Source organism: Eucyclogobius newberryi, unplaced genomic scaffold (genome assembly GCF_026437365.1).
Source record: "Eucyclogobius newberryi isolate DKJ021-1_F unplaced genomic scaffold, fEucNew1.0.hap1 SCAF_4, whole genome shotgun sequence".
In the NCBI taxonomy this organism is placed as follows: Eukaryota; Metazoa; Chordata; class Actinopteri; order Gobiiformes; family Gobiidae; genus Eucyclogobius; species Eucyclogobius newberryi.
In genome coordinates this window covers 38,699,757-38,843,935 of record NW_027316056.1, presented here as the reverse complement: position 1 = coordinate 38,843,935, position 144,179 = coordinate 38,699,757, and the positions used below count along the sequence as shown (strand labels likewise).

Genomic DNA, 144,179 nt, shown 5'->3' with positions numbered 1-144,179 from the left:
AGGGGCCCGCTAACGTGAAAAGGTCGAACACGACAAACGCTTGAAGCTGAATGGTCGAAGCGTCGGCGGCCGAACAAGAGAAAATCAAACTGTTGTCGAAGCGGTCGGCGAAAAGCACAGACGCTCCTCGAGCACACAAAGGGCTTCACGGGACTCGCGGCGAGGGGAACGTGTCCCAACGACTCTGCGAACGAGGCGCCATAGAGTCTGCTAAAGAGAGCGATGCAGTGACTGAGGGGTTGAGAGAGGGGGGGACATTCAGCCTCAATCGCCAGGACTACAGAGGGTCCTGGTTTGTGCCACTATTGTTCTGCACTGTTTTTGCTTGTATCCTGTGACGCTCCGTGTGCTGCTTCTATAAATAAACGTTGATTGATTTAAAGTGTAGCCTGGAAAAGAAAAAGAAGAGAAAAGAGGAGGCAATTCAGTGACTGTTGTTGTTTAACTGTGAGAATGCAGATGTTTTGGCCTGGTTTGTGGCCAACATCTCTCCGCTGGATCCACATGAAACAAACTCATTAAAAACACGTCTTCTCTGTGAACGCGATGAGGGTTTTCACTAAAACGATGAGTTTCTTGACCCGGTTCCGTCGGATAATCGTCGGATAATTGCACAATGGAGGTGTTCAAACTGCACTCGGGCGTTTGAGAGGACAGAACAGGAGAAAAGGGAAATAAACATCATAGAATCGTAAATCTATAATTAAACGTGACACTATGGAAGATGCACATGTAGCGTTCGGCTCCGCGTTACCCTGCGCTCACCCCCGGCGCGCTGCCTTTCAACTCCACTTGGGAGCGCTGGTTTGTTCACGCTGTTGTGCCTCCGAGCCTTTCTGCCTCATGAATATTCATGCGCGAGGCATTTGTTGTGGGTTTATCAATAATTATAAGGAGAAACTTCGATTTCTCGCTGAAAATTGTGAAACGTGCTCAGAATTCATCAGAAGAACTGACTCCGACCTGCCCCGCAACCTATCCCGCAACCTGTCCCGCAACCTGCCCCGCAACCTATCCCGCAACCTGCTCCGCAACCTATCCTGCAACCTGCTCCGCAACCTGCCCCGCAACCTGCTCCACAACCTGCCCCGCAACCTGCCCCGCAACCTATCCCGCAACCTGCTCCGCAACCTATCCTGCAACCTGCCCCTCAACCTGCCCCGCAACCTATCCCGCAACCTGCCCCGCAACCTGCCTCGCAACCTGCCCCGCAACCTGCCCCGCAACCTGCCCCGCAACCTGCCCCGCAACCTGACCCGCAACCTGCTCCGCAACCTGCTCCGCAACCGGCCCCGCAACCGGCCCCGCAACCTGCTCCGCAACCTGCCCCGCAACCTATCCCGTAACCTATCCCGCAACCTGCCCCGCAACCTGCCCCGCAACCTATCCCGCAACCTGCCCCGCAACCTGCCCCGCAACCTGCCCCGCAACCTATCCCGCAACCTGCCCCGCAACCTGCCCCGCAACCTATCCCGCAACCTGCCCCACAACCTGTTCTTAACCTGCCCCATTAACCTTTTTCCACGGTCTTTTTTCTCGCTTGGATGAGGATAAACATTGCGTTCGTCTCTAACCCTGAGGAGACGTTAAGCAGCGGGCGAGGCCAAGGGGAAAGTGGTGAGATAGTTAGATAGATAGAGAGTTGGACAGATGTTGGGGGCCCTGGGGGCCCTCCTCCGGCCCTCCTCCGGCTCTCATACTGGACACACACCTCCCGGTAGAAGACACTGAAAAATGCATGTGATTCCCAAGTGCTGGAGAGAGTTCAGCTTTTATAGAAGACTCGACTTCTTCCTGACGGACGTGACTTTCATTTCACACTTTACAGAGGAAAAACAGGTTAAGGCCGGGGGCGGAGTCTGCAGGGGCGGAGTCTGCAAGGGCAGAGTCTGCAGGGGTGGAGTCTACAGGGGCTCCATCTGCAAGGGCGGAGTCTGCAGGGGCTCCATCTGCAGGGGCTCCATCTGCAGGGGCTCCATCTGCAGGGGCTCCATCTGCAGGGGCTCCATCTGCAGGGGCGGAGTCTGCAGGGGCGGAGTCTGCAGGGGCGGAGTCTGCAGGGGCGGAGTCTGCAGAGGTGGAGTCTGCAGGGGCTTCATCTGCAGGGGCGGAGTCTGCAGGGGCGGTGTTAGCTGAGGTTTATGAAATATGTGTTGTTTTAGTAATGACTATAAACAGGATTTTCTCCACAATATTTTACATTTTGGTTTGACAGACATTGTGGTGGTGGATAAACAGAGAAAAACGGCTGTGGTTGACGTGGCAACACCAAGTGATGGCAATATCAGGAAACTAGACGCTGTGCAATGGCGAGAGGCCATTGTGAGTGACTGCGTAATCCTGGCCATATTCTGTACAGTTACCGTGGCGATGATGTTACGCCATTACGCTGATGTCAGCAATCGCCAGCATTCTGACACTCTAAAGCTACGTACACACCGCGGCGTCAAATTCACGCCCGACGCAGAAGTTAAACGCCTGGACATTTGAAGACAGACGCCCCGGACTCACGTCTGTAAAATACACTCAGAGCAGACATGCGTCCGAGGCGTCTGCACACGCTCGATGGAGTCGAGGCGTCTGCACGCGCTCGGTGGAGTCGAGGCGTCTGCACGCGCTCGGTGGAGTCGAGGCGTCTGCACGCGCTCGGTGGAGTCGAGGCGTCTGCACGCGCTCGGTGGAGTCGAGGCGTCTGCACGCGCTCGGTGGAGTCGAGGCGTCTGCACGCGCTCGGTGGAGTCGAGGCGTCTGCACGCGCTCGGTGGAGTCGAGGCGTCTGCACGCGCTCGGTGGAGTCGAGGCGTCTGCACACGCTCGGTGGAGTCGAGGCGTCTGCACACGCTCGGTGGAGTCGAGGCGTCTGCACATGCGCAGTGGAGGAGTTGTGCTGTGTGTAAATCGTGGTGTAAATGGAGTTTAATGGGCTTTGGTTGGACCTGCAGATACTTCAGAGCTGAGCTGAGTTTAGTCAATATCATTATTTGCTCCAAGATCTGAGTCTAAAGGATTTTGTTTTGTTTTGCGGGGTTTGTTTTGGGTCTTTTTCCGGGTCGTGTAGCACATCACTGGAGCGTCAGCTCTGATTGGCTGCTGCGCCGCATCCAAGTCAGAAAGTTGGACAAAGCTGAACATCTCGGCGTTGAACACTTTTGACGCAGGAATTGCGCCGCTAAAACGTAGAAATCGACGCGCATTTACATACATATAACTTTGAATGTGAACTGGACGCTTTAGACGGCGCGGTTAGTAACGAGCTTCAGAGACGGGGAAAACCACAAAGTTGATGACGGAACTCGAAAAATGATAAGTTACAGCAAGAATCAGACGATGTAAAACGAAGTATGAATGACAAAAATCAGACAAGAGATGTGACCTGTGATACAGAGTACAGAACGAATAGTGACTGTTTAATGTGTTACACACAAAAGAACACGAGGAACTGGAGAAAGGGCTGAAGAGCTGGAGAAGTGGAAGGTGAAGGCCAAAGTGGTGCCCGTGGTCATCCGAGCGAGGACGAGTGACCCCCAAACTGGAGGAGTGACCCCCAAACTGAGGAGTGACCCCCAAACTGAGGAGTGACCCCCAAACTGGAGGAGTGACCCACAAACTGGAGGAGTGACCCACAAACTGGAGGAGTGACCCACTGGTCAAGAGACAGTTTAACTCTAAGAGAGTCTCAGCACAGACGTGGCAGAGGCAGATAGCGCGCTGACGTCTGGGGACGCTCACACATGGGACAGAATCAATCTAAAAGCGATGTGCCCATCCCGGAGACGCCTGTCACCATGGCAACATCAAATAAATATGGGAAAGAGTGTCTGGAGTGTCTGCCAGTGTGGGCCAGTGTGGGCCAGTGTGGGCTAATAGATCTGGTTTTACATCTGGATCACTAAGCACGGACAAAATGTATGATTCACGTCAGCAAAACTGTTAAATTTAATGAATAGAAATTCATGTCTTTGTGATTTTAATGCATTTTTTTCCTGTTGTGAAGCACTTTGAATTTTGCTCTACAAATAAACTTGATTTGCCTAAATAACTAACTAAGGCTACAAATGAACATTATTGACTAGCATGATTGTTCCTCACGCTGCTCTCTCTCTGTGCAGGAGCTGCAGGGGCAGATGTCGCAGCTGCGCCCCCTGCTGGCCGTGGTGGACCAGTACCGCGTGGACGTGCAGAGCCTGGGCGCGTTAAGGTCCGAGCTGCAGAACCTGTCCCTGCTCCTCACCTCCATCCAGGACGAGGTGGGAGCGTACGACTACGAGGAGCTGCAGCAGAGGGTTCTGCAGCTGGAGCGACGGCTCCACGGCTGCATGAACAAACTGGGTACGAACGTCTGTTAGCGCCACGTTCACATGCGCCACGCCGCCGCTCTGAGGTCAGGCGTGGCTAAACATTCCCTTTACGTCTATAAACTATCCCTCCGTCTCAATAGGCGGATCTGAAGAACACATATTATGCAAATTAGATGTTTTTGATCATTTAACCGAGTTTTGCCAAAAACAAATAAAAAAATCATCCCAGAATAGCTAATGTTTTAGATGTAAAATTTCACTTCCTGTTTGTAATTAATAACATCACTCTAGGAAATTACCCAGCAAACACTGGGCCAAAACTCATCTAATGTCACTATTTTTTTGTTTTTTTTTTAAATTCCCGACACGTTTGACAACCCGAAAAGGACTTTAAAGAAACATTGGTTTTCTGGTTCAAAACTCAAAAACCTAACAGCCAATCAGAGCGGCCAATCAGAGCAGCCAATCAGAGCCGCCAATCAGAGCCGCCCGAAACGAGACTCTTCAACTTTAGAAACTACAGACAAAAGCAACACAGAGTTTGTGCCACAGCGACTGTAGCGACCTACGTGTATTTCACCACTGCATTTCGCTCTCACTGCGCGTGAGAAAGCCGAGCACAAAAATAGCCATCGTGACTTATATCATGAATAATATTCATATCTCCATCGCATTTTTGTCTTGAGTTTATAAACCTTGACTTTGCTCTGATTTCCCAAACACGGAATGACCTACTTAAGAAAGGCGGGGGGGGTAATGCATCATGAGGCTACGGTGGCCCAAGTGGGACAGAGGTACAAGGCTTCGGACTAAATATTGAGTGAAAATGGAATTTGTTTTATCAAAGTGAAATGAGGAGGACGAGAGGCCGTGATGGTGATTTATGTGCTCGCTGTTTCAGTTAATTGCTTTTTGATCATATTGGAGATTACATTTATTAAGATGCAGCGCGCGATACTGGAAGAGAGCGGGGGAGGGGGAAGGGAGGGGCGAGAGAGAAAGTTATTGAAAAGGGGGAGAGAGAGGGAGGGACATGTGTCACTTTTCTGAAAATTTACTTTTTTGGGCTTGTCATGTGTCATGTGACTCCCTGTCATGTGACCCCCTGTCATGTGACTCCCTGTCATGTGACCCCCTGTCATGTGACTCCGTCATGTGACTCCCTGTCATGTGACCCCCTGTCATGTGATCCTGTCATGTGACCCCCTGTCATGTGACTCCGTCATGTGACTCCCTGTCATGTGACCCCCTGTCATGTGATCCCTGTCATGTGACCCCCTGTCATGTGATCCCTGTCATGTGACCCCCTGTCATGTGACCCCCTGTCATGTGATCCCTGTCATGTGACTCCCTGTCATGTGACTCCCTGTCATGTGTCATGTGACTCCCTGTCATGTGACCCCCTGTCATGTGACTCCCTGTCATGTGACTCCCTGTCATGTGACTCCCTGTCATGTGTCATGTGACTCCCTGTCACGTGACTCCCTGTCATGTGACTCCCTGTCATGTGACCCCCTGTCATGTGACTCCCTGTCATGTGTCATGTGACCCCCTGTCATGTGACCCCCTGTCATGTGACTCCCTGTCATGTGACTCCCTGTCATGTGTCATGTGACTCCCTGTCATGTGACCCCCTGTCATGTGACTCCCTGTCATGTGTCATGTGACTCCCTGTCATGTGACCCCCTGTCATGTGACCCCCTGTCATGTGACTCCCTGTCATGTGTCATGTGACTCCCTGTCATGTGTCATGTGATTCCCTGTCATGTGACTCCCTGTCATGTGACCGCTTTTCTCTCTCGTGTTGCAGGATGTGGGCGCCTGACCACGGTGAGCAGCCCAATCACCGTGAGGGCCTCGGGGTCCCGCTTCGGCTCCTGGATGACGGACTCCATGATCCCCAGCTCCGACAGCCGGGTACGACACACGAACACAACGGGACAAACAAATAAATCGGACAAAATGTTTCACTAAACGCCTGTGAATATTGCATAAATTTAACTAAATGATAAGAAAGCCAATACTAAGACCTTTCATTTTTTATTCATTTTCTACCACACACACACACACACACACACTGTACATACACACACACACACACACACACACTGTACATACACACACACACACACACACACACACTCACACACACACACACACTGTACATAAACACACACACACACACACTGTACATACACACACACACACACTGTACATACACACACACACACACACACACTGTACATACACACACACAGACACACACACTGTACACACACACACACACACACACACACTGTACATACGCACACACTCACTCACACACACACACACTGTACACACACACACTGCGCACACACACACACACACACTGTACATACACACACTGTACATACACACACACACACACACACACTGTACACACACACACACTGTACATACGCACACTGTACATACACACACACACACACACTGTACATACACACACACACTGTACACACACACACACTGTACATACACACACTGTACATACAAACACACACACACACACACTGTACACACACACACACTGTACATACGCACACTGTACATACACACACACACACTGTACATACACACACACACACACACTGTACACACACACACACACACACTGTACATACACACTGTACACACACACTGTACACACACACACACACACACACACTGTACATACACACACACACAGACACACACACTGTACACACACACACACACACACACACACTGTACATACGCACACACTCACTCACACACACACACACTGTACACACACACACTGCGCACACACACACACACTGTACATACACACACACACTGTACACACACACACACTGTACATACACACACTGTACATACAAACACACACACACACACACTGTACACACACACACACTGTACATACGCACACTGTACATACACACACACACACACACTGTACATACACACACACACTGTACACACACTGTACATACACACACACACACACACTGTACACACACACACACACACACACACTGTACATACACACACATTGCACTCACACACACACACTGTACACACACACTGTACACACACACTGTACACACACACACACACACACTGTACACACACACTGTACACACACACACACACACACACTGTACACACACACTGTACACACACACTGTACACACACACACACTCACACATTTCATTACATGAAGCGGTGCAAGTGAGCGATTGTAGCATCTGTGTGCTGCAGCTCTGGTCGTCAGGGCGACCGTCTCCGTTGACAGGGGTGATTTCTATCGCCATGGTGACCCGGGGCTGTTCCTGCCTGTGGTGATGGAGCGAGTATTTCATTTGCAGCCTTTTGGTGGATGTAAAACAATGTCAGAATCAGAAATGGTTTTATCGTCTGTGAAACATGTGATACATGTGATACATGTATCACATGTATCACATGTATCACATGTATCACATGTGATACATGTGATACATGTGATACATGTATCACATGTATCACATGTATCACATGTATCACATGTGATACATGTGATACATGTGATATATGTGAACATGTGATACATGTGATACATGTGATACATGTATCACATGTATCACATGTATCACATGTGATACATGTGATACATGTGAACATGTGATACATGTTGTAAGGTTCTGATCACCCCCACCCACTACAGCACAAGCTGGGGGTGATCAGAACCTTACAACACAGAGCTCAAGGTGTGCCCACCAGCTCAGAGGGCAAGAAGAAAGAGGAAAAACATGTCCGAAATGCCCTCTCAGCCTGTGGTTACCCCGCTTGGGCTCTCAACAGAGTGAAGAGAACCAAGAAGCAGGACAAAAGGGAAACTGAACAGAGAAGGAAGGGTGTCTCTATCCCTTATGTGTCTGGCCTCTCGGAAAAACTGCAGAGAATTTTTAGACAACACAAAGTCCCTGTTTATTTTAAACCAGGAAACACTTTAAGACAAAAACTGGTTCACCCTAAGGACAAGTTGCCGACTCAAAAACAGAGCAATGTAGTTTATTCGATCCAATGCAGTGAAGAAAGTTGTAAAGAACGTTACATAGGTGAGACGAAACAGCCTCTACACAAGAGGCTCTATCAGCACAGAAGAAATACAAGTTCAGGACCTCAGAGTGCCGTGCATCTCCATCTTGAAGCCTCTAATCACTCGTTTGAAGACGGTGAGGTGAAGGTTTTAAGCAGGAGAAAAGATGGTTTGAAAGAGGAGTTAAGGAAGCTATTTTTGTTAAAAAAGAAAGACCTTCTTTAAACAGAAATGGAGGGCTAAGGTTTAATCTTCCTGTTATTTATAATGGGTTACTGAACCCCTGGAAAGGTAGAGGACATTTAGATGTTAATCAGGTACTCAGGGTGGTTGAGCCAGGGTCTCACAAAGACAAAGAGGTTTCTAATAGCCCATTAAGATTCTGAATAGGCTCGGTAGATACAAGGGGGGAGTTTCTGTTGAAACAAACAACTCTTTCTACTTCAGGAAGGCTCCTCCCAATGGGCGGGTCTTACCACAGAACAGTATTAATATCGGAGTTCTCGACCTAAATTCTGTTATTGACAATGACTCTTGGATGAGAGTCGAAACGTCTATTTTTGTAAACTGAGTCCAGATGACTACAACTGAAGCTTTTTCTACAAAAGATAATAATGGAAACTTTTTTTTCGGATTTGTTTTCCCCCAATAAGGACTCAAGCTAGAGTCACGTGACTTTGTGCCCCATCACAAATGAACCCCTTGATTTTTTCAGTTGTCTACAATAAATAGTCTTGAAAATTTATTTTTCTATTAATTTTGAAAATTAGAGCTGGAGAGCCATTTTCCTACAGATCTGCTGCATTTATAATATATATTATATATATAATATATATTTATAAATAAAAAATGTTAAAGAATTTTTTTTTTTGAAACTTTCCAAACCTTGCTATTTAGTTTGAAATTCACTTCAAATCCAACTTCTTTTATTGCTCATGGGTTTTGTGTCTCATGGCCAAATTTGAAGTGTTTTCAGTGAAAACTGTAGAAGAAGATGCCAAAAGTACAACGAGGTGCTCTTTTGTCAGCAGTTTGATCCCCGACTTCCTGTAAGATTTAGGGCGGGGTCATAATATAATTTTTTACATATCCTCACTTTAAGTATTTTTTCAAGTGAGTGTCATATTTGGGGGGGGGGCTTCGGGCTCCCATTGGCCCCATGTTAATCGATTTTTGAGGTGGCACTACTGAGCCATCTTTCAATATTCTTTCTCTTCACCCGTTAGAGCGCGGGCATATCCGTCCTTCTTTACTACTTGAACTTTGTTTTTTCCAGCCTATGGATACAATTTTAATAAGTCCCTCGATGTCATAGCCAATTCTTCTTTGGCGTTTTATGGCGGTTAGTATCCAAGTGTTACACTAAGATGGTGTTACCGCCACCCACTGCACTTAGACTTCTTTTTCTACTTACGTGTTTTACGGTGCCACTTCATCATCAAGACATCCTGATGATGAAGTGACATCATCATGTCACATAACAACTTCAAAGTTCTATTAGTGACAACAACAACAACAACAACAACAACAACAGTAGGTGGCGGTAAATGCACCTTTTTCATTTGGCTGCAAACCACCATTTAAAGCTACACAACAACAGCAACAATAACAAAAAAGTCTGAATAAAGTAGATGGAGGTAAATACACCTTTGCAGTTGGCTGCCAACCGCCATTAAAGCCAACTCAACAGCAAATCGAGCCCATTTTGAAATGTGAGTGTGAACTGCAGATTCTGAAGTTGGAAACATTCTTGTGAGTTTTTCTACTAAGACATCTGAAGAGCCAACTCAAAGCCAAAAAGACATGCATGCCGCAGTGGCGTGTCAAGGTACGTTCCCAGTACCTTTTGTTCTGCCTGGCACACAGAAGAAATCCATGTCAAAGGGTTTACGATGGAATTACTTTAAAGGCGACAGTAAGTCTTTTTTAGACAAGCAGAAACAGCAGGCGAACACCACCACAGAGTCTGTTTCCTGTTCAGATCAGAACAATGAGACCTTTGACCGTCCCTTCTTCAGACTCATGTTCAACACTTCTTCAGTGCACCAAGAAAACAAGGAGACTCTTGCTTTTTCTTCTGAACAGGATAGAAATGACAAAAATACTCAGAGATCCAAGACGAAGAGTTCACGGAGGAATTTCTTTAAAGGCTGTGGTAAGTCTTCTTCAGACAAACAGAGACAGCAGGCGAACACCACCACAGAGTCTGTTTCCTGTTCAGATCAGAACGAGGAGGCCCCTGGTAAATGTTCTGAGCAGGATGAACTTGATAAAAGAACTAATCTCTCTCAACCGTCAGAGTCAAAGAATGAGCCTAGCACTATCAGCAGTTCCCTTTATAAGTCCAAAAGTAATGGGAACGGGACAGATAAAGCTGCATCAGACATAACATCCTCCCGTTTATCATGTGAGGATGATTCTTCATCCTCTTCATCCTTAAAAGGTTCTGAGTCTGGCATACAGAAGAAATCCATGCCAAAGAGTTCACGGAGGAATTTCTTTAAAGGCCGTGGTAAGTCTTTTTCAGACAAGCAGAAACAGCAGGCGAACACCACCACAGAGTCTGTTTCCTGTTCAGATCAGAAGAATGAGACCTCTGACCGTCCCTTCTTCAGACTCATGTTCAACACTTCTTCAGTGCACCAAGAAAACAAGGAGACTCTTGCTTTTTCTTCTGAACAGGATAGAAATGACAAAAATACTCAGAGATCCAAGACGAAGAGTTCACGGTGGAAGTTATTTAAAGGCTGTGGTAAGTCTTCTTCAGACAAACAGAGACAGCAGGCGAACACCACCACAGAGTCTGTTTCCTGTTCAGATCAGAACGAGGAGGCCCCTGGTAAATGTTCTGAACAGGATGAACTTTATAAAAGAACTAATCTCTCTCAACCGTCAGAGTCAAAGAATGAGCCTAGCACTATCAGCAGTTCCCTTTATAAGTCCAAAACTAAAGGCAACATGACGGGTAAAGCTGCATTAGACTTTAGACCCTCCCCTTTATCATGTCAGGTAGATGCTTTGCCCTCTTCATCCTTAAACAATCCTGAGTCTGGCCCACAGAAGAAATCTATGCCAAAAAGTCCAGGCTGGGGTGAGTCTTCAGTCAAGCAGAACCACCAGGCCAACACTCCCACTAGAGGGAGGTCCTCTCTGACAGGGCTGAGAAATGAAATCAGGAGGACATTTCGAAGAGTTACAGCCTGGTATTTCAGATGGATGGATTACATATGCCTTTTCATGTGTTACACGGTACAATAACACTAAAAAGAGAAGACAAACCTGCACACTTACTCCAACAGAAGAGCCATTTCGATCCAAATGGATTTTCTGAAACTGTTGTCTGACAAGAGAAAAGTGTATTTAGATAAATTCAGCTAAAGTAGAATGTCTAGTGAAACAGGAAAGGCAGTTGTGCTGTTCAGGTTTCACACGGACAGCTGAAAGAGCCTGTGTGTTATTGGCATGCTAAACAATACATGACATATGCATGGGATATGTAAATATTATTCAACTCAGTGTCGGTGTAATCCCTCATTCGTCCAGGCGTGTTCCATAGTAGAAAAAGCTTCAGTTGTAGTCATCTGGACTCAGTTTGAAAAAATAGACGTTTGGACTCTCATCCAAGAGTCATTGTCAATAAAAGAATTTAGATCGAGAACTCCGATATTAATACTGTTCTGTGGTAAGACCCGCCCATTGGGCGGAGCCTTCCTGAAGTAGAAAGAGTTGTTTGTTTCAACAGAAACTCCCCCCTTGTATCTACCGAGCCTATTCAGAATCTTAATGGGCTATTAGAATCCTCTTTGTCTTTGTGAGACCCTGGCTCAACCACCCTGAGTACCTGATTAGCATCTGAATGTCCTCTACCTTTCCAGGGGTTCAGTATACCATTATAGATACCAGGAAGATTAAATCTGAGCCCTCCATTTCTGTTTAAAGAAGGTCTTTCTTTTTTAACAAAAATAGCTTCCTTGACTCCTCTTTCAAACCATCTTTTCTCCTGCTTAAAACCTTCACCTCACCGTCTTCAAACGAGTGATTAGAGGCTTCAAGATGGAGATGCACGGCACTCTGAGGTCCTGGACTTGTATTTCTTCTGTGCTGATAGAGCCTCTTGTGCAGAGGCTGTTTAGTCTCACCTATGTAACGTTCTTTACAGCTTTCTTCACTGCATTGGATCGAATAAACTACATTGCTCTGTTTTTGAGTCAGCAACTGGTTCATCCTAAGGACAAGTTGCCGCGCTGCGGTTAGCTTACATTTATTTAACCTTGTATAACTCTAAACATAAGCTCCTCCTCCTTTGGCCAGAAGCTGTAATGATCCGCACGTGCTCATGACACAGTTTATTGATTATAACGTTGGTCAAACACATGCTTTTAGCTCATTTCGTACAAGCACAGTTCAGTTTCCAGTGCCTCCTGCTGGTGTACAAAGGTGTTGCGTCGTTGCTGCTGCTGCGATGAGGAAGAAGCTTATACAGTGTGAAAGGACATGTGAGGAGACAAGGAGGGACCAGTTGTCCCCTTGACTCAACGATCATCTTTAAAGGGCCTTAAAAGCGTGGGCTCTGACAACTTTATTATACCGTTATGCTCAAGTAGGCAAAATGTACCCAACCTTTATCATCTTAATCGTCTGAAGCTTATTTTTCCAAGACATGTGGCAGTTTAAAGAGTTTAACCGCTGTAAATAATTCATGGAGCGAGTGTCGCGACGGCACTTAAGCACCGGCCGCGCTGTCTCGTCATCACAAATTCATCACTTTTCTCATACATTTATGCCATCGCTAAAAAAACATGCTCCTCCGCTCGGACCGCGGGGCAGAGGAATCGGGTCATTTCCTTCATGTAATAAAGTAAAATCCCAGGACAGATATGTCGTAAAAGCAGCTCTTAGGGTCAAAATGAGACCGCTCTGTGATGGCAAAACTCGCACTGGGCTGAATAATTACTCAGACGGCATTAAGTAAGTGAGCAATAACCTTGGACCACTTTAAAATGAACTTTTCTTTTGTGAAGCTTCATTTTATCTACTACTTTTTAACTCTTAAACGACCAGTCACCCATTTCTTTTTTCCATTTCGCTGCAGACAAAGTTACACTCCACAGGTATCCACTCATCATCTCCATCGCAGGAGTCCTACATCCCAGGTACCGTATTTTCTGGACTATAAGTTCAGAGTATACTCCGGAGTATAAGTCGCACCTGCCAAAAAATGAATAATAGAGAAGAAAAAAACATATATCGCACTGGAGTATAAGTTGCATGTACGTATGCTAACGCTAACACCTTCAGCTACATGATGTATGCTAACGCTAACACCTTCAGCTACATGACGTATGCTAACGCTAACACCTTCAGCTACATGACGTATGCTAACGCTAACACCTTCAGCTACATGACGTATGCTAACGCTAACACCTTCAGCTACATGACGTATGCTAACGCTAACACCTTCAGCTACATGAGGCACAGACAGAACTGTGGTAAGTGTCTGGTATGTTAACGTAACATATGAACAGTTATTCAGATAACTATAGCATAAAGAACATGCTAACAAGTTTACCAAAGCATCAGTTTTACCCCAAATCACTAAATCCACTGAATTCTTCTTCCTCTGTGTCACTTCTAAACAACTCCACAAACTCCAGAGGAAGAGGAAGTGCAGATTCTTCTTCTGCGTCGCTTAGAGCCTAAAGCGCCCTCTTGTGGTTGTCAGTGAGAAAATAACAAGCTAATAATATCACACATAAATCGCTCCGGAGTTATAAGACCAAAACCATGAAAAAAGGTGCGACTTATAGTCCGGAAAATACGGTACATAGATTATAAGAGTTATTTCTAAGTTTTTACAATTATATTTCTGTTCCTAATCTGTGTCAACACTGAAATTTCCCCAATGTGGGACAAATAAAGTTGATCTTATCTTTCGTTGTTCTGAAAGCCTCGTCGATCCCAGTCCAGTATTTATGATCAATGGGTCCAGAAACACACGATAGCGATGAGACTTTCGACAAACAGTTTCTCCAGCAGCCAGTATTTCCCTGTGAATAACGCACACTTTCTAAAATGAAATATAATCAACATTTTTCCAACAGAAATCTTTCCAAACGTGTGATTTTGTTTTGAGACGTGATCCTCAAAAACTCAAAAAGGAACGATTGCAGCTCATTTCTGTTGCTTTTGTGTGTGATTCATTATGTGTAAAGACCGTCTTATGTTCCTTGGTTCATAAATCCTGTTTGTGGGAGAGTTTGTTCCATTCTTTTAGCCATAACTGAGACATAAAGGACACAACAGAGCGTGAATGCAGTGATGTCATGTAAAGATATGCAAATGAAGGCTCCTTTTATCTCTGGCATCCTCTTGAGGACTACGAAACGTCTGAGGAATAAAGTCTGGCGGTAATGCAACACTCGGATGCCAACCGCCATAAAACAACAACAACAACGTTCTTATTTATTTTGTAATTCATAAACGAAGATCAGTTTGCTGTTGATTTGTGACCACGTCTACAGAGAGTGTGTAATGTGACGTGATGAGGTTCTTTCATGGTTTGACCGTGAAAAGCGGCGTTTGAGTCGGTGAAGAAAACACATTTCACACTGAAGCTGCTCCGGAACCTCCTGGAACACAAACGATCGGCTGGAGCCTTTGTGAAGCTCAGATGCTGCAGTTTTGGACTCTGATGTCGGATTTACTCTGATTTCAAGTAGATTCAAGCTCTGCTCAGAGGAATTCAGATTGTTTTTGTTGGATATGTGAATGAGTGAAGCTGGTTTCTATCGGGATCGGCCGATTGACACTAAAATGTGAATCTGTTTGGTTTTGACTGAAGATAGATTCACCAAAGGAGTTTTAGGGACTTGTAATAAAGCAAAAATGTCCAGGCAGAATCCATATAAAAGTCCTATAATTGTAAAGATGATTTGACAGGAATAAACTGGCCCAGAATGATGGATTTGACTGGAAATAAGTGTGTTACAGTTGTGTTTTCAAGTACAACATATCAAGTAGCTCCGTTTTATCAGATGGTGGACAAAATGGACTAAATGTAGTTTCACGTCCAAAGCGTAATGGGTTTTATGAAAAGAGAGTTAGTATTTATCTGGTTTTCTACTGTTTGTATGATTCAGTTTCTTTGGATGTTTGATCTTTGTTCTTCGACCGTAGCAGCGTTTTTTTCACAAGTCAGTTGTGTTTGGAGCTTTGAGAACAGACGGTTTCGCCCTTGAAAAACATGCCCGTGCTTCTTGAAACGTAGACCTGACCCGGTTCGAGCCTGACGTGTGTGTGTGTGTTTGTGTTTGTGTTTGTGTTTGTGTTTGTGTTTGTGTTTGTGTTTGTGTTTGTGTTTGTGTTTGTGTGTACCAGTGTTGGCGGTGTGTGTGGCTCTGAGTGTCGTGCTTGGCTGCTTCACGCCTTCGCAGACGCTTCGCCGTTCAGCACCAACATTCTGGACAGTGACAACAACACGACCACACGCTTCTCCTCTCCAACTGACACTCAATCTACATCCAAAAAGAAAAAAATCAATCAACTGGTGTCAGAAATCACTAAATACCAGAAAAGAAATGCTTTTAAATGACACATATTCTGCATTATTTGTCATGTTACTGGTCTTTAAACATACTTTTGAGGGCCTTCGCTTTGGTACTTCACCTTGCTTTCTCAGTTGCATTCCATCTACTGGCAGCAGAGGGTATTACCACGGGGAAACGGATAAAAACTAGCTTGCCTCCGACTTAAAAACAGCACAAGGGTCCGACGGATCTCTACTGTGAGTGTTTTTGTGATGCGCAGAGAGCGATCAGAGAAGTCGACGTCGTAAATAGCATTATTTACCAGGGGTGTCAAACTCATTTGGGCCGCGGGCCGAATTTGGACGCTCAGGCTGGGTCGCGGGCCGAACATAACGTGAAACATAAAACAATGAAGAATATAAGAAACAAATAGCTTTATAAAGCCTACGCTGTTTTTCAAACAATTACTGGATCAATTAAAAGAAATTACAAAACGTTTGTTCTCATAAACTGAAATGTATTAAGAAAAACAAGTGTAATTTCACCAACACTGAGCTTCAGTTTATGTGTGTTACAACTTCAGAGTTGATCTACAGAGATAAACATTTAGTCTATTGTTGAATATTGTTAAATAGGTATTTGGAACTGAAAAATATTGTATTTGACTTTATAACAAAATAAACTTCTCAAGATCTAAAAAACCTTTTAAATGTACTAACTAACATTTCCACGTCTGTGTAGTTCTCTGTAGTTCTCTGTAGTTCTCTGTAGTTCTCTGTAGTTCTCTGTAATCCTCTGTAGTCCTCTGTAGTTCTCTGTAGTTCTCTCTGTAGTTCTCTGTAGTCCTCTGTAGTTCTCTGTGGTTCTCTGTAGTCCTCTGTAGTCCTCTGTAGTTCTCTGTAGTTCTCTCTGTAGTTCTCTGTAGTCCTCTGTAGTTCTCTGTGGTTCTCTGTAGTCCTCTGTAGTTCTCTGTAGTCCTCTGTAGTCCTCTGTGGTTCTCTGTAGTCCTCTGTAGTTCTCTGTAGTTCTCTCTGTAGTCCTCTGTAGTTCTCTGTGGTTCTCTGTGGTTCTCTGTGGTTCTCTGTGGTTCTCTGTAGTCCTCTGTAGTTCTCTGTAGTTCTCTGTAGTCCTCTGTGGTTCTCTGTGGTTCTCTGTAGTCCTCTGTAGTTCTCTGTAGTTCTCTGTAGTCCTCTGTGGTTCTCTGTGGTTCTCTGTAGTCCTCTGTAGTTCTCTGTAGTTCTCTGTAGTCCTCTGTGGTTCTCTGTGGTTCTCTGTGGTTCTCTGTGGTTCTCTGTGGTTCTCTGAAGTCCTCTGTAGTTCTCTGTAGTTCTCTGTAGTCCTCTGTGGTTCTCTGTAGTCCTCTGTAGTTCTCTGTGGTTCTCTGTAGTCCTCTGTAGTTCTCTGTAGTTCTCTGTAGTCCTCTGTGGTTCTCTGTGGTTCTCTGTAGTCCTTTGTAGTTATCTGTAGTTCTCTGTAGTCATCTGTGGTTCTCTGTGGTTCTCTGTAGTCCTCTGTAGTTATCTGTAGTTCTCTGTACACCTGAACTGACACACCACTGAATACATGTGAGAGCGTTTAAGGAGGTTAAGTTACGCCTCTGGCCTTGAAAATATAGAATGAGTGCATGAGCCACAGTTTCCATCAAATCAAACTCTTTTGTCAAAATGTGGGCCAAACATTATGTACAAAATTAAAACAATAAAAAATATAAGAAATAAATAACTTTTTTACAGCTTAGTAATAGTTGTGGAGACTGTTGCACAAATGTGCAGCAGGTGAAAGACTGAGTCCATATTCAGCAGCAGCAGGAGCAGGAACATGGACTTTTGATGTGATTTATGATATGAAATGTTCATATCACAGACATGTTTATGCTCAAACTCAATATGAGCTCACTATTTTCATAGTTTAAGCTGATCTCAGTGACAAAATGATTCATGTAGTGACTCAAATGAGGTCATTGTGTTTGTGTCACAGTCACATTAGTGTGACACAGTCATGTTCAGACTTTATTACATTCTGACCTGTGTTTTTACCTGTGGCTCCTGATCTGTCCAGGTTTGTAGAGGATGTTTTCCTCACAGAGCATCATCACAGAAGTTTGTTTTCTTGTTAGCTCCACATTAGCTCCACTTTTAGCACAACTCTAACATCCACAAAACTGTCTCCTTTCTTTCTTCCACGTGTTTCCCAAACCAGACCTCTCTTTCCTTGCTCAGACCTAAAAAAATATGAATTCGAAAAGTTCGGCGGGCCGGATTAAAACGTTTGGCGGGCCGGATCCGGCCCACGGGCCGGATGTTTGACACCCCTGATTTAGACGGACGTAAATGAAGAAAAACACAAGTTGCGTATGTGTCATTTGTAGCCCATAAACGATTCAAATGTAGGTGAAAGAGAAACATGATCTTCCTGTAGGAGCCTTAAAACAGATCTTTGTGGGTTCAAACCCAGCTGGAGTTGACCCACTTCATCCACATTGTCATTCTCCTTTTGTTACACCGATTCCATGATCCCCGAGGACACGATTCTGCACATCATTGTGAAAAAAAGTTGTGTTTTTCAATCTTGTGAAGGTCAAAGCCTGGTTAACTATGGATTAAAGTAAAAGTAAAATCAATATTCCATTTTCAGCGTGTGTATGTTTGCCACCTGAGAGAGGCAGAGAAAGAGAGAAGAAGTGTCAGTCAGACGAGCCTCATCGCCCAGAAACAGACGCTGTTCGGAAAAGAGGGAAGGAGGGAACAGAGCTGGAGGCGTTAGTGCGCACGTATGCCTCCTCTGGACCTCTACAAACCATCTCAGTGTGTGCAGACAGTACGTATGCCTCCTCTGGACCTCTCTGAACCATCTCAGTGTGTGCAGACAGTACGTATGCCTCCTCTGGACCTCTACAAACCATCTCAGTGTGTGCAGACAGTACGTATGCCTCCTCTGGACCTCTACAAACCATCTCAGTGTGTGCAGACAGTACGTATGCCTCCTCTGGACCTCTACAAACCATCTCAGTGTGTGCAGACAGTACGTATGCCTCCTCTGGACCTCTCTGAACCATCTCAGTGTGTGCAGACAGTACGTATGCCTCCTCTGGACTTCTACAAAGCATCTCAGTGTGTGCAGACAGCTGGTGTTGGCTTCATCAGATGTGGCCTCAATGGTGTGTGGGAGGTATGAAGAAACACGCTATATATGCTAAGTTAGAGTGATATGGAGATTTTACATTGATCAGAGTGGCAGGGCCTACAGGGCGGCAGGGCCTACAGGGCCTAGGCCTAGGCCCTGTAGGCCCTGCCGCGCCTACAGGGCCGACAGGGCCTACAGGGCGGCCACAGTACTGTTAAGTAGGTCAGATCAACTCACCAGCACTGAAGGACCTTTTGCACAGGTAGATTTCCATTGATGCCTTCAATCTTTCAAATTAATTTTAATTTTGTTTTTTATTTTTTTATTTTCAAAATGAAAGTAAAGAGAGAAGAATAAGATAAAAAACAAAAAGAAATCACAAGACAAAAACAAAAACATTCAGGGGCAGAACCATAGAACACCAATTGGGTAATTTTTTTATATAAAAAAACGAAACGTGGATTTCCCAAAAATTTTGATTTTGTTTAAATTTACAATAAGATTTCATTGTTTATGGGTTTTGAGTTTTGTGGCCAAATTTGAAGCGTTTTCGTTGAAAACTGTAGGAGAAAATGCTAAAAGTACGATGAGGTGCACTTTAGTCAGTGCCGTGTTTGATCCAATATGGCCGACTTCCTGTAGGATTTAGGGCGGAGTCATGAATTATTTTGTCCTCACATGAAACATTTTTTGGAGTGAGCGTCATATTTTTACTGCAGCTTTTTCTGGCTCCCATTGGCCCCATGTTAATGATGTTTGAAGTGGTGAGACTGAGCCGACTTTTACTTCTCGAATTTCACATTTTTCCGCTGGATGCATCTCGTCCTTCGGCTCGAGCCTGATAATAATAACAATAATAACAATAATAATAATAAATATAGCCGCAAGCGGCAATGATCGGCCCTCGCCACGCCGCCGCCACGCCGCAAGAGGAGGGGGCGCTAACGCGCCCCAATTGTCCTTTTATTACGCCTACTGCTGAATCTGTGACGCTGTCACATCTTCTCCCCTTTGTTTTACCATCAAAAAGCAATTTTATTTTGAATTCTTGGCAAAATGTGCCGCACAGACACCGTGACTCTTTGAATAAAAATGTGAATAACTTTTGATGGTTCACCCCTGAAGATGAGTCTCACCAAATTTCAGGTTAATAGGGCTGACGCCCTAAGAGGAGTTTGTGAAAGTCTAAAGTGTAAACATGTTCTGGCGATTTCCCCATTGGAATAACATGGAAGGTTTCGGTCATCGTTACGGCAAAGCCATAACAATTATGACATGGGTCTCATTGACTTTTTTGATGGGGATGCCAAAATTGACTTGTGTGTCAAATTTCATATAATTTCGCAAAACTAAATATTTAACCTCCATATAAAATCTGTAGGGGGCGCTGTGGCTCCAAATTAATTTATTTCACTTCAAGTAGGTTTAGGGCAAAGAGTTTAACAACTGATTCTAATTTGACGCAATTCGGACTTTATCTGCGCAAACGGCAGAAATGTTAAATTTGGGAGATTTCTGAAATTCTTGCTACAGTTTGCGGCTTCGCCGCACAGAGACTGTGACAGGGTCAATGTAATTTGAATAACTTTTGATATCCCACTCCTCAGTACCATTTTCACCAAATTTCAGCTTTTTAGGGCCAACGCCCTGGGAGGAGTTCGTAAAAGTACGACGTTTGGAAAAACTCCCAAGTCATAATTAGCCATTTTTGAAGCAATATGGCCGACATTTGGTTGGGAGGATTAATATTTTTTACTTCTCTTGTCACCATCTACCTCTGCGCCAAATTTCATGATTCTACGATCAGATTTTTTTTGGGTCATTTCCCATCTCTCAATGCATTTTTGGTACATTTGGGGGCGCTGACGCGCCAATTTTTTTTATTTTAGAAAAGGGAAATAGCCAGAATGTAGAGAGGCACGATTTTTAGAGGTGTGCAAATTTTTGGGACTTTTCGTCAATGTTCACTGGGTGAAAAATAGGGGGGTTGGTCCCGAGAAGAAAGAAGAATTAAAGCCGCAAGCGGCATCCAACGGCCCTCGCGGGCCGCCGGCCTTCCGACTCTGCTCTCTGCATTTTACAGAGATGGCGCTAACGCAATTGTCTAAGAACTAAGACAGCGACACATTGTACATGTACAATGCTGTGCTTAACCAGTGCAAATGAACACAAATGTCGGTCAAATGTGCAGCTCCAGCGCACAGAGACCGTGACACTTGGAATAAAAATATGGATAACTTTTGATGCTCCGCTTGTGTAGATTATTTTCCCCAAATATGAGTTTGATCGAGCTATTGCCCACAGAGGAGTTCATTAAAGTGTGAAGCATAAATGTGAACATTTCAAGGATTTGGCGTTTTTCCCATTTGTGACATATATTTGCGGCTCTACCGCACAGAGACCCTAGTACTTAAAATCAAAATATGGATAACTTTTGATGCCCCGCTTGTGTAGATGATTATCCCCAAATATGAACTTGATCGGGTATTCGCCCTAGGAGGGGTTTGTTAAAGTGTGAAGTGTAAAAATGTGGTCATTTTAGAGATTTTGCGGTTTCCCCATAGGGATAACATGGGATGTTTCTGTCATCGCTACGGCTACGCTGTACAAAATATGACTTTGGCTCCCATACTTTTAATTTGGGGATGGCAAATGAGAATTGTGTGCAAAATGTCATGTCATTTGGAAAAACTCTTGTTTATAGGCCACTCTGAAGGCCAAATAGTCCAAATTCTGCGAAAAGTTTGCGGCTCAGCTGCACAGAGACCGTAAATGTTATCCATAAAATTTGAATAACTTTAGATGCCCCACTTGTCTAGAGGAGGTACACCGATTTTGAGATCGGTGGGCCAAACGCACTAGGAGGAGTTTGTTAAAGTGTGAAGCGTAAATGTGAACATTTCAAGGATTTGGCGTTTTTCCCATTTGTGACAGTATATTTGCAGCTCCACGGCACAGAGACCGTACCACTTAAAATCAAAATATGGATAACTTTTGATGCCCCGTTTGTGTAGATGATTTTCCCCAAATATGAGTTTGATCTGACAATCGCCCTAGGAGGAGTTTGTTAAAGTGTGAAGCGTAAAAATGTGGTGATTTGAGCGATTTTCCCATAAGGATAACATGGGATGTTTCTGTCATCGCTACGGTTACGCCGTACAAAATATGACTTTGGCTCTCATACTTGTATGATCAGGATGGCAAATTAGAATTTTGTGCAAAATATCATGTCATTTGGAAAAACTCTATTGTTTATAGGCCACTCTGAAGGCCAAATAGTCAGAATTCTGGGAAACGTTTGCAGCTCCGTCGCACAGAGACCGTAAAAGTTATCCTTAAAATTTGGATAACTTTAGATGCCCCACTTCTCTAGAGGACGTACACCGATTTTGAGGTTGGTGGGCAAAACGCACTAGGAGGACTTTGTTAAAGTGTAAAACATAAAAATGTGGTAATTTGAGAGATTTTGTGGTTTTCCCATAGGGATAACATGGGATGTTTCTGTCATCGCTACGACTACGCCGTAAAAATTTAGGCATTTTTGTGATTGGCTTTTGTGATCGGGACGGCAAAATAGAATTTTGGGTAAAGTTTAGACAATTTTGGTAAAACTAATTTTTGACCTTCAATGTTAATTTAAAGGTCACTCTGTAGGGGGCGCTATCGCTGCCATTTCAATTTTATTTTGTCATCATAAACTGGTCCAAACTAGAAAGTTTAACAACTGATTCAAATTTAGTCCTAATCGGACTGGTTTTGATCAAATGGGAGCAATTTTTAGACCTGCAATATTCCAAAATAAGTTGTCCAACTTTGCGGCTGCGCCGCACACAGACCGTAAAAGGTATCTCAAAAAATTGGATAACTTTAGATGCCCCACTTGTCCAGAGAACGTACGCCGATTTTGAAGTCGGTGGGCAAAACGCCCTAGGAGGAGTTCGTCAAAGTTTGACGTGAACAAAATGGCTAACACAGCGTGTTTTCATTTTCAAAGGAAGATGGTGGCCATAGGGTAAGTCTGGGGGCGTGGCCACAACAATATTTTTTTTTGTCCTCACGAGAGGAATGCGTGTCCCGAATTTCGTAGCTTTACGCCAAAGTTGACCTCGGGGCGTCTCCCATAGGCGCAATGTATTTTGACTTTTGTCGGTGGCGCTGTCGCGCCATTTTTTAACGGAAAAAAAAATGGCCCAGAAAAAATGACATTTTTCGCCGATTCTGAATTTTGGGCAAAGTTTGGTGAGTTTTTGAGCATGTTCAGGGGGTCAAATTAGAGCTCAAAAAGCAGAAGAACAAGAAAAATAATAAAAATAAAAATAAATATAGCCGCAAGCGGCAATGATCGGCCCTCGCTACGCCGCCGCCACGCCGCAAGAGGAGGGGGCGCTAACGCGCCCCAATTGTCCTTTTATTACGCCTACTGCTGAATCTGTGACGCTGTCACATCTTCTCCCCTTTGTTTTACCATCAAAAAGCAATTTTATTTTGAATTCTTGGCAAAATGTGCCGCACAGACACCGTGACTCTTTGAATAAAAATGTGGATAACTTTTGATGGTTCACCCCTGAAGATGAGTCTCACCAAATTTCAGGTTAATATGTCTAACGCCCTAAGAGGAGTTTGTGAAAGTCTAAAGTGTAAACATGTTCTGGCGATTTCCCCATTGGAATAACATGGAAGGTTTCGGTCATCGTTACGGCAAAACCATAACAATTATGACATGGGTCTCATTGACTTTTCTGATGGGGATGCCAAAATTGAGTTGTGTGTCAAATTTCATATAATTTCGCAAAACTAAATATTTAACCTCCATATAAAATCTGTAGGGGGCGCTGTGGCTCCAAATTAATTTATTTCACTTCAAGTAGGTTTAGGGCAAATAGTTTAACAACTGATTCTAATTTGACGCAATTCGGACTTTATCTGCGCAAACGGCAGAAATGTTAAATTTGGGAGATTTCTGAAATTCTTGCTACAGTTTGCGGCTTCGCCGCACAGAGACCGTGACAGGTATCAATGTAATTTGGATAACTTTTGATGTCCCACTCCTCAGTAGCATTTTCACCAACGCCCTGGGAGGAGTTCGTAAAAGTACGACGTTTGGAAAAACTCCGAAGTCATGTTTAGCCATTTTTGAAGCAATATGGCCGACATTTGGTTGGGCGGACGGCGTTGCCGTAATAATATTTTTTACTTCTCTTGTCACCATCTACCTCTGCGCCAAATTTCATGATTCTAAGATCAGATTTTTTTTGGGTCATTTCCCATCTCTCAATGCATTTTTGGTACATTTGGGGGCGCTGACGCGCCAATTTTTTTTATTTTAGAAAAGGGAAATAGCCAGAATGTAGAGAGGCACGATTTTTAGAGGTGTGCAAATTTTTGTGACTTTTCGTCAATGTTCACTGGGTGAAAAATAGGGGGGTTGGTCCCGAGAAGAAGAAGAAGAAGAAGAAGAAAGAATAATATTCCGATGCGAAAACAATGTTTCCCATTTTCCAAATATCATAAACTATACATTTTCGGAAAGCGCTCGCGCTTTCCTACCTCATGGTGTGGGTCCCTCGTCACTGACAGGTACTTTCGTTAATTTTGAGTGGGCTCCGCCCACTTTGTGTTTTTGGCCCTCTATACAGTAATAATGTTCATTTTTTGCATTACATGCTTATATGCACGGAACATGCAAGAGATGGGGAACGTATTCGTGAGGTACTTAGCGCAAATGAGTGCTTTATATGGGGATGACGACCGCTTCGCGGTCGTCATCTCAATCTAAAGTGCTCGTTTAGTGCGCACTTTTGCACGGGCTTCGCCCGTTTACAACGGTAATGTTCCATTTTCCTACTACTAATTAGTATGCACGGGGCGTGCATGAGTGAAGGAGTGCGTTAGTGAGTGTTTGGAAGTGGGCGAGCGCTTCGCGCTCGATTTCGTGCGCACTACGTGCGCACTTTCGCAGCCGTGCTTCGCACGGCCTTACGAGATTAATAGGCCTCTCGCCAGCTTGTGGCGCTCGGGCCTAAATATAGCCGCAAGCGGCAATGATCGGCCCTCGCCACGCCGCCGCCGCTACGCCGCCGCCATGCCGCACGAGGAGGGGGCGACATCTACTGCTGAATCTGTGACGCTGTCACATCTTCTCCCCTTTGTTTTACCATCAAAAAGCAATTTTATTTTGAATTCTTGGTAAAATGTGCGGCTTTGCCGCACAGAGACCGTGACTTTTTGAATAAAAATGTGGATACCTTTTGATGGTTCACCCCTGAAGATGAGTCTCACCAAATTTCAGGTTAATAGGGCTGACGCCCTGGGAGGAGTTTGTGAAAGTCTAAAGTGTAAACATGTTCTGGTGATTTCCCCATTGGAAGAACATGGAAGGTTTCGGTCATCGTTACGGCAAAACCATAACAATTATGACATGAGTCTCATTGACTTTTTTTGATGGGGATGCTGAAATTGAGTTGTGTGTCAAATTTCATATAATTTCGCAAAACTAAACATTTAACCTCCATGTAAAATCTGTAGGGGGCGCTGTGGCGCCAAATTCATTAATTTCACTTCAAGTAGGTTTAGGGCAAAGAGTTTAACAACTGATTCTAATTTGTCGCAATTCGGACTTTATCTGCGCAAACGGCAGAAATGTTAAATTTGGGAGATTTCTGAAATTTTAGCTAAAGTTTGCGGCTTCGCCGCTCGGAGACCGTGAGAGGTATCAATGTAATTTGAATAACTTTTGATGTCCCACTCCTCAGTACTATTTTCACCAAATTTCAGCTTTTTAGAGCCAACGCCCTGGGAGGAGTTCGTAAAAGTACGACGTTTGGAAAAACTCCTGAGTCATGTTTAGCCATTTTTGAGCCATTTACTTCTCTTGTCACCATCTACCTCTGCGCCAAATTTCATGATTCTACAATCAGATTTTTTTGGGTCATTTCCATCTGGTCCATAGGCGCCGGTCCATACGTGCTCGTCCATACGTGCTGGTCCATACGTGCTGGTCCATACGTGCTGGTCCATACGTGCTGGTCCATATGTGCTCGTCCATACGTGCTGGTCCATACGTGCTGGTCCATACGTGCTGGTCCATACGTGCTGGTCCATACGTGCTGGTCCATACGTGCTGGTCCATACGTGCTGGTCCATATGTGCTCGTCCATACGTGCTGGTCCATACGTGCTGGTCCATATGTGCTCGTCCATACGTGCTGGTCCATACGTGCTGGTCCATATGTGCTCGTCCATACGCGCTGGTCCATATGTGGTCGTCCATACGGCGCTGGTCCATACGTGCTGGTCCATACGTGCTGGTCCATATGTGCTCGTCCATACGTGGTCGTCCATACGGCGCTGGTCCATACGTGCTCGTCCAGGCCCGATGCCCTGGTGTTTGGATGGGAGAACGTCGGAACACCAGGTGCCACAGGGGAGTGCTAGAGGGTATGTTGTGCCCTCAGGCAGGACACTTCGCTCACACCGCCTGGTAAAGCGCTTTGAAGGTGGAAAAGCGCTCTATAAATGCCCTGTAATAATAAAATATGAATATACATATGTGACATATCATGGCTGAGACCTGGAGTGTTGCATAATCCAGGACATTTGAGTCATAAAATGTGAAATACTGACACAAAAGTACATTCATAAAGCAGGATGGATATAATATCCCCTTTAATATGACCACAATTACAGCCTTGTTCAGACATTATAACTGGCTATTGCATCATTTCTTTTTCCCTCTTTTTCTTTCTCTCTCAAAGAAAAGAAAAATCACATGACAATATTTACTGCGTGAAATGTGTACTTTTGTCTTTTTATTAGTTGTCATTTCAGAATTTGTAGACGTAAAAGAATATACAAAAAATAAATTAAAACATTCATAACATGCCCAATTTGTCAAAAATAAGGATTTATTATATATTTTATCAGCCTTTATTTAAGGAGGTAAAAAACTGCCACAACCTGTCAATCTAAATATGATGAACAGTATTTAGAGATTTAAACCGCTGAACTAGGACTTGTTACAATGATAGTTTTATTTTACATTTTTGAACCAAATTATTGTTATAAATGGAGAATAAAATTGGGCCTAAAATGGAGCCCTGAGGTACTCCTCTGGGGGGAAAAGGCTATTAATATGGCCATTCATTTACCTGAAGGTTTCACCTTTGTGTCTTGAGACGTTGATCACAAACAAAAGCCTCTTGAATAGTACCCAACCCCCATAGTACCCAACCCCCATAGTACCCAACCCCCATAGTACCCAACCCCCATAGTACCCAACCCCCATAGTACCCAGTTAGCAGTTCTGCAGGTTTGAACGAGAAGTTTTAGATTGATATTGTGTTTTACATTAAACAAAATGTAAAATGATCTACTTCGATGATTCAATACTAAGTTTAGGGCTTTATTCATAAATATTCTCTATCTAGAAGCCGTCAGTCACAAATGTGTTTTAAAAAATGCACAATAGAAATAATGTCTGACTAGTCGATTGCTATAATTGTCACATGCTAAGCATGTGACAAAAGCCTAATATGTCTCATTTCACTGGAGAGGGGGGTGTGCGGCCCCTCCAGGGTTCAGCCGCCTTTAATAATGTCGTTTAATTTATTCCTTCCATATGCTCACCTCTGCTCGCGCCTGATTGGCTGATTAATCACTGCGTACGCACTTACCTCTCTGGCTCATTAGCATCACGTTATCAGCGCCAGGTCCCATTTAGGTCACGCTCCGTGTGCCGGCTATTTTTAACTCCACCAAATAAATGTGTCTCAGGTGGAGCAGGGGCTTCTGGGGGTTTGAAGAGCGTTGTCAGAAAAAACTCCTCCCGTTTATGATTATGATTACGAATATTAAAGGTCACATGATATGCTCTTGTACCGTTACTTTGGCCTTTCCTGTTTTAGAACCAAACTGAATGTTGTTTAAAGATGACTTACCTGAGGTAACATGAACGTACTGAAGAGCTCTCTGGCATTTCCCATGTCAAGAAGTCACTTGTGGCTCCATCTACTGGCTGGTTTTTCAAACACGTGCACATTGAGGATGGTTTTGTTACGTCCCAGCTGCTTTTCAGATGAAGTCACGTGTAGATCTTCAGAGTGCTGCACATCTCAGGCTGGTGTTGGCGCTCTGTAACTGTGAGGTGCACTTTATGACTGTGTGCAGGTCTGGTCCATGGATGGTTACTATAAAGGCCGGCGGGTGCTGGAGTTCCGGACCATGGCCGATTTCACCAAGGGCCAGAACTTCGTGCAGCACCTGCTGCCTCAGCCGTGGGCGGGGACCGGGCACGTGGTCTACAACGGCTCGCTGTACTACAACAAGCACCAGAGCAACATCCTGGTATGACACTCACACTCAAACTCACGGGGCAAAAAGACAGTTGGCGCCATCTTTGTCGTGTTTCCATGGGAATAATGTGCACATTGACACGATGTTCGTCTCCAAAGCGTATTTCTTGTCCTTCAAACTTTTTATTGCCTTGAACCGTTTCCGTTGGTTCCATTTTGTGAAGTGACTGCTCTTTTGATCCTGTCGGCAGGTGCAGTACCACTTCCGCTCCCGTAGCGTCCTGCTCCAGCGCAGCCTGAGCGGGGCGGGCTACAACAACACCTTCCCGTACAGCTGGGGCGGCTCCTCGGACATGGACCTGATGGCTGACGAGATGGGGCTGTGGGCCGTGTACACCTCCATCCCCAACGCCGGCAACATCCTGGTACAAACGCACACTCGCCAAATCATTACGACCAGTCCAGTCCCACTATGGCAGCGTTATGGGGTTTTAAAGCTCGAACGTGCGCCGGAGTTTGTGCAGAACACGCACTTCCACAGGTACACACTGAGATTTACTTTAAATAGAGCTAATTTCACGCGTGTCCTAAAGGTATAAAAAGATCAAAGTGTCTCATTTCGCTTAGAAAACGCTCTCTCTGCAGTAAAACTTTGTTCATTCTGCTCAGATTGTGAACGTCTGCTCTTGCACACTCTGTTTGGCTGCACACTTCGCCGGCGGAGAGTATTTAAATAAACCCACACACTTTATTGATGCGAAGAAGCACGATACAGAAACTGGGTCGATCCTATGAAAGCTCAACGTGTTTCTTTTTTCCTAATAATAAGATCGTTTGCGGTGGTCTCAGCCTCAGATCAGTCACACGTTTGACCCCGAGCGTCTTCGTCCTCTAACGTCCTCGTCCTCTTCTCCCTCAGGTGAGTCGTCTGGACCCCCGCACGCTGGAGGTGCTGCAGAGCTGGGACACCGGGTTCCCCAAGCGCAGCGCGGGCGAGGCCTTCATCATCTGCGGCACCCTGTACGTCACCAACTCCCACCTGGCCGGCGCCAAGGTGCACTTCGCCTACCACACCAACACATCCACCTACGAGTACACGGACATCCCCTTCCACAACCAGTACTCGCACATCAGCATGATGGACTACAACCCCCGCGAGAGGGCGCTGTTCACCTGGAACAACGGACACCAGGTGCTCTACAACGTCACGCTCTTCCACGTCATCCACAGTGACGGTTAGACGTGCGCGCAGTGGGGCGGGGCCAGGACGGCGTCTGGACTGCCTGGTTGTATGGGCTACTTCAGTTCGGTTTTGGTTTCAGAAGGTCAAAGGAAGCGTGAATGTTCATGACGCTCTTGCAGGATTATATTTCTACTTTCACACGTCCTCAGATCAGACACTGAGGAAGACGTGAGGTTGATGTGGCGCCGCTGAACTCACCTGGTCCTCGAGTGTCGGGATTTTTGATGTTACCAACAAATGAGATGTTTCCACCGGTAATGGCAGCACGACAGCGCCCTCTGCAGTCCCACTTCTTCAGGACGACAGTAACCTCTGCCGTCCCACTTCTTCAGCACGACAGCGCCCTCTGCAGTCCCACTTCTTCAGGACGACAGTAACCTCTGCTGTCCCACTTCTTCAGGACGACAGCGCCCTCTGCAGTCCCACTTCTTCAGGACGACAGTAACCTCTGCAGTCCCACTTCTTCAGGACGACAGCGCCCTCTGCAGTCCCACTTCTTCAGGACGACAGTAACCTCTGCCGTCCCACTTCTTCAGCACGACAGCGCCCTCTGCAGTCCCACTTCTTCAGGACGACAGTAACCTCTGCCGTCCCACTTCTTCAGGACGACAGTAACCTCTGCAGTCCCACTTCTTCAGGACGACAGCACGACAGCGCCCTCTGCAGTCCCACTTCTTCAACACGACAGCGCCCTCTGCAGTCCCACTTCTTCAGGACGACAGTAACCTCTGCAGTCCCACTTCTTCAGGACGACAGCACGACAGCGCCCTCTGCAGTCCCACTTCTTCAACACGACAGCGCCCTCTGCAGTCCCACTTCTTCAGGACGACAGCGCCCTCTGCAGTCCCACTTCTTCAGGACGACAGCGCCCTCTGCAGTCCCACTTCTTCAGGACGACAGCGCTCTCTGCAGTCCCACTTCTTCAACACGACAGCGCCCTCTGCAGTCCCACTTCTTCAGGACGACAGCGCCCTCTGCAGTCCCACTTCTTCAGGACGACAGCGCCCTCTGCAGTCCCACTTCTTCAGGACGACAGCGCCCTCTGCAGTCCCACTTCTTCAGGACGACAGCGCCCTCTGCAGTCCCACTTCTTCAGGACGACAGCGCCCTCTGCAGTCCCACTTCCCCACTTCTTCAGGACGACAGCACGACAGCGCCCTCTGCAGTCCCACTTCTTCAGCACGACAGCGCCCTCTGCAGTCCCACTTCTTCAGGACGACAGCGCCCTCTGCAGTCCCACTTCTTCAGGACGACAGCGCCCTCTGCAGTCCCACTTCTTCAGGACGACAGCGCCCTCTGCAGTCCCACTTCTTCAGGACGACAGCGCCCTCTGCAGTCCCACTTCTTCAGGACGACAGCGCCCTCTGCAGTCCCACTTCCCCACTTCTTCAGGACGACAGCACGACAGCGCCCTCTGCAGTCCCACTTCTTCAGCACGACAGCGCCCTCTGCAGTCCCACTTCTTCAGCACGACAGCGCCCTCTGCAGTCCCACTTCTTCAGGACGACAGCGCCCTCTGCAGTCCCACTTCTCCAGGTGTGGGGGAGTGAAAAAGCCCCTTCGTCTACGTTCATAAACAAACAAACTCTGCTCTTAAATAAATAACTAAATTGAATTTGAAAAAGTAAAGGAATTCTTCTCTCGATTGTGGAATATTATACAGTCAAAATCAAACATTTGCGTTCAAAGAAGGCGAGTTTATGTGTGAAGTACAATTCTGTAGTTTAGTGCTTTACAAAACATAATATAAAGAGTTCTTTAAAAGAGAAACGGAACTGTGGAGATTTGAACCTGTAAAACCAGATTCTAACGGCATAAAACTGAAGGTCAAAATGGCTATATCCACGGTTTGATTGAGCCGCTGGTCACCGCGGAAACGCACTGGGTGTTTTTACCACAAAGCTGCATTTTCACCTAGTTTTCATTAAACGGCTTTTAGAGAGATGCTAAAAAAACAAAAAACAACAGCAACAAAGTAACAAAAAGTCCTTAAATCTAAATGCTATTAAAACTGTCGACTACCAAATAAACATAAATAAATCCACAATAAATCCATCTGGCTCCTGACATTTCATACGTGCAGAAAACTCTTCAGTGCTGCTCGTGCCGCTCGTGCTGCTCGTGCCGCTCGTGCCGCTCGTGCCGCTCGTGCCGCTCGTGCCGCTCGTGCCGCTCGTGCCGCTCGTGCCGCTCGTGCCGCTCGTCTGATGATCGTTTAGTCAGATCGTATCGAGTATTTGGTGGTCATCACGATCACTGCAGTGACTTTGAGCTCAAGAAAGACTGTTGTGAGCGTGCGAGCGGGCCACGTGCGAGCGGGCCGGGTGCGAACGGGCCACGTGCGAGCGGGCCGGGTGCGAGCGGGCCGGGTGCGAGCGGGCCGGGTGCGAGCGGGCCACGTGCGAGCGGGCCACGTGCGAGCGGGGCCGGGTGCGAGCGGGCCACCTGCGAGCGGGCCACGTGCGAGCGGGCCACGTGCGAGTGGGCCACGTGCGAGCAGGCCCGGAGCCGGGTGCGAGCGGGCCACGTGCGAGCGGGCCACGTGCGAACGGGCCACGTGCGAGCGGGCCACGTGCGAGCGGGCCACGTGCGAGCGGGCCGAGTGCGAGCGGGCCACGTGCGAGCGGGCCACGTGCGAGCGGGCCACGTGCAAACGGGCCACGTGCGAGCGGGCCGGGTGCGAGCGGGCCACGTGCGAGCGGGCCACGTGCGAGCGGGCCGTGTGCGAGCGAGCCGGGTGCAAACGGGCCACGTGCGAGCGGGCCGGGTGCGAGCGGGCCGGGTGCGAGCGGGCCACGTGCGAACGGGCCACGTGCGAGCGGGCCGGGTGCGAGCGGGCCGGGTGCGAGCGGGCCACGTGCGAACGGGCCACGTGCGAACGGGCCACGTGCGAGCGGGCCGGGTGCGAGCGGGCCGGGTGCGAACGGGCCACGTGCGAGCGGGCCGGGTGCGAGCGGGCCGCGTGCGAGCCGGGTGCAAACGGGCCACGTGCGAGCGGGCCGGGTGCGAGCGGGCCGGGTGCGAGCGGGCCACGTGCGAACGGGCTACGTGCGAGCGGGCCACGTGCGAACGGGCCGGGTGCGAGCGGGCCACGTGCGAACGGGCCACGTGCGAGCGTGGCCGGGTGCGAGCGGGCCACGTGCGAGCGGGCCACATGCGAGTGGGCCACGTGCGAGCAGGCCCGGAGCCGGGTGCGAGCGGGCCACGTGCGAGCGGGCCGGGTGCGAGCGGGCCACGTGCGAGCCGGCCACGTGCGAGCGGGCCACGTGCAAACGGGCCACGTGCGAGCGGGCCACGTGCGAGCAGGCCACGTGCAAACGGGCCACGTGCGAGCGGGCCGGGTGCGAGCGGGCCACGTGCGAGCCGGCCACGTGCGAGCGGGCCACGTGCAAACGGGCCACGTGCGAGCGGGCCGGGTGCGAGCGGGCCACGTGCGAGCGGGCCACGTGCGAGCGGGCCGTGTGCGAGCGAGCCGGGTGCAAACGGGCCACGTGCGAGCGGGCCGGGTGCGAGCGGGCCGGGTGCGAGCGGGCCACGTGCGAACGGGCCACGTGCGAGCGGGCCGGGTGCGAACGGGCCACATGCGAGCGGGCCACGTGCGAGCGGGCCGGGTGCGAGCGGGCCGGGTGCGAGCGGGCCACGTGCGAGCGGGCCACGTGCAAGCGGGCCACGTGCGAGCGGGGCCGGGTGCGAGCGGGCCGGGTGCGAGCGGGCCACGTGCGAGCGGGCCACATGCGAGTGGGCCACGTGCGAGCGGGCCACATGCGAGTGGGCCACGTGCGAGCAGGCCCGGAGCCGGGTGCGAGCGGGCCACGTGCGAGCGGGCCACGTGCGAGCGGGCCACGTGCGAACGGGCCACGTGCGAGCGGGCCGGGTGCGAGCGGGCCGGGTGCGAGCGGGCCGGGTGCGAGCGGGCCAGGTGCGAGCGGGCCACGTGCGAGCGGGGCCGGGTGCGAGCGGGCCACGTGCGAGCGGGCCACGTGCGAGCGGGCCACGTGCGAGTGGGCCACGTGCGAGCAGGCCCGGAGCCGGGTGCGAGCGGGCCACGTGCGAGCGGGCCACGTTCGAGCGGGCCACGTGCGAGCGGGGCCGAGTGCGAGCGGGCCACGTGCGAGCAGGCCCGGAGCCGGGTGCGAGCGGGCCACGTGCGAGCGGGCCACGTGCGAGCGGGCCGGGTGCGAGCGGGCCGGGTGCGAGCGGGCCGCGTGCGAGCCGGGTGCGAGCGGGCCGGGTGCGAGCGGGCCACGTGCGAACGGGCCACGTGCGAGCGGGCCGGGTGCGAACGGGCCACGTGCGAGTGGGCCACGTGCGAGCGGGCCGGGTGCGAGCGGGCCACGTGCGAGCGGGCCACGTGCGAGCGGGGCCGGGTGCGAGCGGGCCGGGTGCGAGCGGGCCACGTGCGAGTGGGCCACGTGCGAGTGGGCCACGTGCGAGCAGGCCCGGAGCCGGGTGCGAGCGGGCCACGTGCGAGCGGGCCACGTGCGAGCGGGCCACGAGCGAGCGGGGCCGGGTGCGAGCGGGCCACGTGCTAGCGGGCCACGTGCGAGCGGGCCCGGGTGCAGCGGGCCACGTACACGTGACGTTTCAACATTCTAAAATCCTATACTTTTTAAAACTTGAAATAAATAATAGGCTCTAAGGTCAAACTGGCTGTTAAACTGGACCATTGCAGATTTGTTGACCCGTTTATGGTCCATATCTCTGTAATTATTCTTTAGAAACAGGTTCCGTGATCGTTATATCGAAATAATGATGAGGTTCAATATGACACGTTCAGATGTTTCGCCTCAAAGTCTAGAACATAAAGGCAGAATATTCACGGGTTTCAGCTTTCTGTTTTATGCATCATTTTGATTACTTTTTCCTGTCCAAAAGGTATAAGATTTAGTTTTAAAACTGTTAATCCCCATGGCAACGGTCCTGATTATGGTTTGTTCACAGATTGCTTGATGCATGTGGGTGAAACTCTGTGCATCCCACTGTTTGTATCGACTCAGAGTCACTGCCTTCGAGCATGAATATCTGTCTGTTTAATGAGAAACATGTACTTTTAGCCAATTATAATATATATTATATATATATATATATATATATATATATATATATATATACATATATATATATATATATATATATATATATATTATATGAGCTGCCCCAGGTTTGTACCTGCGATTTATATTTATCATTCATGTCTGTGAAGAAGAGTTATAGAAAGCAAACCCTTTATCTACAGAATAGCCACGTTTCCACTGGTTCACTCTGGAGCAGATTGGCACCGTCCTTTAGTGAACCGTGCAGGTCTGTTTAAGTGATCCAAAGTGGTCCGGCTCACTTTCCGCTCCCGGAAACGCTTTAGCGCGAGATGATTGGCTAAGAGAGACGGACAGACGCAGGAGACAACTCCAAACGCTGACTTGATCTGGTGATAAACCGTTGTATTTCCAGCTAACTTATATGTTGAGCCCACTGACTTAGCAAAACAAAGCTAGCACATGTTAGCAACATGACGCACAACACTCAAGACAGAAAATATGATATTTACAGAGCAAAAAGCACCTAAAATGATCCAAACCATGACATAAATAGAGGTTAAAACACGGCATGGAGGCTTTTAGAGTTTATCTCTAAAGTAAACCCGTCCCAGAGCACTCTAAAGTGGGCCAGTCTGGGGGCCCAGTCTGGGGGGCCCAGTCTGGGGGCCCAGTCTGGGGGCTCAGTCAGGGGGGGCAGTCTGGGGGCCCAGTCTGGGGGCCCAGTCTGGGGGCTCAGTCAGGGAGGGCAGTCTGGGGGCCCAGTCTGGGGGCCCAGTCTGGGGGCTCAGTCAGGGGGGGCAGTCTGGGGGCCCAGTCTGGGGGCCCAGTCTGGGGGCTCAGTCAGGGGGGCCAGTCTGGGGGCCTAGTCTGGGGGCTCAGTCAGGGGGGCCAGTCTGGGGGCCTAGTCTGGGGGCTCAGTCAGGGGGGCCAGTCTGGGGGCCTAGTCTGGGGGGCCAGTGGAAACGTGTCTTATGTCATGAATACACATAAATCTCAAATGCAGGGACACTTTATGCACAATGAACACGTTTCAGTTTAAATGAATTTAAGAAAACAAAGGTGATGTCATATATGTTTATTTGTCAAATAATAATTACTGTGTAAATTTGACGAGTGTTTTACCCTCCTGTATTGTTGCTAGGTAACAGTTATGTAATTACCTCCATGTACGCTCACATCTGCTGCTCACGTCCAACCAGGAAGTACAATTATCACCAAAGCTCCCGAACCACTGACTTCCCTGTTTCACTCACTCCACACGGACGCCATACAGGGGCCCATACAGGGGCCCATACAAGAGCCCATACAAGAGCCCATACAAGAGCCCATACAGGGGCCCATACAGGGGCCCATACAAGAGCCCATACAAGAGCCCATACAGGGGCCCATACAGGGGCCCATACAGGGGCCCATACAAGAGCCCATACAAGAGCCCATACAGGGGCCCATAGAGGGGCCCATACAGGGGCCCATACAAGAGCCCATACAAGAGCCCATACAGGGGCCCATACAGGGGCCCATACAGGGGCCCATACAAGAGCCCATACAGGGACCCATACAGGGGCCCATACAGGGGCCCATACAAGAGCCCATACAAGAGCCCATACAGGGGCCCATACAGGGGCCCATACAGGGGCCCATACAAGGGCCCATACAAGGGCCCATACAAGGGCCCACACGGCCGCGTGCGACCGCCGCGCGCGACTGCCGCGTGCGCACAGGGACCAGCCGAGACGCCGGGCGAGCTAAGGGACCTGGATATTGTGCTCTAAGTGTATCAGCATGGATGTTCATTCATTAAACGTATTGTTCAACGACAGCTGTCATGGTCTTATTTATGATGAGATAAGATATTCCTTTATTGTCCACACATGGGGAAAGTTCATTGTTGCAACGCAGTAGATACAGAGGAAAAGGACAGATAACTTAAAGGAAGTTTGAAAAACACTCTTAATAGAAGAACTCTTATAAACAAAAACAAAACTCCTCTCATAACTTAATAGGGAATGGAGGGAAGAAAAATAAAAAGATAAAGATAAAACTAAATAATTATAATTATTATAAAAATAGCTGGCATAAGACAAATAATACTAATAATAATGGTAAAGTAAACACTCTTATTTACATCAGTTATGTACATGAATATGACATTAATTGCGTGTGAGTACGACAGTAATTGCAAATGAATATGATGGTATTGCACATGGTTAAGTCAGTATTGCACATGGTTAAGTCAGTATTGCACATGGTTAAGTCAGTATTGCACATGGTTAAGTCAGTATTGCACATGGTTAAGTCAGTATTGCACAGGGTTAAGTCAGTATTGCACAACATGGTTAAGTCAGTATTGCACATGGTTAAGTCAGTATTGCACAGGGTTAAGTCAGTATTGCACATGGTTAAGTCAGTATTGCACATGGTTAAGTCAGTATTGCACATGGTTAAGTCAGTACTGAACATGGTTAAGTCAGTATTGCACATGGTTAAGTCAGTATTGCACATGGTTAAGTCAGTACTGAACATGGTTAAGTCAGTATTGCACATGGTTAAGTCAGTATTGCACATGAATATGACGGTATTGCACATGGTTAAGTCAGTATTGCACATGGTTAAGTCAGTATTGCACATGGTAAAGTCAGTGTTGCTCATGATTAAGTCAGTACTGCACATGGTTAAGTCAGTATTGCACATGGTAAAGTCAGTATTGCACATGGTTAAGTCAGTATTGCACATGGTAAAGTCAGTATTGCACATGGTAAAGTCAGTATTGCACATGGTTAAGTCAGTATTGCACATGGTTAAGTCAGTATTGCACATGATTAAGTCAGTATTGCACATGGTAAAGTCAGTATTGCACATGGGTATGACAGTATTGCACATGGTTAGGTCAGTATTGCACATGGTTAAGTCAGTATTGCACATGGTTAAGTCAGTATTGCACATGGGTAGGACAGTATTGCACATGGTTAAGTCAGTATTGCACGTGGTTAAGTCAGTATTGTACATGGTTAAGTCAGTATTGCACATTGTTAAGTCAGTATTGCACGTGGTTAAGTCAGTATTGTACATGGATAAGTCAGTATTGCACATGGATAAGTCAGTATTGCACATGGTTAAGTCAGTATTGCACATGGTTAAGTCAGTATTGCACGTGGTTAAGTCAGTATTGTACATGGATAAGTCAGTATTGCACATGGATAAGTCAGTATTGCACATGGTTAAGTTAGTATTGCACATGGTTAAGTTAGTATTGCACATGGTTAAGTCAGTATTGTACATGGATAAGTCAGTATTGCACATGGATAAGTCAGTATTGCACATGGTTAAGTCAGTATTGCACATGGTTAAGTCAGTATTGCACATTGTTAAGTCAGTATTGCACGTGGTTAAGTCAGTATTGCACATGGTTAAGTCAGTATTGTACATGGATAAGTCAGTATTGCACATGGTTAAGTTAGTATTGCACATGGTTAAGTCAGTATTGTACATGGATAAGTCAGTATTGCACATGGATAAGTCAGTATTGCACATGGTTAAGTCAGTATTGCACATTGTTAAGTCAGTATTGCACGTGGTTAAGTCAGTATTGTACATGGATAAGTCAGTATTGCACATGGTTAAGTCAGTATTGCACATGGTTAAGTCAGTATTGCACATTGTTAAGTCAGTATTGCACGTGGTTAAGTCAGTATTGCACATGGATAAGTCAGTATTGCACATGGTTGAGTTAGTATTGCACATGGTTAAGTCAGTATTGCACGTGTTCAGGGCTTTTGAGGCGTTAAAAGGCACACATTCTGCATTATATTGGTCGTTAAACATGCTTTCAGGACCTTTACTGTGGCGCCTCGTCCTTCAGAACTTAAGGTAATGATGGTTGTATCAGTCGGACGTTTGGTGTCAGAACCCGAGGCGCTCTGGTTCTGTTGAACCTTGTGACCATCGGAGCTTTGCTCTAATCCATTTCCCGGTCCACGTCGGCAGAAGACCGCTCCGCCGCACAGGTGCATTGTGGGAGACGTAGGCACTCGTGTTTGTGGGAGAACCGTGTAATTACAGCGGCGGGGGAGCGAGGAGGAGGTGGTGAAGAGGTGGTGACTCATATACCCCCCCCGCCGCCCCCCTCCCCCCAACAAAGCATCCGCGCTCACGTCGCCATGGCAACTACACGGCTCGGACAGTTTCCGTCCATATCTGAGCTCTTACGTTCACGTTCAGCCATAAAGGACGGATTCACCGTTTGTTGAACGAGATCGGCTAAACGTGGATCCAACACGGTCTAAAACAGAACTAAAGCAGGACTAAAGAAGAACTAAAGCAGGACTAAAGCAGGACTAAAGCAGGACTAAAGAAGAACTAAAGCAGGACTAAAGCAGAACTAAAGCAGGACTAAAGCAGGACTAAAGCAGGACTAAAGCAGGTCTAAAGCAGAACTAAAGCAGGACTAAAGCAGGACTAAAGCAGGTCTAAAGCAGGACTAAAGCAGAACTAAAGCAGGACTAAAGCAGGATTAAAGCAGAACTAAAGCAGGACTAAAGCAGGACTAAAGCAGAACTAAAGCAGGACTAAAGCAGGACTAAAGCAGGACTAAAGCAGGTCTAAAGCAGGACTAAAGCAGGTCTAAAGCAGGACTAAAGCAGGACTAAAGCAGGACTAAAGCAGGACTTAAAGCAGGACCAAAGCAAGACTAAAGCAGAACTAAAGCAGGACTAAAGAAGAACTAAAGCAGGACTAAAGCAGGACTGAAGCAGAACTAAAGCAGGATTAAAGCAGAACTAAAGCAGGTCTAAAGCAGAACTAAAACAGGACTAAAGTCTAAGGAATAAAGTCTGGCGGTAATGCAACACTCAGATGTCAACCGCCATAAAACAACAACAACAAGAACAACAGGACTAAAGCAGGACTAAAGCAGGACTAAAACAGGACTAAAGCAGGTCTAAAGCAGAACTAAAGCAGGACTAAAGCAGGACTAAAGCAGGACTAAAGCAGAACTAAAGCAGGACTAAAGCAGGACTAAAGCAGGACTAAAGCAGGACTAAAGCAGGTCTAAAGCAGAACTAAAGCAGGACTAAAGCAGGACTAAAGCAGGACTAAAGCAGGACTAAAGCAGGTCTAAAGCAGAACTAAAGCAGGACTAAAGCAGGACTAAAGCAGGTCTAAAGCAGGACTAAAGCAGGACTAAAGCAGAACTAAAGCAGGACTAAAGCAGAACTAAAACAGGACTAAAGCAGGTCTAAAGCAGGACTAAAGCAGGACTAAAGCAGGACTAAAGCAGGTCTAAAGCAGAACTAAAGCAGGACTAAAGCAGGACTAAAGCAGGACTAAAGCAGAACTAAAGCAGGACTAAAGCAGAACTAAAACAGGACTAAAGCAGGTCTAAAGCAGGACTAAAGCAGGACTAAAGCAGGACTAAAGCAGGACTAAAGCAGAACTAAAGCAGGACTAAAGCAGGACTAAAGCAGGACTAAAGCAGGACTAAAGCAGGACTAAAGCAGAACTAAAGCAGGACTAAAGCAGGACTAAAGCAGGACTAAAGCAGGACTAAAGTAGGATTAAAGCAGAACTAAAGCAGGACTAAAGCAGGACTAAAGCAGGACTAAAGCAGGACTAAAGCAGGACTAAAGCAGAACTAAAGCAGGACTAAAGCAGGACTAAAGCAGAACTAAAGCAGGACTAAAGCAGAACTAAAGCAGGACTAAAGCAGAACTAAAGCAGGACTAAAGCAGAACTAAAGCAGGACTAAAGCAGGACTAAAGCAGGTTTCACTTGGACCACGTCGTAAGGCCTAATCACAGACTGACAAAGTGACAAAACTTGGTCCAATCTGAGGGTAAAACAGGTAAAAGATCATTGAGTGTTTGGAATCCATTAGAACTAAGTCCCATAAGCTTCTAGAGTTCAGGATATTAATCACGTTTATCGATCCCGGTCTGAAGCCGACATGTCGAACACTGAAGCTCTGATTCAGTCTTACTACAGACGGTAAAATGTAAATGAAGCGATCTGTCGTTATCCATCGCTGCTTTGAGTCGCCGAAAAGTCATTGTCTGTGTTTAACGTCACTAACGAGTCGAAGTTTATTGATGACATCGTGACATCGCTCTGTTTTAGAACCCAGCACTATTTCCTGTACATTTCTATTTTCTACTATGGTAGAAAAACGCAAAGTTTGCCGGTTTGGCTTTGGTTTTCTCCTGCTGCTTTGTTCAAGGCCACACCAGCTGGTCAGTGTGTCCGGCCCACGTGTCCTCACTGGGCATCAAGCCTCATGAGCCCCTGGACTGGACTTCTGTTTGTCCCGGTGACGTCACAACGTTTTAGAATGAATCGAGCTGGAGACAGGGTCTGTTTAGTTACTTTAATTTGGTTTATTTTACATCAAACAAGACCCTTCTGATCGAGGAGGAAGTGTCCATCAAACACGCCCCTTCTGATCGAGGAGGAAGTGTCCATCAAACACGCCCCTTCTGATCGAGGAGGACGTGTCCATCAAACACGCCCCTTCTGATCGAGGAGGACGTGTCCATCAAACACGACCCTTCTGATCGAGGAGGAAGTGTCCATCAAACACGCCCCTTCTGATCGAGGAGGAAGTGTCCATCAAACACGCCCCTTCTGATCGAGGAGGAAGTGTCCATCAAACAAGACCCTTCTGATCGAGGAGGAAGTGTCCATCAAACACGCCCCTTCTGATCGAGGAGGAAGTGTCCATCAAACACGCCCCTTCTGATCGAGGAGGAAGTGTCCATCAAACACGCCCCTTCTGATCGAGGAGGACGTGTCCATCAAACACGACCCTTCTGATCGAGGAGGACATGTCCATCAAACACGCCCCTTCTGATCGAGGAGGACGTGTCCATCAAACACGCCCCTTCTGATCGAGGAGGAAGTGTCCATCAAACACGCCACTTCTGATCGAGGAGGAAGTGTCCATCAAACACGCCCCTTCTGATCGAGGAGGACGTGTCCATCAAACACGCCCCTTCTGATCGAGGAGGAAGTGTCCATCAAACACGCCCCTTCTGATCGAGGAGGAAGTGTCCATCAAACACGCCCCTTCTGATCGAGGAGGAAGTGTCCATCAAACACGCCCCTTCTGATCGAGGAGGACGTGTCCATCAAACACGCCCCTTCTGATCGAGGAGGAAGTGTCCATCAAACACGCCCCTTCTGATCGAGGAGGACGTGTCCATCAAACACGCCCCTTCTGATCGAGGAGGAAGTGTCCATCAAACAAGACCCTTCTGATCGAGGAGGAAGTGTCCATCAAACACGCCCCTTCTGATCGAGGAGGACGTGTCCATCAAACACGCCCCTTCTGATCGAGGAGGAAGTGTCCATCAAACACGCCCCTTCTGATCGAGGAGGAAGTGTCCATCAAACAAGACCCTTCTGATCGAGGAGGAAGTGTACATCAAACACGCCCCTTCTGATCGAGGAGGAAGTGTCCATCAAACACGCCCCTTCTGATCGAGGAGGAAGTGTCCATCAAACACGACCCTTCTGATCGAGGAGGAAGTGTCCATCAAACAAGACCCTTCTGATCGAGGAGGAAGTGTCCATCAAACACGCCCCTTCTGATCGAGGAGGAAGTGTCCATCAAACACGCCCCTTCTGATCGAGGAGGAAGTGTCCATCAAACACGCCCCTTCTGATCGAGGAGGAAGTGTCCATCAAACACGCCCCTTCTGATCGAGGAGGACGTGTCCATCAAACACGCCCCTTCTGATCGAGGAGGAAGTGTCCATCAAACACGCCCCTTCTGATCGAGGAGGAAGTGTCCATCAAACACGCCCCTTCTGATCGAGGAGGAAGTGTCCATCAAACACGCCCCTTCTGATCGAGGAGGAAGTGTCCATCAAACACGCCCCTTCTGATCGAGGAGGAAGTGTCCATCAAACAAGACCCTTCTGATCGAGGAGGAAGTGTCCATCAAACACGCCCCTTCTGATCGAGGAGGAAGTGTCCATCAAACACGCCCCTTCTGATCGAGGAGGACGTGTCCATCAAACACGCCCCTTCTGATCGAGGAGGAAGTGTCCATCAAACAAGACCCTTCTGATCGAGGAGGAAGTGTCCATCAAACACGCCCCTTCTGATCGAGGAGGAAGTGTCCATCGAACACGCCCCTTCTGAACGAGTGGCCCCAGGACGGAGTCTTGAGGTACTCTCACGCCGCTTGCTCTCAGTTGTGACACGTGCACACTGTGACCGCCCAACTCGTATCCATGGAGCCAGTGTGTGATTCACTGTCGAGAGCCTTGTGCAGAGCTAACAATGCAGCGCTAGCTTCATTCCACAAGAACGCTCAGGTCAGAATGGTGGACTTGGCAGTTTGACTTTCAGATTGTAGATTTGTTTGATTAGTTGATGTCAACTGAAGCCACTCAACAGAAAACTCAAAATAGCGTCAGAATGTGATGTTATTATAAAAAACAGTAAAAGGCCCCGCCCTCCACTTGAGCTCATGGCAGAGCGTGAACCTCATGTTCCTGACGCAGCGTTTAGACGATGTTTCTTCTCATTCCAAAGACGTGATATTTTGTTTCGAATGATGAACCGCTGAGGAAACGGTCCTAATTCCTCATCATTCTGAAACGATGATGAGCTCACACCCTTTAAAGACGTCCCTCCCTCACACCCTTTAAAGACGTCCCTCCCTCACACCCTTTAAAGACGTCCCTCCCTCACACCCTTTAAAGACGTCCCTCCCTCACACCCTTTAAAGACGTCCCTCCCTCACACCCTTTAAAGACGTCCCTCCCTCACACTCTTTAAAGACGTCCCTCCCTCACACCCTTTAAAGACGTCCCTCCCTCACACCCTTTAAAGACGTCCCTCCCTCACACCCTTTAAAGACGTCCCTCCCTCACACCCCCTTTAAAGACGTCCCTCCCTCACACCCCCTTTAAAGACGTCCCTCCCTCACACCCTTTAAAGACGTCCCTCCCTCACACCCTTTAAAGACGTCCCTCCCTCACACCCCCTTTAAAGACGTCCCTCCCTCACACCCTTTAAAGACGTCCCTCCCTCACACCCTTTAAAGACGTCCCTCCCTCACACCCTTTAAAGACGTCCCTCCCTCACACCCTTTAAAGACGTCCCTCCCTCACATCTTTAAAGACGTCCCTCCCTCACACCCTTTAAAGACGTCCCTCCCTCACACCCTTTAAAGACGTCCCTCCCTCACACCCTTTAAAGACGTCCCTCCCTCACACCCTTTAAAGACGTCCCTCCCTCACACCCTTTAAAGACGTCCCTCCCTCACACCCCCTTTAAAGACGTCCCTCCCTCACACCCCCTTTAAAGACGTCCCTCCCTCACACCCTTTAAAGATGTCCCTTCCTCACACCCTTTAAAGACGTCCCTCCCTCACACCCTTTAAAGACGTCCCTCCCTCACACCCTATAAAGACGTCCCTCCCTCACACCCTTTAAAGACGTCCCTCCCTCACACTCTTTAAAGACGTCCCTCCCTCACACCCTTTAAAGACGTCCCTCCCTCACACTCTTTAAAGACGTCCCTCCCTCACACCCTTTAAAGACGTCCCTCCCTCACACCCTTTAAAGACGTCCCTCCCTCACACCCTATAAAGACGTCCCTCACTCACACTCTTTAACGACGTCCCTCCCTCACACCCTTTAAAGACGTCCCTCCCTCACACCCTTTAAAGACGTCCCTCACACCCTTTAAAGACGTCCCTCCCTCACACCCTATAAAGACGTCCCTCCCTCACACCCTTTAAAGACGTCCCTCCCTCACACTCTTTAAAGACGTCCCTCCCTCACACCCTTTAAAGACGTCCCTCCCTCACACTCTTTAAAGACGTCCCTCCCTCACACCCTTTAAAGACGTCCCTCCCTCACACCCTTTAAAGACGTCCCTCCCTCACACCCTTTAAAGACGTCCCTCCCTCACACCCTTTAAAGACGTCCCTCCCTCACACCCTTTAAAGACGTCCCTCCCTCACACCCCCTTTAAAGACGTCCCTCCCTCACACCCTTTAAAGACGTCCCTCCCTCACACCCTTTAAAGACGTCCCTCCCTCACACCCTTTAAAGACGTCCCTCCCTCACACCCTTTAAAGACGTCCCTCCCTCACACCCTTTAAAGACGTCCCTCCCTCACACCCTATAAAGACGTCCCTCCCTCACACCCTTTAAAGACGTCCCTCCCTCACACCCTTTAAAGACGTCCCTCCCTCACACCCCCTTTAAAGACGTCCCTCCCTCACACCCCCTTTAAAGACGTCCCTCCCTCACACCCTTTAAAGATGTCCCTCCCTCACACCCTTTAAAGACGTCCCTCCCTCACACCCTTTAAAGACGTCCCTCCCTCACACCCTATAAAGACGTCCCTCCCTCACACCCTTTAAAGACGTCCCTCCCTCACACTCTTTAAAGACGTCCCTCCCTCACACCCTTTAAAGACGTCCCTCCCTCACACCCTTTAAAGACGTCCCTCCCTCACACTCTTTAACGACGTCCCTCCCTCACACCCTTTAAAGACGTCCCTCCCTCACACCCTTTAAAGACGTCCCTCCCTCACACCCTTTAAAGACGTCCCTCCCTCACACTCTTTAACGACGTCCCTCCCTCACACCCTTTAAAGACGTCCCTCCCTCACACCCTTTAAAGACGTCCCTCCCTCACACCCTTTAAAGACGTCCCTCCCTCACACCCTTTAGAGACGTCCCTCCCTCACACCCTTTAAAGACGTCCCTCCCTCACACCCTTTAGAGACGTCCCTCCCTCACACCCTTTAAAGACGTCCCTCCCTCACACCCTATAAAGACGTCCCTCCCTCACACCCTTTAAAGACGTCCCTCCCTCACACCCTATAAAGACGTCCCTCCCTCACACTCTTTAACGACGTCCCTCCCTCACACCCTTTAAAGACGTCCCTCCCTCACACCCTTTAAAGACGTCCCTCCCTCACACCCTTTAAAGACGTCCCTCCCTCACACTCTTTAACGACGTCCCTCCCTCACACCCTTTAAAGACGTCCCTCCCTCACACCCTTTAAAGACGTCCCTCCCTCACACCCTTTAAAGACGTCCCTCCCTCACACCCTTTAGAGACGTCCCTCCCTCACACCCTTTAAAGACGTCCCTCCCTCACACCCTTTAGAGACGTCCCTCCCTCACACCCTTTAAAGACGTCCCTCCCTCACACCCTATAAAGACGTCCCTCCCTCACACCCTTTAAAGACGTCCCTCCCTCACACCCTATAAAGACGTCCCTCCCTCACACTCTTTAACGACGTCCCTCCCTCACACCCTTTAAAGACGTCCCTCCCTCACACCCTTTAAAGACGTCCCTCCCTCACACCCTTTAAAGACGTCCCTCCCTCACACCCTATAAAGACGTCCCTCCCTCACACCCTTTAAAGACGTCCCTCCCTCACACCCTTTAAAGACGTCCCTCCCTCACACCCTTTAAAGACGTCCCTCCCTCACACCCTTTAAAGACGTCCCTCCCTCACACCCTATAAAGACGTCCCTCCCTCACACCCTTTAAAGACGTCCCTCCCTCACACTCTTTAAAGACGTCCCTCCCTCACACCCTTTAAAGACGTCCCTCCCTCACACCCTTTAAAGACGTCCCTCCCTCACACCCTATAAAGACGTCCCTCCCTCACACTCTTTAACGACGTCCCTCCCTCACACCCTTTAAAGACGTCCCTCCCTCACACCCTTTAAAGACGTCCCTCCCTCACACCCTTTAAAGACGTCCCTCCCTCACACCCTTTAAAGACGTCCCTCCCTCACACCCTTTAAAGACCTCCCTCCCTCACACCCTATAAAGACGTCCCTCCCTCACACCCTTTAAAGACGTCCCTCCCTCACACTCTTTAAAGACGTCCCTCCCTCACACCCTTTAAAGACGTCCCTCCCTCACACTCTTTAAAGACGTCCCTCCCTCACACCCTTTAAAGACGTCCCTCCCTCACACCCTTTAAAGACGTCCCTCCCTCACACCTTTTAAAGACGTCCCTCCCTCACACCCCCTTTAAAGACGTCCCTCCCTCACACCCTTTAAAGACGTCCCTCCCTCACACCCTTTAAAGACGTCCCTCCCTCACACCCCCTTTAAAGACGTCCCTCCCTCACACCCTTTAAAGACGTCCCTCCCTCACACCCTTTAAAGACGTCCCTCCCTCACACCCTTTAAAGACGTCCCTCCCTCACACCCTTTAAAGACGTCCCTCCCTCACACCCTATAAAGACGTCCCTCCCTCACACCCTTTAAAGACGTCCCTCCCTCACACTCTTTAAAGACGTCCCTCCCTCACACCCTTTAAAGACGTCCCTCCCTCACACCCTTTAAAGACGTCCCTCCCTGACACCCTTTAAAGACGTCCCTCCCTCACACCCTTTAAAGACGTCCCTCCCTCACACCCTTTAAAGACGTCCCTCCCTCACACCCTATAAAGACGTCCCTCCCTCACACCCTTTAAAGACGTCCCTCCCTCACACTCTTTAAAGACGTCCCTCCCTCACACCCTTTAAAGACGTCCCTCCCTCACACCCTTTAAAGACGTCCCTCCCTCACACCCTATAAAGACGTCCCTCCCTCACACTCTTTAACGACGTCCCTCCCTCACACCCTTTAAAGACGTCCCTCCCTCACACCCTTTAAAGACGTCCCTCCCTCACACCCTTTAAAGACGTCCCTCCCTCACACCCTTTAAAGACGTCCCTCCCTCACACCCTTTAAAGACGTCCCTCCCTCACACCCTTTAAAGACGTCCCTCCCTCACACCCTTTAAAGACGTCCCTCCCTCACACCCTTTAAAGACGTCCCTCCCTCACACCATTTAAAGACGTCCCTCCCTCACACCCTTTAAAGACGTCCCTCCCTCACACCCTTTAAAGACGTCCCTCCCTCACACCCTTTAAAGACGTCCCTCCCTCACACCCTTTAAAGACGTCCCTCCCTCACACTCTTTAAAGACGTCCCTCCCTCACACCCTTTAAAGACGTCCCTCCCTCACACCCTTTAAAGACGTCCCTCCCTCACACCCTTTAAAGACGTCCCTCCCTCACACCCTTTAAAGACGTCCCTCCCTCACACCCTTTAAAGACGTCCCTCCCTCACACCCTTTAAAGACGTCCCTCCCTCACACCCTTTAAAGACGTCCCTCCCTCACACCATTTAAAGACGTCCCTCCCTCACACCCTTTAAAGACGTCCCTCCCTCACACCCTTTAAAGACGTCCCTCCCTCACACCCTTTAAAGACGTCCCTCCCTCACACCCTTTAAAGACGTCCCTCCCTCACACTCTTTAAAGACGTCCCTCCCTCACACCCTTTAAAGACGTCCCTCCCACACACCCTTTAAAGACGTCCCTCCCTCACACCCTTTAAAGACGTCCCTCCCACACACCCTTTAAAGACGTCCCTCCTGGCAGTCCGTGGGGTTTTGGCCGTCATCCTCTGGATGCAGACCACATTCTGTCATTGTATTTAATTCATGAAGTTCCATTATCCTGGCGACTCACACTCTGCCCTTGGCCCTCAGAGGACACGCCAAAGATCCTGAGCGGAGACAAGAGCCATCACTCCCACCGCCGTTCTAATAATAGCAGTGTTGGAGAGAGAGGACTCGCACACAAGTCCTGAAGGGTCCGGGACCACAGACCCGAGGGCCGGCCCACTGACCCGAGGGCCGGCCCACAGACCCGAGACCTCTCTCCCCTCTCCTCCTCTCTCTCTCCCTTTCTTTCTCTCCATCCCTCCTCCTCTCCTCCTCCCCTCTCTCTCCCTCCTCCCTCTCTCTCCTTCCTCTCCTCCTTCTCTCCTCCTCTCTCCTCCTCTCCTCCTCCTCCTCTCCCTCCTCCTCTCCTCCTCCCTCTCCTCCTCCTCTCTCCTCACCTCCTCCTCTCCTCCTCCTCTCCTCCTCTCCTCCTCCTCTCTCTCTCTCCTTCCTCTCCTTCTCTCTCTCCCTCTCCTCCTCCCCTCCTCTCTCCTCCTCCTCTCCTCCTCCCCTCCTCTCTCCTCCTCCTCTCCTCCCCTCCTCCTCCTTTCCTCCTCTCCTCCTCCCCTCCCTCCCTCTCTCTGTACAGAAGGGTGAGGTGTGTAAAGATGTGTGACTTTGCTTCGCTCATAAACCCTGAGAAGGTCACTCTCTTCATGTACTCAGCAGGCTCCTCTACAGCAGGAGCGTCCAGACTGTGGCCCGGGGGCCAATATGGCCCTCACACCTGTTGTATCTAGTGTTGCATAAAATGACCTGAATTAAGATTTTTATTTTGAGTATTTTTGACCTGGTTAGATTTAATACCTCATGTTTCTCCTTGTGTCTCTGACCCTGACCTGTGGGGTTCCCCAAGGGTCAGTCCCGGGCCCCCTTCATGTTTGACCTCTACATGCAGCTGTTAGGTCACATGACACACAGTGGCACACAGAGGGCCTCCCGCTGGTGCCAGAGGGCCTCCTGCTGGTGCCAGAGGGCCTCTTGCTGGTGCCAGAGGGCCTCTTGCTGGTGCCAGAGGGCCTCTTGCTGGTGCCAGAGTCAGGACTCCAGCTCCCCATTAATTATTTATGTTTTCATGTCTGTTTAGAAACCAGAAAGTTCAAACTCCAGCCTCAGAATCACAGAAGCAGCAGCTGTGATGAACTAAGTTTGTGGGAGTTTGGGTTATTTTTGCTGCAAAATGTACAAATGATCAGGCAATAACGAGAGATAGAGCCTTTTACTGGATAAACAAAGCTCCAGATGAAGAGGATTTCTGCAACTCAATTATTTCATATCAATTCCTAATCTTTATTAAGGTGGTGTCGTGGCGATGGGTCTTTTAATGAATCGAAACGAGGCCCAAACGCTCTACAATAGTTCACTTCTGCTCTCGGACCTCTCCATGTTCTCAAAGCTGAACGTTTTGAACAGAATATGTTTATCTCCATCAGATTAAGCCTCGCGCTCCAGGTTTTATGGAATAAATAAGTTCTTCTACTGCAGCAGGTCAAACGTGATCCATAATCTGTGAGGAGAGAACGGCTTATCTGCTCCTCCTCACATGAAGGGCACATGCAAGGAGACAGGAGAGAGTAGAGGAGAGAGGAGAGAGGAGCGGAGAGAGGAGAGAGGAGAGAAGAGACAGGAGACAGGAGACAGGAGAGAGGAGACAAGAGAGAGTAGAGGAGAGAGGAGAGAGGAGAGAGGAGCGGAGAGAGGAGAGAGGAGAGAGGAGAGAGGAGAGAGGAGAGAAGAGACAGGAGACAGGAGACAGGAGAGAGGAGACAAGAGAGAGTAGAGGAGAGAGGAGAGAGGAGCGGAGAGAGGAGAGAGGAGAGAAGAGACAGGAGACAGGAGAGAGGAGACAAGAGAGAGGAGAGAGGAGCGAGGAGAGGAGAGAGGAGACAGGAGGAGGAGAGGAGAGAGGAGAGGTGACAAGAGAGAGGAGACAAGAGAGAGGAGAGAGGAGCGAGGAGAGGAGAGAGGAGACAGGAGGAGGAGAGGAGAGAGGAGAGGTGACAAGAGAGAGGAGACAAGAGAGAGGAGACAGGAGAGAGGAGAGGAGAGAGGAGACAGGAGAGAGGAGAGAGGAGAGAGGAGAGAACGGCTTATCTGCTCCTCCTCACATGAAGGGCACATGCAAGGAGACAGGAGAGAGGAGAGGAGAGAGGAGACAGGAGAGAGGAGAGAGGAGAGCGGAGAGAGGAGAGAGGAGAGAGGCGAGAGGAGAGAGGAGAGAGGAGAGAGGAGACAGGAGACAAGAGAGAGGAGACAAGAGAGAGGAGAGAGGAGCGAGGAGAGGAGAGAGGAGACAGGAGGAGGAGAGGAGAGAGGAGAGGTGACAAGAGAGAGGAGACAAGAGAGAGGAGACAGGAGAGAGGAGAGGAGACAGGAGACAGGAGAGAGGAGAGAGGAGAGAGGAGAGGAGACTGGAGGAGGAGAGGAGAGAGGAGAGAGTACAGAGGAGCGAGGAGAGAACGGCTTATCTGCTCCTCCTCACATGAAGGGCACATGCAAGGAGACAGGAGAGAGGAGAGGAGAGAGGAGACAGGAGAGAGGAGAGAGGAGAGCGGAGAGAGGAGAGAGGAGAGAGGAGAGAGGAGAGAGGAGAGAGGAGAGGAGAGAGGAGAGAAGAGACAGGAGACAAGAGAGAGGAGACAAGAGAGAAGAGAGAGGAGCGAGGAGAGGAGAGAGGAGACAGGAGGAGGAGAGGAGAGAGGAGAGGTGACAAGAGAGAGGAGACAAGAGAGAGGAGACAGGAGAGAGGAGAGGAGACAGGAGACAGGAGAGAGGAGAGAGGAGAGAGGAGAGGAGAGAGGAGACTGGAGGAGGAGAGGAGAGAGGAGAGGTGACAAGAGAGAGGAGACAAGAGAGAGGAGACAGGAGAGAGGAGAGGAGAGAGGAGACAGGAGACAGGAGAGAGGAGAGGAGAGAGGAGACAGGAGAGAGGAGAGAGGAGAGAGGAAAGAGTACAGAGGAGCGAGGAGAGAGGAGAGAGGAGACTGGAGGAGGAGAGGAGAGAGGAGAGGTGACAAGAGAGAGGAGACAAGAGAGAGGAGACAGGAGAGAGGAGAGGAGAGAGGAGACAGGAGACAGGAGAGAGGAGAGAGGAGAGAGGAGAGAACGGCTTATCTGCTCCTCCTCACATGAAGGGCACATGCAAGAAGCGAGGATAGGAGAGAGGAGACAGGAAGTAGGAGCGAGGAGAGAGGAGAGAGGAGACAAGACAGAGGAGTTAGGACAGAGGAGACAGGACCGATGCAGGGAGCAGAAGAGGAACAGCGCCCTCCTCTGGTTAGAGCAGTTCAAGAGTAAAATGTATTTGATTTTATTTGAATGTATTTGAAACGTTAAAACCTCAAATTGTATTTTTGATAAAGATTATTATATTTATTTTGGTCGTTTTGAGAAACTCTTGTTTGCTTCAGGAAACAAACTAACTCCAGATTTACTTTCATGACACCGTACTTTTCTGACAGTACTTTTCTGACAGTACTTTTCTGACAGTACTTTTCTGACAGTACTTTTCTGACAGTACTTTTCTGACACAGTACTTGTACTTTTCTCCCGTAGATTTCTGTCCACTTCTGCGTCAGCTCGAACTGTCTTTCTCCGTCTTCATTTTGCCCCGTACACTGAGGGAACTATATTATGATAGATCAATGCGCTTAGACACGCGGAAACGTGGGGACGAACCGCACGCGGCTGCAGGTGAGCGGTAGGTGCGTTTTATGATTGACACGTGGCAGGACTAATTTATCCACGCCACGAGGAAATATGATAAAAAATTTGCTGAAAAAAATCGTCCATTCCACCTTTAATATTATTTAACTTTGACACAATAATCATCATTTTTCTGTTTGTTCGTTGTAAACTGTGACATTTATGTGAAACGGCTCAATAACAGAAACGGTTCAATGACTTCCTCTTCAAACAGATTAGCCCCGCCTCTTCAGAGTGACTTCCTCTTCAAACAGATTAGCCCCGCCTCTTCAGAGTAACTTCCTGTTCAAACAGATTAGCCCCGCCTCTTCAGAGTGACTTCCTCTTCAAACAGATTAGCCCCGCCTCTTCAGAGTGACTTCCTCTTCCAACAGATTAGCCCCGCCTCTTCAGAGTAACTTCCTGTTCAAACAGATTAGCCCCGCCTCTTCAGAGTAACTTCCTGTTCAAACAGATTAGCCCCGCCTCTTCAGAGTAACTTCCTCTTCAAACAGATTAGCCCCGCCTCTTCAGAGTGACTTCCTGTTCAAACAGATTAGCCCCGCCTCTTCAGAGTAACTTCCTGTTCAAACAGATTAGCCCCGCCTCTTCAGAGTGACTTCCTGTTCAAACAGATTAGCCCCGCCTCTTCAGAGTAACTTCCTCTTCAAACAGATTAGCCCCGCCTCTTCAGAGTGACTTCCTGTTCAAACAGATTAGCCCCGCCTCTTCAGAGTGACTTCCTCTTCAAACAGATTAGCCCAGCCTCTTCAGAGTGACTTCCTCTTCAAACAGATTAGCCCCGCCTCTTCAGAGTGACTTCCTGTTCAAACAGATTAGCCCCGCCTCTTCAGAGTAACTTCCTGTTCAAACAGATTAGCCCCGCCTCTTCAGCGTTTCACTGCACATTGTTTTTTTTATCTTTGGCAACGTGACATTTCACTTTTCTCCAAATAATCTCCACATATTTAACTTGGACCTCGGGAGACGCTTTCACGAGTTTCCGTCTTCGCGTCGTCAAACCGGAAAAAACTTAAATCAAACAATAAAAAACACAAAATGTGCAAAATGTGGATCAAATTCAGTTTCGTTATTCACACGTTCATTGTCAAAGCTTCGTAGGAGACTGAAGTCCTGCTCTCGTAGTCGTTAGCGTAGCGGTGTAAACGTTAGCGTTATTAGCATAAGCGCCGCGGAGCGTTGCTAAGCGCAGGAGAGAAACATGCACAGGATAAATACATAAGTGGTGAAGCGCCGTCGCATCGCGCGGAGGAAAAACATGCGCGTTATCGTCGCACACGCAGCGCCCGTAATCCACGTGTAATGGGCCAATTTCACTGACGCTGCCGTTGCCATGGAGCATAATGGGCCACAACAAACACGCGCCGCTCACCGTGCGCCGCTCACTGTGCGCTCAATCACTGAACGGAACACTTATTCTGTGTTGTAAAGAAGACGTGTCGCGCCTTTGTGAGCTCCATACCAGACCCGCCGACCTTTGTGCTACAATTCTGACATTTTAAATTGCAATATTATAAAAAAAAAACAAGTCCTCCCAAAGCGGAGGAGGTGTCGCTCCACCAGGGGGCGACACCTCCTTCTGTAACGATGTCGCGGACCTGATCTGTGGAGGTGTCGCTCCACCAGGGGGCGACACCACCTTCTGTAACGATGTCACGGACCTGATCTGTGGAGGTGTCGCTCCACCAGGGGGCGACACCACCTTCTGTAACGATGTCACGGACCTGATCTGTGGAGGTGTCGCTCCACCAGGGGGCGACACCACCTTCTGTAACGATGTCACGGACCTGATCTGTGGAGGTGTCGCTCCACCAGGGGGCGACACCACCTTCTGTAACGATGTCATGGACCTGATCGTGAACCACTCTGAGGAAACCCTGATCTGTGGCGGCGCCTGGAATCTTCACATTCAGCCCGACGACACTAAAGGGACAATAAATGACTAAGTTGGTTCATTAATGAAGAACGTGGGATTGTTTGACGTCCGGGGGAAATTAAAGCTTGATGTTCGATGCTTAATGACTGAATAATGATTAGCAGCAGGTGAATCGTGCTCCCTCTCCTTGAACCGACACCTTAACGTGGTGGAGGGGTTTGAGTGCCCGAATGATCCCGGGAGCTATGTTGTCGGGGGCTTCATGCCCCTGGTAGGGTCTCCCAAGGCAAACAGGTCCTAGGTGACGGGTCAGACAAAGATCGGTTCAGAAGCCTCTTATGACGACGACACGAACAAGGCCGTTTACGTCGCCCGGATCGGCGTCACCGGGGCCCCATCCTGGAGCCAGGCCTGGGATGGGTGCTCCATGGCGAGCGCCTGGTGGCCGGGTCTTACCCCATGGGGCCCGGCCGGGCACAGCCCGAAAGAGCGACGTGGGGCCGCCCTCCCGTGGGCCCACCACCCGCAGGAGGATCCATAAGGGGCCGGTGCAGAGAGATCTGGGCGGCAGTCGACGGCAGGGGCCTCGGCGACCAGATCTCCAGACACAGAGACTAACTCTGGGGACATGGAATGTCACCTCGCTGGGGGGGAAAGAGCCTGAGCTTGTGCGGGAGGTTGAGCGATACCGACTAGATATAGTCGGCCTCACCTCCACGCACAGTTTGGGCTCTGGAACCCATCTCCTCGAGAGGAGCTGGACGCTCCACTTCTCTGGTGTTGCCCGCGGGGAGAGGCGGCGGGCTGGTGTGGGCTTGCTGATAGCCCCTCAGCTCAGCCGCCACGTGTTGGAGTTTACCCCGGTGAACGAGAGGGTCGCGTCCCTCCACCTTCGGGTGGGGGACAGGTCTCTCACTGTTGTGGCGGCCTACGGGCCGAACAGCAGTGCAGAGTACCCGGCCTTCTTGGAGTCCTTGGGAGGGGTACTGGACAGTGCACCGACCGGGGACTCCGTCGTTCTACTGGGGGACTTCAACGCCCACGTGGGCAATGACAGTGACACCTGGAGAGGGGTGATCGGGAAGAACGGCTTCCCCGATCTGAACCCGAGCGGTGTTCAGTTATTGGACTTCTGTGCTAGCCACGGATTGTCCATAACGAACACCATGTTCAAGCACAAGGGTGTCCATCAGTGCACATGGCACCAGGACACCCTAGGCCGGAGGTCAATGATCGACTTTGTTGTCGTGTCATCAGACCTCCGGCCGCGTGTCTTGGACACTCGGGTGAAGAGAGGGGCAGAGTTGTCAACCGATCACCACCTGGTGGTGAGTTGGATCCACTGGCGGAGGAGGAAGCCGGACAGACTTGGCAGACCCAAGCGCATTGTGAGGGTCTGTTGGGAACGTCTAGTGGAGCCCTCTGTCAGTAGGGTATTCAACTCGCACCTCCGGGAGAGCTTCTCCCATGTCCCGGGGGAGGTTGGGGACATTGAGTCCGAGTGGACCATGTTCTCCGCCTCCATTGTTGATGCGGCTGCTCGGAGCTGTGGTCGCAAGGTCTCCGGTGCCTGTCGTGGCGGCAACCCCCGAACCCGGTGGTGGACACCGGAAGTAAGGGATGCCGTCAGACTGAAGAAGGAGGCCTATCAGGCCACTCTGGCTTGTAGGTCTCCGGAGGTTATCGACGGGTATCGGCAGGCCAAGCGAGCCGCGGCTCGTGCTGTCGCAGAGGCAAAAACCCGGGCCTGGGAGGAGTTCGGGGAGGCCATGGAGGAGGACTATCGGTCGGCACCAAAGAAATTCTGGCAAACCGTCCGGCGCCTCAGGAGGGGGAAGCAGTGTCTCATCAACACCGTTTACGGTGCGGGTGGAGGCCTGCTGACCTCAACTGGGGATGTCGTCGGACGGTGGAAGGAATACTTTGAGGATCTCCTTAATCCCTCAGTCACGTCTTCCAAAGAGGAAGTGGAGACCGGGGACTCGGTGGCTGGCTCATCCATCACCCAAGCTGAAGTCACTGAGGTTGTTCGCAAACTCCTCGGTGGCAGGGCTCCGGGGGTGGATGAGATCCGCCCTGAGTACCTAAAGTATCTGGATGTTGTAGGACTGTCTTGGTTGACACGTCTCTGCAACATCGCGTGGCGTTCGGGGACCGTGCCTCTGGACTGGCAGACCGGGGTGGTGGTCCCTCTGTTCAAGAAGGGGGACCGGAGGGTGTGTTCCAACTACAGAGGGATCACACTCCTCAGCCTCCCGGGTAAGGTCTATTACAAGGTACTGGAGAGGAGAATCCGACCGATAGTCGAACCTCGGATTCAGGAGGAGCAGAGTGGTTTTCGTCCCGGTCGTGGAACACTGGACCAGCTCTATACCCTCCATCGGGTGCTCGAGGGTTCATGGGAGTTTGCCCAACCAGTCCACATGTGCTTTGTGGATCTGGAGAAGGCTTTCGACCGTGTCCCTCAGGGTGTCCTTTGGGGGGTGCTCCGGGAGTACGGGGTCCGGGGCCCTTTGCTCAGGGCTGTCCGGTCCCTGTATGACCGGAGCAGGAGCTGTGTTCGCATTGCCGGCAGTAAGTCAGACCTGTTCCCAGTGCATGTTGGACTCCGCCAGGGCTGCCCTTTGTCACCGGTTCTGTTCATAAATTTTATGGACAGAATTTCTAGGCGCAGTCAGGGGTCGGAGGGTGTCCGGTTTGGGGACCACAGGATCTCATCTCTGCTGTTTTCAGACGATGTTGTCCTGATGGCTCCATCAAACCCGGACCTGCAACATGCACTGGGACGGTTTGCAGCCGAGTGTGAAGCGGATGGGATGAGAATCAGCACCTCCAAATCCGAGGCCATAGTTCTCGACCGGAAAAAGGTGGCTTGCCCTCTCCAGGTGGGTGGGGTGTCCTTGCCCCAAGTGGAGGAGTTCAAGTATCTCGGGGTCTTGTTCACGAGTGAGGGAAGGATGGAGCGTGAGATCGACAGGCGGATCGGTGCAGCGGCTGCAGTGATGCAGTCGCTGCATCGGACCGTTGTGGTAAAGAGGGAGCTGAGCCGAAAGGCAAAGCTCTCGATTTACCGGTCGGTCTACGTTCCTACCCTCACCTATGGTCATGAGCTTTGGGTAGTGACCGAAAGAACAAGATCGCGGATACAAGCGGTCGAAATGAGTTTCCTCCGCCGTGTGGCCAGGCGCTCCCTTAGAGATAAGGTGAGGAGCTCGGCCACACGGAGGGAGCTCGGAGTAGAGCCGCTGCTCCTCCACGTCGAGTGGAGCCAGCTGAGGTGGCTCGGGCATCTGTTTCGGATGCCTCCTGGGCGCCTCCCTCGGGAGGTGTTTCAGGCATGTCCCAGCGGGAAGAGGCCCCGGGGAAGACCCAGGACACGCTGGAGAGACTATGTCTCTCGGCTGGCCTGGGAACGCCTCGGGATCCCCCCGGAGGAGTTAGAGGAAGTGTCTGGGGAGGAGGAAGTCTGGGAGTCCCTGCTCAGACTGCTGACCCCGCGACCCGGCCCCGGATAAAGCGGCAGAAAATGGATGGATGGATGGATGAATCGTGCTCATCCTCAAATGCTCCAGGAAATGACAAAGATAAGAAGATAAACGAATGATCTGATCTCACAGGAAGTAGATCTTTACCAAACTAAGAAATTAAGAGAGTGGATTTAATATTAAAGTTAATATTCTGGAAGAAGAAAGAACTTTTATTTTTTTAAATACGAGACAGAGTCATGTGACCTTTAGTAATGAGACAAATTCATTTGAATTCCAGACGAAGAAGAAGAAGATTTAAATGACTTTATAGACAATCTGTCTGAAGCAGGACTAAACCAGGACTAAACCAGGACTAAAGCAGGACTAAACCAGGACTAAACCAGGACTAAAGCAGGACTAAAGCAGGACTAAACCAGGACTAAACCAGGACTAAAGCAGGACTAAAGCAGGACTAAACCAGGACTAAACCAGGACTAAACCAGGACTAACACAGGACTAAACCAGGACTAAACCAGGACTAAACCAGGACTAAAGCAGGACTAAACCAGGACTAAACCAGGACTAAACCAGGACTAAAGCAGGACTAAACCAGGACTAAACCAGGACTAAACCAGGACTAAAGCAGGACTAAACCAGGACTAAACCAGGACTAAACCAGGACTAAAGCAGGACTAAACCAGGACTAAACCAGGACTAAACCAGGTCTAAACCAGGTCCAAAGCAGGACTAAAGCAGGACTAAACCAGGACTAAACCAGGCCTAAAGTAGGACTAAACCAGGACTAAACCAGGCCTAAAGTAGGACTAAACCAGGACTAAACCTGGACTAAAGCAGGACTAAACCAGGACTAAACCAGGCCTAAAGTAGGACTAAACCAGGACTAAACCAGGACTAAAGTAGGACTAAACCAGGACTAAACCAGGACTAAACCAGGACTAAAGCAGGACTAAAGCAGGACTAAACCAGGACTAAAGCAGGACTAAACCAGGACTAAACCAGGACTAAACCAGGACTAAAGCAGGACTAAACCAGGACTAAACCAGGACTAAACCAGGCCTTAAGCAGGTCTAAAGCAGGACTAAAGCAGGACTAAACCAGGACTAAACCAGGACTAAAGCAGGACTAAAGCAGGACTAAACCAGGACTAAACCAGGACTAAACCAGGACTAAAGTAGGACTAAAGCAGGACTAAACCAAGCCTAAAGTAGGACGAAACCAGGACTAAAGCAGGACTAAACCAGGACTAAACCAGGTCTAAACCAGGTCTAAAGCAGGACTAAACCAGGACTAAACCAGGACTAAAGCAGGACTAAACCAGGTCTAAACCAGGTCCAAAGCAGGACTAAAGCAGGACTAAACCAGGACTAAACCAGGCCTAAAGTAGGACTAAACCAGGACTAAACCTGGACTAAAGCAGGACTAAACCAGGACTAAACCAGGCCTAAAGTAGGACTAAACCAGGACTAAACCAGGACTAAAGTAGGACTAAACCAGGACTAAAGCAGGACTAAACCAAGCCTAAAGTAGGACGAAACCAGGACTAAACCAGCACTAAAACAGGGCTAAACCAGGACTAAATCAGGTCTAAACCAAGTCTAAACCAGGACTAAACCAGGACTAAACCAAGACTAAACCAGGTCCAAACCAGGACTAAACCAGGACTTAACCAGGTCTAAACCAGGTCTAAACCAGGACTAAACCAGGTCTAAACCAGGTCTAAACCAAGTCTAAACCAGGACTAAACCAGGACTAAACCAGGACAAAACCAGGACAAAACCAGGACTAAACCAGGACTTAACCAGGTCTAAACCAGGTCTAAACCAGGACTAAACCAGGTCTAAACCAGGTCTAAACCAGGCCTAAAGCAGGACTAAACTAGGACAAAACCAGGACTAAACCAGGTCTAAACCAGGACAAAACCAGCACTAAACCAGCACTAAAACAGGGCTAAACCAGGACTAAACCAGGTCTAAACCAAGTGTAAACCAGGACTAAACCAGGACTAAACCAGGTCTAAACCAGGACTAAACCAGGTCAAAACAGGTCTAAACCAGGACTAAACAAGGTCCAAAACAGGGCAAAACAGGTCTAAACCAGGACTTAACCAAGACTAAACCAGGACTAAACCAAGACTAAACCAGGTCCAAACCAGGACTAAACCAGGACAAAACCAGGACAAAACCAGGACAAAACCAGGACTAAACAAGGTCCAAAACAGGTCCAAACCAGGTCCAAATCAGGTCTAAACCAGGTCAAAACAGGTCTAAACCAGTACTTAACCAGGCCTAAAGCAGGACTAAACCAAGTCTAAACCAGGACTAAAGCAGGACTAAACCAGGACAAAACCAGGACTAAACCAGGACTAAACCAGGTCTAAACCAGGACTAAACCAGCACTAAACCAGCATTAAAACAGGGCTAAACCAGGACTAAACCAGGACTAAAACAGGGCTAAACCAGGTCTAAACCAGGACTAAACCAGGTCAAAACAGGTCTAAACCAGGACTAAACAAGGTCCAAAACAGATCTAAACTAGGACTAAACAATGTCCAAACCAGGTCTAAACCAGGACTAAACCAGGACAAAACCAGGACTAAACCAGGTCCAAATCAGGTCTAAACCAGGACTAAACCAGGTCTAAACCAGGTCTAAACCAGGACTAAACCAGGACTAAGGCAGGACTAAAGCAGGTCTAAAGTAGACTACGCCGCTCTGATTCTGACCAGTGCAGACCTGAAAGCTTCTCTCACCCCGACGTCTAGACATCACAATTTGTAAAATTAGCTCAGATCTACTTTTCCTGTTTCCACCACATGGACTTTGAGGGTTGGGTTCATGAGTCCTCTAAAGGTAAAGGACTCATGTTATTTATGTGGACTTTTTTGGAGCTTTTAAGTGTGTAATAAAATTATTCCCTCATCACAAACGAGCCTGGATTAGCATTTAGCTTCAGTGATTAACCCTGTTCAGAAAAAACTACAAAAATCATTTCCATTACAACCTCGTGGCTGCATTAGCACGTCAGAGGTAAGCTAGCTTTACTCTCACGTGTGTAATTCCCTCTGCAGCCAGCAGATGGAGCCAAAAGTCAACGCCAGAGTGACATTTTGTGTCGAGGTCAAGTAAAGATACTCAATGGCATCTATAAAGGACAATAATAAATAATACTTGTCTTTTAACTTATTCTTAGTACCACCTTCATATAAAATACTTCAAGAGTAAATCAAGAGTTAGACAAGCATTATTTTTTTAGTTTGAGTAAATGTCGGTGTAATCCCTCATTCGTCCAGGCGTGTTCCATAGTAGAAAAAGCTTCAGTTGTAGTCATCTGGACTCAGTTTGAAAAAATAGACATTTCGACTCTCATCCAAGAGTCATTGTCAATAACAGAATTTAGGTCGAGAACTCCGATATTAATACTGTTCTGTGGTAAGACCGAGATATTTACTTACCTTGTATTTACCATTAAAATTCTGAATAGGCTCGGTAGATACAAGGGGGGAGTTTCTGTGAAACAAACAACTCTTTCTACTTCAGGAAGGCTCCTCCCAATGGGCGGGTCTTACCACAGAACAGTATTAATATCGGAGTTCTCGATCTAAATTCTTCTATTGACAATGACTCTTGGATGAGAGTCCAAACGTCTATTTTTTTCAAACTGAGTCCAGATGACTACAACTGAAGCTTTTTCTACTAAAGTTTGAGTAAATCTTTAGCTGGATCTTTTTATGTCCTTAGTTTTTGTCGCATAAATTTCTTACTTCATTACAATATGTTTTAGTTTTTGACTATATAAATGAACGTATGATCATTTTTATTGCTGGTGAATACAGTTTCATGTATTCAATCCCACTTTTATTTGTATTGAACATTTTACCAACACAAAGTCTCCAAAGTACAAGACAAGCACAAGTAAAATATGTTAAAAAATAAATAAATGCATAAAAATAAATAAATACGTATAAACCAAATAAAAACAACATAAAATATATTAAATAAAACGTATGACAAGACACCAGGGGGCAGCAGAACACAGACTCTTCAGCCCCAAAACTGATCAAATGATAAATCATGACTGTTGGTGAGTGCAGCTTATAACTGTTTATTTTTAAATTCATTTTTAATGTTTTTATGTAGGCTTTGTAATGCTCGGATTTTGATGGACTTTTTTATTGGATTGAATTTTTTTATTATTATTTTTTTATTCTTTTAATAGGCCCAAACATGAGCATATTTCATGTTTGGTCGATTTTTTTTATTATTTATTTGTAAAGATTGTTGCTTTAAGGTGTACAAAATGAACACAGAATAATTTATATATCTTAACTTTGCAGCTTTTGTGTTTAATGCATTTGTCCGTAGTCTAATTATTTTATCTCATTTTGTACAAATACTGCTTAATATTACTTCTGTGTGTGGCTTTATACTACTTGAATGCGTACTGTTACTTCTGTGTGTGGCTTTTTTTTTTTGTGTGTGTGTTTTCAATTCGTTTTGGGTCTTGTGGATCATTTATAATTATTGGTTTAAGTAATAAACTAAATGTTTTACAAAGAATAACCAAAATACCCCCAAAACACAACTGGCTTTTACATTTTTGCATGAAAAATACTTCATTTCAAGTCTTTGTTTAGTTACATGACGTCCCACTTTACCTGAACTTAGAATCAAATTAATAAAAGGTTTATTGCCATCGTCAAAGAACAGAATTCACAAACATAGGAACTTGTCCTGGTGATTCTGTGCAACATAAAACAATAAAACAATATAAAATTGAACGATGAATTAGTTAAAAAAAATAGATTAAAAAAAAAAGATAAAAGTTGGCTTAATATGTACACAAATTTACAGTTGTACAGATTTACATATGAAGTGCAGAAAGTGAACAGTGAGTGATTAAACGATGGTTAAAGTGACAGTGTTTAAGAAGTGTTCATGGGAGAGGCCTCCGGCCCGAGGGGAGAGGCCTCCGGCCCGAGGGGAGAGGCCTCCGGCCCGAGGGGAGTGGCCTCCGGCCCGAGGGGAGTGACCTCCGGCCCGAGGGGAGTGGCCTCCTGCCTGAGGGGAGTGGCCTCCTGCCTGAGGGGAGCAGCCTCCTGCCTGAGGGGGAGTGGCCTCCTGCCTGAGGGGAGTGACCTCCGGCCCGAGGGGAGTGGCCTCCTGCCTGAGGGGAGCAGCCTCCTGCCTGAGGGGGAGTGGCCTCCTGCCTGAGGGGAGTGGCCTCCTGCCTGAGGGGAGTGGCTCAAATAGTCCAGGGTGAGAAGGATCGGCTGTGATGTTCGTCCCAGAGCTCTGGAGACGTACAGGTCCTGCAGAGATGAAGTCTGCAGCCGATCACCTTCTCAGCAGAGGGCGCTGTAGTCTCTGTTTGTCCCTGGCTGTGGCTCCAGCGTACCACACGGTGATGGAGGAGGTGATGGAGGAGGTGAGGATGGACTCGATGATGGCCGTGTAGAACTGCATCATCTCCTCTTACAGCTTTGCTTTCCTCAGCTGCTGCAGGAAGTACATCCTCTGCTGGGCCTTCTTCATGAGGAGCTGATGGTGGGCCCCCACTTGAGGTCCTGGGTGATGGTGGGCCCCCACTTGAGGTCCTGGGTGATGGTGGGCCCCCACTTGAGGTCCTGGGTGATGGTGGGCCCCCACTTGAGGTCCTGGGTGATGGTGGGCCCCCACTTGAGGTCCTGGGTGATGGTGGGCCTCCACTTGAGGTCCTGGGTGATGGTGGGCCCCCACTTGAGGTCCTGGGTGATGGTGGGCCTCCACTTGAGGTCCTGGGTGATGGTGGGCCTCCACTTGAGGTCCTGGGTGATGGTGGGCCCCCACTTGAGGTCCTGGGTGATGGTGGGCCTCCACTTGAGGTCCTGGGTGATGGTGGGCCCCCACTTGAGGTCCTGGGTGATGGTGGGCCTCCACTTGAGGTCCTGGGTGATGGTGGGCCTCCACTTGAGGTCCTGGGTGATGGTGGGCCTCCACTTGAGGTCCTGGGTGATGGTGGGCCTCCACTTGAGGTCCTGGGTGATGGTGGGCCTCCACTTGAGGTCCTGGGTGATGGTGGGCCTCCACTTGAGGTCCTGGGTGATGTTGATACCGAGAAAGTGGAGATGGGGGAGTCTGAGATGGTGAGGGGGGGATCCACGATCATCTCCACTGTCTTCTTGGCGTTGAACTCCAGGTTGTTCCCGCTGCACCAGCCGCTCCACCTCCTGTAGACAGACTCATCCCCGTCCCAGACGAGCCCGATGTGGCTGGTGTCATCATGGCGATGAGGGTGATGTCGTCATGGCGATGAGGGTGATGTCGTCATGGCGATGAGGGTGATGTCGTCATGGCGATGAGGGTGATGTCATCATGGCGATGAGGGTGGTGTCGTCATGGCGATGAGGGTGATGTCATCATGGCGATGAGGGTGGTGTCGTCATGGCGATGAGGGTGATGTCATCATGGCGATGAGGGTGGTGTCGTCATGGCGATGAGGGTGGTGTCGTCATGGAGATGAGGGTGATGTCGTCATGGCGATGAGGGTGATGTCGTCATGGCGATGAGGGTGATGTCATCATGGCGATGAGGGTGGTGTCATCATGGCGATGATGGTGATGTCGTCATGGAGATGAGGGTGATGTCGTCATGGTGATGAGGGTGATGTCGTCATGGTGATGAGGGTGGTGTCGCCATGGCGATGAGGGTGGTGTCGTCCACAAACTTGATCAGTTTTACAGAGTCGTGGCTGGAGGTGCAGCAGTTTGTCACAGGGAGAAGAGCAGGGGGGGAAGTACACAGCCCTGTGGAGCTCCTGTGCTGATCCCAGTGTCTGAGACGTTCTTCTCCAGCCGCACACACTGCGTCCGATCCATCAGGACGTCACCGCTGGTCTTTATTAAATTTGCCTTTGAATCGTTTTTTGACTATGTAAAACTGACCATAACACAGAGAGTATAATAAGGAAATACACTCACTGTAAAACTAAAATGGTCCAAAGGACCAAAGTGTGTCAATTTTTAAATATAGTCTGAATGTTTTTTTTTTTAATAATACCTATTATTATTTAGGGAGTGTCTACAGAGCCGAAACTGCCATGTTATTTTGTGCCGCGGCTCCTGAAACTGCTGCGCTATTTGACCGCGCCGGGTCAGGGTCAGGGTTAGGGTTAAGGTTAAGGTCAGGGTTAGGGTTAGAGATAAGGTTAGGGTTAGGATCAGGGTTAGGGTTAGGGTCAGGGTTAAGGTTAGGGTTAGGGTTAAGGTTAAGGTTAAGGTCAGGGTTAGGGTTAGGGTTAGGGTCAGGGTTAAGGTTAAGGTTAGGGTTAAGGTTAGGGTTAAGGTTAAGGTTAGGGTTAAGGTTAGGGTTAGGGTTAGGGTTAGGGTCAGGGTTAGAGTTAGGGTTAGGGTTAGGGTCAGGGTTAGGGTTAGGGTTAAGGTTAGTGTCAGGGTTAAGGTTAGGATTAAGGTTAAGGTCAGGGTTAGGGTTAGGGTTAGGGTCAGGGTCAGGGTTAAGGTTAGGGTTAAGGTCAGGGTTAGGGTTAGGGTTAGGGTTAGGGTTAAGGTTAGGGTTAATGTTGAGGTCAGGGTTAGGGTTAGAGTTAAGGTTAGGGTTAGGATCAGGGTTAGGGTCAGGGTTAAGGTTAAGGTTAAGGTTAGGGTCAGGGTTAAGGTTAGGGTTAAGGTTAAGGTCAGGGTTCGGGTTAGGGTTAGGGTCAGGGTTAAGGTTAAGGTTAGGGTTAAGGTCAGGGTTAGGGTTAGGGTTAGGGTTAAGGTTAGGGTCAGGGTTAAGGTTAGGGTTAATGTTAAGGTCAGGGTTAGGGTTAAGGTTAGGGTTAAGGTTAGGGTCAGGGTTAAGGTTAGGGTTAAGGTCAGGGTTAGGGTTAGGGTTAGGGTCAAGGTTAAGGTTAGGGTTAATTTTAAGGTCAGGGTTAGGGTTAAGGTTAGGGTCAGGGTTAAGGTCAGGTTTAGGGTTAAATTTAGGGTTAGGGTTAGGTTAGGGTTAAGGTTAAGGTTAGGGTTAGGGTCAGGGTTAGGGTTAAGGTCAAGGTTAAGGTTAGGGTTAAGGTTAGGGTTAATGTTAAGGTCAGGGTTAGGGTTAAGGTTAGGGTTAAGGTTAAGGTTAGGGTCAGGGTTAGAGTTAAGGTTAGGGTTAGGGTTAAGGTTAGGGTTAGGGTTAGGGTCAGGGTCAGGGTTAAGGTCAGGGTTAGAGTTAGAGTGAAGGTTAGGGTTAGGGTTAGGGTTAGGGTCAGGGTTAGGGTTAGGGTTAAGGTCAGGGTCAGGGTTAAGGTTAGGGTCAGGGTTAGGGTTAGGGTCAGGGTCGGGGTTAAGGTTAGGGTCAGGGTTAGGGTTAGGGTTAGAGTTAGAGTGAAGGTTAGGGTTAGGGTTAGGGTTAGGGTCAGGGTTAGGGTTAGGGTTAAGGTCAGGGTCAGGGTTAAGGTTAGGGTCAGGGTTAGGGTTAGGGTTAGAGTTAGAGTGAAGGTTAGGGTTAGGGTTAGGGTTAGGGTTAGGGTCAGGGTTAGGGTTAGGGTTAAGGTCAGGGTCAGGGTTAAGGTTAGGGTCAGGGTTAGGGTTAGTGTTAGGGTCAGCCATGAGGCTATATGGCAGTTTCGCGGCTCCTGAAACTGCTGGGCCATTTGACCGCGCCGCGGCTCTGCAGCCACAGCCATTTGTAAATGAGCCAAAAATGAAATCATGATCATGATTTTTGCCTTTATCAAACATGTTAAATGGCATGATAAGCTTTATTATAGAAACTAATAATGTCATTAAATGACATAGATCAGAGATTGTCATTGATCAATTCCTCCATTGAAATCATATTGTGTCCCACTTTTTGAAGGGTTGGCCACTATGGGAGTGTCTACAGAGCCGCGGCTCCTGAAACTGCTGAACTATGTGACCGCGCCGCGGCTCTCCAGCTACGGCCTATTATTTTAGTCCAGTCAATTCATTCTTTATTAAAGACATTTAAAAGTTAAAACGTGTTTGAGTGTTTAAAAGTGTCCCACTTTACCTGAATCCCCTTTAAATAAGTTTACTTGATGGCCCACTTTATCTGAGTCTATTTAAGACTTTGGCAATACTTTATTCATTATATTAAAGTATCCTGCTGTCCCACCACACGTCCTCCTGCAGTGGACTCTCTTCCCCGCTGATGATGACCGAGTCCCCGCGTCAGTCCGGCCCGTCCCTCCCTCTCACTTCCAGTCTCCTCCCCGGCTCCTCTCGCTTCTCCTCCCCGTGTGTGAGCGTCTCCTTCGGCAGGAAACGCGCGTGTTGTCGGGCTCACACCGGAGGAGGCTGGAGCGGGAAGAAGAAGAAGAGAAAAAACAAGCACCTCACTTCCTTCCAAAACATTTCCTTTCTCTCAAGACAAAAAAAAAACTAGCCCGAGAGTTTCTTGGTTCCCGAAGCCGACTTCGAGGCTCTCTGTGCGGGGAGCGTGTGGAGAAGTTGGCCATGGACTGGGGGACGGACTTGTGGGTAAGTTGACAGCTGACACACGACAATCGCGGTTGTTTTGTGCGTGTTGAGGCGAAAGGAGCTGATACGGGGCGTTTGGACGCGGCGGTGTCACGGTCTGAAGGGAAGTTTGTGCGGAAAGGACGGCACTTTGTCCGGGGGAAGGAGCGAACTGAAGCGGGAGGGTTTCGTAACTCGTTCTACCGCATACCTCCGCCTGAAGAGCGGGACCTGGAGCCTCCTCAGTCCCAGGCCGGGGACAGAACCTGGAGCCTCCCGTGTCCCAGGCCGGGGACAGAACCTGGAGCCTCCCGTGTCCCAGGCCGGGGACAGAACCTGGAGCCTCCCGTGTCCCAGGCCGGGGACAGAACCTGGAGCCTCCCGTGTCCCAGGCCGGGGACAGAACCTGGAGCCTCCCGTGTCCCAGGCCGGGGACAGAACCTGGAGCCTCCCGTGTCCCAGGCCGGGGACAGAACCTGGAGCCTCCCGTGTCCCAGGACGGGGACAGAACCTGGAGCCTCCCGAGTCCCAGGCCGGGGACAGAACCTGGAGCCTCCCGTGTCCCAGGCCGGGGACAGAACCTGGAGCCTCCCGTGTCCCAGGCCGGGGACAGAAGCTGGAGCCTCCCGTGTCCCAGGATGGGGACAGAACCTGAAGCCTCCTCAGTCCCAGGCCTGTTGTATTTCTGGATTAGTCTGATTATTCCTGTTTTATTAGGGTTTATTCCTGGTGGTGTTCCTGTTTAGTCCTGGACATATCTTGGTGTAGTGTTTGGACTTGTTTTAGTCCAGGTTTAGTTCCAGTTTACTTGGACTGTTCAATGTCTGGACTGGTGTAGTCCCCCGGGTTTAGACCTGGTTTAGAACTGGTTTAGACCTGGTTTAGACCTTGTTTAGTCCTGGTTTAGTCCTGGTTTAGCCCTGGTTTAGCCCTGGTTTAGCCCTGGTTTAGCCCTGGTTTAGCTCTGGTTTAGCTCTGGTTTAGCCCTGGTTTAGACCTGGTTTAGACCTGGTTTAGACCTGGTTTGGATCTGATTTAGACCTGGTTTGGATCTGATTTAGACCTGGCTTAGATCTGGTTTAGACCTTGTTTATTCCTGGTTTAGTCCTGGTTTAGCCCTGGTTTAGTCCTGGTTTAGCCCTGGTTTAGCCCTGGTTTAGCTCTGGTTTAGCTCTGGTTTAGCCCTGGTTTAGACCTGGTTTAGCTCTGGTTTAGACCTGGTTTAGCTCTGGTTTAGCTCTGGTTTAGCCCTGGTTTAGACCTGGTTTAGATCTGGTTTTGTCCTGGTTTAGCTCTGGTTTAGCCCTGGTTTAGACCTGGTTTAGCCCTGGTTTAGCCCTGGTTTAGACCTGGTTTAGCTCTGGTTTAGCCCTGGTTTAGTCCTGGTTTAGCCCTGGTTTAGCCCTGGTTTAGATCTGGTTTTGTCCTGGTTTAGCCCTGGTTTAGCCCTGGTTTAGCCCTGGTTTAGCCCTGGTTTAGCCCTGGTTTAGACCTGGTTTAGCTCTGGTTTAGTCCTGGTATAGTCCTGGTTTAGGACCAGGTACACTACGTGTTGTAGCAGGTCTGTTCATAGAAACATTGTCCCACGAGGAAAGACTTGGAAACAAAAGCGCAGCAGAAAACTTTACAACTTTATAATCTGAAAGGAAATGCCTCAGTATTGTTATTATTATTAATTCATGTTCTTTTTAGTTTATTTCTGTTTAGTTTTCTTGCAGATTTTGCTAGTTATGTTTCTATTATTAGAGCTGCAACAATTAAAGGTGGAATGGCCGATTTTTTTTTTTTTATCATATTTCCTCGTGGCGTGGATAAATCATTTGTCCTGCCAAGTGTCAATCATAAAACGCACCTATCGCTCACCTGCAGCCGCGTCAGGCTCGTCCCCACGTTTCCGCGTGCCTAAGCGCATGGATCTATCATAATATAGTTCCCTCAGTGTACGGGGCAAAATGAAGACGGAGAAAGACAGTTCGAGCTGACGCAGAAGTGGACAGAAATCTACGGGAGACGAGAGATGTGATGTGATCCATCGCACTAATAAACAAACGCACGTGTGTGTTGTATCAGTCCACACGGGGGAGTGGCATGAGCACGGGGGAGTGGCATGAGCACGGGGGAGTGGCATGTGCACGGGGGAGTGGCATGTGCACGGGGGAGTGGCATGTGCACGGGGGAGTGGCATGTGCACGGGGGAGTGGCATGTGCACGGGGGAGTGGCATGTGCACGGGGGAGTGGCATGAGCACTTCCGCCTGCGTTCTCAAATCGCCGAAAAAACTAATTGTTAGTTTTCTTCTCTCCGCACACGTTTCGGAGTCCGCGAGTTGTCCACACAACCATTATTCGATTAACATTCGGTAACATCTACAGGCGTCGGTAACATCTACAGGCGTCGGTAACCTCTACAGGCGTCGGTAACCTCTACAGGCGTCGGTAACGTCTACAGGCGTCGGTAACGTCTACAGGCGTCGGTAACGTCTACAGGCGTCGGTAACGTCTACAGGCGTCGGTAACGTCTACAGGCGTCTGTAACGTCTACAGGCGTCGGTAACATCTACAGGCGTCGGTAACATCTACAGGCGTCGGTAACATCTACAGGCGTCGGTAACATCTACAGGCGTCGGTAACATATACAGGCGTCGGTAACGTCTACAGACGTCGGTAACATCTACAGGCGTCGGTAACATCTACAGGCGTCGGTAACATCTACAGGCGTCGGTAACATCTACAGACGTCGGTAACATCTACAGACGTCGGTAACATCTACAGACGTCGGTAACATCTACAGGCGTCGGTAACATCTACAGGCGTCGGTAACATCTACAGGCGTCGGTAACATCTACAGGCGTCGGTAACATCTACAGGCGTCGGTAACATCTACAGGCGTCGGTAACATCTACAGGCGTCGGTAACATCTACAGGCGTCGGTAACATCTACAGGCGTCGGTAACATCTACAGGCGTCGGTAACATCTACAGGCGTCGGTAACATCTACAGGCGTCGGTAACATCTACAGGCGTCAGTAACATCTACACTAAGATAATAATGTTAGACTGTATTTATCTGGGATGTAAAATAATGAGTGTAACGCTCAGCTACAGTGTAAACACTGCTCTTCTATTTACATTTCTACTCTTTAGTCTGTTCAAAAAACAAAGCAGGAAACGAATATCGGCAGATATCAATATGCCGATACTGACACCGATATATGGTAAAGGTCAGGTTCAGAGGTCAGGTTTAGGGGTCAAAGGTCAGAGGTCAGGTTTAGAGGTCAGGTTTAGAGGTCAAAGGTCAGAGGTCAGGTTCACAGGTCAGGTTTAGAGGTCAGAGGTCAGGTTTAGAGGTCGCGCACGCCCTTATACAAACATGCACATCCTAGTTCTTTCTACAGACTTGGGCCAGAGCGGTTCATAAAGCGCTTATGTCACTTTTACTTTGGACGCTGCACATTTGTCCTTTTCGCCGGCTGGGGACGGACGGACACTCGAGTTTCAGTCTTTTATTTGAACACTTTGTCGTCCGTTTTACTGGAGATGGGACACAGGTGATGCTAGGTGTGTTAGCGTCGTTAGCCCGCCTCATTTGGCTCGTTGCTCTCGGAGGATCGTGAGGTCTTAAAGATTCCCCTCGTGTCTCTGGGCTGCACTTTTTTGTCTCGCGTTTAAAAATAGTTGAAGTGTCAAAAGAAGTGTGTTCCGGCCTTTACTGGAGTGAAAGTGTCGGTTCCTCTAAAGCTTTCTTGTGCTTGTGCGCGCACTCTTCACGTCTGGATGACCATCGAGTCTTTTAGAAACTACCATTCAGTTTAGGATCTGGTCCGTCGACCAAAACATTCTATGAGCGGATTCTACACGTTTATACGGACGAAAGCAGCAGCGAGAGGGCATGAAACGAGCGAGCTGGAGTGGCACGAGCTCCTGTGGCACGAGCCCCTGTGGCACGAGCTGGAGTGGCACGGGCTCCTGTGGCACGAGCCCCTGTGGAACGAGCTGGAGTGGCACGGGCTCCTGTGGCACGAGCCCCTGTGGCACGAGCTCCTGTGGCACGAGCCCCTGTGGCATGAGCTGGAGTGGCACGAGCTCCTGTGGCACGAGCTCCTGTGGCACGAGCTCCTGTGGCACGAGCTCCTGTGGCACGAGCTCCTGTGGCACGAGCCCCTGTGGCACGAGCCCCTGTGGCACGGGCTCCTGTGGCACAGGCTCCTGTGGCACGAGCCCCTGTGGTACGAGCCCCTGTGGCACGAGCCCCTGTGGCACGAGCCCCTGTGGCACGAGCTGGAGTGGCACGAGCTCCTGTGGCACGAGCTCCTGTGGCACGAGCTCCTGTGACACGGGCTCCTGTGGCACGAGCTCCTGTGGCACGAGCCCCTGTGGCACGAGCCCCTGTGGCACGAGCCCCTGTGGCACGAGCCCCTGTGGCACGAGCCCCTGTGGCACGAGCTCCTGTGGCACGGGCTCCTGTGGCACGGGCTCCTGTGGCACGGGCTCCTGTGGCACGAGCTGGAGTGGCACGGGCTCCTGTGGCACGAGCCCCTGTGGCACGAGCCCCTGTGGCCTTGTGGGTAAAGTCACTGATGAATCCGCGTCTTTGGTCGATCGACTTCAGCCCTGGAAACGACCGCTCGGGGGACGATTCGCCCAAAACGTATCCGTGGCTTTCAGGCATGAGGATTTTGTCGTGATTTGAAAGATTGGACGTGTAAAAGGCTCTTCGTTGTCATAGTAACGGCACAATTTAAACCAGAAGATTACACCGTTTGAAGGGGAAAGGGCCTCACGGAATCCAAAGAATATGACAATTTTCCTGGATTTTTCTGCAGTAAATGTTGAAAATGAGATTAGATCTTTTGTACTCGTATCATAAAAAACATCTCATAATTAGAGAAAACTATTGTAGAATAGATTATTATTGATCTATAATAATAGTCCATGGAAACAAATAAAACTATTTTAATTTCATGTTGACAAAATACAAACTATTAGTATTGACTTTCCCTCAAAATGAAGTTTGACATTATCGTGACGACGGTTTGACTTAATCGCAGTTGAGTTGAAATCACAATTTGAAACGGACTCAATTACAGGTCAATAAAAGTAAGAGGAGGCAGATAAAGTCTTCTGCTCCCGCTCAAAGTTCAGACTTGGAGTTGTGTCGAAACAGAATGAATTGAAAACGTGGAACACAAAAGCGCGGCTTTGACACTAGGTCGAGTCTGGCTTGTTGTACCAGTGGCTGAGGCTGTAGCACGAGTCCTGCCCAAACCCAGAGCCCCAGAACCTGTGGAGCAGGTTGTCCTCCGCAGACAAAGATCACCACGGGGAGGGGCCAGCAGCCAGTGTGCTTAATACTGCTCCTCCTCCACCTGTGTGCTGTGGTCGCGGGCCCCGGGGGGTCAAGGGGGGGCCGGGGCGAGGGCCGGGGCCGGGGCGAGTTCCTGCGCCGTGACGCATGTTTACTGCAGGAAGCACTGGGAGAGCGAGCGGCGCGCGGAGGAGGCCTGGGCGGTGAGATAATGTGAACCTCCACCCAATGACGGACGGTCCCAGGGGCCAGTGCGGAGCCAGGAGCGCTCGGACGGGTCCCGCCTTCGCCGAGCGCTCGGTAACGTCAGCTGATCGTCACGGAGACGGGCAGTGCGAAGAAGCCCTCGTGTGGATCAGTCACCGTTTTCACTTAATCCTAATAAAAACATAGATAATAGAATATTCCAAAGAGTCTTTTACAGACAGACGATTGGCTGAAGACGTCTGCATTAAAAAGAGACAATTTAGAAGTGACAAATGTAATGAATTATTCAAAACAATTCATTAAATCTTCTGAATGTCAAAAGTCCTTCTCTCTTTGGGTTTGTTGTGCTAATGCTAATGCTAACTTTGACATATATTACACATTGAAATTAAAAAACAAACTGAAATAATCATCACATAAAAAACGATCAAGTAGTCTTTACTTTAATTTGAATTGGATTAATATTTTATTTTTAATGTTTCAATAAATGTTAGCATTAGCAGAGAGATACAGCTAATGCTAACCGTGGCACTTAATACACATTGAAATTTGAAACAAACTGATATAATCTTCACATAAAAACAATCTGGTGGTTTTTACTTGAATTTGAATTTTATCATTATTATTTTATAGTTATCTACTATAATAATAATCATCACATAAAAAACGATCAAGTAGTCTTTACTTTAATTTTAATTGGATTAATATTTTATTTTTAATGTTTTAATAAGAGTTAGCATTAGCGGAGATATACAGCCAATGCTAACTTTGACACTTAATGTTTTTTAACATTTAAACATCAAACTGAATTAATCCTCACATAAAAAAATCAGATCTTCATCAGTCTTTACTTTAAATTATTATTATTTTGTATTGAATGTTTTGATAAAAGTTAGCGTTAGCTGAGAGACACCGCTAATGCTAATGCTAACGCTGTTGTGCCCAGGGGGATAGTTACAGTGCATTCGTCTCTTCAGGGTCCGACACAACTGACACAGAGATAATAAAGTTTGATTCAAGATAAGATCAGATTGAACATTTCCATTTTAGCTGTTGTGAATATACAATATTATAACAATAATATAAAGAGCTGCATTGTTTTGCAGGATAAGATGAGATATTTTTATATTCACAAATAATAAGACACGTTTCAATATTACTAGTATTATACTATTACTAGTATTATACTATTACTAGTATTAGTCTGCAGCGTCTGTAACAGGAAAGTGAACCTATAAATAAGTGTAGGTTTAGTTTAGATTTAGATTAGACCTTTATTCTGCCTATTATGTCCTACCTTAGGACTTTTGAATCACTTGTGAAACGTAAGAATCTTTTGTTTGAAGATTCACTGTATACTAGAACACATGCTCGTCTCCATGGAGATGATACGGCTTTGTCTGGAGTGACTAAAGCTTTATGTTGACGATGTGAAACTAATTGAACATTTGTGTTTCTTGCACTTTCCGACGTGATTTATTTTCTCTCATTTTCGTGTCCATCCTTCGAAAAGACCAGATTTTCCGCTTTATTTATGGTTTTGTCCTTCAAATTATAAACGTTATTACTCTTACATTGTACTTGAGTAGTTTCCCCTCTAACCTAAGCACCGCGACGTTGTACTTGACCCCTGACCCCGTTGTGCTCTGTGCCCGGCAGGACCAGAACGACGTCATCGACAAGCACACGCAGTCGGGGCTGGACCTGGTGGAGCGCTACATCAAGTTTGTGAAGGAGCGGAGCGATATCGAGCAGGGCTACGCCAAACAGCTCAGGTAGACCAACCACGGCCGTGCGTGCTCGGAGGGAATCCTGGGGCGGAAAGTAGACCTCAGCTCGCCGGGATTTACACATGGCATGCAAATCCAGGCCACAACAGGAAAGCTGCTTTGCATAAGACCCACACAAAAGCACGATCTGACGGAGCGTTGCACAATCGCAGTCGCCGAGTGTCGATGGAACAAGATTTACAAGCCAGAAGTATTTGGGCTGAAACTAAGCATCTTTTGGTCGTCGACGAGTTTGCGATTCGTTTGCAATCAGTCAACGGGTCAAATGATCTCTGTCGTCCAGTGAGACTTCATCACAGTAACATCACAGTAACATCTCATCTCAGTAACATCTCGGTAACATCACAGTAACATCTCATCACAGTAACATCACAGTACAGTAACATCACAGTAACATCACATCACAGTAACATCACATTACAGTAACATCACAGTAATATCATATCTCATCACAGTAACATCTCATCTCATCACAGTAACATCTCATCACAGTAACATCACAGTAACATCTCATCACAGTAACATCTCATCACAGTAACATCACAGTAACATCTCATCACAGTAACATCACAGTAACATCACAGTAACATCTCATCACAGTAACATCACAGTAACATCACAGTAACATCACAGTAACATCTCATCACAGTAACATCACAGTAACATCACAGTAACATCACAGTAACATCTCATCACAGTAACATCACAGTAACATCTCATCACAGTAACATCACAGTAACATCTCATCACAGTAACATCACAGTAACATCACAGTAACATCACAGTAACATCTCATCACAGTAACATCACAGTAACATCACAGTAACATCACAGTAACATCTCATCACAGTAACATCACAGTAACATCTCATCACAGTAACATCACAGTAACATCACAGTAACATCACAGTAACATCTCATCACAGTAACATCACAGTAACATCACAGTAACATCACAGTAACATCTCATCACAGTAACATCACAGTAACATCTCATCACAGTAACATCTCATCACAGTAACATCACAGTAACATCACAGTAACATCACAGTAACATCTCATCACAGTAACATCACAGTAACATCACAGTAACATCACAGTAACATCTCAGTAACATCTCATCACAGTAACATCACAGTAACATCTCATCACAGTAACATCACAGTAACATCTCATCACAGTAACATCACAGTAACATCACAGTAACATCACAGTAACATCTCATCACAGTAACATCACAGTAACATCACAGTAACATCACAGTAACATCACAGTAACATCACATCACAGTAACATAACATTACAGTAACATCACAGTAATATCATATCTCATCACAGTAACATCTCATCACAGTAACATCACAGTAACATCTGATATAAGTAACATCACAGTAACATCACAGTAACATCTCATCACAGTAACATCACAGTAACATCTCATCACAGTAACATCACAGTAACATCTCATATAAGTAACATCACAGTAACATCACAGTAACATCTCATCACAGTAACATCACAGTAACATCTCATCACAGTAACATCACAGTAACATCACATTACAGTAACATCACAGTAATATCATATCTCATCACAGTAACATCTCATCACAGTAACATCACAGTAACATATCATATAAGTAACATCACAGTAACATCACAGTAACATCTCATCACAGTAACATCACAGTAACATCACAGTAACATCTCATCACAGTAACATCACAGTAACATCTCATCACAGTAACATCACAGTAACATCTCATCACAGTAACATCACAGTAACATCACAGTAACATCTCATCACAGTAACATCACAGTAACATCACAGTAACATCTCATCACAGTAATATCACAGTAATATCACAGTAACATCTCATCACAGTAACAGTAACATCACAGTCACATCTCATCACAGTAACGTCACAGTAACATCTCATATAAGTAACATCACAGTTACATCACAGTAACATCTCATCACAGTAACATCACAGTAACATCTCATCACAGTAATATCACAGTAACATCTCATCACAGTAATATCACAGTAACATCTCATCACAGTAACATCACAGTAACAGTAACATCACAGTAACATCACATTAACATCTCATATAAGTAACATCACAGTAACATCTCATCACAGTAACATCTCATCCCAGTCACATCACAGTCACATCTCATCACAGTCACATCTCATCACAGTCACATCACAGTCACATCTCATCACAGTCACATCACAGTCACATCTCATCACAGTCACATCACAGTCACATCTCATCACAGTCACATCACAGTAACATCTCATCACAGTCACATCACAGTCACATCTCATCACAGTATCACAGTCACATCTCATCACAGTCACATCACAGTCACATCTCATCACAGTCACATCACAGTCACATCTCATCACAGTCACATCACAGTAACATCTCATCACAGTCACATCTCATCTCAGTGTCAGAGCTTGGGCCGACAGTAGCTCAGTTTGGTTGAGTGCTCGTTGGTGGTTCGACTCCCACTCCCGACAGTAACACCAGTGTGTGCGTGCTCTGGGGTGTGACTGGGTGAGTGGGTTCATGACGTAAAAAGCTGTGTCTTGACGGTAGAAAAGCTATTAATAAATATGATGGCCCGTGGAGTACACAACATGGACACGGCATTCGATCACGTGACACCTTCATAGTCCTTCACTTTCAGCACACGTTGCCTGCCGCTGTCTCTCATGCGAGTGCGAGACAAATAAATGTTGTAAAATGTCCTCATGTCGTGGTCTGCACACTTTGTTCACGAACCACTGGCCTGCAACAAATCCATCTGTGTTTCAGGAGCCTCACCAAGAAGTACACCAAACGAGGGAGCAAAGAGGAGCAAGAATGCAAGTAAGCAAGCGAGACGGCTCCTCTTTGCCCAGGCCCGGCGCTCATGTGTCCTCTGTGCGCAGATTTAGCAACCATGCGTCGTTCCAGGACATTCTCAACGAGCTGAACGACTACGCCGGGCAACGGGAGCTGGTGGCGGAGAACATGATGACCTCCATCTGCGTGGAGCTCACCAAGTTCATCCAGGAGATCAAGACGGAGCGCAAGACGGTGAGAGGACTCGTCAGCGACCGGCTACGAGAGACATTCGTTTGCGTTGGGACTTTTATTTTCACTGGAGCAGATTCGAACCAGTCTTGAAATCGTTAGTCCGTTTTTTGTCGCACGAGTGGGATTTGTGTCTGTTTCTGTTTTGGACTCGTATGCAAAAAGATTTTTCAGATTTTCAGTTTGAACCAAATTACACAAAAACACAAAAATGTCAGTTCCGCTTGTTTCAATATTTTGATTTACGCCAAACTTTATTGGTCGATTGAGGTTACAGAGAGCCGCTGCGCTCGGTGGTGGCGATGCAAGTGTCCGGGGCCGTGTCTGGGATATCGTGGGTTAAAAAAACTTACTTTCACGTTGTTAAATAAGTTAAAAACACATCATTATGACTAAACCCCATTCAAAGCATCACTGAGAAGAAGTCGTCCAGGATTTAAGTCCAAACTGATCCGTGTTGCCCAGTTTGACCATTTTCGTAAAGTACTTCCTAGTTGGACATGAGCAGCAGATGTGGCGTAGGCAGAGGTAATTCCACATCTGTTACCTAGCAACCAGACTGTAAACAAAGGCCCGTTATCAGCCGACAACTAATTATATCAGATAACACCTTTAGCTTGTGAAACGATTGTCGAAACTGTCACAAAACAACCGATCGTCCGTACGAAGCTTTGAGGACCGAACGCTTGTGTTTCTGTTTGTGTTCAGCACCTGTCGGACACCAAGAAGGCCCAGCAGACCCTGGAGAGCAGCTTCAAACAGCTCGAGAGCGTGAGTCCGACGCGTCCACAGCCCGATGTCCGGCGCCTCGTGTTCCATTGGCTCTTTGTGTTCCGCCGCCGTCGCTCGTTCTTCTCCAAAGTGCGATCTTCATTATCCGCTGTGGATCACGTTGTGCAGTGGGAAGCGCTCATGTCACAGCCAAATGATAAACGTCCTACGCTTTGTCAGAAACCCATTCATTAAGAGAATTATGAGCGGTAATTAGCGCCGACTAATTACCGCCTCGGACTGGAGTCATAAGACGTCGACGCGCTCAGACGGATCAAAGGAGACGTGTTTTCTTTTTTCAGTCTTCAGACAATATTTTGACAAAGCATCAGGCGTTTGCTGCAGTGGGATGTAAAACGAACCACAAACTTAGTCAGATTTATCCTCAATATTCTAATTTTGGATGTTTCCAACACAGGAACGGCTCCAAACAGGTCCTGTCACTTTAAGAGCCAGTTTCACCTGCAAGCGGCACTGAAGGGCCTTGAAACCCACTGAGCCTGTTCTTTGGTCGTGAACATTTAACTGAAACATGCGTCTGCACAGATTCAACGTGAAATACAAGGTCTAGACTTAAATTATAGCCAGGGCTTTATAATAATATATTTAGATCTGTTCAAAGATAATATCAGAACAGTAGTTGGCCTATCGACCCTTTCAAAGACATTTTCATTAGAATGTTCAAATTTACCCAAAGGAGGCGAATGGAGGAAAAATGAAGTCCTCATTATATGTTTTCATGAATTAACTGACATCAGATCTAAATCGTCATGAGTTTAAGTCGTTTTAACAAAAAATGAGCATTTTTTAATTTATTTTTTCCGGTTAGAAATGTCCGTTACGTTGTTTCCCTTTTACAGAGAATTGAAGTAAATATTTTTTTCAAGCTTTAAAAGTACATTTGAGTTTTGCAAAAATTGTAAAAATCTTCAGACACAATGAGAAATAATTGTAGTGTCAACATTATATATAATATTGTCCAGTAAAACCTAAACATATTTTGCGTATTAATCTGTAAATAAAAATAACATAAAATACATTTGTAAATGATTTGATATCGCTCACGTTCAAGTCGTTTATTTGTTAGATTTTCTGTGATAAATCTCAGTTGCTTCTATTCTGGAATTTAGAATGCATTTGTTTCCAAAGTTTGGAAGAGTCTGTGGCAGTTTAGTTTCTGAATCTTGTGTGTAACGTGAAGACTTTGTGCCGTGTCACGTTGTAGACAAAGAAACGCTTTGCCAAAGAGTGGGCCGAGGCGGAGAAGGCCACGCAGCAGGCGGAGAAGACCGAGAACGACCTGAACGCCACGCGCCTCGACGTGGAGAAGGTACGCTAATGCTAATGCTAACTGATGCTAACGCTATCCAGAAGAGGGAGGCTGAGGAGGAGGCTGAGGAGGAGGCTGAGGAGGAGGCTGAGGAGGAGGCTGAGGAGGAGGCTGAGGAGGAGGCTGAGGAGAACGTGAGGATGCAGCCTAAGGAGGGGTCGGGGACGAGGGAGGATGCAGCCTAAGGAGGGGTCGGGGACGAGGGAGGATGCAGCCTAAGGAGAGGTCAGGGACGAGGGAGGACGCGAGGACGGACACGAGGACGCAGCCTAAGGAGGGGTCAGAGACGAGGGAGGACGCAGCCTATGGAGAGGTCAGGGACGAGGGAGGACGCAGCCTAAAGAGAGGTCAGGGACGAGGGAGGACGTGAGGACGCAGCCTAAGGAGAGGTCAGGGACGAGGGAGGACGTGAGGACGCAGCCTAAGGAGAGGTCAGGGACGAGGGAGGACACAGCCTAAGGAGGGGTCAGAGATGAGGGAGGACGCAGCCTATGGAGAGGTCAGGGACGAGGGAGGACGCAGCCTAAAGAGAGGTCAGGGACGAGGGAGGACGTGAGGACGCAGCCTAAGGAGAGGTCAGGGACGAGGGAGGACACAGCCTAAGGAGGGGTCAGGGACGAGGGAGGACGCAGCCTAAGGAGGGGTCAGGGACGAGGGAGGACGCAGCCTAAGGAGGGGTCAGGGACGAGGGAGGATGCGGCCTAAGGAGAGGTCAGGGACGAGGGAGGACGCAGCCTAAGGAGAGGTCAGGGACGAGGGAGGACGTGAGGACGCAGCCTAAGGAGGGGTCAGAGACGAGGGAGGAGGCAGCCTAAGGAGGGGTCAGAGACGAGGGAGGACGTGAGGACGCAGCCTAAGGAGGGGTCAGAGACGAGGGAGGAGGCAGCCTAAGGAGGGGTCAGAGACGAGGGAGGAGGCAGCCTAAGGAGGGGTCAGAGACGAGGGAGGACGCAGCCTAAGGAGGGGTCAGAGACGAGGGAGGACGCAGCCTAAGGAGGGGTCAGAGACGAGGGAGGACGCAGCCTAAGGAGGGGTCAGAGACGAGGGAGGACGCAGCCTAAGGAGGGGTCAGAGACGAGGGAGGACGCAGCCTAAGGAGGGGTCAGAGACGAGGGAGGACGCAGCCTAAGGAGAGGTCAGGGACGAGGGAGGACGTGAGGACGCAGCCTAAGTCGTCCTAGTTGGTTAGACTAGGACGTTCCCAAACTTTTCAGGCCGGGACCTGAAAATAACCATGAGACCGACAGTGACATTAAAGACATCTGTAATTAAGATTTAAATGATACAGTTTCTATTAAAAAACAGCTCTTGATTTTAACATTACATCTGAAAACTTTGGGAACCACTGGACGTTTCAGCTCCTCTATAATTATAATATAATTATAATATAATTATAGTATAATTGTACTATAATTGTGATATAATTGTGATTATAATTGTAATATAAGTACATATATTTGCTGTATGTACATCTCGGGGGAGAACCACGTTTGGAGGGAATTCTGTTGGGAAAGTGTGTCATGTTGCTTCATAACATCGGCTCAAATGAAACTCCAGCCGTTGGAGAAACTGTGGTTGTCAGGACGACCATCACCAGACACATCCTCCTGATGTGTCTGGGCCTTTAAACTCCTGCCATGGACTCGATAAATGAGACTTATTTAGATTTTCTCTTCTTCCATTTGTTGTGTTTGTCAAAAATATTGAACGATTATTAATCAAACTCACCGTCTGGAAGCTCATATTTCACCCTCGATATTGAAAGTGAAATAAACAGTTGGTGAGAGTGAGTCACATGACTGTACTCGTGACCTCGTGACCTTGTGACCTCGTGACCTTGTGACCTTGTGACCTCATGCCCTCGTGACCTTGTGACCTCGTGACCTTGTGCCCTTGTGCCCTCAGGCCAAGCACTACGCCCAAGGCCGCACCCACGTGGCAGAGGAGAGCCGCAGTGACTACGCCGCCCAACTGCAGAAGTACAACAAGGAGCAGAACTACTTCTACTACACGGACGTTCCACAGATATTCAACGTGAGAAACACACACAACACACACACACACACTACACAACACACACATACACACACACACAACACACAACACACAACACAGACACAACACACAACACAGACACACACACTACACAACACACACACACACACACACACATACACACACTACACAACACACACACACACACACACACACACTACACAACACACACACACACATACACACACTACACAACACACACAACACACACACACACTACACAACACACACACACATACACACACTACACAACACACACACACACATACACACACTACACAACACACACACACATACACACACTACACAACACACACACACACTACACAACACACACACACACACATACACACACTACACAACACACACACACACACACACATACACACACTACACAACACACACACACACATACACACACTACACAACACACACACACACATACACACACTACACAACACACACAACACACACACACACACTACACAACACACACACACACATACACACACTACACAACACACACACACACACACACACACACTACACAACACACACACACATACACACACTACACAACACACACAACACACACACACACACTACACAACACACACACACACATACACACACTACACAACACACACACACACACACACACACTACACAACACACACACACACATACACACACTACACAACACACACACACACAACACACACACACACACTACACAACACACACACACACATACACACACTACACAACACACACACACACACACACACACACACACACACACTACACAACACACACACACACATACACACACTACACAACACACACACACACACTACACAACACACACATACACACACTACACAACACACACACACACATACACACACTACACAACACACACACACACATACACACACTACACAACACACATACACACACACACACACTACACAACACACACACACACACACACACACATACACACACACACACACACACACACACACACAACACACAACACAGACACACACACTACACAACACACACACACACACAGACACACTACACAACACACACATACACACAACACACACAACACAGACACACACACTACACAACACACACACACACACAGACACACTACACAACACACACTACACACACACACACACACAGGGGGCGGGGCTCCTTAAACCATGATACAGGGTGAACCGTTACACACGCTGTTGTTTTCAACACTTAAGTTCTATTACACACTTATTTATTCACACATTTATTTACTTACTTGAAATAATAAAAATGCCCAATAAATCAAAAAAAAATCTAAAACTCTCCATAATTTTTAAATATTTTTCCCTCAAAATAATGAATTACTTAAAGTGTCTTTGAGCTGTTTAATGAATATTAATGAAGATGAAATATCTCTTTGCAAAAGCTGAAAACTTTCAAAACAAGAGCTCGTTTATGAAATGGTAAATAAAGTCCTAAATAAACCAACTTCTGTAATGATCAATGTTTTATCGAAATCTGTTTTGAAAATCAAGTTATTTCCTTGATATCAAAATGTTGAAACTATTTACAAAACTGACATTAAAAGAGTGTTTTTCTGGTAAACGCTGGAAAGTGAAAACAGAAGGTCATAAATGTGATGATCTATTTCTGTTGGTTTTTCTCTTCACAAAGTCATTTCACATCGTTTTACAGGCGACAAAACGTAAAATAATGAAGTTATCGCGTGTTTTACGCCGCGTCACCGTAAACGTCATGACAACACAGCCACGCCCCCTGGAGCAGGATCAGGGGGCGTGTCCGAGGACGTTAGAGGAGAAATAAAACACGAATAACACAACACGCTAAAGACTGTCCATAATGCACAATAAGTCTCTTTACAGATGCTAATTATTCCCATTAGCATGATAAGTGAGAACATGTTTCCTGCTTCAGGACATTTGATCCCGCCCATCAATGACATCATTATAATGATAAAGTCAGAAAGGTCAGAGGTCAGTTTGGGGCTGGATTCCTCTTTTGCAGATGAACAGCAGGAAATAAAGTCACAAATGAAGAAAAAGGGCCAGATTTGACTGAGGGCCACGTACGAGCACAATACACTTTACACCTCCCCTTTACAATAACAGGACTAAACCAGGACTAAACCAGGACTAAACCAGGACTAAACCAGGACTAAACCAGGACTAAACCAGGACTAAACCAGGACTAAACCAAGACTAAACCAGGACTAAACCAGGACTAAACCAGGACTAAACCAAGACTAAACCAAGACTAAACCAAGACTAAACCAAGACTAAACCAGGACTAAACCAGGACTAAACCAGGACTAAACCAGGACTAAACCAAGACTAAACCAGGACTAAACCAGGACTAAACCAGGACTAAACCAGGACTAAACCAGGACTAAACCAGGACTAAACCAAGACTAAACCAAGACTAAACCAGGACTAAACCAGGACTAAACCAGGACTAAACCAGGACTAAACCAGGACTAAACCAGGACTAAACCAGGACTAAACCAGGACTAAACCAGGACTAAACCAAGACTAAACCAAGACTAAACCAGGACTAAACCAAGACTAAACCAGGACTAAACCAGGACTAAACCAGGACTAAACCAGGACTAAACCAGGACTAAACCAGGACTAAACCAGGACTAAACCAAGACTAAACCAAGACTAAACCAGGACTAAACCAGGACTAAACCAGGACTAAACCAGGACTAAACCAGGACTAAACCAGGACTAAACCAGGACTAAACCAGGACTAAACCAGGACTAAACCAAGACTAAACCAAGACTAAACCAAGACTAAACCAAGACTAAACCAAGACTAAACCAGGACTAAACCAGGACTAAACCAGGACTAAACCAGGACTAAACCAAGACTAAACCAAGACTAAACCAAGACTAAACCAAGACTAAACCAAGACTAAACCAAGACTAAACCAAGACTAAACCAAGACTAAACCAAGACTAAACCAAGACTAAACCAGGACTAAACCAGGACTAAACCAGTAAACAGAAGAAAATGTTTTATTGTTTTTACTTGATTATTTGATTATTAATTATTATTATTATTTTTGTATTTTTTTAATATTTAAAATGTATGTTTGGAAGACAAAGGCTTAGAGCAAATAACTCAAGGAGAGACATAATTCCAGCACGTCTAAAACTCAAATCCTCAAAGTTATTGTCTGTTCACAAAAGTGCTGCTGTTTCTAGAGGCAACGAGAGCGACAAAGTGTTAGCGACTTAGCGCTAATGCTTCGTGACTGGACTGGTGCTCTAGATCGTGATCTTCAGAGGGTTTGGTCTCTACAGAGTCCAGTGCTCTAGATCGTGATCTTCAGAGGGTTTGGTCTCTACAGAGTCCAGTGCTCTAGATCATGATCTTCAGAGGGTTTGGTCTCTACAGAGTCCAGTGCTCTAGATCGTGATCTTCAGAGGGTTTGGTCTCTACAGAGTCCAGTGCTCTAGATCGTGATCTTCAGAGGATTTGGTCTCTACAGAGTCCAGTGCTCTAGATCGTGATCTTCAGAGGGTTTGGTCTCTACAGAGTCCAGTGCTCTAGATCGTGATCTTCAGAGGGTTTGGTCTCTACAGAGTCCAGTGCTCTAGATCGTGATCTTCAGAGGGTTTGGTCTCTACAGAGTCCAGTGCTCTAGATCATGATCTTCAGAGGGTTTGGTCTCTACAGAGTCCAGTGCTCTAGATCGTGATCTTCAGAGGGTTTGGTCTCTACAGAGTCCAGTGCTCTAGATCGTGATCTTCAGAGGATTTGGTCTCTACAGAGTCCAGTGCTCTAGATCGTGATCTTCAGAGGGTTTGGTCTCTACAGAGTCCAGTGCTCTAGATCGTGATCTTCAGAGGGTTTGGTCTCTACAGAGTCCAGTGCTCTAGATCATGAGCGTTGGAGGGTTTGGTCTCTACAGAGTCCAGCTCTCTAGATCATGAGCGTTGGAGGGTTTGGTCTCTACAGAGTCCAGCGCTCTAGATCATGAGCGTTGGAGGGTTTGGTCTCTACAGAGTCCAGCTCTCTAGATCATGAGCGTTGGAGGGTTTGGTCTCTACAGAGTCCAGCTCTCTAGATCATGAGCGTTGGAGGGTTTGGTCTCTACAGAGTCCAGCTCTCTAGATCATGAGCGTTGGAGGGTTTGGTCTCTACAGAGTCCAGCGCTCTAGATCATGAGCGTTGGAGGGTCTTATCGCTCAGATGTGGAAGAATGTGTGACCTGGGCCTGTTCCGGCCTCGTGTGAGAGGAAGACGACTCCCTTTTCCTCCAAGGCCAAAACACAGTTATTCTTTGTTCCAATAGTTGACAAAACTATGACTATTATGGACGTACTTCAGCCTCATTTACAGAAATACAGACTATTTTGCTGGCTTGTCTCAACAATTTAAAGTTTGATTTCTTGGCTTGTTCCACTGTTGAGACCCTGAGTCTCCCCGGAGTCTCCCCGGAGTCTCCCCGGAGTCTCCCCCGAGTCTCCCCCGAGTCTCCCCCGAGTCTCCCCTGAGCGTCTCCCCTGAGCGTCTCCCCTGAGCGTCTCCCCTGAGCGTCTCCCCTGAGCGTCTCCCCTGAGCGTCTCCCCTGAGCGTCTCCCCTGAGCGTCTCCCCTGAGCGTCTCCCCTGAGCGTCTCCCCTGAGCGTCTCCCCTGAGCGTCTCCCCTGAGCGTCTCCCCTGAGCGTCTCCCCAGAGCGTCTCCCCAGAGCGTCTCCCCAGAGCGTCTCCCCAGAGCGTCTCCCCAGAGCGTCTCCCCTCAGGCTTCAACATTACAAGTCTGAGACATTGTTATTAAAAATACTACTAATATTACCACCCAAAATACTTCCACAGAAAGAGGTTCATGTGATTCCGTAATAAAGACATTTGTTTCATTTGAAGTATGTTCTGTGTCTGTCCCATAAACAGAAGTTACAGGACATGGATGAGCGGAGGATTCGGAGGTTGGCCGAGGGCTACTGTCAGTTCTCCAACATCGAGAAGAAGGTGCTGCCCATCATCACCAAGTGTCTGGAGGGCATCACTTCAGCGGGAACACGGATAGATGCCAAGCAGGTCCAGAGAAGACGCACACACACACACAAACATGTGTTGACCCGTGCTGACCCATGCTGACCCGCGTTGACCGTGTTGACTCGTGTTGACCTGTGCTGACCCGTGTTGACTCGTGTTGACCCGTGTTGACCCGTGTTGACCTGTGGTGCCTCGTGTTGACCCGTGCTGACCCGTGCTGACCCGTGCTGACCCGTGTTGACCCGTGTTGACCCGTGTTGAACCGTGTTGACTCGTGCTGACTCCTGCTGACCCGTGTTGAACCGTGTTGACTCGTGCTGACCCGTGCTGACCCGTGTTGACCCGTGCTGACTCGTGTTGACTCGTGTTGACCCGTGCTGACCCGTGCTGACCCGTGTTGACCCGTGTTGACCCGTGTTGACCCGTGTTGAACCGTGTTGACTCGTGCTGACCCCTGCTGACCCGTGTTGACTCGTGTTGACTCGTGTTGACCCGTGCTGACCCGTGTTGACCATTGCTGACCCGTGCTGTCCCGTGCTGACCCGTGTTGACTCGTGTTGACCCGTGCTGACCCGTGTTGACTCGTGTTGAACCGTGTTGACTTGTATTGACCCGTGTTGACCCGTGTTGACCCGTGTTGACCCGTGCCTCTTCCGCAGGACTCCCTCCTCTTCATAGAGCAGCACAAGTCGGGCTTCGAGCGGCCCGCGGACGTGGAGTTCGAGGACTACTCTCAGGGAATCAAACCCGCGACGTCCGAGTCCAGTCTGAACCCGCCCAAAGTCAAGACCAAGCTGTGGCTCTTCAGCAAGAAGCACAAGGTACGTCCCATTACACTGTTAGTGACGCTGGGCCCGTCCTCTACCTCGGGACGGCCCACCATACAGCTCTCACATCTGTGTCCTCTACCTCGGGACGGCCCACCATACAGCTCTCACATCTGTGTCCTCTACCTCGGGACGGCCCACCATACAGCTCTCACATCTGTGTCCTCTACCTCGGGACGGCCCACCATACAGCTCTCACATCTGTGTCCTCTACCTCGGGACGGCCCACCATACAGCTCTCACATCTGTGTCCTCTACCTCGGGACGGCCCACCATACAGCTCTCACATCAGTGTCCTCTACCTCGGGACGGCCCACCATACAGCTCTCACATCTGTGTCCTCTACCTCGGGACGGCCCACCATACAGCTCTCACATCTGTGTCCTCTACCTCGGGACGGCCCACCATACAGCTCTCACATCAGTGTCCTCTACCTCGGGACGGCCCACCATACAGCTCTCACATCTGTGTCCTCTACCTCGGGACGGCCCACCATACAGCTCTCACATCTGTGTCCTCTACCTCGGGACGGCCCACCATACAGCTCTCACATCTGTGTCCTCTACCTCGGGACGGCCCACCATACAGCTCTCACATCTGTGTCCTCTACCTCGGGACGGCCCACCATACAGCTTTCACATCAGTGTCCTCTACCTCGGGACGGCCCACCATACAGCTCTCACATCTGTGTCCTCTACCTCGGGCAGTGTCCTCTACCTCGGGACGGCCCACCATACAGCTCTCACATCTGTGTCCTCTACCTCGGGACGGCCCACCATACAGCTCTCACATCTGTGTCCTCTACCTCGGGACGGCCCACCATACAGCTCTCACATCTGTGTCCTCTACCTCGGGACGGCCCACCATACAGCTCTCACATCAGTGTCCTCTACCTCGGGACGGCCCACCATACAGCTCTCACATCTGTGTCCTCTACCTCGGGACGGCCCACCATACAGCTCTCACATCTGTGTCCTCTACCTCGGGACGGCCCACCATACAGCTCTCACATCAGTGTCCTCTACCTCGGGACGGCCCACCATACAGCTCTCACATCTGTGTCCTCTACCTCGGGACGGCCCACCATACAGCTCTCACATCTGTGTCCTCTACCTCGGGACGGCCCACCATACAGCTCTCACATCTGTGTCCTCTACCTCGGGACGGCCCACCATACAGCTCTCACATCTGTGTCCTCTACCTCGGGACGGCCCACCATACAGCTCTCACATCAGTGTCCTCTACCTCGGGACGGCCCACCATACAGCTCTCACATCTGTGTCCTCTACCTCGGGACGGCCCACCATACAGCTCTCACATCTGTGTCCTCTACCTCGGGACGGCCCACCATACAGCTCTCACATCTGTGTCCTCTACCTCGGGACGGCCCACCATACAGCTCTCACATCTGTGTCCTCTACCTCGGGACGGCCCACCATACAGCTCTCACATCAGTGTCCTCTACCTCGGGACGGCCCACCATACAGCTCTCACATCTGTGTCCTCTACCTCGGGACGGCCCACCATACAGCTCTCACCTCTACCTCGGGACGGCCCACCATACAGCTCTCACATCTGTGTCCTCTACCTCGGGACGGCCCACCATACAGCTCTCACATCTGTGTCCTCTACCTCGGGACGGCCCACCATACAGCTCTCACATCAGTGTCCTCTACCTCGGGACGGCCCACCATACAGCTCTCACATCTGTGTCCTCTACCTCGGGATGGCCCACCATACAGCTCTCACATCTGTGTCCTCTACCTCGGGACGGCCCACCATACAGCTCTCACATCTGTGTCCTCTACCTCGGGATGGCCCACCATACAGCTCTCACATCAGTGTCCTCTACCTCGGGATGGCCCACCATACAGCTGTCACATCAGTGTCCTCTACCTCGGGACGGCCCACCATACAGCTCTCACATCTGTGTCCTCTACCTCGGGACGGCCCACCATACAGCTCTCACATCTGTGTCCTCTACCTCGGGACGGCCCACCATACAGCTCTCACATCTGTGTCCTCTACCTCGGGACGGCCCACCATACAGCTCTCACATCTGTGTCCTCTACCTCGGGACGGCCCACCATACAGCTCTCACATCAGTGTCCTCTACCTCGGGACGGCCCACCATACAGCTCTCACATCTGTGTCCTCTACCTCGGGACGGCCCACCATACAGCTCTCACCTCTACCTCGGGACGGCCCACCATACAGCTCTCACATCTGTGTCCTCTACCTCGGGACGGCCCACCATACAGCTCTCACATCAGTGTCCTCTACCTCGGGACGGCCCACCATACAGCTCTCACATCTGTGTCCTCTACCTCGGGACGGCCCACCATACAGCTCTCACATCTGTGTCCTCTACCTCGGGACGGCCCACCATACAGCTCTCACATCTGTGTCCTCTACCTCGGGATGGCCCACCATACAGCTCTCACATCTGTGTCCTCTACCTCGGGACGGCCCACCATACAGCTCTCACATCTGTGTCCTCTACCTCGGGACGGCCCACCATACAGCTCTCACATCTGTGTCCTCTACCTCGGGACGGCCCACCATACAGCTCTCACATCAGTGTCCTCTACCTCGGGACGGCCCACCATACAGCTCTCACATCTGTGTCCTCTACCTCGGGACGGCCCACCATACAGCTCTCACATCAGTGTCCTCTACCTCGGGACGGCCCACCATACAGCTCTCACATCTGTGTCCTCTACCTCGGGACGGCCCACCATACAGCTCTCACCTCTACCTCGGGACGGCCCACCATACAGCTCTCACATCTGTGTCCTCTACCTCGGGACGGCCCACCATACAGCTCTCACATCAGTGTCCTCTACCTCGGGACGGCCCACCATACAGCTCTCACATCTGTGTCCTCTACCTCGGGACGGCCCACCATACAGCTCTCACATCTGTGTCCTCTACCTCGGGACGGCCCACCATACAGCTCTCACATCTGTGTCCTCTACCTCGGGACGGCCCACCATACAGCTCTCACATCTGTGTCCTCTACCTCGGGACGGCCCACCATACAGCTTTCACATCAGTGTCCTCTACCTCGGGACGGCCCACCATACAGCTCTCACATCTGTGTCCTCTACCTCGGGCAGTGTCCTCTACCTCGGGACGGCCCACCATACAGCTCTCACATCTGTGTCCTCTACCTCGGGACGGCCCACCATACAGCTCTCACATCTGTGTCCTCTACCTCGGGACGGCCCACCATACAGCTCTCACATCTGTGTCCTCTACCTCGGGACGGCCCACCATACAGCTCTCACATCAGTGTCCTCTACCTCGGGACGGCCCACCATACAGCTCTCACATCTGTGTCCTCTACCTCGGGACGGCCCACCATACAGCTCTCACATCTGTGTCCTCTACCTCGGGACGGCCCACCATACAGCTCTCACATCAGTGTCCTCTACCTCGGGACGGCCCACCATACAGCTCTCACATCTGTGTCCTCTACCTCGGGACGGCCCACCATACAGCTCTCACATCTGTGTCCTCTACCTCGGGACGGCCCACCATACAGCTCTCACATCTGTGTCCTCTACCTCGGGACGGCCCACCATACAGCTCTCACATCTGTGTCCTCTACCTCGGGACGGCCCACCATACAGCTCTCACATCAGTGTCCTCTACCTCGGGACGGCCCACCATACAGCTCTCACATCTGTGTCCTCTACCTCGGGACGGCCCACCATACAGCTCTCACATCTGTGTCCTCTACCTCGGGACGGCCCACCATACAGCTCTCACATCTGTGTCCTCTACCTCGGGACGGCCCACCATACAGCTCTCACATCTGTGTCCTCTACCTCGGGACGGCCCACCATACAGCTCTCACATCAGTGTCCTCTACCTCGGGACGGCCCACCATACAGCTCTCACATCTGTGTCCTCTACCTCGGGACGGCCCACCATACAGCTCTCACCTCTACCTCGGGACGGCCCACCATACAGCTCTCACATCTGTGTCCTCTACCTCGGGACGGCCCACCATACAGCTCTCACATCTGTGTCCTCTACCTCGGGACGGCCCACCATACAGCTCTCACATCAGTGTCCTCTACCTCGGGACGGCCCACCATACAGCTCTCACATCTGTGTCCTCTACCTCGGGATGGCCCACCATACAGCTCTCACATCTGTGTCCTCTACCTCGGGACGGCCCACCATACAGCTCTCACATCTGTGTCCTCTACCTCGGGATGGCCCACCATACAGCTCTCACATCAGTGTCCTCTACCTCGGGATGGCCCACCATACAGCTGTCACATCAGTGTCCTCTACCTCGGGACGGCCCACCATACAGCTCTCACATCTGTGTCCTCTACCTCGGGACGGCCCACCATACAGCTCTCACATCTGTGTCCTCTACCTCGGGACGGCCCACCATACAGCTCTCACATCTGTGTCCTCTACCTCGGGACGGCCCACCATACAGCTCTCACATCTGTGTCCTCTACCTCGGGACGGCCCACCATACAGCTCTCACATCAGTGTCCTCTACCTCGGGACGGCCCACCATACAGCTCTCACATCTGTGTCCTCTACCTCGGGACGGCCCACCATACAGCTCTCACCTCTACCTCGGGACGGCCCACCATACAGCTCTCACATCTGTGTCCTCTACCTCGGGACGGCCCACCATACAGCTCTCACATCAGTGTCCTCTACCTCGGGACGGCCCACCATACAGCTCTCACATCTGTGTCCTCTACCTCGGGACGGCCCACCATACAGCTCTCACATCTGTGTCCTCTACCTCGGGACGGCCCACCATACAGCTCTCACATCTGTGTCCTCTACCTCGGGATGGCCCACCATACAGCTCTCACATCTGTGTCCTCTACCTCGGGACGGCCCACCATACAGCTCTCACATCTGTGTCCTCTACCTCGGGACGGCCCACCATACAGCTCTCACATCTGTGTCCTCTACCTCGGGACGGCCCACCATACAGCTCTCACATCAGTGTCCTCTACCTCGGGACGGCCCACCATACAGCTCTCACATCTGTGTCCTCTACCTCGGGACGGCCCACCATACAGCTCTCACATCAGTGTCCTCTACCTCGGGACGGCCCACCATACAGCTCTCACATCTGTGTCCTCTACCTCGGGACGGCCCACCATACAGCTCTCACCTCTACCTCGGGACGGCCCACCATACAGCTCTCACATCTGTGTCCTCTACCTCGGGACGGCCCACCATACAGCTCTCACATCAGTGTCCTCTACCTCGGGACGGCCCACCATACAGCTCTCACATCTGTGTCCTCTACCTCGGGACGGCCCACCATACAGCTCTCACATCTGTGTCCTCTACCTCGGGACGGCCCACCATACAGCTCTCACATCTGTGTCCTCTACCTCGGGATGGCCCACCATACAGCTCTCACATCTGTGTCCTCTACCTCGGGACGGCCCACCATACAGCTCTCACATCTGTGTCCTCTACCTCGGGACGGCCCACCATACAGCTCTCACATCTGTGTCCTCTACCTCGGGACGGCCCACCATACAGCTCTCACATCAGTGTCCTCTACCTCGGGACGGCCCACCATACAGCTCTCACATCTGTGTCCTCTACCTCGGGATGGCCCACCATACAGCTCTCACATCAGTGTCCTCTACCTCGGGACGGCCCACCATACAGCTCTCACATCTGTGTCCTCTACCTCGGGACGGCCCACCATACAGCTCTCACGTCTGTGTCCTCTACCTCGGGACGGCCCACCATACAGCTCTCACATCAGTGTCCTCTACCTCGGGACGGCCCACCATACAGCTCTCACATCTGTGTCCTCTACCTCGGGACGGCCCACCATACAGCTCTCACATCTGTGTCCTCTACCTCGGGACGGCCCACCATACAGCTCTCACATCTGTGTCCTCTACCTCGGGACGGCCCACCATACAGCTCTCACATCAGTGTCCTCTACCTCGGGACGGCCCACCATACAGCTCTCACTTCTGTGTCCTCTACCTCGGGACGGCCCACCATACAGCTCTCACATCTATGTCCTCTACCTCGTGACGGCCCACCATACAGCTCTCACATCTGTGACCTCTACCTCGGGACGGCCCACCATACAGCTCTCACATCTATGTCCTCTACCTCGGGACGGCCCACCATACAGCTCTCACATCTATGTCCTCTACCTCGGGACGGCCCACCATACAGCTCTCACATCTGTGACCTCTACCTCGGGACGGCCCACCATACAGCTCTCACTTCTGTGTCCTCTACCTCGGGACGGCCCACCATACAGCTCTCACATCTATGTCCTCTACCTCGGGACGGCCCACCATACAGCTCTCACATCTGTGACCTCTACCTCGGGACGGCCCACCATACAGCTCTCACATCTGTGTCCTCTACCTCGGGACGGCCCACCATACAGCTCTCACATCTGTGTCCTCTACCTCGGGACGGCCCACCATACAGCTCTCACATCTGTGACCTCTACCTCGGGACGGCCCACCATACAGCTCTCACATCTGTGTCCTCTACCTCGGGACGGCCCACCATACAGCTCTCACATCTGTGTCCTCTACCTCGGGACGGCCCACCATACAGCTCTCACATCAGTGTCCTCTACCTCGGGACGGCCCACCATACAGCTCTCACATCTGTGTCCTCTACCTCGGGACGGCCCACCATACAGCTCTCACATCTGTGTCCTCTACCTCGGGACGGCCCACCATACAGCTCTCACCTCTACCTCGGGACGGCCCACCATACAGCTCTCACATCTGTGTCCTCTACCTCGGGACGGCCCACCATACAGCTCTCACATCTGTGTCCTCTACCTCGGGACGGCCCACCATACAGCTCTCACATCAGTGTCCTCTACCTCGGGACGGCCCACCATACAGCTCTCACATCTGTGTCCTCTACCTCGGGACGGCCCACCATACAGCTCTCACATCTGTGACCTCTACCTCGGGACGGCCCACCATACAGCTCTCACTTCTGTGTCCTCTACCTCGGGACGGCCCACCATACAGCTCTCACATCTATGTCCTCTACCTCGGGACGGCCCACCATACAGCTCTCACATCTGTGACCTCTACCTCGGGACGGCCCACCATACAGCTCTCACTTCTGTGTCCTCTACCTCGGGACGGCCCACCATACAGCTCTCACATCTATGTCCTCTACCTCGGGACGGCCCACCATACAGCTCTCACATCTGTGACCTCTACCTCGGGACGGCCCACCATACAGCTCTCACATCTGTGTCCTCTACCTCGGGACGGCCCACCATACAGCTCTCACATCTGTGTCCTCTACCTCGGGACGGCCCACCATACAGCTCTCACATCTGTGTCCTCTACCTCGGGACCCCCAGTTAGTCCCAGTTTGTCCTCAATGTTGGTCTCTTTAAATAAGAAAATACACCTCAAAACATGAAAATGAAAGCCTTAAAATGTTTGAGGACATTTCCATCTGGTCACAAACAGGCATTTAGATAGGATTTGAAAACACCCCGTCCAAATAATTTTTGTCTGGGGGCCGACTGGGCGAAAAAACAAGTAGTTTCTGCATTTTCCGGACCACGGCTCGGCAGCCAATCGGAGTCAAGCACACAAATTCCGTTGACCAATCAGCGCGCAGCATGCAAATTTTCACTCGTAAACAGTAAACTGTCATGGCGGACTATCATCAAATGCTTCCTGACCCGATTTAATGATAATATTCCCTTTTTTCTAAGATTTATTAATAAAATGGCCGTCCCTGCACTCGAAAATGCCCGTCCACATTTTAAAATACCCCATCCAAAATACGGGAAGAAGGGGCTCTATCTAAACGCCTGTTTACTAGAGAATTAAACTTGAAATGACAGGAAATAGCTTTACCTCCACTGGCAGATCATTTGGCTTGACATCAGAATTGTACAGAATTAAGTCAAAAACGAACAAGGAAAAACATCGGAGTGAATTAAACGCCTGAAGCTGAAGGAAATACACTTTTTATCGCTACAAACCAGATTCTCCTCCAGTTCCACACGTCTCAGACACATAATATAATATATGCAAGTGATATTTTAGTATTCCACCAGTCAAACCTTTATTTCTCGTGTACATTGAGGCTCTTTGAATACATTACAACTAAATAAACGTTGAAATGTGATGACTGAAAACCCTGACGCATCGAACGGGGACTGGAACTAAAAAGAAAAAGCACCAGGAACTGAAAACGCTTCTTACGGCGCTAAAATCCATTCTGTCACATAGTCTTCCTACTTGTTACCTTGAAATATCTCAATAATAACAGAATTGTGACATTACACACGGTTCTCAAACAAAGGTCCCGTTATTTCTTGATTTTCTTCCGCTTTAGAATGTAGTGCTGTTGTTGGACCAGCGGGGGGCGCAAGTGCTGATCAAACAAACAAAAACAATAAAACGTTCTAACCATGTGTTCAGAACTTAATATACAATTGTCTGCAAACAGAATAAGTCTCGTGATTTTGTTGTTGTTGTTGAGCCAATACCGATATCCGATATGTCTTACTGTCGCGGCCGATTACCGATATTTACTGATGCCGATTATACGATCACACTTCACATATTTAATTGGCCTCCCCGTTCGTTCGTATTCGTTCTCATTAGTCTGACGCAAAACAAAGAGAAAGAAATATCGGCAAAACGCTCAACGACTGGCCGATACCGATATCTGCGGAAACATTAACCAAAACGCCGTCGCTGCTTTTGAGAAGTGGCTCGCGGCCCCACAATGCAGCGGGGCGCTTTGTTTTCAGCCAAGTGTGAGTGAGAGAGCGCGCACATTCCAGAGCCCCGGAGCCTCAGGGGCCCCGGCTGCAGGGACCTGCCCAGAACAAGCCGGCTCCTGCTCCCAAAATGCTACGAATGCGTGACCAGCGTTTCATTTTTACCTGCGGCTGCTCGTTTAGTCATTCCTGTGCCTCTGAGCCTCATAAAAACACCCAGCTTCAAATCTCCCACTTTTGTGACATCATGAGTTGTAGGATCACGTTTGATAGAAATCGTAGCTCGTCTAAGTCTAATCTTATTTTTAATCTTATCGTGCAGTGGGTATCATAAAAGACACAGCTGGCGTAGCATTTAGCTTCATTCACAGTTTGATGACTCCTGTTTAGAAGGTCCTCTCTCCTCCGAGCATCAAAAACACTCCGTTCTGAATTCCCCCGATCTGTGATGTCATACGACACGGCCCCGGGCTCCTGCGCTGTTTTTAAGTCCATGAATCATCACCAGACTCGCTCTGAGCCTTTCTGCTTTGAATCGCAATCATTCAATGTGAGGGTAAATTAGCATGTCAGAGGCAAGCTAGCTTTTGTTTATCTCACCTGTGTAATTCCCTCCGCAGAGACGCCAAAGTAAAGGAACTAAAGAGCACGTTTAAAGGCCAATAACAACACAAATAATGCTTCATATGTGTCCTTTAACGGTCCCTTACCTGAATTCTACACACTTCGCTCTGTTAGCATGTCTGTTAGCATGTCTGTTAGCATGTCTGTTAGATTGTTTGTTAGCATGTCTGTTAGCATGTCTGTTAGCATGTCTGTTAGATTGTTTGTTAGCATGTCTGTTAACATGTCTGTTAACATGTCTGTTAGATTGTCTGTTAGCATGTCTGTTAGATTGTTTGTTAGCATGTCTGTTAGCTTGTCTGTTAGATTGTTTGTTAGCATGTCTGTTAGATTGTTTGTTAGCATGTCTGTTAGATTGTTTGTTAGATTGTCTGTTAGCATGTCTGTTAGATTGTTTGTTAGCATGTCTGTTGGCATGTCTGTTAGATTGTTTGTTAGCATGTCTGTTGGCATGTTTGTTAGATTGTCTGTTAGCATGTCTGTTAGATTGTTTGTTAGCATGTCTGTTGGCATGTCTGTTAGATTGTTTGTTAGCATGTCTGTTAGCATGTCTGGTGGTCAGTCAGCCCTATATTCCCCAGTACCTATGTTCCTACGCTAATACTAGCATAGCCTACTGGTTCAGGTTCCACTGCCCCAGAAGTTGTGCATAAATCTATAGTTTTACAGCATAAAATATAGTAGCATATGCCCCAAACCCAGGTCTCGGGGAACATAGGGCCCGGTGAGGGTTTGGGGATATGGAACCTGAACCAGTAGCCTATGCTAGTATTAGCTTAGTTCCTCCGTTTATAGAAAAGGGGGAACATAGATACCTGGAAACATTGATACTCACCCGCGTGTCTGTTAGCGTGTCTGTTAGCGTGTCTGTTTGCATGTCTGTTAGCGCGTCTGTTAGCGCGTCTGTTAGCGTGTCTGTTAGCGTGTCAGTCTCATGTTCTTTCCAGTGTGCTAACGGTGCATGTATGTTAGAGTGTCTGTTAGCGTATGTCCTCTGTCTCATGTATGTCCTCTGTCTCTGTTCTGTCCAGACGTCAGGGGCGGAGAAACACATGGTAACACTCTTTATGTCTAGACGAGCTGTGGTGGGACGCTAACACGACACGCAGCAGCGACTTACGGTTTCACGGGCTTTGTCACATGATTACTAACACTCAAGCATTTTGATGATTTACGCACAAACGAATCTGCTGATGGGTTGGACATGGATGTTCAGAAAAGTCTTACATTTTATTGGAATAAAGAGGGAAAATGAATCCGCCAATTTTAAAATTAATCAAAGTGAAATTAATTTAAAATTGCTGAAATTTTAAAATTAAGAATCCTGATTTTATAAACATGTCGGCGTAATCCCTCATTTGTCCAGGAGTGTTCCATTGTAGAAACAGATGTATTCGTCTGGACTCGATACGTAAAACCATTTGTTTCAACTCTCATCCAAGAGTCATTCTCAATCTAAGAATCAAGACCGGGAACTCGGATATTTATCCTACTCTGGGTTGGCCCTGCCCACCGGGCCGATAGTTTCACCAGAAACTATCGGCCTCCTATTGTCCCTGACTCTCTCTCTCTCTCTCCTGTGAAACTGATTAGCATCCCAATGCTCTGGGCGTCGATCTCTCCAGGGATTCAAGATTCCATTATATACAACAGGAAGGTTGAATCTTGAACCACCGTTTCTATTTAAGGTCGAAACTTAGGCCGTAGTTATTTTATTACTTGGTTTACGGATTTCTAAATGAAATATATTGAACAGGCGGGCAACAGTAGATTTACACTCAGAACTCACACTTCTAGGTGTTCAGCCTTAGTCACTCCCGCGGGCTCATGCCACTCCCCCGTGCTCATGCCACTCCCCCGTGCTCATGCCACTCCCCCGTGAACATGCCACTCCCCCGTGCTCATGCCACTCCCCCGTGCTCATGCCACTCCCCCGTGCACATGCCACTCCCCCGTGCACATGCCACTCCCCCGTGCACATGCCACTCCCCCGTGCACATGCCACTCCCCCGTGCTCATGCCACTCCCCCGTGCTCATGCCACTCCCCCGTGCTCATGCCACTCCCCCGTGCTCATGCCACTCCCCCGTGCACATGCCACTCCCCCGTGCACATGCCACTCCCCCGTGCTCATGCCACTCCCCCGTGCGCATGCCACTCCCCCGTGCGCATGCCACTCCCCCGTGCACATGCCACTCCCCCGTGTGGACCGATACAACACACACGTGCGTTTGTTTATTAGCGCAACGGATCGCATCACATCTCTCGTCTCCCGTAGATTTCTGTCCACTTCTGCGTCAGCTCGAACTGTCTTTCTCCGTCTTCATTTTGTCCCGTACACTGAGGGAACTATATTATGATAGATCAATGCGCTTAGACACGCGGAAACGTGGGACGAGCTGCACGCGGCTGCAGGTGAGCGATAGGTGCGTTTTATGATTGACACGTGGCAGGACAAATGGACCGTCCACGCCACGAGGAAATAAGACTCAGATTTGGGACAAAAAATCGTCCATAACGCCTTTAACTTACATTTCAACCCCTGGAAATTCATTCAAAAATAAATAAAGATCCGATGTCAGTTAAAGATCAAGATCCACGTTTGATCTACGTTCTAAATCTACTCAAATTGGGATGAATAATTTTAATTAAAGCATTGTAGAAAAAGCTTCAGTTGTAGTCATCTAGACTCAGTTAGAAAAAATAGACGTTTCGACTCTCATCCAAGAGTCATTGTCAATAAGGATGAGAGTGGATGAGAGTCGAAACGTCTATTTGAGTCCAGATGACTATAACTGAAGCTTTTTCTACAATGGAACACTCTGGACGAATGAGGGATTACACCCACAGATTTAAGTAAAGCAGTTTTAACTTCTTTCAGACGGTTGTTCATGTGAACCTGTCGTCACGCGTTCACACGTGTTTCGTTGCGTGTAAAAGTCAGTAATACTTCATATCTGAATAATACGTTTGCTGTGGCGTGTTTTTTGTTGTTTGTAGCCCGTAGAATCCGAGGACTTCTCACATCTTCCTCCAGAGCAGAGGAAGAAGAAGCTCCAGGCCAAGATCGACGAGTTCTCCAAAGAGCTGCACAAGGCCCAGGACGGGAGGTGACAACGCGCGGGCTAACGCGCGGGCTAACGCGCGGGCTAACGCGCGGGCTAACGCGCGGGCGAACGCAAAGATTCAGCGAAAATAGAAAGTTAAAAGCTTCTGAACAGTCTCCACGGCGACAGATCTAAACTATGACTTTTAACCCTCTGGATGTTTGTGGGCTAATGTTGATGGATAATGCTAATGGCTAATGGATCGTTCTAATGGCTAATGCTAGTGGATAATGCTAATGGATAATGCAAATGGATAATGCAAATGGATAATGCTAATGGATAATGCTAATGGATAATGCTAGTGGATAATGCTAGTGGATAATGCTAATGGATAATGCAAATGGATAATGCAAATGGATAATGCTAATGGATAATGCTAATGGATAATGTTAATTGCTAATGCTAGTGGATAATGCTAGTGGATAATGCTAGTGGATAATGCTAGTGGATAATGCTAATGCTAATGCTAATGGATAATGCTAATGCTAATGGATAATACTAATGCTAGTGGCTAATGCTAGTGGCTAATGGATAATGCTAGTGGCTAATGGATAATGCTAGTGGCTAATGGATAATGTCAGTGGCTAATGGATAATGTCAGTGGCTAATGGATAATGTCAGTGGCTAAAACAGCTTTCAGTCCAATAAAAACAACCAAATGAGAAAAGTATGCTTTTGTTATACTCCAGAGGACATGAAGCTGCAGGCTTTGGGCCCCGTGAGGTGGCCCCGTGAGGACGCACCTGTGGCCTCTGAAAGGGCCCGAGTCATGTGCCTCTGTGATTACATAATGGCGTTTTGCAGCACGATCTAATCCCAAATGCATTTAATGGTACAGCTCACAGCGGCTTTACATTTTATATTATGAAATAAGCTCTAGTGGAATCCACGGGGCCCCAGGAAGTCACACCTCATGTCCTTAGCGTCGATGCTACAGGTTTCTGAGGTCACGTTAGCTTTAGCCCGGAGCTACGTTCAGCCTGGTATGAGATACACGTTTGTCTGGTTACAGTGAGGCGCTGGAGAAGATGAAGGCCGTGTATGCCACTAACCCCGGGTTAGGCGACCCCAGCAGCCTGGAGCCCAGCATCAACGAGACCGCTCAGAAGATCGGGCGGCTGCGAGCAGAGATGGTCAAGTACGAGGTGAGTCTGACCAGTCGGCTCAGTCTGGTGAAGACCACACCTGGACAGAAGAACTCAAACAGGCTCCGCTACAAAAGACCGTTTAGTGACACACGGAGCCAGCGGCCAATGAGCAGCGGCCAATGAGCAGCGGCCAATGAGCAGCGGCCAATGAGCAGCGGCCAATGAGCAGCGGCCAATGAGCAGCGGCCAATGAGCAGCAGCCAATGAGAAAACAGTGTTCATCTTTACAGAAAGAACACCAAGTGAATGCTTTATATTAAACTTAACATGACATAACTTACACTTAAACCAGAGCTGAAGCGCTCAGACAAACTGCATGGTTCACCCACCTCCTCCTCCTCCTCTTTTCCTCTCCTCCTCTCCTCCTCTCTTCCTCTCCTCCTCCTCCTCTCCTCCTGCTCCTCCTCCTCCTCCTCCTCCTCCTCCTCCTCCTCCTCCTCCTCTCCTCCTGAGTCTTGGACATGGTGGTGTGGCTCTGATGGACAAACACAGTATCAGACGTTCTTTGTCTCAGACATGAAGGAAACGTTCTAATCTAAGAACAAGCAAATGTTGATTTATTCTTAATGACAAAAACATTGGGCGTAATAATGGATCATAAAGTGACATGTCATGTCATGTCATGTCATGTCCATGTCCATGTCCATGTCCATGTCCATGTCCATGTCCATGTCCATGTCCATGTCCATGTCCATGGACATGGACATGGACATGGACATGTCTGACCTGAGTCTTGTTCTGCAGACATGGCTCTCAGAAGCGTTGGGAGGAGAAGACTCTTCCAGCCCGGACCACAACCAGCACACGTAAGGCTGTGACATCATAGAGGGGGCGGGGCCAGCTCGTCTCTGTGACATCATAGAGGGGGCGGGGCCAGCTCATCTCTGTGACATCATACCATACAGAGGGCGGGGCCAGCTCATCTCTGTGACATCACACAGAGGGCGGGGCCAGCTCATCTCTGTGACATCATACAGAGGGCGGGGCCTGCTCATCTCTCTGACATCATACAGAGGGCGGGGCCAGCTCATCTCTGTGACATCATACAGAGGGCGGGGCCAGCTCATCTCTGTGACATCACACAGAGGGCGGGGCCAGCTCATCTCTGTGACATCACACAGAGGGCGGGGCCAGCTCATCTCTGATCTGCTACTTTGACCATGATCCTCCTTTTCTAAACGCGGGTGTCACTTTAGCTCGCTGGCGCCCCCTGTGGGTGATGCTGGGCTCTCCTTCCTCTCATCATATAAGTATAAAGTAAGAGTACCACAGACGCTGAGCGTGCTCCATGTGTCTGTCCCACAGAGTCAGTGACCCAGAGGAGTTCCCTGACCCGCCCGAGGACACGCCCGCGGTCAGTCTCTACACCGACTTCACCGAGTTTGAGGACGTGAGCAGCCAGTACACAGTGCTCTACGCCTTCGATGGTAACACCCCCTGTGAAGAGCGCCCCCTGTGTGTGAGAGAGAAAGAACGCCCCCTGTGTGTGAGAGAGGAAGAGCGCCCCCTGTGTGTGAGAGGAAGAGCGCCCCCTGTGTGTGTGAGAGGAAGAGCGCCCCCCGTGTGTGTGTGAGGAAGAGCGCCCCCCGTGTGTGTGTGAGGAAGAGCGCCCCCTGTGTGTGAGAGGAAGAGCGCCCCCTGTGTGTGTGAGAGGAAGAGCGCCCCCTGTGTGAGAGGAAGAGCGCCCCCTGTGTGTGAGAGAGGAAGAGCGCCCCCTGTGTGTGTGAGAGGAAGAGCGCCCCCTGTGTGAGAGAGGAAGAGCGCCCCCCGTGTGTGTGAGAGGAAGAGCGCCCCCTGTGTGAGAGAGGAAGAGCGCCCCCTGTGTGAGAGAGGAAGAGCGCCCCCTGTGTGTGTGAGAGGAAGAGCGCCCCCTGTGTGAGAGGAAGAGCGCCCCCTGTGTGTGAGAGGAAGAGCGCCCCCTGTGTGTGTGAGAGGAAGAGCGCCCCCTGTGTGTGAGAGGAAGAGCGCCCCCTGTGTGTGAGAGGAAGAGCGCCCCCTGTGTGTGTGAGAGGAAGAGCGCCCCCTGTGTGTGAGAGAGGAAGAGCGCCCCCCGTGTGTGAGAGGAAGAGCGCCCCCTGTGTGTGTGAGAGGAAGAGCGCCCCCTGTGTGTGTGAGAGGAAGAGCGCCCCCTGTGTGTGAGAGGAAGAGCGCCCCCTGTGTGTGTGAGAGGAAGAGCGCCCCCCGTGTGTGTGTGAGGAAGAGCGCCCCCTGTGTGTGTGAGGAAGAGCGCCCCCTGTGTGTGTGAGAGGAAGAGCGCCCCCTGTGTGTGTGAGAGGAAGAGCGCCCCCTGTGTGTGTGTGAGAGGAAGAGCGCCCCCTGTGTGTGTGTGAGAGGAAGAGCGCCCCCTGTGTGTGAGAGGAAGAGCGCCCCCTGTGTGTGAGAGGAAGAGTGCCCCCCGTGTGTGTGAGAGGAAGAGCGCCCCCTGTGTGTGTGAGAGGAAGAGCGCCCCCTGTGTGTGAGAGGAAGAGTGCCCCCCGTGTGTGTGAGGAAGAGCGCCCCCTCTGTGTGTGTGAGGAAGAGCGCCCCCTCTGTGTGTGAGAGGAAGAGCGCCCCCTGTGTGTGTGAGAGGAAGAGCGCCCCCTGTGTGTGAGGAAGAGCGTGGTCATGTGGTCATCCTTTGTGTCCAGGCAAAGACGAGGGCACTCTGGCCATCAACCCTGGAGACCAGCTCAGCGCCATCGAGGAGGATCAAGGAGACGGCTGGATGAGGGTCGTCAAGGCCAACGGCGACGAGGGCTACATCCCATCATCTTATGTCCAGCCGCTATAACACCCTCTGACCACTGTCCAGCCGCTATAACACCCTCTGACCACTGTCCAGCCGCTATAACACCCTCTGACCACTGTCCAGCCGCTATAACACCCTCTGACCACTGTCCAGCCGCTATAACACCCTCTGACCACTGTCCAGCCGCTATAACACCCTCTGACCACTGTCCAGCCGCTATAACACCCTCTGACCACTGTCCAGCCGCTATAACACCCTCTGACCACTGTCCAGCCGCTATAACACCCTCTGACCACTGTCCAGCCGCTATAACACCCTCTGACCACTGTCCAGCCGCTATAACACCCTCTGACCACTGTCCAGCCGCTATAACACCCTCTGACCACTGTCCAGCCGCTATAACACCCTCTGACCACTGTCCAGCCGCTATAACACCCTCTGACCACTGTCCAGCCGCTATAACACCCTCTGACCACTGTCCAGCCGCTATAACACCCTCTGACCACTGTCCATCACTCCCCCGGTCACTTCATCAATCTCATATTAAAACGTATAACCGTGTATGGAAATCACCCCAACGTTACACAGTTTCTTATGTTACACAGGTCCTCATGTTACACAGTCTGTCGTGTTGCACAGGTCCTCGTGTTGCACAGTCTCTCGTGTTACACATGTCCTCGTGTTGCACAGGTCCTCGTGTTGCACAGGTCCTCGTGTTACACATGTCCTCGTGTTGCACAGGTCCTCGTGTTGCACAGGTCCTCGTGTTACACAGTCTCTCGTGTTACACAGTCTCTCGTGTTACACATGTCCTCGTGTTACACAGGTCCTCGTGTTGCACAGGTCCTCGTGTTGCACAATCTCTCGTGTTGCACAGGTCCTCGTGTTACACAGTCTCTCGTGTTGCACAGGTCCTCGTGTTACACATGTCCTCGTGTTACACAGGTCCTCGTGTTGCACAGGTCCTCGTGTTGCACAGGTCCTCGTGTTACACAGTCTCTCGTGTTGCACAGGTTCTCGTGTTGCACAGGTCCTCGTGTTGCACAGGTCCTCGTGTTACACAGTCTCTCGTGTTGCACAGGTCCTCGTGTTACACAGTCTCTCGTGTTGCACAGGTCCTCGTGTTACACAGACTCTCGTGTTGCACAGGTCCTCGTGTTACACAGTCTCTCGTGTTGCACAGGTCCTCGTGTTACACAGACTCTCGTGTTGCACAGGTCCTCGTGTTACACAGTCTCTCGTGTTACACAGTCTCTCGTGTTACACAGTCTCTCGTGTTACAGACTCTCGTGTTACACAGTTTCTCGTGTTACACAGTCTCTCGTGTTACACAGACTCTCGTGTTACACAGTTTCTCGTGTTACACAGACTCTCGTGTTACACAGTTCCTTATGTTGCACAGACTCGTGTTACACAGTCTCTCGTGTTACACAGGTCCTCGTGTTGCACAGACTCTTGTGTTACACAGGTCCTCGTGTTACACAGTTCCTTATGTTGCACAGACTCGTGTTACACAGTCTCTCGTGTTACACAGGTCCTCGTGTTGCAGACTCTTGTGTTACACAGTCTCTCGTGTTACACAGGTCCTCGTGTTACACAGTCTCTCGTGTTACACAGTCTCTCGTGTTACACAGTTCCTCGTGTTGCACAGACTCTCGTGTTACACAGTCTCTCGTGTTACACAGGTCCTCGTGTTGCACAGTCTCTCGTGTTACACAGTCTCTCGTGTTACACAGTTCCTTATGTTACACAGTTCCTTATGTTACACAGTCTCTCGTGTTACACAGGTCCTCATGTTGCACAGACTCTTGTGTTACACACTCTCTCGTGTTACACAAGTCCTCGTGTTACACAGTTCATTTGAACAGTTGTAATGTCATGTTGGTGTGATTTCCATACAGTTGATATTGTTGTGTAAAATTGTCTTGTGGTTTTTGTGAATGTTTGACGGGGTCTTCACTTTGAATGTACATCACATGACCTCCTCGCGACCTCTACATGACCTTTACATGACCTTCATGTAAAGGTTTCCTCCTCCTCCGCACCTGCTGGACTTTTTTTTTGTTTCCAGATCATAATGTGACAAAAATGTGATTTTTCTTTTTTAAACCTTTTTAAACTGGATTAAACCACTCGTATGTAAACGTGCACAGATATAACATTCCTACAGATGCATATCAAATATTGTAAATGTATAAATATTGAGGGAGACCAAGCACATTCCTGACGCGCTGTACAAACCTGTCGTGCCCTTCGCACAAAACAAACGTGTCCAGAACTTTACATCACCAACACAAATATGTTTATATTTGAATCCCTAAAAACAGGATTTTATAGAGACTTTTTAATCTTTTTACAACAGTTTTGTCTTGACACAGGTGATGGTGTGTGCGGGGGGCGTGGCCAGGTTTACTGACAATTGTATAATCTAGTGATGTCATCAGGTACAATTTAAAAAAAAATAAATAAAAAAAAAATTATAAAAAGATTTTTAAAAACTGCAATTGTTCAAATGTCAATGAATTTCTTTTATTTTTTGGTTCATTGTCTGAACTCTAAGCAACTGCATTCTTCTGGTGACATCAAATATGTTTTATTTTGTAAAAGTTTAACGTCCTGATCTTGGCGTCACTGATAAAACCATAAACTGTTGTATCCTGGTACACACAAGTGTGTATCCTGGTACACACGCGTGTGTGTACCAGGATACACACATGTGTGTATCCTGGTACACATGTCTCCTAGTACACATTATTGTACATGTCACATATATAAAGTTATTACGTACAAATGAAACTGTCTTGTGTTTAAGAATGAAAAGAACACGATTACAAAATAAAATCACATTTATTTGAGACAAAGGCGCGTGAGCCTTTCACAGCAGTATGAGCAGAGAGTCGGGCAGACATCAGGCATTTCTACACGACGGAAAGGAGAAGTCAAAGTCCAGTTCAGGTGCGGCCGGTCCAGATAAGACCACGACCACACAAAAGTCATGAAGTACACAGTCAAAATACTGTACAGCCGTATGCTTTTTACTTTTACTGCGTTGAACGTACAAAAATACATAAAACTCACTAAACAAAAGTAGAAAATGGAATAAAATGGCCCAAAACGCAGCACAATTCAGTATCAGAAGTCGTCACATTTAACGCTTTAATCACGTAAAAAGTACATTTTTAAACGGGTACTTCAAACCTTTTACTATAGTAGTACTTTTGTAACGTATATAATGTACTGTATTTGAAATATCCAGTATGTTTCTATCAAAGATTGCACTTTACGTTTACAGTGAAGTCGGTTGTTCGAACAGTAAAAGTACATTCACTTGTATCTGGAAATATGAGGTGTAACTGTATCATAAAGAAGTAATCTGTTAAAAGTATTTATATAAACGATTCAGGCTAAAATGTGTTTGAACTCTTGAGGTTCAATAAATATGCTTAATTAACACTATAAAGGAAAACACCCGCCCCGCGTCACGTGACCCCGATGCCCCACATCACGTGACCCAGATGCCCCGCGTCACGTGACCCCGATGCCCCGCATCACGTGACCCAGATGCCCCGCATCACGTGACCCAGATGCCCCGCGTCACGTGACCCAGATGCCCCGCGTCACGTGACCCCGATGCCCCGCGTCACGTGACCCCGATGCCCCGCATCACGTGACCCAGATGCCCCGCATCACGTGACCCAGATGCCCCGCGTCACGTGACCCAGATGCCCCGCGTCACGTGACCCCGATGCCCCGCGTCACGTGACCCCGATGCCCCGCATCACGTGACCCAGATGCCCCGCGTCACGTGACCCCGATGCCCCGCGTCACGTGACCCCGATGCCCCGCATCACGTGACCCCGATGCCCCGCAGGAGGCGCTGATCACTACCACGCCACAAATACTGTCGATTTACATATATTCTCTAAAATCATATAAAATCTCTTTTATAAAATGTAATGACACTAAATGAACAGTGGTAATGACTCTGGTCCGTCACTTAATAGTGTCCCCTGTGAAACAAGTGTTCACTGCAGTATGTAACAGGTCTGGAAGTACTACAGCGTGAGAAAGTACTGCATTACTGCTGTATTTGTCCAGTAGAGCCGCTCTGAGGCTGAAGTCGCTATGGTAACCAAACTTACTCCTGGAGATTTTGTCATTAAGAATAAATCAACATTTGCTTGTTCTTAGATTAGAACGTTTCCTTCATGTCTGAGACATGACATGATATAAACTATACGTGTGGAGTGTCAGTGCGGGGCGGCAGGGGCGGCAGGGGCACCCTCTGACGGCAGCTCCACCGGCTCCAGCTTGTCGGACAGCACACTCAGGATCTGGTGGAACTTGTCGTAGCGCTCGCTCCGGTCGGCGGCGGCCCCGGACTGGCCCCAGAGCAGGCGCCGGGCGAACTCTGTGCGGAAGGCCTCCAGCAGCTCGGGCACGGGCTCCCAGCCTGACGGGGCCACAGCAGAGGGGGAGGAGTCAGAACACAAGGGGAGGAGTCAGAACACAAGACTTACACTGTAGATGACGCTTAGTGATGCTGCTCATGTCTCTGTCACACACTTCACATCATTATTAACATTTGACTCAACATTTTGCCTATTTTCCACCATTTGGACCATTTTAGTGACGTTTGGTGTTAGTTCCTGTTGGACACGAGCAGCAGATGTGACGTGTAGATACCATAACAAACTAAACTATTGTTAAACTGTCAGAAAATGGAGTTAATTGCGTGTGAATTGCTCCTTTCTGGATGGCAGGTCACGTTGATGATGTCATACGACGGGGACACTTCCTGTATTTTGCCCGGTTCGGCCCTGGCGCCAGCTCGGTTCGACCCGGGCCCTCGCGGCGGCGGTGGCGGTACCTGTGAGCAGCGTGTGCGCGTGCCGCTGGTAGTCCCTGGCGTTGAGGGCGGAGCTGCGAGCCGATTGGAGGAGGTCGTAGAGCGTCTGACAGCCGTCCTCGCTGTTCTCCACGGGGTCCTCGCCCTCCATGGCCATGAGCAGGGGCACGAGGTGTGGCACGGCGACGGGCCCCTCCAACACGGAGTCTGCGGGGCGCACGCACACGGTCACCACGCCGCCACAAAACACTGGATCACGCTTAAAGGGGGCGTGTCCCGCTGAACCACCTTTAACGAGCGCTTGAACTCGTTACAACAGTTTCCTCATCGTTAGTTTGAGTTTATCCCGTTTTAACCTGCGACTGAGGCTCTGAAAATGCACGGTTTCACCTGCCACCTAGCCCCGCCCACATCCTGTACTCTCCAGCTCTGCCATTTTGAACAGGAAGTCACTATTTATGATTATTTCTGAAGCGGTTTGGGTCATTTTGACAGTTTACAACGAACTAAATGTGAAATGATGATCTGCTCATGTTGGAGTTCGACACGAAACACCTGAAAAACGGCTTAATACGTCTCCTTTAAGATATCACAACATGACAACATGGTAAATCCTGGTCTATTATAGTCAAACTGTCAAGGCTGTAAATGCTTTATAAATCTGACCAATGAAGAAAGCCGGGTTTGAATTTCTCGCTTCATACTAGACACAAAAATAATTTCACACGCCATTTTGGATTTATTTTTTGTGCTAAATCTGACTGGAAATTGGTGTAAAAAGTAAAAACTCAGAGCTAAAACTTCAATAAATCAGGCCTTGAATTAGATATTTGTCCATTTTGTTGTTTCCAGATGAAAGTTTACACGTCGAGAGCAAAAAACCCCCCAAAAGATATATAATTTGCCTGTGGCGTCTGGCCTCAAAGCGCCCCCTACAGGTCGCACCACTCACTCAACTCAAATACAGTTCAGATAAATATATTTAGAATTTTGCTAAAAAAAAAAAGATAAAAATGTTATCACAGAATGGGATATTCTTTAAGTTTGTGGATTCACTTCCTGTTTGTAATTGATGACATCACAGTGGGAAATTACCCAGAAAGCACTGGCCCAAAACTCATCTAATGTCACATATACAAGGGAGCGACTTTATTTTCTTAGATTAATGTCAAGAAAGTTGTTTCTTTGTCTAAATTCTGCATAAACTTTTTCCTGTCATTTTTGACACATTTGTCATCGTTTCCTCCACAAACACCGGCTCGATCGGTGTAAAACTGTCATTAATATGTACAACAGGTAGAAACACACCAAATAAAGTCAAATTTAAAACATCGTAAAACCCTGCCATACGTCCCCTTTAAGTTCTGCAGCGCTTTACTGTCTCGTGGTAGAATCGTGGCCCCGCCCACCAGAGCGACCCTTTCAAGCGGCAGCGCCCACCAGAGCGACCCTTTGAAGTGGCAGCGCCCACCAGAGCGACCCTTTAAAGCGGCAGCACCCACCAGAGCGACCCTTTGAAGTGGCAGCGCCCACCAGAGCGACCCTTTAAAGCGGCAGCACCCACCAGAGCGACCCTTTGAAGTGGCAGCACCCACCAGAGCGACCCTTTAAAGCGGCAGCACCCACCAGAGCGACCCTTTAAAGCGGCAGCGCCCACCAGAGCGACCCTTTAAAGCGGCAGCACCCACCAGAGCGACCCTTTAAAGCGGCAGCGCCCACCAGAGCGACCCTTTGAAGTGGCAGCACCCACCAGCGCGACCCTTTAAAGCGGCAGCACCCACCAGAGCGACCCTTTAAAGCGGCAGCACCCACCAGAGCGACCCTTTGAAGCGGCAGCACCCACCAGAGCGACCCTTTAAAGCGGCAGCACCCACCAGAGCGACCCTTTAAAGCGGCAGCACCCACCAGAGCGACCCTTTAAAGCGGCAGCGCCCACCAGAGCGACCCTTTAAAGCGGCAGCGCCCACCAGAGCGACCCTTTAAAGCGGCAGCACCCACCAGAGCGACCCTTTAAAGCGGCAGCACCCACCAGAGCGACCCTTTAAAGCGGCAGCGCCCACCAGAGCGACCCTTTAAAGCGGCAGCACCCACCAGAGCGACCCTTTCAAGCGGCAGGACCCACCAGAGCGACCCCTTAAAGCGGCAGCACCCACCAGAGCGAATCTTTAAAGCGGCAGCACCCACCAGAGCGACCCCTTAAAGCGGCAGCGCCCACCAGAGCGACCCTTTAAAGCGGCAGCACCCACCAGAGTGACCCCTTAAAGCGGCAGCACCCACCAGAGCGACCCTTTAAAGCGGCAGCACCCACCAGAGCGACCCTTTAAAGGGGCAGCACCCACCAGAGCGACCCTTTAAAGCGGCAGCACCCACCGTCGCCGTCGCTGAGCGCGTTCATGAAAGGCTTGAGCTGCTTCTCGTACAGCACCGCCGCCTCCGTGTGGTTCCTCTGCAGGTCTCGCCACGTCATCTCCAAACGCAGGATCTACGAGCGCCACACACGATGCTGTACGTCACCACGGTTACGAAACATGACCCCGCCCACCGCCGCCGCTGCCTCCAGTACCTGCGGCATCTCCAGCGCCTTCATCACGGCGGAGAAGGAGAACAGGTCGCGGGCGTGGTCCTTCAGCGCCCGGGCCAGGAGGACGAACTTGTGTATGACCGCGGACCGCTGGCTCACCGTCCCAGTGCAGCCCAGGATGTCCACGGCCACGCCCAGAGCGGTCACGTGGTGTCTGCAGGAGGGGCCAGAGAAGGTTCGTCAGCGAATGGCCAAACGAGGAGGAACTGAACTAATGGTCAAGTTAAGTCTTTTTTAATGATTATTCCGCGCCATCACACATCTCCAGGTGTTGCATATTAGGGGCGTGTCTTTAGCTGCTAGCGTACCTCTCCAGCAGGTCCTGCCGTAGCTGGTGTCCGTGTGGCAGAGTGACCAGCTCCAGCCCTGAAGCCACGCCCATCTGCCTCCTCTGCTCCTCGCTCACGCCAACGATACGAGCGACCTGCAAAACACGGCGGGAAAATGTCAGGAATTAAGTACAGTCCACTCTGAGCACGGGCAGCGCGGTGGCGTTAGCGTCGTAGCGGTGGTGTTAGCGCAGAGGTACCCGGCAATCCACTCTGAGCATGTGCAGCGCGGTGGTGTTAGCGCAGAGGTACCTAGCAGTCCACTCTGAGCATGTGCAGCGCGGTGGTGTTAGCGTCATCGCGGTGGTGTTAGCGCAGAGGTACCTAGCAGTCCACTCTGAGCATGTGCAGCGAGGTGGTGTTAGCGTCGTAGCGGTGGTGTTAGCGCAGGGGTACCCGACAGTCCACTCTGAGCATGTGCAGCGCGGTGGTGTTAGCGTCGTAGCGGTGGTGTTAGCGCAGGGGTACCCGACAGTCCACTCTGAGCACGGGCAGCGCGGTGGCGTTAGCGTCGTAGCGGTGGTGTTAGCGCAGAGGTACCCGGCAATCCACTCTGAGCATGTGCAGCGCGGTGGTGTTAGCGTCGTAGCGGTGGTGTTAGCGCAGAGGTACCCGACAGTCCACTCTGAGCATGTGCAGCGCGGTGGTGTTAGCGTCGTAGCGGTGGTGTTAGCGCAGAGGTACCTGGCAGTCCACTCTGAGCATGTGCAGCGCGGTGGTGTTAGCGTCGTAGCGGTGGTGTTAGCGCAGCGGTACCTGGCAGTCCACTCTGAGCATGTGCAGCGCGGTGGTGTTAGCGTCGTAGCGGTTGAACAGTTCCTTCAGAGACATGATGACCGTGGGGTCCAGAGGTCTGTTGTTCTCCGGCAGCAGCAGCGACTGGAACTCCTCCAGCTGGAAACAGGAACTAGTCTCCACCTGGACAAAGGAGCAAATGCTAACTAACGCTAACTGCTACTACTAAAATGTGATTCTTTTTTTCACTAGCTTCTATTTCTAGCGCTAACATTTTTGAGCACAGTAAATACAACATCAGTTCAATGTTGTCAAATGTGTAAAATGTGTTCATTTAAACAGATTTTATGTGGCAAATGCGAGTGAAAACAAGTGCACAGCGGGCACAACGACAGGAGCCACGCCCGTTTATGGGAATTGGAATAAGATCTGTGTGAAAACCCGGAACGGAGAACAAAAATAGTACATCAAATAAACAAAATGAAACGGATTTCATCTTTCTGTGGCAATGGGGCCCTGGACGTTCATGTCTGGAGTAAACTCACCTCTGGCCGCTCAAATGTCCAGCTGTCGTCCTCCGTCCCGGTCAGTCGAGACGACTCCTCCTTCTTCTGAGCCTCCAGGAAGCCGAAGGAGGTCTCTGTGAGGCGGGCGCGGCTCTGCCACTTCTCCTCGGCCCTCAGGCGGTCCACGTGGCCCTTACGCCGCACGGGCACCTGCCCAGAGCAACAGCGGGTCAGAGGGTACGGCCCAGAGCAAGAGAGACAGGGTTTAGAAAGAGAGGGTAAGAGTACCTGTACGACCAGCTCTTTAGAGGGTAAGAGTACCTGTACGACCAGCTCTTTAGAGGGTAAGAGTACCTGTACGACCAGCTCTTTAGAGGGTAAGAGTACCTGTACGACCAGCTCGTCGTAGAAGGATGAGGGGTCGGCGTCGGCGTCCCTGGGGGGCGGGGGCACGGCGTTGGGGAACACGGTGGAGACGCGCAGGGGCTTGGGCGGGGCCCGGGAGTGTAACTGTCCGTCAGAGCCTCGCAGAGTCACTCCTCCACCTGGAGTACCCACATCGCACATCGTTTGAAAAGCTGTGTCACTGCAACTTTGAATACTTTATCCACGTTTGTAGTTTATAGACTTAAATATATGTGCCATTCAGTAAAGAAAAGAGTATTGACAGTTCACCTGGAGGACAGGGCCGTGAGTGCCCCGCTCGGGGGCTCAGGAGTGGGTCACTGCCGGTGCGGAACACGGGGGAGAGCGGGGGTGGCCCTCTGCTCTGGGCCTTCTTCTGCAGGACGCCTGGACACAGAGACATGTTCTCACATTGTTTCTTCTCAAACACAGGTCCTGCTTCATGATTGGCTGATGGTGTTGGCTTTACATATGTTTAAATGACTGGATTTAGCCCCAGAGGCGTGTTACCTGCGCAGAGGTCACTGAGGCGTGTTACCTGCGCAGAGGTCACTGAGGCGTGTTACCTGCGCAGAGGTCACTGAGGCGTGTTACCTGCGCAGAGGTCACTGAGGCGTGTTACCTGCACGGAGGTGCCAGAGGCGTGTTACCCGTGCAGATGTCAAAGGGGCGTGTTACCTGTGCGGAGGTCACAGGGGCGTGTTACCTGTGCAGAGGTCACTGAGGCGTGTTACCTGTGCAGAGGTCACAGAGGCATGTTACCTGTGCGGAGGTCACTGAGGCGTGTTACCTGTGCAGAGGTCACTGAGGCGTGTTACCTGTGCGGAGGTCACTGAGGCGTGTTACCTGTGCGGAGGTCACTGAGGCGTGTTACCTGTGCGGAGGTCACTGAGGCGTGTTACCTGTGCGGAGGTCACAGAGGCATGTTACCTGTGCAGAGGTCACTGAGGCGTGTTACCTGTGCGGAGGTCACTGAGGCGTGTTACCTGTGCGGAGGTCACTGAGGCGTGTTACCTGTGCGGAGGTCACTGAGGCGTGTTACCTGTGCGGAGGTCACAGAGGCATGTTACCTGTGCAGAGGTCACTGAGGCGTGTTACCTGTGCGGAGGTCACTGAGGCGTGTTACCTATGCGGAGGTCACTGAGGCGTGTTACCTGTGCAGAGGTCACTGAGGCGTGTTACCTGTGCGGAGGTCACAGGGGCGTGTTACCTGTGCAGAGGTCACTGAGGCGTGTTACCTGTGCAGAGGTCACAGAGGCATGTTACCTGTGCGGAGGTCACTGAGGCGTGTTACCTGTGCAGAGGTCACTGAGGCGTGTTACCTGTGCGGAGGTCACTGAGGCGTGTTACCTGTGCGGAGGTCACTGAGGCGTGTTACCTGTGCGGAGGTCACTGAGGCGTGTTACCTGTGCGGAGGTCACAGAGGCATGTTACCTGTGCAGAGGTCACTGAGGCGTGTTACCTGTGCGGAGGTCACTGAGGCGTGTTACCTGTGCGGAGGTCACTGAGGCGTGTTACCTGTGCGGAGGTTACTGTCCGACTGTGCAGACTGTAGTGACGCTGAACAGCCCACGTTCTCCAGGTTTGCTGGGTGACTTCCACTTCTACAGACAAAGACAAAGACAAAGACGTGTAAGAACTGGACCCTTCCATCTCTGACCAGAGGCGTGTCTCCTGACCTGAGCAGAGGGTTGGCCAGCTGGAGCATCTCGCCGTGTGTGGAGCTGAAACTCCGGCGTTTGACCCGGTCGGAGTGGGTCCCTCTGCTGCTCTTCTTGTCCCGCTCCTCCTGTTGCTCACTGATGGCACGCAGAGGGACCGTGCGGGCGACCGGGTGGAAGATGACCGCTCCGGACGCTTTGGAGATGGGTCGCCGGTCTCCCACGTAGAACCGGATCAGGGCTGGAACATTCTCAAAGCGGTCCTCCTCAAACTGGAACAGCTCCCGCGAGTAGCCCTGCCACGCCCAAAGAGCAACAATCACTCTACACTCCAAACATCCAACTTTATGTTCCCGAGGGCCGGATGTTTCAGAGGGGCCGCTGGGCCAGAGGGGCCGCTGGGCCAGAGGGGCCCAACACGCCAATGTAACAACATTTTGGGTCACGCAAAATATCCCCAATGCAGTTTCAATACAACATAATAAACACTGATGGATTGGATTTCTGTGAGAAAAAACAAAAATGCTTTGCAAAACTGAACCAGAATTAAACTAAGACGAGACTTGTACGAACCAGGACTGACCAGAATAAAAACAGGTCTAAAGCAGAATTAAACAAGGACTAAACCAGGTCTAAACTAGTGCTAAACCAGGATTAACCCGGTAAACAAGATTTGTATTTAATTTTTTCAATATTTGGAAGATTTTGGATCATTTTAAATCGTTTGGAGGGCCTTGATTTGGCCCCCAGCCCTCATGTTGAATGTGTCCACTATCGACAGGACATTCCCTGGACACTGCAGAAAACCATAGATTATCCTCTGGTTGTTTATGAACAGAACTGGCCAAATCATCCCTGACACATGCCCAGTGCTGGAGCGTCTAAACTCAGGATGCTGTGGTCAGGGATGCTGTGGTCAGGGATGCTGTGGTCAGGGATGCTGTGGTCAGGGATGCTGTGGTCAGGGAGCCTGGCAAGTCTCAACTCATTTGACCCCATTTTAATGGCGGTTGATGTGGCGTTTGCTCTGTAGATGTTAAAATACTGCAGCATGGATAAAACATACATTTAAGCATTCTGGAATATTCACACACATTTGGGCTGTTGGATCACTTAAAGGCGTAATGGACGATTTTTCGGCGATTTGAGAACTCAGGCGGAAGTGCACATGCCACTCCCCCCTGCACATGCCACTCCCCCCTGCTCATGCCACTCCCCCCTGTTCATGCCACTCCCCCCTGCTCATGCCACTCCCCCCTGCTCATGCCACTCCCCCCTGCACATGCCACTCCCCCCTGCACATGCCACTCCCCCCTGCTCATGCCACTCCCCCTGCACATGCCACTCCCCCTGCACATGCCACTCCCCCCTGCTCATGCCACTCCCCCTGCACATGCCACTCCCCCTGCACATGCCACTCCCCCGTGCTCATGCCACTCCCCCGTGTGGACTGATACAACACACACGTGCGTTTGTTTATTAGTGCGACGGATCACATCACATCTCTCGTCTCCCGTAGATTTCTGTCCACTTCTGCGTCAGCTCGAACTGTCTTTCTCCGTCTTCATTTTGCCCCGTACACTGAGGGAACTATATTATGATAGATCAATGCGCTTAGACACGCGGAAACGGGAAACGTGGGACGAGCTGCACACGGCTGCAGGTGAGCGGTATGTGCGTTTTATGATTGACACGTGGCAGGACAAATGGACCGTCCACGCCACGAGGAAATAAGACTCAGATTTGGGCCCAAAAAAATCATCCATTCAGCCTTTAAGTCGCCCCCTGCTGTTGTGACTTTGAGCGTTACAAAACTCGGCTCCTCATCTTTGTGTCCGTGTGGTATATTAAAGTGTTTGCTCTCGTAGCTGAGCAGTAACAGAGCAGCTCGTCTCCCGCCGCAGAACCCGTTTGTGGGCGTTCCCTTCTTAAACACATACGAAGGCGTCGCCGGCTCACGGGGGGAACTGACCTTCTTGGGCCGGAGAACGACTCGTATGACTTTGAAGTGCATGGGGTCGTTCTTCCAGAAGCAGCTCAGGACGTAGTCGCCGGGGGCGGAGCTGGACTCGCGCACCAGGAAGTCTCCGTCCCTCTCCAGCAGAGCCTCGGACCCCTGCGCCACAGGAAGAGCGTCAGGAGCGTCCTTCAGCCAGAACGCACCAAGCATCATCATAACCAGGAGCATGGGACACCTTTGCATCTTTCATGATCGTGTTTAACATGAACAGAAGTCTAAAGACGTGTCCTGTGCATCGACTAAAAGGTATAATTAACGTAAAGCGCCCCCTACAGGCTGGACGACTCATTGAACCAACAAACAGTTAAGTCTTATACATGTAAAATGTTGCTTAAAATCATAAAAATGTTATCACAGAATAGCACATGTTTTTAGGTTTATAATTTCACTTCCTGTTTGTAATTGATGACATCACAGTAGGAAATTACCCAGCAACCACTGGGCCAAAACTCATTCAATGTCACTTATTATTTGACAAATAAAAATACATGAGAGCGACTTCAAACATGAATTCAACAAAACAGAGTCAAAAAAGTTGTTTTTTTTGTGTAAATTCTGCATAAACTGAGACTGGAACGAGTGTCCCTGGTGTGATGTCACTTCCTGCCCCTGGTGTGATGTCACTTCCTGCCCCTGGTGTGATGTCACTTCCTGCCCCTGGTGTGATGTCACTTCCTGCCCCTGGTGTGATGTCACTTCCTGCCCCTGGTGTGATGTCACTTCCTGCCCCTGGTGTGATGTCACTTCCTGCCCCTGGTGTGATGTCACTTCCTGCCCCTGGTGTGATGTCACTTCCAGCCCCTGGTGTGATGTCACTTCCTGCCCCTGGTGTGATGTCACTTCCTGTCATCTTCTCCACAAATACCTGCTCGATTGGTGTAAAATATTTATCATCCTCAGCAGCTTGGAATCCGCTCTCTGCTGAGGGACAGTCTGGACAGTACCTCTCTGCTGAGGGGCCCGTGGTACCAGGCGTGGCTCCTCAGGTCGTCCGTGCTCAGCTTCAGCTCCTCCTCCAGCTCCTTCTTCAGTGAGTCCATCTCCCTGCGCCCGCTGCGGAACACCTGCCCAAACACACCCAGATCCCTGTGAGAGGTCAGAGGTCATCTGTGTGTCCACCGAGAACTCAGGACGGGCTCAGGACGGGTAAACCACGGGTCAAGTTCAGGACGGTCAGGAGTAAACCACGGGTCAAGTTCAGGACGGTCAGGAGTAAACCACGGGTCAAACGAAGCAGCCGGTGTTTCTCCGTCACATTTACAGTTTATGATAGAATTCATGTGAAAGTCTTTGTCACTGTAACGTCTACAAGAAAAGAACCAAGACTAAAGAAGACTAAATCAGACACAGGTCTAAACCAGGTCTAAACCAGGTCTAAACCGGTTCCTGCCTCTCCTGCTCTTGTAAAGGACAGACAGCTGGACAGATGAAACTCTTACCTTCAGCTGGCTGAGGTATGCGCTCACACTCCTCCTCTTGCTGCAAAACAAAAAGCCAGAGGTGATTCGGGGCCAGTAAAGCGGGCCCTTGGGAGCCCCACATCGGCTGCTTTTCCCTGTAAACACAAGGTCACTGTGAAGGACGCTCGTGCTGGTGGAAACAGACTTTTAAACGCACGTCCTTCCTTCCTCGCCGCGTCCATCTTCCTGCCGCCGCAACCAAGCAACAGCATTCCATCTGTTCCATCTGTACTTTTGATTCAATAACAGCGTTTATTTATCATGTAAATGTCATTTTAAAAACAGATCCAACTGAACGCACGATAAGCGTCTGCGCCCTCTGCTGGCAACGAGTCAACGGGTTATTTCTGGACTTTTTCAACACATCATTCACCAAATAAAGATGTCAATATGTGACTGACAGAATATTTACAGATAAAGTGTAGTTTTGATGAAAATTAGAAATAGTTTGATTGAATAACGTCTGTTTAAAGCGTCTGTACAGTCATGTTGTGGTCATTAAACTATGATTATCTTTTAGTCACCATTAGTTGATTATTCCCGACCTATAAAGTTTAAAAAGTGAGATTCTGCAGAGTTCACATCAGGAACATAAAACATTTAGAAAAGACTGAAATATGAAACTGATGAAATAAAAACCAAGAACATACTGCCTTCCAGAGCTCGTTTGCAGACGGCTAAATCACAGTTATTACAAGATCTTTACATCAAAAGACATGATATTTTGTTCTTTGCAGAGGACATTCTATTATTTAAGTCACTGCAGCTTTTACGATTTGATCATCTTTGTGAAACTAAACTTAAAAAACACACAAAAAAGACCATTTAGAGCAAAGACGGTGGTAAAATTACATCAAAAAACAATATTACTGCGAGCACAATCTGCACAGTCAATGTTTGTTATCCTGGCTCTGGGGGGAGGAGTCACGTGTGAGGTGGGGGGAGGAGTCACATGTCCAGGGTACGAACGCCACGTCCAGGGTACGAACGCCATGAGGGGTAAAGGGTAAACTCTAAAGGGTAAACTCAACGGGGCGATGAATGTGGCGGGACATCAGGAGGTTTAGGCTCATACTCAAGTCAAGGCCTGCGGGCCGGATCAGGCCCTCCAAACAATCTGATCTGGCCCCACAGTAAAAACTGTTTTCCTCTTGTTTAATGGTTTAATCCTGGTTTAGACCTGGTCCCGGTTTAGACCTGGTCCCGATTTAGACCTGGTCCCGGTTTAGACCTGGTCCCGGTTTAGACCTGGTCCCGATTTAGACCTGGTCCCGGTTTAGACCTGGTCCCGGTTTAGACCTGGTCCCGGTTTAGACCTGGTTTTATTCTAGAATATTCCTGGTTCAATAGTTTCCGTCAGGTTCAAAACTGGATTGGCCATTTTCCAGAGCGATGTTAGTAAAACCTTTTGCATTTCATAATAAAGATCAGAATTGAAACAGATAGACATTTAGAGCCTGAAGGAGGGACATTTAGAGCCTGAAGGAGGGACATTTAGAGCCTGAATGGAGGGACATTTAGAGCCTGAAGGAGGGACATTTAGAGCCTGAAGGAGGGACATTTAGAGCCTGAAGGAGGGACATTTAGAGCCTGAAGGAGGGACATTTAGAGCCTGAATGGAGGGACATTTAGAGCCTGAAGGAGGGACATTTAGAGCCTGAAGGAGGGACATTTAGAGCCTGAAGGAGGGACATTTAGAGCCTGAATGGAGGGACATTTAGAGCCTGAAGGAGGGACATTTAGAGCCTGAAGGAGGGACATTTAGAGCCTGAATGGAGGGACATTTAGAGCCTGAAGGAGGAACATTTAGAGCCTGAAGGAGGGACATTTAGAGCCTGAATGGAGGGACATTTAGAGCCTGAAGGAGGAACATTTAGAGCCTGAAGGAGGGACATTTAGAGCCTGAATGGAGGGACAGGTTGTGACATCATTTACAGCTTATCTTTGAAATTCAGCTGAACAGACAAACTATAAATGTCCTTTTCTACCTTTTATCAACTCCCATGTGCTATAAAATGACCCAGTCGTGTCCTGCACCACATTCTTTCTTCTTCTGGCTCAAAGGTGATGACAGGAGGGCGTCGCCCGGGGCCCTCAGCTGTTTATCACCTGGAACAGCCCCAGTCAAACACTTTATACGTTTTATTCTTCATTATTTTGACAACCACGAACAACAACACTATTATTTTTACCACGAAACCAGTCACAACAAAATTCCTCACAAATTAATTAAAATAATCAACTGAAAAAGGTGTTTACACGTCAAATCTCGCGGGAACCTGCCGATGTTGAGCAACAGGTGCGTTCATTTATCACAGTTTACCGTTAATTACGAGCTCAATACGCATAGTTCGCCGCACATGTGTCACAACCGTTGAATAAACTCGTGGGTAAAGTTGTGTCAAGGAACTGGAGCGATTAGAGCCGTAAAAACGTCCAAATCTCGCGCGGGACGACGCGGTTCTTACCGTGTCAGCGCCGCGCGCGGGTCAGAAACGACGACGACGCGGCCATTGTTTTAATCAAAGTTTACAGCCCGAAACACGGCGCAGAAAGTCGGCTACGGTCCTCCGCAGGTCCCTCCCCGGCCTCGCGTGCCGCTCCCGCTTCTCCTCCTTCTCCTCCTTCTCCTCCTCCTCCTCCTGCGCGGGGACGAGTTCACACAAGTCCCGCTATTCCCCGCCCCGGGCCCCCGGAGCTCCGGAGCCCCGGCCCCGGCTCCAGCTCCAGCTCATGCCCGCTTTAGGCGTTAGTCAGGCGGGCGGCGGCTCGTGAAAGCGCCGGTGTCTCACGGAGCTTCGTCTTTTATTAAAGTGACGTATGACAGGTTTTTACGATTGTCTCATTTTGACTTTATCTGGTGTATTTAAACATGTTGTTCATATACATGACAGTTTTACTACAATCGAGCTGGTATTTGTGGAGAAAATGTTGAAAAATGTGTAGAAAGTGACACAGGAAGTGACATCAAGTTTATGCAGAATTTACACAAGAGAAAATACTTTTTTGACCTGCTAAACATTAATTCAACAAAATAAAGACGCTCTTGTGTATTTTCATTTGTCAAAAAAGTGACATTAGATGAGTTTTGGCCCAGTGGTTGCTATGGATGTCACAATTATTCGGTTAATCGATAATTGCCTTGATTCAGGTCACAATATAGTCGAAAGAACCCAATAATAATAATCGTGACAATTTTAGAAGCAAAATTAAGTCTTTTTAGTTAAATCTATCATCCAAAAATAGACCTAAAAGTAAATAACTTGTTTAATCTGGCTGTTTTTTGTCAAATGTAACTTTATTTTGTCTTTCAGAAAGTTCAGTTTGTCACTCACAAACTTGAGGAACAGTCACAGAAAATGAATTATTTCACGGTTGTTTGCTCACAACGATCATTACGCTAACGTTGGACATTGTGACATCCCCAGTGGTTGCCGTGTAATTTCCAAGTGTGATGTCACCGACCACAACCAGGAAGTGAAATGATGCACCTAAAAAAACGAGCTATTCTGGGATAAAATGTATATCATTTTTAGCTAAATTTACAATCCATTTATCATAACTGCATTTTAGTTCAATGAGTGGTCCAACCTGTAGGGAGCGCTGTAGAGTGTAGAATGTGTAAAGCACGAGTCTTTGCAGAGGTTAAAGGGACGTGTATAGGGTGCAGCAAAACCATCATTTATGAACGTTTAGTCGCGTTATAACAGCGTTTTCGGTGATCCTGTGGCTCAAGGGCTCAGAAAAGTCTGTCTTCACCTACCCCCTATCCCCCTACTTTGCTGGGATTATTTGAAAAACCACGCACAGGGTTAAATTTCAGTAGTTGCCATTCTTCAAAGTGAAGGGTTCTCTCAGTTCTGCCATCGTGAACAGGAAGTCAAGGCATTTTAGATCAATATTATTGCATTTTATGAACAGAATGTCAATTTGTGAAGACGATTTGGCCTTTCAATAGCACCAGATCCAAACAAGATCTAAACCAGGTCTAAACCAGGTATATAACAGGTCTATTACAGGTCTATTACAGGTCTATAACAGGTCTATAACAGGTCTATAACAGGTCTATTACAGATCTATTACAGGTCTATAACAGGTCTATTACAGGTCTATAACAGATCTATAACAGATCTATAACAGGTCTATAACAGGTCTATAACAGGTCTATAACAGGTCTATTACAGATCTATTACAGGTCTATAACAGGTCTATTACAGGTCTATAACAGGTCTATAACAGGTCTATAACAGGTCTATAACAGGTCTATTACAGATCTATTACAGATCTATTACAGGTCTATTACAGGTCTATAACAGATCTATTACAGGTCTATAACAGGTCTATTACAGGTCTATAACAGGTCTATTACAGATCTATTACAGATCTATTACAGGTCTATTACAGGTCTATAACAGGTCTATTACAGGTCTATAACAGATCTATTACAGGTCTATAACAGATCTATTACAGGTCTATAACAGGTCTATAATAGGTCTAAGCCAGGTCTATAACAGGTCTATAATAGGTCTATTATAGGTAACACCAGTTCTATAACAGGTCTATTACAGGTCTATAACAGGTCTGTTACAGGTCTATAATAGGTCTATAATATGTCTATTACAGGGCTATAACAGGTCTATTACAAGTCTATAACAGGTCTATTATAGGTCTATTACAGGTCTATAACAGGACAAATACAACTGCACCATGGCTTTAGTTCTAAACACGGAGAAAACACTTATATTTACAATACAAACGCTTGTTTGTTTCCAGCATTAGTCACAGCGTTTCTGCTCAGTCCAGTTCAACAGACTCGTGACAAAAATACTATAAATAGAACATAAACTAAATAGATTTCATTCATTTAAACCCAGCGCTGCATTTTGAACACTTAATATTAAAACAGCTTTGTTTGTTTCACCATTTGTAAGTTTGTAAAACTGCACCTCACTATTATGAGAGCAGTGTTTTCTATGTTTCTCCTGAAATCGTCCAGTTTAAAGCCTGAATTAAATGATTAAAAACACTTCACATTTTAGTAAAGTAGCTGTATTTGTATTCTTTCTGAAAGCCTGTTTTCGGTACATTTTTGTGTTTTCGAACATAATATAATAATAATACATGTAACAATATTTTTGAATTAATCGATTTGTTTTTTAGCTTCTTCATGTGCGTTTTATACAACATTTGACCCAGTTTTATCTTAAATTATTAGATCTCCTCAAAAATACTGAACGTTTTCTTTGTCGTCCACGCAACTCTTATTCAATCACTAAATTAGCCGACTGTCATCTCACTCAATAATCAATCAGTTTTAATGAATCGCTAATAAACGCCGCAGTTATTCCGTCCTTGTACGCTTTATGTCAACGTGAATAATTAAACTTGCGCTCGTAAAAGCACAAAAGCGCGATAAGACTCCGTGAACCTGGAGTTAATCATAAGCCCATAAGCGTTCGCACAAAGCCGTTCAGACAGGGTCAGATTTGCGGTAGGCTGTTGCCGCGGTGACCCCCCCTGCGTGCGTACCTGCTGCGTTTGTCCTCCTCGCAGCCGTCGTCCTCCTTGTCCCGGGACGCGGCGCCGTCCTCGGTCAGCGGGCGGAGCTGCGAGCAGGAGGCCGAGAGGCGGTGGTCGGGGCGGCGCAGGTGCGGCAGGACGCTCTGGCGGAACAGGTCCTTCGGCGGCTTCACCTGCAGGAAGTGGCAAACCAGAGCTGTGGTGAAATGTGGCGTAACCGCGGCGTGTTCGGGAGGTTCAGGAGCGAGAGGAAGAGGACGAGGAAATCTGACCAAACTGAGCTTTCAACGTGAACTTAAGTCTTATAAAGTCTATAAATCATGATCTAATAAAGGCTTGAGTGAGACCATTGGGGTAAAAATGTCTTATTAAAAGGTATAAAATGAACTTTATCTGTTGATTTTACTGTCTTTTAATGGGCTTTTTTACCGAGTTGCTAGTTCTGGTTGCCTTAAAAATCCGGAGCGCCACTTTCCTGCTCCATTCATTCCTTATGGGGAATTAGCCAAGTGTCGCTAAAGTAAATCAATAATGACTGAAGACAAAGCGGAGAGCGACCACCAGAGTGATCATCACAGTCACATGTAAATACTTCACATCGAGACATCTATATGTTTATAACAGTAAGTGCCTTTGTCTCTGAGCTAATGCTAACGCTAACGTACAATAAATGTAATCAATAATGTTTCAGTCACAGCACAAACTGAACTAACCTGTTTACAAAAATATTCTATGAACTTTTATCAAGTTTGTGTGTTTTATATTTAAGCTAATGTGTGTTAGCCGTTAGCTCTGAGACAAAAACACTTTTATAAACACAAGGTTTTCCTCCTGTGACATATTTACATGGGACGTAAAAGTCTTAACCTGCTGCGGTGATTATCTGTCTGTGACTCGCTCTCTGTCACGGCTTTTTATTTTTATTTTAAAGGTTTGGCTCATTCCCACAGAGAATGAAGTGAAGAGCGGCACTTTCACAGCGACCGGAACGAGCTGGACCTATGTCTGCGGATGAATATTGACCACAGTGTTTCGCTCTGAGAGGCTTTTCAAGCTTGTAAAGGTCAGTGCACAAGACAATACATTAAAAGTAGCTATTGGAGTCACAATGAGACCGCTGTGTGCTGTATGCATCTAATTATACAGCAAAGCAGGAAGCGCGCAGTTAGCATGCTAGTTATTGTTAGCGTTAGCGTTCTTTGAAAGTTGTGAAAAGTGCTTGTGAAGCCCACGTTTGGACCGCTGCAAACTGTTTCAAATGAACTTGTTTTTCACTTTTTTTTTAGACGGTAAAAATCACATTTAGTCTTTAGACAGTTTTACTTATGGGAATGTCGTGAGTGTGTTGCAGTAGAAGAAGTACCAGTAGTAGTAGTAGTAGTAGTAGTAGTAGTAGTAGTAGTAGCAGTAGTAGCAGTAGCAGTAGTAGCATTAGGAGTGGGAGTAGCAGTAGTAGTAGTAGTAGCAGTAGTAGTAGTAGTAGCAGTAGTAGTAGTAGTAGTAGTAGTAGTAGTAGTAGTAGTAGCAGTAGCATTAGTAGCATTAGGAGTAGTCGTAGTAGCATTAGTAGTAGGAGTAGTAGTAGTAGTAGCATTAGTAGTAGGAGTAGCAGTAGCAGTAGCAGTAGTAGTAGTAGTAGTAGTAGTAGCAGTAGTAGTAGTAGTAGTGGTGTATTTAGTATAAAATAACTTGGTCTGACCAGGTCCATGGATGACCCCAGGGAATGTTTTCGTCTGACCTTTGGCTTCACACTGACTCCTGTGGGACAATAAAAAATACATGAGTAAAAGAAAGTACAGGATATGATGTCATGTATATATGGCATATACTCAATATACTTGAGATTACATGACAGTTTATTGTGATGCAGGACAAAATAATGAACTTGTTTAAGGATATTTAAGTGAACATTTCTGTTTCCACTCCTCACTCGAGATGCAGAGTGCAGACTGCAGCTCTGAACAGGAAGTGAATGGACCTGAGGGGAGGAGTCTACAGCTCTGAACAGGAAGTGAATGGACCTGAGGGGAGGAGTCTGCAGCTCTGAACAGGAAGTGAATGGACCTGAGGGGAGGAGTCTGCAGCTCTGAACAGGAAGTGAATGGACCTGAGGGGAGGAGTCTGCAGCTCTGAACAGGAAGTGAATGGACCTGAGGGGAGGAGTCTGCAGCTCTGAACAGGAAGTGAATGGACCTGAGGGGAGGAGTCTGCAGCGGGGAGGAGTCTGCAGCTCTGAACAGGAAGTGAATGGACCTGAGGGGAGGAGTCTGCAGCGGGGAGGAGTCTGCAGCTCTGAACAGGAAGTGAATGGACCTGAGGGGAGGAGTCTGCAGCGGGGAGGAGTCTGCAGCTCTGAACAGGAAGTGAATGGACCTGAGGGAAGGAGTCTGCAGCTCTGAACAGGAAGTGAACAGACCTGAGGGGAGGAGTCTGCAGCTCTGAACAGTAAGCGAATTCACCTGAGGGGAGGAGTCTGCAGCTCTGAACAGGAAGTGAACGGACCTGAGGGGAGGAGTCTGCAGCTCTGAACAGGAAGTGAACGGACCCGAGGAGAGGAGTCTGCAGCTCTGAACAGGAAGTGAACGGACCTGAGGGGAGGAGTCTGCAGCTCTGAACAGGAAGTGAACGGACCTGAGGGGAGGAGTCTGCAGCTCTGAACAGGAAGTGAGTGGACCTGAGGGGAGGAGTCTGCAGCTCTGAACAGGAAGTGAGCGGACCTGAGGGGAGGAGTCTGCAGCTCTGAACAGGAAGTGAACGGACCTGAGGGGAGGAGTCTGCAGCTCTGAACAGGAAGTGAACGGACCTGAGGAGAGGAGTCTGCAGCTCTGAACAGGAAGTGAATGGACCTGAGGGGAGGAGTCTGCAGCTCTGAACAGGAAGTGAATGGACCTGAGGGGAGGAGTCTGCAGCTCTGAACAGGAAGTGAATGGACCTGAGGGGAGGAGTCTGCAGCTCTGAACAGGAAGTGAATGGACCTGAGGGGAGGAGTCTGCAGCGGGGAGGAGTCTGCAGCTCTGAACAGGAAGTGAATGGACCTGAGGGGAGGAGTCTGCAGCTCTGAACAGGAAGTGAATGGACCTGAGGGGAGGAGTCTGCAGCGGGGAGGAGTCTGCAGCTCTGAACAGGAAGTGAATGGACCTGAGGGGAGGAGTCTGCAGCGGGGAGGAGTCTGCAGCTCTGAACAGGAAGTGAATGGACCTGAGGGAAGGAGTCTGCAGCGGGGAGGAGTCTGCAGCTCTGAACAGGAAGTGAATGGACCTGAGGGGAGGAGTCTGCAGCGGGGAGGAGTCTGCAGCTCTGAACAGGAAGTGAATGGACCTGAGGGGAGGAGTCTGCAGCGGGGAGGAGTCTGCAGCTCTGAACAGGAAGTGAATGGACCTGAGGGAAGGAGTCTGCAGCTCTGAACAGGAAGTGAACAGACCTGAGGGGAGGAGTCTGCAGCTCTGAACAGTAAGCGAATTCACCTGAGGGGAGGAGTCTGCAGCTCTGAACAGGAAGTGAACGGACCTGAGGGGAGGAGTCTGCAGCTCTGAACAGGAAGTGAACGGACACGAGGAGAGGAGTCTGCAGCTCTGAACAGGAAGTGAACGGACCTGAGGGGAGGAGTCTGCAGCTCTGAACAGGAAGTGAACGGACCTGAGGGGAGGAGTCTGCAGCTCTGAACAGGAAGTGAGTGGACCTGAGGGGAGGAGTCTGCAGCTCTGAACAGGAAGTGAGCGGACCTGAGGGGAGGAGTCTGCAGCTCTGAACAGGAAGTGAATGGACCTGAGGGGAGGAGTCTGCAGCTCTGAACAGGAAGTGAATGGACCTGAGGGGAGGAGTCTGCAGCGGGGAGGAGTCTGCAGCTCTGAACAGGAAGTGAATGGACCTGAGGGAAGGAGTCTGCAGCTCTGAACAGGAAGTGAACAGACCTGAGGGGAGGAGTCTGCAGCTCTGAACAGTAAGCGAATTCACCTGAGGGGAGGAGTCTGCAGCTCTGAACAGGAAGTGAACGGACCTGAGGGGAGGAGTCTGCAGCTCTGAACAGGAAGTGAACGGACCTGAGGGGAGGAGTCTGCAGCTCTGAACAGGAAGTGAACGGACCTGAGGGGAGGAGTCTGCAGCTCTGAACAGGAAGTGAACGGACCTGAGGGGAGGAGTCTGCAGCTCTGAACAGGAAGTGAGCGGACCTGAGGGGAGGAGTCTGCAGCTCTGAACAGGAAGTGAGCGGACCTGAGGGGAGGAGTCTGCAGCTCTGAACAGGAAGTGAACGGACCTGAGGGGAGGAGTCTGCAGCTCTGAACAGGAAGTGAACAGACCTGAGGGGAGGAGTCTGCAGCTCTGAACAGGAAGTGAGTGGACCTGAGGGGAGGAGTCTGCAGCTCTGAACAGGAAGTGAACGGACCTGAGGGGAGGAGTCTGCAGCTCTGAACAGGAAGTAAGTGGACCTGAGGGGAGGAGTCTGCAGCTCTGAACAGGAAGTGAGTGGACCTGTCTCTATTTCGAAGCCGTAAATAATGTGATTTTTACAATGAACAAAATGAAAAAACAACGATCTACGTATGTTACAGTTTAATCCTTCGTCAGAAAAGCGTAATATTTCCCCTTTGATAAACTCGTCCAGGAGCTCTAACGTTGGTCAGAAATCGCTTTTCAGGACGTGTTTGCAGCGGTCAGGCTGTTGACCTGAGTGTGGGTCGAGTCTGTGCCTGTGTCGCTGCAGCTGCGTCAGGATGGTGTCCCTGTGGGCGAGCTCCTCCACCCCCGCCGCCCTCAGCTCCTCCTCCGTCATGTACAGCAAACCCTGTGTGCGAACAGAACAGTACCGGGAAATGTGAGTGACTCGGCGGCGGTCAGGCGGCGACAGGCGGCGGTCACGCGGCGGTCAGGTGGCGACAGGCGGCGGTCACAAGAATTTATCCACACAAACTTACCTGTATGACCACAGTCGCCTGGGATCTGTGTGTTTGCAGACAGAGCGGCACAAACAGGCGCTCAATCCATAAAAAGTACTTTCATCATACGTAATAAATAGAACAGTTAAAAAACCCATGAAACAAAACAAGCAACTGCAATGTGTGGCCTGTTCAGCCGCTCAGCAGGTGGAGGATGAAGCTGGATGTCCTCAGTGTCATTTATAGAACTTTACGTGGAATTCTTACTGATTCGTACGGACAAAGCACAAACTTCCATGAGCCTCTCTGAGCACAGATTTCCTGCACCATTTTATTATTATTTCATTTATTTCATTCATTTCATTTAATTTTGTTTCATTTTGTTTCATTTTATTTATTTATTGTTTTTATTTTATGTATTGTTTTTATTTATTTTTATCGTTTTTATTTATTTTATTTATTGTTTTATTTATTTTACTCACAAACTTAACATTGTTGTATCTACGCTAATGCTAACGCTAATGCTTACGCTAACGCTTACGCTAATGCTTACGCTAATACTAATGCTAATGCCAATGCTAACGGAGCTCAGCGAGTGAGAGCGACATCAGACGAGGACAACCTGAAACCACATGTTAAACCACAGACGCGTACAAACGGTCCGGCCAAAGTACAAACATGTTATAAACCCAGAACCCAGAGGGATGAACCCAGAACCCAGAGGGATGAACCCAGAACCCAGAGGGATAAACCCAGAACCCAGAGGGATAAACCCAGAACCCAGAGGGATGAACCCAGAACCCAGAGGGATGAACCCAGAACCCAGAGGGATAAACCCAGAACCCAGAGGGATGAACCCACAACCCAGAGGGATAAACCCAGAACCCAGAGGGATAAACCCAGAACCCAGAGGGATGAACCCAGAACCCAGAGGGATGAACCCACAACCCAGAGGGATAAACCCAGAACCCAGAGGGATAAACCCAGAACCCAGAGGGATAAACCCAGAACCCAGAGGGATAAACCCAGAAACCAGAGGGATAAACCCAGAACCCAGAGGGATAAACCCAGAACCCAGAGGGATAAACCCAGAACCCAGAGGGATAAACCCAGAACCCAGAGGGATGAACCCAGAACCCAGAGGGATAAACCCAGAACCCAGAGGGATAAACCCAGAACCCAGAGGGATAAACCCAGAACCCAGAGGGATAAACCCAGAACCCAGAGGGATAAACCCAGAAACCAGAGGGCTAAACGATAAACGAGTGATTATTCACGACCAAACGACTGTGAAATCTGACATTTTCTTTCATTCTAATTGTCTGACATGTGACGCTTCCTCAAGTTTGTGACCGACTTTATGAAACTGAACTTTATGCACAACTAAATCAAATGAAATATGACAAAAACAGCCAGATGAAGAGCTCATGTACAAGTAGGTTTGTTGTAGGTTTGTTGTAGGTCTTTTGTAGGTCTGTTGTAGGTCTTTTGCAGGTCTTTTGTACGTTTGTTGTAGGTCTTTTGTAGGTCTGTTGTAGGTCTTTTGTATGTCTGTTGTAGATCTGTTGTAGGTCTGTTGTAGGTTTGTTGTAGGTCTGTTGTAGGTCTGTTGTAGGTCTATTGCAGGTCTGTTGTAGGTCTTTTTAGGTCTTTTGTAGGTCTTTTGTAGGTCTTTTGTAGGTCTGTTGTAGGTTTGTTGTATGTCTTTTGTAGGTCTCTTGTAGGTCTCTTGTAGGTCTGTTGTAGGTCTGTTGTAGGTCTTTTGTAGGTTTGTTGTAGGTCTGTTGTAGGTCTGTTGTAGGTTTGTTGTAGGTCTGTTGTAGGTCTTTTGTAGGTCTTTTGTAGGTCTGTTGTAGGTCTGTTGTAGGTCTGTTGTAGGTTTGTTGTAGGTCTGTTGTTTGGACTCTAAATTTAACTAAATGGACTTAATTTTGCCTCTAAAATGGTCACAATTATTAAGTATTTGTACTTACGACATTGAGGCCTGAATCATCACTTTATTGTAGATTAACCACACAAATTTGGACATAAATCTGGACATGAATCTGGACATAAATTTGGACATAAATTTGGACATAAATCTGGACCTGACTCACCTCCAGACCGTAGCACGCCCCCTCCAGGCGGCTGGTGTACTGCGGGAGGCCGATCTGCCCCAGCCACCAGGCGATGGAGCGGTTATTCATGTCTGAAACACACGGAGGAGGTTATCGTCAGCCACATGAGACGAAAACGGGCACAAAGGTCAGCCTCTTCCCTGTGGGCGTGTCCGATAGCCTTGGAGAGAAGTGCCAGGATGGAAGACGCCATCGTTTGTGGAGCCCATCCCAAACTAATAATAACAAGGTTCAAATGTGGATTTCTGTTTGGAATATTTATTTAAAAAAACAGTAAATCTCCCGTAGCGTAAGTATAAGTATAAAACCTGTACTTAAGACAGCGTTTCCAAACCAGGGGACGAGAGAACAGAAAAGCACCAGAGAGAACACAGCAAATACAAGAAACAAATGCAAAAAAAGACTCAATTAAGGCCCATCACGTCCACGATAAACGTCCCATTTAGTCCAGAGTCTGTCAAAGTCCGGACAAACTTAGAGTTTGGGGATTTATACTTTAAAAGAGATGTATCCTGCTTTTTTTTAATGAAACCTAATATTAAACTACAATACAAGAAGATCTCTCATTTACATATTATGAATCGTAAATGTCTAAAATGGCTTAGTGCTTGAAGTCGGTCCATTGACTTCCTGTTCAAAACTGCAGAACTTTTAAGCCCCGCCTCTTCATAGTGGCATTTCACCGTAGCAAGCAGCGTATTTGTGATTTATATGTTGTTCTTTTTTTATTTTCTAATTAATTGCTACTGCACATTTTTGAACTCTACGTGTGCGACTATTTTAATTGTTTTATTTTTTAATGACAACTAAGTATGGGGATGTGGGCGGGCATATGGGGTAGGTGAAAACAGGATTTATTTATTGCAGAAATCAACTTCGAACAAGAGACATTGTTAAAAGCGCATGATTTTGCGTAATACTTTTTGGCTTTCACTTCTGCCATCGAGACGTGATGAATGATTATGAGTCACGCCGTCACATAATTATGACTAAAGGTAAGACATCTCAGTGTGTTGACTCGTGTTATTGGTCACAGATGTTCTCGCTTTGCGGTTCTGACGCATTTCTCTGACACGTTCAGCGTTGCTTAAATGCGACTGGAGAGTGTCACAACAGCGAGCGGCCCGGCCCACGGAATATACCACAAAAACAACTCTTTAAATCTAGGACTGAGAGAGGAGAGAGGACTGAAGGCGAGACTACCCACAAAAGCGTTGAAATATTACACTTATTATGTGTAATAATCATCTCTTTTTGCAGCATTTTGCAATTTTTTTTTTTTTTTGATGCGTCGACCACCACAAAATATCTTAAATAAATACACAAAATGTATTTTTGTGTATTTATTCTTTTCGTTATAAAGTGAAAAAAACAACAAGTCTCGGCTGAGATTTGGCTGAATTGTGCGTGAAGAGTAGAATACATGTCCGCGGGTTAACGGCGCCTCTATGTACAGTATGAATAATGTGAATATGATGTTGTTCGGCAGATGTTTTAAGTCATAAATCACACACAATCGTAAGCGTTACTTCAGCAGAATGGCATTATTATTGCTATGGCAACAGTCACAGAGAGTCTATTTCATATTTTAAACTGTTAACATGTTATATTGATGTGTGTGACAGTATTTAAGTGTTTTGTTTACATTTGTTGGAACCATAGTTGATCTACTGTATGTGTCTGTTATATCATCCATCTAAAGGTCACGTACTTTGCATTATACGCACTTGTTACTCACATTCAAATAAATATATAAAACATAAACTAAAGGCAGCTTTGTTTGTTTTTTCCAAAATGAAAGAAAAGAACAAATTAAAAATGAAAATTATAAAAAAAAACACTTGACAAACAAAAACACACAAGAGCAGAAAAAGAACAGATCAGGTCATTTTAATTCGTTTTTAGTTTTTTTTTCATTTGTTTTCTTTATGTTAAATGTATTTAATTTTTTGAAATACACACACATACAAAACAATAGGACCAGAGAGCAGGACAAAACAAAACAGAAATAATAATAAATGCAGCCACAAGCGGCATTGATCGGCCCTTACCACGCCGCCACCGCAAGAGGAGGGGGCCCTAACACCAATTTTCCTTTTATTACACCTGCTGCTGAATCCGTGACGCTGTCGCGTCTTCTTCCCTTTGCTTTACATATGAAGGGGAAAGTTTGCAGCTCCGCCGCACAAAGTCCATAACTCTTAGAATACATTTTTTTATAACTTTTGATGGCCCACTCCTGAAGATGAGTCTCATGAAATTTCAGGTTAATAGGGCTAACGCCCTTGGAGGAGTTCGTAAAAGTATAAAATGAAGCCTGCGTAAATTCACCTGGAAGACCTAACTTAAATCTGCATCGGCCTCCATGGAAGGACCCCTCTCCCCAGCTCCATCATCGCATTCAAGCGGGCGTGGCCTGTCCGTCTGTGAGAGTCAGATCCCTCACCATGGACTCTCCCAGGTTTCTGCGCTTATCCCAAAGAGGTTATGCAGTTTTTCCCGGCCAAGAAGGAGGGTGAAAGGACAGAAGGAGGGTGAAAGGACAGGGGACGTCTGCATCATGGCCCCTGCACCTCCTCCCCGCTCCCAATCAGCACACAGGCAGTCGCATTTAAAGCAGATGGCTCGGCCGCTTCAAACCGTACTGTGACCCACCGCCTCCCCTTCTCCTCCTCTGCATTCCCCTCATCCTCTACCTTCTCTTCACATCTACCACCACCAGTCTCCAGGCTCCGGGGGGAAGGTATCTTCAATCAGATCATGGAGTGCCCATGATCGCTACGCCTTCCACCGGGGTCTGAGCGCCAAATAAACTTTGCAATAAAGTTCACTAAAACATCTTTTTCTGCTTTTGTGTCTCTTGAGTCTCTCCAGGGTGAAATGTCAACATGTTCACATTTCAGAGATCTGGCAATTTCCCCATTGGAATAACATGTGAGGTTTCTATCATCGCTACAGAAAAGCCATAACAAATATGACATGGGTGTTTTGGGCTTTTTTACTGGCATGCCAAAATAGAATTTAGTGCAAAATTTGATACATTTTGGGAGAACTAAATTGTGTGGTCCCCATTCAAAAAGCAATTTCATTTTAAATTCTTGGCAAAATGTGCGGCTTTGCCGCACAGAGATCATGACTCTTAGAATAAAAATGTTGATAACTTTTGATGGTCCAACCCTGAAGATGAGTCTCACCAAATTTCACGTTAACAGGGCTAAAGCCCTTGGAGGAGTTCATAAAGTATAAAGTGTCAGTATGTTCACATTTCAGAGATCTGGCGATTTCCTCATTGGAATAAGATAAGATAAGATAACATGGGCAAAGCCGTAACAATTATGACATGGGTCTCATTGACTTTTTTGATCGGGATGCCAAAATTGTATTTTGTGTCAAATTTCGCAAAACTAAACATTTTACCCTCCATATAAAATTAAATTTCACTCTGTAGGGGGCGCTGTCGTGCAAAATTAATTAATTTCACTTCAAATAGGTTTAGGGCAAAGAGTTTAACAACTGATTCTAATTTGACGCAATTCAGACTTTATCTGCGCAAACGGCGGCTTCGATGCACAGAGTCTGTGTAATTTCACTCCTCAGTACCATTTTCACCAAATTTCAGCTTTTTAGAGCCAACGCCCTGAGAGGAGTTCGTAAAAGTACGACATTTAGAAAAACTCCTGAGTCATGTTTAGCCATTTTTTAACCAATATGGCCGACATTTGGTTGGGCGGACGTTGCCGTAATAATATTTTTTACTTCTCTTGTCACCATCTACCTCTGCGCCAAATTTCATGATTCTACGATCAGATTTTTTTTGGGTTCATTTCCTATCTCTCAATGCATTTTTGGTACATTTGGGGGCGCTGACGCGCCAATATTTTTTATTTTAGAAAAAGGAAATAGCCAGAATGTAGAGAGGCACGATTTTTACAGGTGTGCAAATTTTTGTGACTTTTCGTCAATGTTCACTGGGTGAAAAATAGGGGGGTTGGTCCCGAGAAGGAAGAAAGAAAGAATAATATTCTGATGCGAAAACAATGTTTACCATTTTTCAAATATCATAAACTATACATTTCATGGTGTGGGTCCCTGGTCACTGACGGGTACTTTCCGCCCACTTTGTTTTTTTGGCCCTCTATACAGTAATAATTTTCGCAGCCTCACGGCCTTTCGGCACTAATAGGCCTCTCGCCAGCTTGTGGCGCTCGGGCCTAATAATACTAGCTAATAATAATAGAAATAGAAATAATGAAAAAGAATCATAATAGAACAGTCAGGGTCATTTTTGAAATAACATTTTAAGGATGAAAAATAGTGCGCCTTGTGAAAAGAAAGGTTAAGGCATAAAAGCTTCCAAATAATGGTCCCATTTATTCCAGATTCTTCTAAGTTTCCAGGTTTTAGGTCAGTTGTAGGTCAGTTATAGGTCGGTTGTGGTGTCGGTTGTAGGTCAGTTGTAGGTCGGTTGTAGGTCGTTGTGGTGTCGGTTGTAGGTTGTGGTGTCGGTTGTAGGTCGGTTGTGGGTCGGTTGTGGTGTTGGTTGTGGTGTCGGTTGTAGGTCGGTTGTAGGTCGGTTGTGGTGTCAGTTGTAGGTTTGTTGTAGGTCGGTTGTAGGTCAGTTGTAGGTCAGTTGTAGGTCGGTTGTAGGTCGGTTGTGGTGTCGGTTGTAGGTTTGTTGTAGGTCGGTTGTAGGTCGTTTGTAGGTCGGTTGTCGGTCGGTTGTGGTGTCGGTTGTAGGTCGGTTGTGGTGTCGGTTGTAGGTCGGTTGTGGTGTCGGTTGTAGGTTTGTTGTAGGTCGGTTGTAGGTCGGTTGTAGGTCGGTTGTCGGTCGGTTGTGGTGTCGGTTGTAGGTCGGTTGTGGTGTCGGTTGTAGGTCGGTTGTGGTGTCGGTTGTAGGTTTGTTGTAGGTCGGTTGTAGGTCGGTTGTCGGTCGGTTGTGGTGTCGGTTGTAGGTCGGTTGTGGTGTCGGTTGTAGGTTTGTTGTAGGTCGGTTGTAGGTCGGTTGTAGGTCGGTTGTTGGTCGGTTGTGGTGTCGGTTGTAGGTCGGTTGTGGTGTCAGTTGTAGGTCGGTTGTGGTGTCGGTTGTAGGTTTGTTGTAGGTCGGTTGTAGGTCGGTTGTCAGTCGGTTGTGGTGTCGGTTGTAGGTCGGTTGTGGTGTCGGTTGTGGTGTCGGTCCAGTCCTTGGTTTTGCGATGGCCTTAAAGCAGTTTTAATGAGGCTAAAACGATAGCTGCTAGCGCTGAAGTCAAACACAAAAAACACAACATTGGGACACGTGGTTCTGACGTCGGATGAAGACATGTGACCACAGACATGTGACCACAGACATGTGACCACAGACATGTGCCCACAGAGATGTGACCACAGACATGTGACCACAGACATGTGACCACAGACATGTGACCGCAGACATGTGACCGCAGACATGTGACCGCAGACATGTGCCCGCAGACATGTGACCACAGACATGTGACCGCAGACATGTGACCACAGACATGTGACCACAGACATAGGACCACAGACATGTGACCACAGACATGTGACCGCAGACATGTGCCCGCAGACATGTGCCCGCAGACATGTGACCACAGACATGTGACCACAGACATGTGACCGCAGACATGTGCCCGCAGACATGTGACCACAGACATGTGACCACAGACATGTGACCACAGACATAGGACCGCAGACATGTGACCGCAGACATGTGACCGCAGACATGTGCCCGCAGACATGTGACCACAGACATGTGACCGCAGACATGTGACCGCAGACATGTGACCGCAGACATGTGACCACAGACATGTGACCGCAGACATGTGACCACAGACATGTGACCACAGACATGTGACCACAGACATGTGACCGCAGACATGTGACCGCAGACATGTGACCACAGACATGTGCCCGCAGACATGTGACCTCAGACATGTGACCGCAGACATGTGACCGCAGACATGTGCCCGCAGACATGTGACCGCAGACATGTGCCCGCAGACATGTGACCACAGACATGTGACCGCAGACATGTGACCGCAGACATGTGCCCGCAGACATGTGCCCGCAGACATGTGACCACAGACATGTGACCACAGTCTGCATTGTTTATGTTTAAGATGGACTAAAAAAAATTATCTATTTGAGGAAAAAGATGAAGCTGTCGCGCTGCACAACGTCAAACTGTTTTTTCGATCATGATTTCTCTTTTACTGCCGCTTGAACCTGAAGAGTTTGTCCTGGAGCGTAAATGACGCATGAGCTTCTTCTTCTTCTTTTGAATATGTGATTTTCATATCACACTTTGATTACGACTTGACTTTTGTTTTTACAGAAAAGTGTTCAAACCACAAGACATTCTACAAAGAACGTAGCTTCATTCTTAGGCTGTGATTGAAGACATTTCGTGGACTGTTGAGTTGACATTTGGAGGAAGAAAAGCATGATTTAATGAGTCATTTAAAGTGAAAACGCAAACCCAAGTTTCTGCTGCGGAAACGACATAAAAACACAGACGAGAGCTTCAAAAAGAGCTGCTCACATTCCTCTGATCGTGTGGGTATGTAACACCAACCTGTGCTCTGGCTCCTCTGGCTCCTCTGATTTATCTGGCTGCTCTTGACTCGTCTGGCTCCTCTGGCTCCTCTTGACTTGTCTGGCTCCTCTGGCTTCTGTGGCTCTTCTTGACTCCTCTGGCTCCTCTTGACTCCTCTGGCTTCTGTGGCTCCTCTTGACTCCTCTGGCTCCTCTGGTTCCTCTGGCTCCTCTGGCTTATGTGGCTCCTCTGATTCCTCTGGCTCTTCTTGGCTCCTCTTGGCTCCTCTGGCTCCTCTTGACTCCTCTGGCTCCTCTTGACTCCTCTGACTCCTCTGATTCCTTTGGCTCTTCTTGGCTCCTCTGGCTCCTCTGGCTCTTCTTGGCTCCTCTTGACTCCTCTTGGCTCCTCTGGCTCTTCTGGCTCCTCTGGTTTCTGTGGCTCCTCTGATTCCTCTGGCTCTTCTTGGCTCCTCTGGCTCCTCTTGACTCCTCTGGCTCCTCTTGACTCCTCTGACTCCTCTGATTCCTTTGGCTCTTCTTGGCTCCTCTGGCTCTTCTTGGCTCCTCTTGTCTCCTCTGGCTCCTCTGGTTCCTCTGGCTCCTCTTGGCTCTTCTGGCTCCTCTGGCTTATGTGGCTCCTCTGATTCCTCTGGCTCTTCTTGGCTCCTCTTGGCTCCTCTGGCTCCTCTTGACTCCTCTGGCTCCTCTTGACTCCTCTGACTCCTCTGATTCCTTTGGCTCTTCTTGGCTCCTCTGGCTCTTCTTGGCTCCTCTTGGCTCCTCTTGACTCCTCTGGCTCTTCTGGCTCCTCTGGTTTCTGTGGCTCCTCTGATTCCTCTGGCTCTTCTTGGCTCCTCTTGGCTCCTCTGGCTCCTCTGGCTCCTCTGACTTGGTCCTCCTCTCTCCAGACGACACCTTTATGTTTATGTCGCATTGACTGTCAATTCCCCGATATCTCACTTTCTCTCTTTGCGGTTTCCCCCTCGAACCTGCTGGGTCACTCCGCGAGCCAATCACAGACCCCCGTTCCCCATCGGCCAATCAGAGCCCTCTGGGATTCAGGATGGGTTCCCTGGAAGGAGGGGGGAGGTGGGGGAGGTGGTGGGGGGAGGGCAGGTCTGAACACGCTCAGCTGTCAAAAGTGAGAGTCAACATGTCTGTGAGAGTGTGAGGTATGTGCAGGAGCGGGTACAGGTACAGGTACAAGTACAAGTACAAGTACAGGTACAGGTACAAGTACAAGTACAGGTACAGGTACAGGTACAGGTACAAGTACAGGTACAGGTACAGGTACAGGTACAGGTACAGGTACAGGTACAGGTACAGGTACAAGTACAGGTACAGGTACAAGTACAGATACAGGTAAAAGTACTGGTACAAGTACAGGTACAGGTACAGGTAAAAGTACCGGTACAGGTAAAAGTACAAGTACAAGTACAGGTACAGGTACAGGTAAAAGTACAAGTACAAGTACAGGTACAAGTACAGGTACAAGTACAGGTACAGGTACAGGTAAAAGTACTGGTACAAGTACAGGTACAGGTAAAAGTACAGGTACAGGTAAAAGTACAAGTACAAGTACAGGTACAGGTAAAAGTACTGGTACAAGTACAGGTACAGGTAAAAGTACAAGTAGGCAAGGTAAGTTTGTTTGTGGAGCACATTTCATACACAATTCAAAGTGCTTCACAACCGGAAAAAATGCGTTCAAATCACAAAGAAATGACAGACCACATACACAGCACTCCAGACACTCTTTCCCATATTTATTTGACGTTGCCATGGTGACAGGCGTCTCCGGGATGGACACATCACTTTTAGATTGATTCTTTCCCATATCATCGTGCTATCTGCAAACTGTATACGTCTGTGCAGGTACAAGTACAAGTACAGGTACAGGTACAGGTTCAGGTTAAGGTGCAGGTGCAGGTGCAGGTACAGGTACAGGTACAGGTACAGGTACAGGTACAGGTTCAGGTTAAGGTGCAGGTGCAGGTGCAGGTACAGGTACAGGTACAGGTACAGGTACAGGTGCAGGTTCAGGTTAAGGTGCAGGTGCAGGTGCAGGTGCAGGTTCAGGTTAAGGTGCAGGTGCAGGTGCAGGTGCAGGTGCAGGTGCAGGTTCAGGTTAAGGTGCAGGTGCAGGTGCAGGTGCAGGTTCAGGTTAAGGTGCAGGTGCAGGTGCAGGTGCAGGTGCAGGTTCAGGTTAAGGTGCAGGTTCAGGTGCAGGTGCAGGTGCAGGTGCAGGTTCAGGTTAAGGTGCAGGTGCAGGTGCAGGTACAGGTACAGGTTCAGGTTCAGGTTCAGGTTCAGGTTCAGGTTAAGGTGCAGGTGCAGGTGCAGGTACAGGTACAGGTACAGGTACAGGTACAGGTACAGGTACAGGTTCAGGTTCAAGTTCAGGTTCAGGTTCAGGTTAAGGTGCAGGTGCAGGTGCAGGTGCAGGTTAAGGTGCAGGTGCAGGTGCAGGTTCAGGTGCAGGTGCAGGTTAAGGTGCAGGTGCAGGTGCAGGTGCAGGTTCAGGTTAAGGTGCAGGTGCAGGTTCAGGTTAAGGTGCAGGTGCAGGTGCAGGTGCAGGTGCAGGTTCAGGTTAAGGTGCAGGTTCAGGTGCAGGTGCAGGTGCAGGTGCAGGTTCAGGTTAAGGTGCAGGTGCAGGTGCAGGTACAGGTACAGGTTCAGGTTCAGGTTCAGGTTCAGGTTCAGGTTAAGGTGCAGGTGCAGGTGCAGGTACAGGTACAGGTACAGGTACAGGTACAGGTACAGGTACAGGTTCAGGTTCAAGTTCAGGTTCAGGTTCAGGTTAAGGTGCAGGTGCAGGTGCAGGTGCAGGTGCAGGTTAAGGTGCAGGTGCAGGTGCAGGTTCAGGTGCAGGTGCAGGTTAAGGTGCAGGTGCAGGTGCAGGTGCAGGTTCAGGTTAAGGTGCAGGTGCAGGTGCAGGTGCAGGTACAGGTATAAGTGCAGGCTCAGCTTTCAGTTCAATTTATTTTTGTAACGCCCGAATCACATGCAATGGTATTTATTTATTTATTTATTTATTTGTCTATGGGAGTTTTTATTTATTTATAGGAGATCTTCTACTGAGAGTGTTTTTCAGACTTCCTATAAGTGATCTGTTCTTCTGTATCTACCTCTGTATCTACCTGCGTTGCACCAATGAAATTTCCCCATGTGGGACAATAAAGGAATATCTTATCTTATCTTATCTTATCTTATAACGATTGCCTTAAAGGGCGACAGATAGAACAGATTCACAATGTTCATAGGGACTTGGCATTGTCCCAGCATCATTTGTCCTCAGACAAATGTCCCAGAGTCCTGTGTCCTCAGACAAATGTCCCAGCATCATGTGTCCTCAGACAAAGGTCCCAGAGTCCTGTGTCCTCAGACAAATGTCCCAGCATCATGTGTCCTCAGACAAAGGTCCCAGAGTCCTCTGTCCTTAGACCCTCCTTCTCGGCCAGGACAAACTACCAAACCTCTTTGGGAAAAAGTATAAACCTGGAGGAGTTCCACATGAAGGAGAGATCTGACTTCCACAGACGAGGGAGACGGAGCTGGAGCCACTCAGGAGGAGAAGCAGTTCTTCAGGAGGAGAAGCAGTTCTTCAGGAGGAGAAGCAGTTCTTCAGGAGGAGAAGCAGTTCTTCAGGAGGAGAAGCAGTTCTTCAGGAGGAGAAGCAGTTCTTCAGGAGGATAAACAGTTCTTCAGGAGGATAAACAGTTCTTCAGGAGGAGAACCAGTTCTTCAGGAGGATAAACAGTTCTGTAGGAGGAGAACCAGTTCTTCCAGGCAGATGAAGAACTGTTCATATGGAGTAGAGAGCGTTTCTCCCGGTGAGGAGCATCAAGGTCACAGGTCATCGATGTGACTCTGATAATTTACTGCATGTCCTCCCTTCTCTCTCATCTCCCATTTCATACTTTGCTCTCCTGTCCCCATTTGTGGACAATAAAGGCATATCTTGTCTGTCTAGTAAAGCCTACAAGCCAAAAAAATACTTCCCCCAGAGTTGCTCCTAGGGCAGCGGAGCTGAAACTCTAGCTTTATATTTCTGTTCCTCACTGGCCTGAACATAAGTCATTTCAAAGAGGAACGTTTTAAGCCTGGTCTTAAATGAAGAGACTGTGTCGGCCTCTTTAACATGGACAAGAGCTGATTCCATAACACAGGAGCTCTACCTCCTACTGTGCTTTTAGAGACTCTTGGGACCACCAGAAGGCTCTACCTCCTACTGTACTTTTAGAGACTCTTGGGACTAGAAGAAGGCTCTACCTCCTACTGTGCTTTTAGAGACTCTTGGGACCAGAAGAAGGCCAGCATTTTGAGAGTGAAGAGCTCTGTTTGGATGATATGGTTCTATAGCATCTTTGTGGTAGGATGGGGCCATGTCATTTATGGCTTTGTAGCTCAGGAGGAGGAGTTTAAGGACCAGCACAATGACCTCGGTTTTTTCAGGGTTAAGAAGCAGATAATGAAGTGTCATCCAGGTTTTTATCTCCTTCACACAAGCACTATGTCTGTACTTGTCTGAACCCTGCTTTGGTGGGCTCTGAACCCTGCTGTGGTGGGCTCTGAACCCTCTTGCTGTGGTGGGCTCTGAACCCTCCTGCTGTGGTGGGCTCTGAACCCTGCTTTGGTGGGCTCTGAACCCTGCTGTGGTGGGCTCTGAACCCTCCTGCTGTGGTGGGCTCTGAACCCTGCTTTGGTGGGCTCTGAACCCTGCTGTGGTGGGCTCTGAACCCTCTTGCTGTGGTGGGCTCTGAACCCTGCTGTGGTGGGCTCTGAACCCTCCTGCTGTGGTGGGCTCTGAACCCTGCTGTGGTGGGCTCTGAACCCTGCTGTGGTGGGCTCTGAACCCTCTTGCTGTGGTGGGCTCTGAACCCTGCTGTGGTGGGCTCTGAACCCTCTTGCTGTGGTGGGCTCTGAACCCTCCTGCTGTGGTGGGCTCTGAACCCTGCTTTGGTGGGCTCTGAACCCTGCTTTGGTGGGCTCTGAACCCTCTTGCTGTGGTGGGCTCTGAACCCTGCTGTGGTGGGCTCTGAACCCTGCTGTGGTGGGCTCTGAACCCTGTCTGGAAAACTCCACATAAGTGATTGTCCTGCAGGTGGCGACAAAGCTGTTTTACTACAACTTTTCCAAGGATTTTAGAGACAAATGGAAGGTTTGAAATATGTCTGTAGTTTAACAATAGGTCTTTGTCTCTTATGTTGAATGAAGGAACTTAATGTGTATATTCCCCCATGTTTTCTGTTTGTTTTTGATGTTTGTTTGTATCTCTGCTTCATCTGAAAAGTGCAAATCACACAAAAAGGAATGAAAAGTAAATCCTGTCCATCTTTAACAGATCGCTGTAAACAAATGAACTAAATAATATAACACGCATGTTTTTTCACATTTGATTTGGTGTCTACTGGCCCTCTACTGGCAGCAGTGGGAATTAACTATGAGCATAAAACAAAAGCCAGCCATTTAAGCAACATGGCCGTCATACTAATACAAGCCTGCAGATGAATGAATGGATGACATAAATGCTCAGGACAAATGTGGTAATGATTTATAGACTTAAAAACGGCACAGAAGAAGAGCAAACTCCAGGTATGTTTTTGTAATAACGTGGTCTTCAGCTCTTTTAAGTGTTAGTTTGTTCTTTCTTCTCTGAGCCGCAGATGGAGACACTTGGAGCCCTCTGCTGGTGGTTTGCAGTACTTTAAACGTGGAGTGGTTTACACGTGTTACTTCTACAATGCACCATAACTAAAGGAAATAGACAAATACACATGTAGTATACAGTTTGTACTTGATGGTAGAACGATGGTAGACAAAGTGCAGTTGTTGTTGTTTTGGAGATATGCAAAGTAGAGTTCTCAAAATGGCAGATCAGAGTATAAAGAGATATTCCTCACTTACTATTAGAGTCTTTAGATCTGCAGTTGCTTGTGCAGATTTTGTCGTTTTAAATTGTTGGTTTACATAAGATTAAGGCTAAAAACTGGGACTGACCGAGGAGCAAAGCCAGTGCTAAACCAGGACAAACACAGAACCAAATCCAGTTGGTTCAGAATCTCTTTGATTTTATGATAAGATTTCATAAGGATATATACATTTTATTGACACATTTTGGGCTTTTCTGTTTTTCATTAACAGGAGCACTGGTATACATTTAATTTAATTTATTTATTCATTTATTTATTATATATATTTAATAATTAAAAAATATATACAATTATTTATATATATATATATATATATATATATATATATATATATATTTTTTTTTAAATAATTATTATTTTTCAATATTTTTTTTAAAGAACAAATCTATATCTACAAACGTGGAAAAACTGAGCCCGAACACTTCTGTCAAATTTGTCCATTTTAATTTTCAAAAGTCTCAAAAGTCTCAAAAGTCTCAAAAGTCTCAAAAGTCTCCAGAGTCTCCAGCAAAGGGCCAAATAGCAAAATTGGGAATACTAGAAAATTACTTAAAGACAAAGAAACGAACAAAGAAACACAATCATGCAAAAGATGAATTAAAATAAATGTCCAGTTGGTCCAAAGTCAAAAAGAATCACAAAAGTACAAAAGTACATTCGGACAGTAAGTATCCGTGTATCGTGTCCATGGCAGGAGTTTTGAGGCCCAGAGTCACAGTTCTGACGCTCTGAGCTGCAGCAGTGTCAGGAGCAGTACATGTGTTGCTGTGGTAACGCTGTGACTGTCGCTCGTGTGCAGCAGAGCCTGGGTGCGACGCAGAAAAAGGAAGTTGCGGGATGAAGTTAAAAAGACTTCGACACCGCGCAGCGCTGCAGAGACACCCACCACGGAAGAGCGAGCAGCAAATGCACCATGAGCGGCAGAGACAGCGCGGCCAACGACCAACGACCAAAACTGAAGTAACGACCACCACTCAAGGTAACGGCCATATTCAGCTTCAAATCTGATGAAAGTACACGGCAGTATTTACACCATGAAAGTACACAGCAGTATTTGCGCCATGAAAGTACACGGCAGTATTTACACCATGTAAGTACACGGCAGTATTTGCGCCATGAAAGTACACAGCAGTATTTAAACCATGAAAGTACACGGCAGTATTTGCGCCATGAAAGTACACGGCAGTATTTATACCATGAAAGTACACGGCAGTATTTACACCATGAAAAGTACACAGCAGTATTTACACCATGAAAGT

The 144,179-nt window shown here is 48.5% G+C and overlaps 3 protein-coding genes across 4 annotated transcripts in view; 2 read left to right on the top strand and 1 right to left on the bottom strand.

The window, feature by feature from the left end:
* The window catches only part of LOC140378081 (noelin-2-like), a 51,573-nt gene extending 21,957 nt beyond the window's left edge, over positions 1–29,616 (top strand). Inside the window, exons 4-8 of the mRNA XM_072463718.1 lie at positions 4,110–4,329; positions 6,109–6,215; positions 28,212–28,388; positions 28,588–28,761; positions 29,256–29,616. Of these exons, the coding sequence (XP_072319819.1) occupies positions 4,110–4,329; positions 6,109–6,215; positions 28,212–28,388; positions 28,588–28,761; positions 29,256–29,576 (999 nt within the window). The 3' untranslated portion in view covers positions 29,577–29,616. The remainder of the gene's footprint in view (positions 1–4,109; positions 4,330–6,108; positions 6,216–28,211; positions 28,389–28,587; positions 28,762–29,255) is intronic.
* A 36,859-nt stretch (positions 29,617–66,475) lies between these two features.
* trip10b (thyroid hormone receptor interactor 10b) lies at positions 66,476–103,967 on the top strand. Of its 2 annotated transcripts, XM_072463939.1 has the most exons (15): positions 66,476–66,625; positions 73,774–73,889; positions 76,735–76,788; positions 76,851–76,998; positions 77,704–77,766; positions 78,992–79,096; positions 81,002–81,130; positions 86,101–86,247; positions 86,865–87,026; positions 97,446–97,469; positions 99,414–99,523; positions 100,533–100,665; positions 101,413–101,474; positions 101,974–102,095; positions 103,296–103,967. In XM_072463939.1, exons 1-15 carry the CDS (start codon positions 66,602–66,604, stop codon positions 103,436–103,438), a joined length of 1,542 nt encoding a protein of 513 aa, XP_072320040.1. In that variant the 5' UTR covers positions 66,476–66,601; the 3' UTR covers positions 103,439–103,967. The 2 variants fall into 2 exon arrangements, with proteins under 2 accessions (XP_072320040.1, XP_072320038.1); XM_072463937.1 differs by lacking the exon at positions 97,446–97,469 and having other exon boundaries at positions 66,484–66,625; positions 103,296–103,961.
* Positions 103,968–106,249: 2,282 nt separating this feature from the next.
* On the bottom strand, positions 106,250–137,894 carry sh2d3a (SH2 domain containing 3A). The gene is made up of 19 exons (XM_072463935.1): positions 137,025–137,894; positions 130,433–130,524; positions 128,128–128,245; positions 125,162–125,220; positions 123,472–123,635; positions 117,922–117,961; positions 117,427–117,546; positions 116,435–116,578; positions 114,481–114,758; positions 114,320–114,405; positions 113,072–113,188; positions 112,784–112,941; positions 112,436–112,606; positions 111,912–112,073; positions 111,135–111,250; positions 110,809–110,980; positions 110,616–110,727; positions 108,267–108,452; positions 106,250–107,849 (listed from the first exon to the last, which is right to left on the bottom strand). Exons 2-19 carry the CDS (start codon positions 130,520–130,522, stop codon positions 107,647–107,649), a joined length of 2,496 nt encoding a protein of 831 aa, XP_072320036.1. The 5' UTR covers positions 130,523–130,524; positions 137,025–137,894; the 3' UTR covers positions 106,250–107,646.
* Positions 137,895–144,179: the final 6,285 nt, after the last annotated feature.

What these genes read in the sequence shown, in the direction of transcription:
- sh2d3a (XM_072463935.1), bottom strand. Translation starts at nt 130,522, where the DNA reads ATGAATAACCGCTCCATCGCCTGGTGGCTGGGGCAGATCGGCCTCCCG. An exon ending in CTCACGGCCCTGTCCTCCAG is followed by an intron (nt 112,942 to 113,071) that starts GTGAACTGTCAA and finishes TGGGTACTCCAG; the next exon opens with GTGGAGGAGTGACTCTGCGA. An exon ending in GGACATTTGAGCGGCCAGAG is followed by an intron (nt 112,074 to 112,435) that starts GTGAGTTTACTC and finishes TCCTTTGTCCAG; the next exon opens with GTGGAGACTAGTTCCTGTTT.
- trip10b (XM_072463939.1), top strand. Translation starts at nt 66,602, where the DNA reads ATGGACTGGGGGACGGACTTGTGG. An exon ending in CAGGGGCGGAGAAACACATG is followed by an intron (nt 97,470 to 99,413) that starts GTAACACTCTTT and finishes TGTTGTTTGTAG; the next exon opens with CCCGTAGAATCCGAGGACTT. An exon ending in CAGAGATGGTCAAGTACGAG is followed by an intron (nt 100,666 to 101,412) that starts GTGAGTCTGACC and finishes CTTGTTCTGCAG; the next exon opens with ACATGGCTCTCAGAAGCGTT.